Source organism: Cinclus cinclus, chromosome 6 (genome assembly GCF_963662255.1).
Source record: "Cinclus cinclus chromosome 6, bCinCin1.1, whole genome shotgun sequence".
NCBI lineage: Eukaryota > Metazoa > Chordata > Aves > Passeriformes > Cinclidae > Cinclus > Cinclus cinclus.
This window is the reverse complement of record NC_085051.1, coordinates 17,190,222-17,334,400: the sequence shown is the minus strand read 5'-3', so window position 1 is coordinate 17,334,400 and position 144,179 is coordinate 17,190,222. Positions and strand designations below refer to the sequence as shown.

At 39.3% G+C, this 144,179-nt stretch overlaps 2 protein-coding genes across 2 annotated transcripts; both read left to right on the top strand.

The window, feature by feature from the left end:
- Window positions 1-30,077: 30,077 nt before the first annotated feature.
- Window positions 30,078-82,193, top strand: MUC2 (mucin 2, oligomeric mucus/gel-forming). Its single transcript, XM_062495356.1, has 59 exons — window positions 30,078-30,147; window positions 31,734-31,998; window positions 34,400-34,514; window positions 34,622-34,712; window positions 35,097-35,206; window positions 35,427-35,643; window positions 36,085-36,210; window positions 36,893-37,010; window positions 37,319-37,457; window positions 37,962-38,072; window positions 39,070-39,139; window positions 39,501-39,638; window positions 40,197-40,361; window positions 40,931-41,025; window positions 41,936-42,066; window positions 42,720-42,971; window positions 43,887-43,939; window positions 44,211-44,320; window positions 44,743-44,894; window positions 45,334-45,472; window positions 46,024-46,134; window positions 46,439-46,618; window positions 47,598-47,837; window positions 49,053-49,209; window positions 50,285-50,413; window positions 52,225-52,375; window positions 53,086-53,129; window positions 53,729-53,929; window positions 54,271-54,300; window positions 54,656-55,084; window positions 55,662-55,802; window positions 56,736-56,897; window positions 57,592-57,765; window positions 58,949-59,545; window positions 60,187-60,393; window positions 61,359-61,496; window positions 62,588-62,782; window positions 63,839-64,069; window positions 65,439-65,603; window positions 66,738-66,932; window positions 67,947-68,135; window positions 69,200-70,041; window positions 71,122-71,296; window positions 71,855-72,102; window positions 73,269-73,452; window positions 73,575-73,779; window positions 74,419-74,603; window positions 75,218-75,284; window positions 75,595-75,695; window positions 75,854-75,885; window positions 76,061-76,235; window positions 76,862-76,966; window positions 77,562-77,602; window positions 78,235-78,357; window positions 78,849-78,947; window positions 79,606-79,734; window positions 80,385-80,424; window positions 80,704-80,833; window positions 81,938-82,193. The coding sequence occupies exons 1-59, from the start codon at window positions 30,078-30,080 to the stop codon at window positions 82,191-82,193; spliced, it is 9,870 nt and encodes a 3,289-aa protein (XP_062351340.1).
- Window positions 82,194-91,237: 9,044 nt separating this feature from the next.
- Window positions 91,238-132,923, top strand: LOC134045405 (mucin-5B). The gene is made up of 47 exons (XM_062495167.1): window positions 91,238-91,319; window positions 92,943-93,198; window positions 94,574-94,688; window positions 96,020-96,107; window positions 97,244-97,377; window positions 97,787-98,012; window positions 98,818-98,943; window positions 99,669-99,786; window positions 101,046-101,184; window positions 101,779-101,880; window positions 102,095-102,164; window positions 102,403-102,540; window positions 103,084-103,248; window positions 104,107-104,201; window positions 105,699-105,825; window positions 108,851-109,103; window positions 110,090-110,142; window positions 110,525-110,625; window positions 110,919-111,070; window positions 112,821-112,959; window positions 113,682-113,792; window positions 114,217-114,396; window positions 114,790-115,026; window positions 115,889-116,045; window positions 116,260-116,388; window positions 116,822-116,906; window positions 117,097-117,134; window positions 118,174-118,329; window positions 119,590-119,682; window positions 120,330-120,571; window positions 121,128-121,305; window positions 121,603-121,853; window positions 122,281-122,464; window positions 122,991-123,183; window positions 123,833-124,011; window positions 124,632-124,701; window positions 124,857-124,978; window positions 125,355-125,386; window positions 125,836-126,013; window positions 126,582-126,686; window positions 127,272-127,312; window positions 127,879-128,001; window positions 128,930-129,025; window positions 130,332-130,460; window positions 131,357-131,396; window positions 132,072-132,195; window positions 132,749-132,923. The coding sequence occupies exons 1-47, from the start codon at window positions 91,238-91,240 to the stop codon at window positions 132,921-132,923; spliced, it is 6,327 nt and encodes a 2,108-aa protein (XP_062351151.1).
- Window positions 132,924-144,179: the final 11,256 nt, after the last annotated feature.

Below are 144,179 nucleotides of genomic sequence, written 5' to 3'. Positions count from 1 at the left end.
AACTCCCCATTGTAGTCCTCAGGGAGACTTGGCTGCTTCTGCATGCACTCCACTGTCCCTTAATTGATTAATATTGCTTCATATATAAAGTTCCACCGGCAAGAGGTGACATTTGTATGGTTGCATTTGGATGGTGTTTGATATATTGCTGAGTACAGAATGGCTGTCAGATTTGACAGCACAGTAACAGCACTGCCCATATTTTATATGCAATTGTGCAAAGTAATTTGGGCATTTCTGAGTTTGAAAGCCGAACAATTATTCTTTGATCTGCACACAAATTAATTATTTAGGAAAAAAGGTTCACAGGTTTTCCCTTTTGACTTTACATAGAACAGGAAAAATTTGGACCTGATGTACACAGGCAAAATCTACTGCTCTATAGGAATCATTCCCTGGATTTACACAGGTGCCACACAATAATATTTATCTATTTATGAAAATACTAATTGTATAAAATAATGAAAATCTATTCATATTAATATTTATATTTGTTGATGTAAGAACTGCATGAACATGACTGGTACATTCCTGATAAGTAGTAAACGAGGTTTTGTGTGGGCTGTTGGCAGGAGCAGGTGTGTCTAGTGATAGATGCTTGGATTTTTCTGAATGCCTGCTTATACAGGAGCAAGGAGGTTATTTGTAGAAATCTCAGCATGAAATAATTGGGTTTGCCGTATTTAATTTAAAAGTATCCATTGTTAATCATGTAGAAAAGGAAATAAATAGCTGTGAGGGAGAGAAAATATATTTTTCTTTATTTTTTGCTTTAATTATTTTTAAGAAAAGAAAATATATAATTTCAGTGAAAGGCTTTTTTTTAAGAATTTTTTTATATTTAGTCTGATCTTTAGTTATGGTTTTACCAAAAGCATTCTTAATACCTTTATGTTTCTTTATCTGGCATTTTTAAAAGAAAGCTTAAGAGCAATGAATTAAGGCCTGCTTTAAATTCTAATTCAAGTTTGCAGTCACTGTATTTGTTATTGGACTTTTGGACCCAGACACAGCTTCCAAAGGAGGATGTAGTGTCTCAAGTCTGAGGCAGCCTGGAGTGCCTGGGCCTGGGGTACTTAGTGTTCTGGCCTGCCCCAAGCTGTGAAATTGTTGGTGAGCTGTGCCTCCAAGTGAAACAGCTGTGGGAAGAGGTCCACAAGCTGTGAAGGATCTGAAAGGATGAGGAAGCCATCAAATGGCAATTCTTTGAGACCCCAGCAAAAATACTGCCAGGGCAAGGGTGACCTGAGAAGTATCAAGCGCGGCTGAAGGGGGGGCAGTGATGAAGTCTTTGGGGACAGAAGTGCTGTTCATCTTGGTTCTGTCACTGAAGGAAGGGTCTGAGGGTGACTTGGATCCCTCAGGTTGGTGCCTTTTCTGAGGAATCAGCATTCCTGGGTGCTGCTCTGGAAGGCCTGGACACTGATGAATGCAGTGCGGGGAGCAAGCACAAGTTAAAAGTCTTAGAGTAATTACAGAGCTGTCACCTCACTGGGGTCATGAAGGCATGGTGGGATTGGTCACATGGTTGGACTGGACTAGAGGAGGGACCCACCAAGGCAAAATCCACCTGTTGTTGCTCACAGTTTTCTCTTACAAACCCAAAACCTTCTCAAACTGAATAGAATCCAGTGTGATTTACCACTGCTGTAAAAGGAGAACTGTTATAGCAAAGATGAGACAATGGTGGTCATAAAGGAGAAAGTAGTAAGTATAAGAAACAAAGGATCCAAATTTGCCAAAGGTATTGGTAAAAGAATGACCTTACTTAAAATTTTTTTTCCTCCATTCAACATCTTGGATATTTCTATTTTTGAAATGTTTAGCAAACATCTTTAAAATGCTGTCATGAATGAGACAAGTAACTTTAAAAAGTAATGAAGAACCTTTCAACCATACAGAAAAACCCAGAAAATAACAAGCCAAAATTATATGCCACCACAAATACAAGATGCTGAAGCTATAATGCCAGCAAACAATAAAAAAATACTTGAGACTAGAAGTAGAAATTGTCTACTTTGATATCTAGTAATGCTAAAAAGATACAGAGTGGTGGGATGCCTATCTCACTACCAACATCTGACTGAATTTAAAATAAATATATATTTATATTTTTATCATAAAAGCAATAGTGTTATATTTATTGAAGGCCTACCTGTTTATAAATGAAGGAATTTGTTACATGACTGCCTGAAACATGTCAGCTAGACATACTGTTCGGGCTTTTTCTTTTCTTTAATATGCAAGTAGTCTCATTGGTGAGTAATTTCTATCTGACATTTCAAGAGCTTAAGAGCAACACTAGGTATCTGGAGCTGATATTGAGAGAGGATTTTTAACCTCTTCCTCATGTGTTTATTTCTGTTGCTTTAACATAATAAACATTCTGTAATCTTGGAATCCAATATAAGACTCTTAAATCTTCCCTCACCAGCCAGGCCATCTAGCTAGCCCACAGCATCTGATTTAATGTACAGGAAAAAAATTAAAAGGAAAAATAAAAGAACTGGATTTGTTTTCATAGTGATAAAGTTTTATGGACAAACTCTTGCTGTGTGTAGAGTTTGAATGAGCACACTCTATGTGGCAGACTTCTGTGGAAAAAGGGGATGGGCTCTCCCCTGCCAACCAGTATAGCAGATCAACAAATAGCCTGCTCCTTTATCAGAGCTGGGAATGCAGAGGAAGGCATTCACAGCAAGGAACTCCCAAACTCAGGTTAATGAGCAGTCTTACTGTGCCTAGAAGACAGATCACAGATGGGTGTTAACACTTTTCTTAGTCTGTTGCATGCACATGGAATAAATGGGGGTGTTTTGTTTGAATTAAGCAAGATAGTCTGCATTTTTAGCATGTTTTGAAAAGGTCGTTTACAGCATCTGGAAAACATAGACTGTAGATTTCTGTCAGCTAAGAACTGTGCTATTACCTATTGACTAGAAACCATTTTGATGCTAACTTCAGCTCAGCTAAACAAGATTTTAACTCCAAATAATAGAAGTAACAATATTCTGCTATGCCTGTCTGTTGCTTAATAGGGTCAGTAATCCACATCATATCTTATTTTCTGTGTGATGGAAATTTAGGAATAATGCAAAGAATGTAGGAACAGACAGAAAAGATAATTTTCTCCAGTCACTGTAACTACCCCAGTAGATGAGAAGAATAACTATTCGTAGTGTCAAGCAATACCAGGCAATCTGTTCTAGCTTCTTGAATATTTTCTGCCTACTGAATGATTTGTAGCTGAAAACAAATCTGAGGAACTCCTGTCTTCTCTAATAAGCTAATCAGACAGTTCTGTTCCCTACTCAGCCTGTGGGAGTACATACCCCTGTCTCTTATGGTTCACCAGGGTGTGCTGATCACCACTGAACTGCTTCCTAGTCTGTGCAGAAATGTTCCTCTTTACTGTCTTAGTGATGCTGTGACACAGTGCAGCAAGATTCATGGAAGGGAAATAAAGCAAATGAGAAGGATCACTGCCCTCTAGCTTCTGGGATAGGGCATTCGTCTGGGAGATTGAAATACATCTCTGTTAGGCCCTGCATAAACTCTAGCTCAGTAATTTTATGCTATGCTGTTATTTAAACTCAGGAATAATTCTGGAATTACCTTTGTTACACTGTAACCAGCATTATTATAATTTCACACATACTTGGGTGCAGTTTAAAAAGGATTATATTGTCTCTCCTAGAGGACTTAGCATAGTACCAAACTACAGAGGTTCATTAGCAGGGTTCAAGGCAGGTTCATGGCTAGAATGCTGTGTTCATTACAGACCTTTGCAAAAACAAAAGTACTAAATGCGTAACAGATCTCAATGCTAAAATCCTGACACCAGTTGCTTGAAAGATGAGTTTATACACAGTTTTTTTCTCCAATGAACTAATCTAAATGGAGGCAGTGTTTACTTCCAAGTGCATTTTCCCCCCAAATCCGAACCTCAGAAAACTGAAATGTCAGGTTACATTTTAAAAAGAGATGGTTTGTGTAATCAAATCAGTGCAGTTCTGTGTCACGGTAGCTTTTACTGGTTGACAAAAAGGAACGGAAAACTGATTCCAAATAGTTGTGTGCAATGCATTATCTTGTTCTGTGTTATTTAAATAGTCCTGGTATCTGTGACTTCCACCTCTTACATGCCAGGGAAAACAGCACATCCAAAAGTGTGGTAGAAAATTTTGTCATTTTTCTTTCCATTTTCATTCAAGATCAGCTGTCAAGTCAGCTACACTGACTCTCTGAGACAGTATTGTGTGCTCATGTGGCTTCTGATTTTCTCATGGGTATTAATTATAACTTCATTGGCTGGAAGTAGAGTTCCTGCCCTTTTGGAATTGTCATTGTGCTGCTGTCATGATTCCAGAGAGCAAACACTGTGCTTGCTTCCCTCTGGGAGTAGCAGTTTTTTCCTGTTTTGGAGCAAAGTCAGTCTCACGTTTTAGCACTGTGGTAGCATCACAAGATTTTCACAACCTGGATTATTAGCTTTTAAAGTTTGAGGGCTCTTTTTCTCTCTCTCTCTCTTTTTTTTTTTTTTTTTTTCCCCTGAGATGTGTTTGCCTCTTCAGGGAAACAGTTATTCTGTATTTCTGCCTGCTGTGTCAGGAAGAAGGAGAAATTAAAAGTCTTCCAGTCATCATTATCTGTCTATAAATCTATGGCAAAAATGCACTGAATTAGCTTAAATACTGCACTTTAAAGAAGACAAATTAGATAATGAATTCTCAGTGAACATCAATGATGTGTCTCATGTCACTGAATATGAAAGATAAATCATTATATGGGGAAGTATCTGCAAAGCCTAATTTTGGATCAGTAATAGGCCATATTTGAACCTATTCTGCTATTAGTAATTCCAAAGAACTTTGCATAAACAAGCTTTCTCTCCTGGTAGTACCCATGAGTAACTTCCTGAGATAGGCTGGTTGCTGGGGATTGCAACAGACTCCCAGCAGTTCTGTTTGTGGCTGTAAGGACTGTGAACAATGCCAGGAGAAAAAGTTGGTTAATAAGTTACAGTACCCTCAGGTTGGTTTATTGTGAGTGACCTGGATCATGGTGCACACTTTACAATGAAGTAGTTCGCAGTGTCTTGTTTAGAGTGCCTACTTTGAAGTGTGTTAGAATATATGCAGTGAAAAGCCAATGGGAAGCCAGCAGCTCATGCAGAAGAGCACATTAATGCAGAAAAGTAAACAGCAAACTTTCAGAGGTCACAGACTGGTCTATTGCTTTTTTTTTTTTTTTTCTGTATTCTGGAATTTGGACAGCACAGTTGGCTGATGGAGGATCTAATTAGAGGTCACACAGGGCATGAGACTGGCAACTGTCACCCTCGTGTGGGAACAAGTTTGGGTCTGTATTCTTTAGGCTTGCCCAGGAATAAAGGGAACAAACATCATAATGAAGAGACTGGTATTAATGTTTGCAGGCTTCATGTCCTTTTCCCCTTCCTTTGGTCAATTAATTCCTACCAGGGAAAGATCCTTCTTATTATTTTCCATTTCCTGTGCAATGTCTTTGTTTTTTTAGCCCCACCATATGTTGCCAGTGAATTTTGACAGAATACTACTGCTTGATATTTATTCAAATAGTTTTATCTTTGGAACACAGTATAAAGGCCGTCTGCTGCTTGCAAATTCTCACAAGGCTGGGGTGGCAAATGGTGTTAGTTTTGTCGCAGCAGAAAATGGAGAAGTGACTCATCCACGATTGCAAAGTTTGTTGGCATTACTGCTAGAGAGAGAGAGCTTTGTACTAAACTGTCGCTAGAAATGGTTCCTAGCAAAGGAATTTCCCTTTTCTTCAGAAAAATGAAGGTATTCGATCAGTCACTTAGAATAACCTTTTCAAACTCCTCCTCTTCTGACTACCCAGCTTCATTCCCAGACGGCTGTTGTAGCCAATCCTCTGCTGTGACAGAGACTTTTGTCTATGGTGATGCTTCTGCTATTTGTCTTTTTCTAGTCAACCTTTTAAATCCATCTTCATTCGCTCCACGAGCTCACTTTCTTCATATCTATTGAGGCAGAAATGTACAAAGTCAAGTAGGCAGCTGCCAGCACTGAGTTCTGAAGTGCATTAGGTGACCCTGCTGCTTGACCTGTGTTCTTGGAGACCGGGTGCCAAGCTGAGAGGGACAACTTTCTTCTTAGTTTTACAGTTTAGAAGTAAGATTATAATTATAGCAATACAGTGCATTTGCCAACATCTGCTGATCTTTGAAAATCATGTTCCTAGGCAATGCAATATAAAACAGATGAGCATAAAATCATAGATAAATCGTAGGATTTAGTGTATAAATTACTGTGTTTTACCTGTCCTTTCCATCATTCAGCTACCGCACCTTCACCAATTCAATTTATCCTGCCATCTAGCATCTGTACTTTGCCAATGGCGTGGGGGGGAGAAGTGAGAGAGTGCAGAGGAGAAGTCGTGACTGAGAAGCTGTGTGTGGAGCGGTCCCTGTCGCAGAGGGAGCTGGAAGCGGCTGCTGCAGCACAGCCGGTGCCGCAGTGAGTCAGGGAGCCGAGCACAGCCCGTCCCGGTGAATCACCGTGGGCATGGGCTGCGCCTGGAGATCTTGCACTCAGCGCCACCGCTGAGGCACCCCGAGCTCCGATTCAGCAGAACTGGAAGCCCCAGCTCCCGTCCGCACCGGCACCGTGGGTCCTCTCCGTTTGCCGAGAAATCAGGGCTGGCTGCGGGAGAGCTCGGACGGGCAGTCTGGGAGGGGCCTTGCAGCCAGGAGTCTCAAGAGCTGCAGATCTCCCCTGCTGGTATGCAGAGACAGATGGAATTGATTGCTCAAGCACCTTTGGCCTGGGATGATCTTTAGACACCATAAATAATATGTTTTCTCTCTGAGTAGTAAATTCGTGTCCCAGTGTAGTGAAAAAAATAAAAAAAAAGGAAAAAAAAAGAAGCTGGATAGGGCTTCATCTTCAGGGGCATTATGTTTTTCAGTGAGGCTAATTTTCTGCGTATGTGTACGTTTTCATCTTATGGCCAGAAATGCTTTGTATTGTTGCTTAAATAGCTTCTGCACTACATACCAGGTCTAACTGTGCTTCAGTGGTGAGTAAATAGTAACTTTAGAGTGAAAGAATTATTCCTGATAGTTATCCTGATATGCCAAAGTCAAAGTACTGGATGTAGTACTATTGGGCAAATTCCAGATATATGGATATAAGTATGTAAATGGGTTTTGTTGAACACCCCTGCTGGAATATGTGTGCATATACGTATGCATACACACTTTTAAAGGAAAAACAGGTAATTAAGAAAAGCTAATCTTGAAAAAAGTATGATTTCCCAGGTATTAGCCTAATTTATTGGCCCCACCCAATGTTGAGACATAGTAAACAAAAAGCTTCATTGCAGCTGTGTGCATCCAGCTGTGGAAGCACAGTACTTCAGCTGCAATGCATGAATGTGACTTTTTCTGTATTGTACAGTTGGGAAAATATTTCAGTGCTGAAAAACAGCTCTCAGTTTGTATCAGATCAAATTAGATCTGATACAAGCATTATTATAAAATGCTTTTCATTAAGAGTGTGACATGAAATGTTCATTCCCCCACATCTTTTTTGCTGGCTTACCAGTTTGCTCTTATTCTGTCTTTCAGGGGATTTTTAAGGCTGAGGCCTTAGCACCTCTTTGCCAAGCATTTGAACAAATTCAGAACAGTTGGTAATCAGTCATTTTAGGATGGCTTTGAGTATTTTCCCAGGCTTGGTTCCAGTAATTTCTCTCATCAGTCTATGATAGAAAAAAATTAAGCTAGTAAAAGGGATGTTAATCTCCACTGGATTCTGTTCTTGGAAATGGAGGGGACTAAGAAGCAGAAATGTATGTTTAGTATTTAAGCAGTGCTGTGGAACAGCTCCTGGGTATTGCAGCAATATTGAGAGGCTACATCCCCAGCAAGACATCAGTTGTTCCCAGTGTATGGCTTGGTAAAGCTATGTTGTCATTACTCAGATATAGGATAAAGCATTGAAACTCTGAGGATCTCAGGAAGAAATGTCAGCTGATGGTCTGCAGGTGTGGGAGTTGCTGAAAATAAAGCAGTTGAGGCACTGGATTTTAAAATCTGGATGCAAAATCTGTAGAGATATGAGCAAAAGAAAAAAGGGACCTTTTTATTTTTTTTTTCTAGTGGATGCTAACTCACAGATAATTTGTTTTCCCCTAACCACTGGTTAGAAGGCTAATAGTGTATTTCTTACTTTTCCTAATGTGCATCCTAAGAACCTTTTCCTAATATCCTCCAAGCTGTCCCTTGACACACCTTCATACCATTATTCATTATCAGGAGTTGTAGTTATGTTTAATAGGATTATTCATTAATTTTTGCATCACTTGACATCTAATTGCAGAAATAGAAGAATTGCTTACAAGCATTGTGATTCAGGGGCTGAGTCCATTTGCACAGAGCAATTTAAAGAAAAAAAGTTCAGAGTAGTTTCTGTATGCAATAGCTTTCTAAATAATTATTCAGTAGCTATACATTTATATGGAGTCTGAATTAGATGCAGATCTCTTTCTGTGCATTCTCTCTATGAACCTTTTTCACAGGGCATAAGCTATCAAATCTGTAGTGTGCTGTTACAGTGAGTTTTGGTATTTTCTGTCTCTTTCTGTTAGCCTACTGGTGTGGTCAGAGGGTTTCTTTTATCCACCACTGTCCACTGGAACATAAATATGGCACCTTAGGCAAAGCATTCAATTTTTTTTTGCGAAAATAAAAGAGCAAAAATATCTACACAGCTTTTGTTGATGACACAGGTCTTTTCCCTTGATCCCTTTCGTTAATGAGAAGTCATATTGCCATCTGCTGGCAGGGATGAGGACAGGCTGCTTCTGCTGCTTTCTTCGTAAAGCTCATATCTTGTTCCCTTCATGAGTTACAAATCCTTTCTTCCCCCCGTGTTTGATTCATTGATCTTGGCCATATCTTTACCACACCGAGGCAATTATTTCTGTGTGAGATCCATGAGTTATTTATGAAGGTTTGAATCGGAAAACCATCTACTTAGAAAGTTTTCCTTTCAAGTATCCATTGGCCTTGTTTTAATAAAGGAGTTTAATAAAACATTAATGATGTAATCCTCATTATGATTTAATTAATTGGTGAAATGGTGTTAAATCAATTTTTTTCCTATGAAACAGTAAATTTATGCCTTTGCTGTAAACTAGGAAGTCCCTTTCATTGCCATCTTCATAATAAAAAAAAAAAATCAGGTCCTCGAATCTCAGTCAGAGGTCTCAACAGTGAAGCCAACAGGAAGAGACAGCTGGTCCCTCAGACCCTGCTCATCTGTCTTTTAAAGCCTAGTTCTCTTGGATGAATGCCATAAAATACTATCTAGGAATGTTGGGACTATGTTGCTACTTTGCAAGAATGGGAGTACCAGAACAAGACACTGGTTCAGTGCCAGATGACACATTCTTCTTTGCTCTTGAAATGTATGCTCCTTAGATACCCCTGACCTGGGGCATTGTCTAGAAAGATGCAGAAAAAGCACAAGTGTCTCTCTGACACTTTTAATGGTCTGATGCCATATCTGGCAGGTTGTTCCTAGAACTTCTCTTAGTTTAGCTTGGAAGAGCAATTCATATTCCTCTTGTCAATTTGAGGGAAACTTCTTGAGACTGGCTTCACTTTAGTTCACAAGACTCAGTTTTTAAATCTTTTCCCTCAAGCCACTGCCCCTTTGTTAAATAACTTTGTCTTTAACTTGTATCTTGGATCAGTTTAATAACTCCATTTTGCTTTTTTCCCCAGATATTAAGTGTTAACTTAGTGCAACTCCCAGAAATGTGGGAAAGGTAAAAAAATCACCCAAAACTCCAAATCAAAACAACAACAAAAAGCAAAGCAAAAACCCCCAACCAGTCCCCAAACCACCACCATGAATGCACCAGAGAACTGCTTTACCTGAGAACATATGAAATTCTGTTGAAGATGACTAGCAGATGCTTAAAAAAAACATTAAAAGGAAAATATATAATACTGATATTCAAAAGAAAAGGATAAATTAGATCAAACAGCCTTTTTTCCTTATCTGAAACATATTTTGCTTTAATACAGTACCATTTGGCTTTGTTGCTTTTTGTCTTCTGAACACAAATAATGATATTCTTCTTTCTCTTTTCATATAAATACTGATCCTGAGGAGACAGATGGAGAAAATTTCCTGGTTTAACCTTGCTTAATTTTGCAGATTTCATGTATATTGCAGGATGCCGGTGATTAAAAGCCCAGGCCTTTTGAAGGCTACGGGAATGCTTTTTCATGAGTAACCACAGAGGGGCTCTGAAGGGTTTGTGATACTACACCATTCTCTCAGAAAAAGAGAACAGTGTTTCTGATGTTGATCATCTTCACCAACTGCTGGATGAAAGAAGGTGCATTTTGGTTGGAAATGGAATATTATAAATTTCTTCTCTGTGCAAACAAATGCTATGTCTGACACCCAGACATCAGTTAAGTGTTGGATATCAAATACTGTGGACTAGAGGAAGCTGTAGCTTTTCATTAACGTGCAAATCTCATCCATATGATAACGTGGTGAATATAAATAGCACCGGTGTCTAGAGAGAAATCATTCTGACTTCCTGGGGTTTTGGCAATTAAAGGCCAAGTTGTAGTAAATTCTACTTAAGTTCAAGGAAGGATGAGGAAGGAAACATGGCAAAAAATTTGCAAGGAACCCTCACTGGTTTAGGTCAATGCCGATGGCAGTGTGGACAGATCTTAAGAGATCTCAGATCACAGCTGTTGCGTGACATTGTTTGAATCGAAAGCTTTTCTCCTTCCTTGTGTCCAGGGAGAAGCAACCAGTTGGGGTTGCTGCACATGACAGAGCATATCTGACGTGCTTCAAATGAACAGACTGGTCTTTAGGGAGGTGTATACTGAAGAGAAAGTATTTGTCAAACCTCCTGCAGAAGAAAAGAGGATTAATGCAGAAAATGAAAGCTAATCCCTGCCCCACATGTTTGAAACTGGATCAGAATTTCCATTGCTTCTTCACATGCTCAGTTTAACAGCAGGAAGGGAAAGAAGAAGAGATTCCTTGGATGTAGCTGAGGGACAAAGCTGTCTCCCACCATTTCATCCCTAGGCCCTGCAGGAAGGTGGATGGTCTTTGAGGTTGGAGGATCATAATAGGAACATGCATTGGAGTTGAAACAGAAAGCTAAAGCATATATAGTTAATTTGGAGGGATGAAGGAGTGGGGTTAAGTGAGCAGAAAAGTAAGGAATTGGGAGTTGAGAGGGAGGGGACTGGGAGGTGAGAGAGAAGGGACTAACAGGAACTTGGATGCCCTGAATTCTAGGGCGGACTTTTCTGTAACCTAGGTTACTTCCTTTAACCTAATTTTATTTGCTCTTTCATGAAATTAAAAACCCCTTTATTTATCTGTGTTTTGGAGAGTCTTTTGTTCTGCCATGTGAAGTTTGAGTGCTTGGGACTTGGACAAATTTAAGATAGACCGGAAGAGATACTAAAAATCCTATCTATGAATGTTCTGTGATTTGGGTTTTCAGTAGGTCAGCTGACAATACCCTGTGCCTCTGTGAACTGACACTGCAAACAAAATCCTTGCATAGCCAATACTTCTATTTTCTGCTGCAGCCTGAGAGGTTTTAAACATAAACCTGAGTGTCTTCACTACCAGAATTATGGGAATGTGGCAGTGGAAATCCCTTCATTCCCACTGAGGCTAAATCACTGTGAAAAAGTCAGCAGGTTAACCAGAGGGAGCTCTGATAGGAAAGAGGGATCCCAGTTAGGTTGGAAGTGAGAAACCCCGACCACAAGGCTTACATTGTTTATTGTATCTAATGCCATCTGATTATTGTGACTGTGAACCCATCAACATTGTGATTGATGAAAACTGATCTGAAATGACTGAGTTTCTATGCAAACTTAGTTTCTATGCAAGTAACTTTGAATGCATTTCTTAATCATATCAAATCTCTGTGTTTACCATTAAATTTTCAGATGGTTAAAAACAACTGTGTTCCACCTGAGTGGGACTTCAGCAGAGCCCTAGCTTTGGAACAGTAAATTTTCTTTTACTCTGGCCCTTTTTCATGGGTATTCAATTACATTGCATGCAAACACTCAGGATTTGAATTTTCTGATTATGCTATCTCAAGCCAGGTTGTACTGAAGAATGATTTGAAATGGACACAAACAGTTTTTACTTTTTTGAAAGTAGTGAAACAAAATGGTTGAATCAGTGTATGGCTTGTTCTGAAAATCTGTTGTTGCCAAAAAAAGTTACTACCCCCAAATGCCAAATCCTCTTATTGTATAAAATGTGAGAAGTTTCAAAATACACTATATTTTTGTTATGGAGATTTCTACCACAGCTCCTTACATGGCCTTAGATTTCCAGTTTTCTTCTCTTGCTGTATTCATACTGAATCTTTTATTGAGTTTCTCAGCTGTCAGTCTTGGCCACAACAGCTAAACTGCATTAGCTAGATCTAACCAAAATACAGCATTCACTCCAATTTGGGCAAGTTAGTTTGTTCTAAAAAGATAAGATTTTTTTTTTTGCTCCATTATTTGGAATGTACAAAGTAATTTTTTACACAGGGGTGATAGTTGCTATAAGGTTAACAAATTGACATAATGAAAATGTTACCCCTGTGTGAAAGCCATTGACTTTAACATTGAATTAAGAAATCTTTGAGTTGAAGAATGTTATTGAAGGAGAGATTATTCAATGCTTAGCACAACAGGTTCGTGTGTGGGTGGACTCTTCTATGCTACTGCTACAGGATGGGAAAACTGGATCTTTGAATGTTCTTTGAAGGCATTGAAGTGAGATATATTTAAGTTGTCAATGCATTATACTATTGAACATAAGCTAAACAATACTGTTTGGGCTTTTTTTTTTTCCCTTTCATGTTTTAAAATCCTGTTTGTAGCCCTGCATTTAATCCAAATGCTTTAACAGTCACTTCATTTCACTGTGATGATCATAACAAAATACCCTGTGCAAGAGAACAAGTGACATTTTACCTACAGTCACAGTCAAAATTCATTGACCTGCTCTGCTGTAAACAAACACAACATACTAGCACGTGTGAGGACTGTCTTTATTTAAGTTACAGGAAGAAGGTGTTTTTCTTAGGAGATGGTTGTAGAGTCACATAGTCATAGAGTTTTAAGAAGAGCATTTCTTTACAAAACCGGAACCTCCTTTTCCTGAACCAGGAACTTGCCATAAGTCAAGTCACAAACGTAAAGATGGGTGCAAACTCCACATACAGGCACTCTCATAACTGTTATTTTTTTATCAGCTGTGGCATGCAGCTGTTGTTAATTCTTCAGCTCCTCCTGGAACGTGTATTGTTTGTTCCTTTTGGAAACTGGGCGGAGATTAAATAATGAGTGTCTTTACAGGGTGTTTATCTTGGGCCAGGCAGGTCTTTAATGCTTTAATGCTGCTGTTCTCTCTCTATTGTAAAGAGAGTTCATTTTCAGAATCTCAGGATTACAGCATCTGCAGGATGTGGAGAATTTAAAACTGCTTCAGAACATTCAGCTTCTCTTCACTGGTGTTCCCGAAAGCTAGTCTGAGTTTTCTGTACCAAAGTGATCCAATTTTAGAGATGCTTTCTTCCACAGATCCAGTAAATGAAAAATAAGCATGTCCAATGAACTGAAAGTACTATCTGTGTTGTGATGAATAAAATATCATTCACTTGAGCTGCATGCTCAAGCAGCTTATTACAATGCAGTTCTAAAAGGCAGAAATCCTTTGTTTAGGATGGAGTTACAGTGTTTGGTGAGATAGTTTTACAAGCATCAGGCTGTATTTGTGAGATTAGAAGAACACAGAATGAAAAGAGCTGGTAATGATTTTCTAATTTTCACTGTTTCACTGCAAATAAGTGTATGCACTGAAACATGGTATGGCGTATGCATTTTTTATTTAAAAATTTACTTCAGTACTTAAGGAGTAGAATAAATGTCGATGCTTGGGGGTATAAAGCATTTAATAAAACCACATAGTTGATACAACACAGTCAGTGCCTGTTTGTGCTTCAATGCTCAGTCTCATCTCAGCTTTGCTGATGGAGAATGACCACTAGCACTAATGAAGAAATACATGAATTATTGATGCATTTGATTATGTTTTGAGTCAGATGAATGCCTGCCTATAGACACTAGAAAGAACACAATACTTTCATTTCTGCTACAGAATATGCATGCTGCTAAAACTGGAGTGATTTAACCTCAGTACCATTATCTCAGTTGTTTTTAAATTTCTGGCCAAGGTATAAAAAAGATCTAAATACCATTAACAGTTAAGAAAATTAATGGTCTACAGTGTATGGTTCTATGCAAATTATGGCACCTAAGTCTTCATGCTTTTGCTTCTTATGTATTTATATTTTACCCTTTTCCCTTCTCAGCATTAGTGTTTTACCCTTTCCCCAATCATTCTTACTTTAGTCTGATCACTAGGAAAGCTGCAGTTATTTCTGAAGTTTTCTTTTCAAACTGGGCGTGTGATGAATTAACCATGACTTTAAGGTGGCATGTAAAAGAACTAAGCTGTAATGACAGACTCTTATTTATTACCTCTTAAACTCTGCCTCCCACTCAATTATTGCTTTAAAAATTGACATCAGTACAATGTGATAGAAAACACTTGGTATTAATGGTACCAAATGGGTCAGTCTGTATGTCATATATATTTGGGTTTTTTTCTGATAATAATAATTACTGTCCTGTTGTAGTTAGTTCATTATCGTATTTCCTCTTCCCTTTGATGGGGACCATTAGATTGTCCCTGACAATCTATTGCACTGCAGATATTAACAATATATGTTATTTGCTACTGTCAGAATGTGTGTGTTTATTACATCCTAAAGGGGGCCATACATTTAAGGAAGGCATAAGTATTCATTGTATCGACATGGGTAACTCATAAATAAGGAAAAATTAGAGCTGTAGATTTTTACCAAGGGAAATCTAACACTTTCTCACACTTACCCAAAGCCTATAGATGTCAAGAAATGGAATACAGATTTTCTCTTAAAAAATCAGAGAGGGTGACTATGCAATGGAAGGTCCTGGAAATACCATAATTTGAATAACTCACACCTGGATTTACGAAAATAAAAAGTATACTTCAGAAAGTAACCATGTTTGCAAAAAGCAGATATGATAATAAGAGCTGTGTGCTTCCACGTTGAGATAAATCACAGAATACCTTTCAATCATATTTGTCTATATTCTTTGACAGGAAATACCTGTATGTGCTTAATTTTGATCAAATGTAGTTTTATAGTCAGTTTTTCTTAACGTGGCTTTTATTCGTCAGAGTCTTTTTTTTCTAACAGTTTGAAGTAATTCTTATGTTAGAAGGATCTAGCACCCATGTCCATAAGTGATCGTGTACATAAGCAGTCTAGTTTGTAAAAAGGATGCATTTAAATGAAGTAGGTAAATAGAGGTGAGAGGATAAGTCTTGTCTAAGAAATTAACCCCTTAAAAGAAGGCTACCAAGTACACATGTCTTACATAACATCTCACTGCAAAGGTGGAAGACACAGGGATAACTAGTCAAGCCTTCAGAGTGAGAGGATTAATGGGGCCAACTGGGACTTTTTATTTCACAAGTCCAGTCCTGGGAGAAAGTGCTGAATATTGATGTGTTTTTCCCTTCCTACAAAATACCTTGTTTTTCTTTAAATCCAGAATAAAATTTCATTTGTTTTTTTCTCTGCACTGAGCAGTGTCTACAACTAAGCATAAATCACTCTGCTAACAGAAATCACTGTAGTAGCTATAGACTTAAAATCCCATCCTACTTCAGGGAAAATGTTGGTTACATGTTAAGAGGGGGTTAGTGCACTTTAGATTACTTATGCAACATAGGAAAAGTTGGAAGTGGAGTCAGGAAAAAGAGAGAAAGAAGATATGGCTGCGAGACCAGAGCATGTGTCTGCTTAGCAGTATCCATGCACAGCAATTAAATGTTCAAAAGAATTTGTTCTTTATTTTCTCACAATTTTTTTTTCAAAGATACTGAAACGCCCAAAGTGCAAAAACTTTTTAAGGTTGTTTGAAAAAATGATTTTCTGACTAGACATTATTTCTGGAAAGTATTCACCTTGTCTGTGAGTTCTCAAGCCAGTCAAACAACTGTGTGACTGGACAGCACTCACCTGATAGCAGCCTTCCGGTAGGTAAAGGGACCTTAGAAAAAGTTTGGAGTGGGACTTTTCACAAGGGCATGTAGTGACAGAACAAGGGGGAATGGGCTTAAGCTGAAGGAGGGTAGGTTTAAATTAGATAATAGGAAATAATTTTTTACTGTGAGGATTGCGAGGTACTGAACATGTTTCCCAGACACATTGTGGACTTCCCATTCCTGTAAGTGTTCAAGGCCAGGCTGGATGGGGCTCTAAATAACCTTGTCTAGTAAAAGGTATTCCTGTCCATGGCAGGAGGGTTAGAAGTACATGATCTTTGAAGTCCCTTCCAACCCACCCATTCTGAGTCCATGATTTGCCCAAGCTCGTGTTTGTGTTCAGCACCATGGCCAGGGCAAAAGGTAGGGGATATGTAACAAGGACAAAGGGAATGTATAAATAATTATAATAACAAGTAACCTTTCCCTGGGTATGTTGCTGGTTGTGTATTCAGTAGATTATCAGTAGCATATGATTAGCAAGATTTACCAGGCATAAAACTGCTTGATTTCTTCCTCTTCTTGATAGTCAATCTTTAACTGTATGTTTGTTTCTCCTGTAAGTCAGAGCTGACAGTAAGTAAGGTAAATTGCACCGTATTTATAAACTCTTAATCAGAAGTGAACGACAATAATGCTCAAAAGGACCTATGGCCATATCCCCTTCAGTAGTTCCTTACTTACTTAGCTTCCTCGTTAGCACCTCAAGTAAAGGGTTTAAACATTTATTCTAGGAAGCATACACCAAGTAAGAGGAAAGAAAATAAATGCAAGAAACTCATAACTGAATCTGAAGGTGTAGTTCAGCTTTAGATAGTGAATAAATAATCTAAAGGATGTGAAGGACTGTGCTTCTCTTTCTGCATCTGTATCAAATATAAAGGTGATCTTCATAACTCCTACCCTTCCCCACCCTGCCCAGTCATTTAGTAGTCAGTGCCATAATCCCTGCAAGAAAAGAATTTAATTAAAACTATGTGCAGAATCTTCTGGAAAAGGAGAGACATTCTTATTTACAAAACTTCTGAATGAGTTTATTTTATTGTCTTCATTCATTCCTGAATTTCACTCAGTTGCCCTTTCACACCCACATTTTGCAAGCACTGAGCTTGGGTTGCCAAGTGTTACCAGGTTTGGCCAGGATTGTTGGTGTGCAAAGTAGAGGACAAGAGGCATTGCTGTCCGTGCCCATTGCGTTAATTATTTTTCTTTGATTGGTGGTGACAAACTACTTTGTACAGATCTGTACATCCTTTTGTTGTCCCTGGCTGTTAAGACATGATCATTTGCCACATAATATGGCTTATTTCAGTTTTCTGGAATCTTAGATCTGATTACTGCTTTTTATCTTTTTTCCCCCATTTAAGTTATAAATCTTTAGTCTGTTTTCTTGGTGAACTAATAGAAAAGGAATGGAATATGTGACGTGGTGCTACTTATTTCTATCCTGATCTCAGGATGCAGGTTTTCCATTGCCAAGTCATCTGTGCTGTGGTCTTAGCAGAGTGCAGGCCTTCTTTTTCTGGATGCAAACAACACAATTCCATTTTACTCCTGGTAGCAGCATCTTGGAAACTATGTTCTCAATCATAATTTTGGGCTGTTCTTTCAAGCTCGGTTCTGCCACTTTTTCCAGTGCTTACACACATACACATTCTTTTTTATATACATTCACATTCCTACCACCATCATCTTGTTCTGGGTATAGTTCTGAAAATCACTGATTTTTAATGGTGTACCTACACTCAGTGGCACTTCATATATAAGATATACACTTAGCAGTGGAAAAAGTGGTGTAGGAAAATACAGACAGCCACAGTCATCTAGAGTGTCCATAGCTGTTCATATTCAATCAATGAGAGGCATCTGAAGACATCAAGAGTTCTTATAAGTGGTTAAAAAAACTAGAGCTTTACTGGTGAACATTCTGACCTTTTATAGTAAAATAATACACTTCTTGGGATGTAATGACCAGAATAAGAATTTTGGGGATTTTTTTAAATGTGAGCCCTCCATGAATGCAATACAGAATATTGCACTGTTACTTTGTGCTTTGTTCTCTATGCCTTTAATACACCTCTGTGAACATTTTGAATGTCACTGGTCACTTAGATGGTATTATTTGGTACTTGTCACATTGGTTTCAAGATATTTTACTTGACAGCCGATAAATACCATTGTGCCCTTTATGTGTCTGTAGGAAGGCAGACAGTTTATAAGAAGGAAGGATGGGAAGTGTAGTGTGAACATGCTGGAATTCTTCTTTTGAATTCACACTTTATACAGGTAGTCACTGAATTTTATCTACTGTTTTTTACCTTCTCAGCATTGTAGGCTAGTTCTGCAGTTCTCTTTCAGTTTAGTTTTGGCTTTCCTGTATAATCTTGTATCTTAAAAAATGGTGTGTAGCTTCACAGTTCTCGTAAACATTGACAGAGCCCATCAGTTACTTCTGTCTGTTGTGACAACTGACTTTCCTATAGCTTGTTTAAGTAGCTAGAAAATTGGTCATCCAGGAGGTCACTTCTCATGGGAGCTTGCCCTCCAACTGCTGTTGAAATGTAGCAGGTTTGTACTTGAGCTTTGGAACATTTAAGGAATGCCATCCAGTGTTGGAAGTTTGTTTACTGTTCAGTTTATAAATTTATTCTAAAATCTGCTGTTTCTTTATTTTGGACTAATATGTTATTTTGTCTCTATTACTGCTGTGCTTGGCCGTGCTGGTTTTTGTTCTCATTCCTAGTCCTTTTAGGTCTGTTTAGGTTCCTGCTATTCACCTGTTTGAGCCTTTAATATGGTGCCTGTAAACAGCTATGAGATCACTCCTTATTTTGATCGATGGTCAATTGTTCATGGGCATTTCCCATTTTAAAGTTAAATATTAATCTGCTATTAATGGCTTTATTACTCCCAGAGGTGTTGAATTATGTACATTAAAGCATTATTAAAGCATCTCATATCTCCATTCCTACATATAGCAGATAAGTCTCCACAAAATCACATTGCAGACCCAGATCTCTGTGCTTGATATTCATAGTATCAGCAGATACTACATAGTTCTGGTAGTCTCTGCCTTATTGAAAATCTTGTTCTTAGCTAATACCCATGGGCAAGAAAAACAAAACAAAAAATCTCCCCAAACAACCACAACCCCTAGCAATTAAAGAAAAATAAATTCTCATTGCTATAAATGTATTGCTGTAGAATTTGAGAATCTACCAGCAAGAAAAGTAACTTCTAAAAAATGTTAATAATGCAGTTAAAACGCCTCTTTGACCCTGCTGTTTCAGTAGCTGAGCAATTTATATCCCACAAAGATAAGCCTTTAACTTGTAACAGAAAGCTGGGTCAACTTCCTGAAGTTGGTGTGTAGTATATGGATAGAGGTGTCAGGTCTGTAAGTGCTCTAGGTCTAATTGTTCTTTCTAACACTGTCTCTGTGAGGTTGCAGAGGAGGTTGCAAACTCAGTCATGGACCTGGGGAGGTATGGAGAGACCAGGCTCTGTCTCACAGAAATGTGCTTGTGACTGGCAATGATCATGATCTTGTGAATATTTTCATTAGGTTTTGCACAGAATCGAGATAAAGGTTCCCAGGAAACTGTGCTGGTTTTGACTGGAATAGACTGAATTTTCTTCATAGTGTCTGGTATGGAGCTCTGTTTAGGTTCTGTGCTGAAAGCAGTTGATAACACAGAGATGTTTTAGTTATACCTGAGCAGGGGTTACACAGAGTCCAGGTCTTTTCTGCTCTTCACCCCATCAGCATGGAGGCTGGGGTGCATAAAGAGTTGTGAGGGGACATCGCCAGGACAGCTGACCCCAGATGACCAAAGGGATATTCCAGGCCATGTGACTTCGTGCTCAGCAGTGTAAAGTTGGGGAAAGAAGAAAGGGAGGGACACATTTAACATGTGGACATTTTGTCTTGCCAAGTAACCATTGCATGTAATGTAGTCCTGCTTTCCTGTTTGTTCATGGCATTTTACAGTACTGAACTTTTTTTTTTCTTTCTTTTTTTTAATACCTTTTGTTTTTTTACTGTTCTTTTGCAGATTCTACTCATGGTGGTTAGGGGTTTTCATATTGACACATTTCCAGACAGGAAGTAGTTTTTGTGAGATGCATTTGATTACTACGTGGGTTAATAATAAATGAGAATATGAATGGTGGGAATGAAAGATATGAAGTGCTTTTTTTCTTTTTTTTAAACCAAATGAAAGTGATCTTAGGTGATTCTTGTTCTGACATGCAAGTCTTGGATTGAATGCAAGTATCTGACATGGATTGTACAGAGTTAGAAACTGCACTCTTCTTTTAATTTTAACTATGTATTCTTGTCACTATTTTGCTCTCTTCCAGCTAATCAAACTAGAAAGCTTTTTCTTAAGTCTCGTGTAGACTGTGCATGGACTCTTACCTAACTCATGCTCATGACTCAGTAGCATGCTCTAATCTTCTATTCACATCAGATTCCTTTTTATATTTTTTACATTTACTTTGTGAAATGGGAGTTGTCAGATTGTATGGGAGTTTCTCAGTAAACAAAGAGGATACACCTCCTTAGTCAATTAGAGAATTTATTATGAAGGTAAATGCTGTAAGTTAAGCATCAATCACTTCCAAGTTCATCCAGGTATGCTTTGTTTGCTGACCTACTTTAATATTATTTATATAATCGGAGTCAAGATAATATACAGGATTATATAAATACTGCTTAGCTTCATAAAACCAAATTCTGTTAGTTAAAAATTACTGAATTATTCCCTGCACCTTTCATGAAAATGTCTAGTCATCCCAGTATAGGATGAGGTGAATTGCTGTTTTCAAGCACACTGTCCCCTCAGTTAAAAATTACTCTTTTTGTGTTTGCAGTTTCTTTTGGCTCAGTTCCATATGCTAGCTTACATGAGAGAGACCTAACAAATCCAGGGTCATGACATGAAAATGGCATTTTCAACCAAAGAGGGAGTTTTTCCTAGGACAGCTACAAAGTAGATCCTATTAAAACTTGGATAATCCATATTTTGTAATCTGTATTTCCATTTATATTCCGTGTGTTTGACATAAATTTGTTTATAATAAATACTATCATTTGTACAAGTAGTAGCAAAGTAAAATCTAGTACAACATCAGTCAACTCAGGAGTATTTTTTGCTTTGATTTGGATGACTTAATCTGAAACATTCCTGTGATGATAAAAAAAAAAAATTCCAAATTTAGGAAATTAAATTAAAGAGCTGAAAAGCAGGCTTTTCTTTGACATATCTATATCACTGTAAACTTCTTGCAAAGAAAGGGAAAAGTCCAATCCCAAATGCTTGTAGCATTAACAGAAAACATTAATTTTTCAGGTGAAGCCTGGAAGTATGATTTAATTTTTATTTTATTATAATACTCTCCTTCAAGAGCTCATGTGCCTGTCTCAGTCTTTCAATTTCAATAATGTCCTAAGATAGGCTGAGAATTTTGTGATAAATCTACATTGAAGCCTGACCATTGTTTTTGTTGATTTAAGTACCTTTCCTGATTGATGGGTGATTTACAGAAGAATGTTCCCCTCTTGTCATAGTGCTTGGATCCAATACCTTCAGAGTAAATGCTTAATTTGCGTTGTTAGTTTACCCACAAGCATGTTCAGGGTAACCTAAAATACCAGGTAAAGATCTTTTATTAATCATATGGCCCTTTGAGATGATGAACAGATATTTCTGTAATAATTTATGTACAGTTGTGTGGTACATGGTAAGAGTTTGGTAGCAGGGGAGCTGCATGGGGGCCTCTGCAGGAGAAGACTCAGACAGCCCTGTGCCAGACACAGACACTGCCAGCTGGCTCCAGGCCCAGCACAGCACACAGCTGAGCCCATCGGCCACACTCGTGGCTTGGAAATATATTTGTGTGTTTGGAAATATGTTTAAGAAAGGTTGGAAATATATTTAAGAAATGATAGAATGCTGTTTAGCAGTTAGAGGAGGGAGAAATGTTCTATTGAGGGAAGGGAGTGAGAGAGCTGCTGGCTGAGGGTTTGCAGTCAGCCAAGCTGAACCCATCACAGCTGGAAAAATGAAGATTCTTTGTGTCTAATTACAGATTTGCCAGACTACAGCAACACTTAATGCAACATTGGTGAAACACTGTTCTGAACTGGAAACTGTAGTCTCTGTCTTGGGAAAGTACAGATAAGATATTATCACTTATCTCATTGACTTGCTTTTGATTTAACGTTTTTATTAAGCTATTTTCCTTCAGCAAACATCTCTTACAGAGTTCTTATGACATACCTTTCCTCTATAATGTTTCTAATCTACGTAAGCATTGCCAGAAAAATAACTGTTCTTCAGACTGAGCAGAGAACAGGGATTGTACTTTGTCATCCATGTTCTTCATGCTCATTCACATCAGCAATATTCTGTTATGTTCAGCTAAGTCTTACTTTCCAGATCAAGATAAGAATTCAACTTTATTTTTTTACAGTATTTTTCTTTCCATAATCTGAGAAACCTCTTTAAAGGTAGATAGCCTTAAAAAATTTTGGGTTTCTATCCATACCAAGGTTTTTATTCCCATGAGCTTCATCAAATGTTTGGATTAAATGTGGTCACATCTCTCCTCCCTTTTCTCATCAGTGATTTCCTCTAATTTCTGCATTGTAGAGTCATGCTAATTCCTGCTTACTTGTCTCTGGAAAAATAAAAAAATGAAAGTATTGTGTGCAAAACTGAAGTGCTTCAAAATTAGGAAAGAGCCTTACAGCCCAGGGATTCAGGTATTAAAATAGAATTGATCAGTTATAAGGGACCTACAACAAACATCTGGTCTAACTACATTCTCACAGGAAATTATAGAATCATAGAATGGTTTGGGGAGGAAGGAATCTTAGAGATCATTTGCTTACAATCCCATTACCATGGGCAGAGGAAACTCCCACCAGACCAGGTTGCTCAAAGGTTGCCATTTAACTTGGCTTTGAACATGTACAGAGATGGGGCATCCACAGCTTATCTGGGTAGCCTGCCCCAGTTTCTCACACCCCTGAAATTAATTAATTTTTTTCTAATACAGAATCTAAATCTACCCTCCTTCAGCTTAAAGTCATTCCCTTTTGTCCTATCACTACATGACCTTGTAAAAAGTCACTCCCCAGTCTTCTTGTAGGTCCCTTTTCAGTATTAGAAGGTGCTTTAAGGTCTCTCCAGAGTTTTCTCCCACCTGCCTTTTTTTTCCTTTTTTCTTTTGAGATTTTCCTTCTGCCTGGTGCAGGTATCTCCTTGTTCAGAATGCTGGATTGTGTTATACATATTGGGACAGGAGTTTTGTGGAAGTGCATATATCAAAGCTCTGAGATATTCTGATGCTCTGGGTAACAGTTCTTTTGAACATTAATTACCCACAATTTGAAGTTATAATCAGAGTTTTTTATTCAAAACATTTTTTATCCATCCCTGACAAAATTTGGTATGTAGGTAGACCCAGTAGATGTAACAGACTGAGTAGCATGGACTGTCATGGCATTTTATTCACTACTGGTATTTTATAGTGCAGATAACTGACTTCTGAGAATTGACATTTGAAAAAGCAGCAACTGAAGAAGAGAAGGATGAAGGAATGCTCAAAAGTATTTTTTAGTTTTGCTTTCTTTTTCCTTCCTTTCAAAAGACACTTTGAGAATAATCTGATTCAAATTTTGAAAGTGCCTGGAAAACAAATAAAAAGTGCAAAATATCATGGAAGTGTGTAAAGGAATATTTTTCTCAGGTTTTCTAATTCATCAGTTCACAAAGTATTCTTCTATATACATTTTTATATTCACGATGTTGCTCTGATAAAGTGTTGTATTGACAATACTGTCTTTTTAATGACTCATGTTAGTTATAAAGTAATGTTGTTAGGAAATGTGCATGGCAGCTGGAAGACTCGGATACGAGTCAGACGTATTCTCCCGTTTGACGCAGTTATTCCCTGTTCTGCAGTACAGAAGGCAGTATTAACTACGTAACTGCTGCTTTACTAAACAGAAAAAAGTTAAACTTTACCATAACCGTGGCAAGTTTGCTATACTTTTGCAAGCACAGCAAATTATACCAGCAGGATTTTTTGTAGTATTTGGTGGTGAGAAGAGGAAGACTGAAGACTCTTAGCAATTCTTACTTCAAATGAGCTCAACTTTTCATAAATTCCTGTGGAACCATCACCGTACCTTTACCACTACTCAGAATATTTTTTATCATAGCTATTTGATATTAAATCTTAAACTTATGAAAGTCTGTCACTTCAGTAGAGCTGTTGACTGTGGGCCATAAACTAAGCCACTCTATTAAGAGCTGGGGAGAAATGGGAAAAGTTAAATCTATCAGCCAAATGACTAGGCTGGCCATACTGAAAATAAAAAAATATACTGTGTTGAGCGGTAATATTTGAAGTGTCTTTCATAAATTCTTGATTTAAAAGCTAAAAAAATAACTCAAAGCAAATGTTGATTTGGAGGCAATATTGATATGCTGCTACTAAAAACAGAGTGAAGGGTTTGCTCTCCAATTTTTTTGCTACAGCGAGTCCGATTTCCCATATAAAACTAAAGAGTAAATGCAAATTTACTTCAGTTCCACCTTCAGTGTCAATAGGAATTTTGAGACAAGGAGTTGATAGAAACTACTAGTAGATGAAATATGCAATTAAAACAAATATGCTCACTTAGTTTTTTGTTCAAATTCTCTCTAATGTCTCCTTGTTATGTTAGCTCCATTGGGACAGCACAGGTTTAGGTACTCAAGTTTTGTCTGGAATATTTTCTAGCATCTAAGTGAACTGTATTTTCAGAAAAAATCCTCTCCAGAGGACAGAGGAAAAAAAAAATGCACATTTTGCCAAATTTTTTTTCTCCCACTTTTTCCTACAGAGAAAAGGAAAGATTTGGAAAATCCCACTCCCCTGGCAAAATTACCAGTGTGGTATATGTATTGCCAGAGTAAGGTATGTGAAGTGTAATTCCCTTGATGCCTTTCCCATGCCATCTCTTCTTGGCTTAGTCCATTTCCCTGTAGTAAATCCTACAGATGCTTGCGCAAAGGAGAACTGGTCTAATATTATTTTAAATCATCAAGTATTCTTCCTTGTGTATTGATGTAGAAGCTGCTGTGAAGAGGCTTTTTGCAGACTAAAATTTTCTAGAAGCTGTGTCTGTAGGAAAGCTTACTAAATGAAGTTGTTTCCTATATCCCTTCCTAATCTAATTGTGTATCATATGTTTATCCCCACTTGTACCTAACTGGAAGAGAAGGAAATGTTTTGCAACTGTAGTCTCAGAGGATAAGCTGCTGGCTTCCAAAGAAAGAAGTACTATGAGTGGAAAATGGATGCTATTCTTAAAATTTTTATGCCAAACCACATAAGGAAGGACATGTGAGAACATTATACTGCAACCAGCATCAGCAGATACCTTACAGTATTGTATTTGTTGGAATGAAAAATAATGCCCTTAACCCAAAGGCTGCTGAAGGTTACAGTGATGAAGTTGATTCTATATCAGTTTTACATCCATCTAAATGTTGGCTCCTTTTGTGTTGATAATTTTGGATTGATCTGTTGACAGCGTGCATGTCAAAATGAAATTCACCCCCATTACTTCTATGTCATTGCTTTAACACTTTCATGCACTGTTCAGCTTTCTGCTGCTTGTCTCTGTTGCTCATTAAGTTTTTGTCAAGACGTGCTATAGAGGGCTTAGATGCCTCAGTCAAGGAAATATGTCTCTGAATTCATAATTTGACTAGATTTTACCTGAGCTATTTTAGAATGGCTGCCAATGGAGTTCGAGCGACCCAGTTCCGACAATCTCTGTGCTTGAAACAAAAGGAGTGATGTGTATATTGTGCAGTTGTATGGTCATGTGTAAGGCTGTGTGTGCTCTGGTGAAATTCTGGCAGTTGGAAGAGTAGCAGAACGGAATCCTTTGTCTACTTCTGCAGAACAACATTACTGATAGAGCATTGTTGCTTGGTTTGCAGACTGTGATCAGCAAGTCAGGACTACAAAAGCAGATATGGAAAAGACCTCAATCACCAAGAGTAATTGCACTTCTTGAGGTATTTGTACAGTTGTCATCCTGTGATTGCTGTGTCAAGACTACAATTAGATTTCCTCTTGATATATTAACTAATAGAAACAGACCCCACATTCTTGAAAAATTGTTTATTCTTCCTAAAACAATAAACCCAGTCATGTCTCAGCTGAATTATATCTTAAAGTTATATAAATTATATATATAGGCCCTTTTTTGCAGTGTGATTCAGAATGAAGATAATCTTCCATGTGGATTCTCTTTTTAACAACAGTGTATTGCAAAATAAATTTACCCTGTGACTAAATGAACAATAAAGGTTAGCTACGCTGATGGAACGATTTGAAATAGTCTCATAAAACTTTAAGGGTAGGGAAACAATGCATTGACATAACCATGACTCAAAACACATCTTTTATCTCTTCTTCTGCATCTGCTTCTATAACAAACACACTTGCCATGCAACGAACTTTTCTTTTTTATGCTTTGGATTTTAGCAGTGATTTTTGTAGCACTGCTGTTGGGGCTCCTAGATCAGACATATAGTGAAAGCTTATGGGAAGTTGTATTGCCACTTGTAGGCTTCAGGAACTTTAAAAAAACCATCTCTGTTAATACTCAAGTGTGCAACCTAAATATGAAAATCTTTCTTCTTGTCACTAGTTCTGCTGCCTCTTGCATAGTGACAGCATGCAGAATTTTCAGTAATATCTTTGATAATAAAAGCACCTGAACACTTGACATTGGAAAGAGGAAGGTGATTTCTGATGAAGATGACTACAAGCAGGAATGGAGAAGTTCCACAAGAAGGTCAATGCAGGTATAGATAACTTATGTAAGTTTAGGGCAAAGATGATAATGATGAAGTGGAATTAAGTTTGTTGCAAAATGATTGGTTACTTCAGGATATCAAACAATTTATGGTAAATAAATTAATGCATACATTCAGATGTTATCTGCACATGATCATTAAGGTTCTTCTTGGATTAAAATATGTAGTCCAAAAACCTTTGAGGTAGCTAAGCAAGAAATAAAGCAGACCATGATGTCTACCTCAAAAGACTGATTATTTCTGAAAGACACATAAAACAGATGGTAGACAGGATCATTACCCTTCTGGCAATAAGGAAACAGAGACATTATAGTTCAGGACACCTTCTAATGCTAGCAAAAGTAAAAATACCTCAGAATTTTGGAGATAGGGGTCTGTATTTATTTCTCTTCCGATCATCACAGCCATGTATGCTCAAGTGTGAATTCTGCAAGAGTGGTCTCAGTGCTTAAAGACATGTTGATGTCCCTTATTCTCCAGTTAGGGATGTCACAGCAAGCCACATATATGTGAGAAGTAGGGACAATGGGAAGTTGTTCTCTGAGAAGCAAAGACTGCAGAAGGAAAATTGTCCTGTGTAACTTCATAGCTCAAGAAGGAATCATGTTCCCTGTACAGGCAGGACAAAACTGGAGCAGAGTGAATCAGTCTCTAAATTTTAGAGGTGCTTAACTAAAAATGGCTCTTCTCCTACACAGAATATATTAAAATACCAGCATATTGAGGGAGGGTGCAAGTGTAGTTGAAAGACTCTTACCTTTCCCAGTCCCAATAAATGAATGAGTCTCATTCCATCAAGATCTAGAAGCTTTGGGGCAAAGAAACCTGAATGAAAAATATGCAAGTTTCCAACTTACACCTGTCATCATACACATCCCATTTAATCTAAAAAGGGGTGAGGTTTGCTGTGTACCTGGAGTTGCTGCAGTTTGCAAAGAAGGAATTAAGTAATTAAATAATTAAACCTTTTTAAGTAATTAAGTAATTAAACCTTTTGCTTCTGAGGTGATAGTTCTAGCCAGGAGACTACCTAGAAAAACACAGGGAGGAAAATAAAAGCTCAAAATACAGTCCTTTTGGAATCTCCTGAGTATTTTCAGAAAACACTTCTGAACTAAAAGTTTTGGTGTCATAAAAGACAGAAAATGCCAAATTGGGGGATGTCTCTGAGATATCATAAGAGTTAAGTCTGTTAAAGTAATCACTGAGGAAAGATCTCTGTAGACTGTGTGTTTTCTTTGTTTTATGAATGGTTGGTTATAACTGGTTATTACTGGGTTTATTTTTATTTTCCAAGAGGGAAAATAAAGTAATATTCTTCCAGTGATAGATAGATTCATGAAGGAGAAAAAGGCTACTACTTAATTTCAGTCAGGATTGTTGAGTGATACACTATGTAAGGGTAAGACAAGTGCAAATTTGTATTCTCAAATAGAAAAAGGAGAAAATATAAAACCTTTTGAGATGTGTTGAGGGAAAACAGGAAGACGTTCAGAGAGTCTAGTCTATAGTTGAGATAAAATTATTGCATTAAAAAAATAGCAGCTAAAGAATATGCTTTTATGACAAGAGGGTATTTCTAGTTGACTAGAGCAGTTAAAAGGGCTAACTAAAAAGTTTCCTTGATGTTTTAAAAAATATAAAAAATTCCACTTGTAATAAGATCATTGAAAGTAAGAAATACTTTAAGTGATCAAGAAGATTACAGATTTCTGGTCACTGCACTGAAAACTTTTTGATGAGGAAATACAGAGACTGGCCTGGGAGCTTTAAGAAGTAAAACTGTTAGTGCTATGAAGCAGGTGTGTTACAAGATGTCTTGAAGGAAGTGTGCTTTACGCCAAGGAGCCTGTGTTTTGTCTCCTGAAGAGTGTTGCAGAAAGACCTTCTTAAAAGACCTTTTCAGCACAAAATAATGTGCATGTGGAAATTTTGAATTGCTGAAGCAGCATTCTGAAATTGCTCCTGATTCTGTTTTCCGCTTGCTGTCTTCTTCTCCCAAGGACCCTCCCATCTTTCTTGGCACAAAGCAAAGCTGACCCTATAGCTTTTGTAGGATCTGATGTGGGACAGCAGACTGTAAATTCATCATTTATGTAGAAAGTAAGGCAGAATGAACAAGAATGCTTATTGGGATTAAGGACAGTAATGTTTTCTTGTTTTCCCTTTTGCTTTTTCTCTAAAGCTTAATATTATGTGAGAATCTCTACAACTTTGATGGACATTCTGTTGCACCATGATAAGGTTGGAAAGAGCACCTCTTTTACTGTAAAATCCTTGAACTTACTGTGTCACCCAGTCTCAATTATGTTTTGGCCAAAATGTGCAGTATGGGCAATATTTTGGTTTAGACATTCCCAAGAGCTTTAAAAATTAAAGATATCCAAAAATTGTCTGCAAAATAATTTTACAACACATGATGTGCCATTTTATTTGTAGAGGTTACTGTTAATTACAAAGAGCTTCACAATCATCCCGTAATTTTTACAGAAATCATTCTGTGTGATGATGAAAAATGAAAACCTCTTTGGTTTTGAAGCCTTTTTTTTTGGGGGGTCTCACCTTAAAATTTCTTCAAGGGATTTCTTGAAGAAGAAAAAATTCATTATTTGTTATGGGAGTTGCTGAAGTTTAAACTTGGCGTGAGCATTTGAAGGATTTAAAAGCACAGCATCCTGTAGATGAAATAGGGCAATAAAAAATTACATGATTACTGAATCAATATTCTATCGTTTCCTGTATGCTGAATTCCTTCATTTATGAAGGAAAAAAAAAAGACTGTCTGTTTACTTCTTATCTTCTGCAAATATTGCACCTGTTTTTTCACCCCTCCTCTTGCCTCCTCCCTTTGAATCTCCTCCCCTGTGATAGAATCAATTGCCTCAGTGGGTATTATAAAAAGCCGAGTTTCCAGTGGAATTCCCATTCACCCACCTTAGCCACCATGGGGCTAAGAGCAGCCAGCCTCTTCCTCCTCTGGCTGGCTCTTTCCTCTGCTCATGAAATAAAAAAAGGTAAGCTCTAGAGATGAAATGGTAGCACGCTGCCTCCTGGAAAAGAGGGAGAAAGTTAAATATCTCTGCAGAGCTAGAATGAGGCAGTTCATTTAAATAATGTTCTAGAGTTTTAGGATGCCTTAAATTGCTTAAGCTTTGAAATACTGAGGATGCACTGCTCGGATAAAATTGGTAGATGCTACTTTCTTTGGAGATATCAGTGCCTGTATCTACTGCATTGATTTCTAGTTTGATGTGCTTGGAAAATATTTTCAATGTTGCTTTTCTTTCCATGCATTGAGTCTTTACTAGGTATGGCAACGACTTGGCAGAAAGGAACTGTAGGACTTGGAGAGGTTCATTGTTGAAGCAGTGAAGGAAGTGGATGATGGTGTCTTCTCTTACTTTGGAACAACATAAATTGTTCTTTAGAAATGAGTGTCATAACAATGAAAAACGTGAATTTTATTATTTAGGACATTTTCAATCCTTTTGCAAAAGCTCCAACTTACTATCAAATTTGAAGTGATGGAATGGAGCACTCGTACTGAAAACTGCTTTTTAGAGGAATGGGTGGTGAATTATATCCAGTGATCAGGTTTGGGCTATTGAGCTTGGTCTGCTGTGTCCTGAATTCAGCAATGGGAGGAAAGCTTTACCTTGCATTTGGTCTTCCAGCTGTGAGCTCTGGGAGGATCTCTGTGCAGCCTTTCTTCTGGGGAGGGAAGAGTTCCAGCTTGGCTGGAGGTATCTGATATGATTGATACCATCAAAGTACAGTAACCTAGAGGTTTTCTTAGCATTTTGCTTTCTCATGTTAAATGCTGCAAGAAAATCTTGTGAAGATTAGAGATATGTCAAGATTTCCAAGGATGCTCAGCTTTTATGATTCGCCCCTAATCTACAGTATCTGGAGATTTATCAGCTATTGTATTAATTTGTATTATTTGTTGGTATAGATGGCAGGGAAAGGAGCAAATAATCTTTGTATTTTGCTATTGCAAAGACTTATTTTTTTCCCTCCTACCATGGCTATTTTCTGACCTATCTTCTGAAAAAAATCTGTTTGCAATAATAGAAATCACTACTGCATTTAGGAAAAAAAAATTCCCTGAAATCTCCTATTGTGCACAAGCCCTTTCATAACCTTTAAACTGCATTGCAGAGTAGGTAGTACTTTCTTGGTTTCCTACCTGTTTTCTTTCTAGTACATGTTGCACCAGGGAAGAAGATAGTTCTTGGAAAAATTTAATATTGATAAAAATAACACTATGATTCAGAATAAAATCATATGCTTGGCACAGAAGCCAAGTTAGTGGTCAGTATTAAGTTTCCCCACCCCATGCAGGTAAGTTCCTTCACCTCAGTGAGGATTATAGGATATACCCTGGCCTCAGAATTATTTATTAATATCTTATTCTTCTTTAGAGATTTTCATATTTTCTGCTGATCTGGCAGATTCTTGATCAGTCTTGAAATCTATGGAATCACTGTGCACATAATTGCAAGTGGTTCCTACTGTAAAATGGAACACTTACCTTTTTTCACACTAGATCATTTCTTGTGCTTCTTTTCATTTCTATTTCTTTTTCATCACTTAACAGGAAGGACAAGAAGCCATGGCCACTATGTCTGCAGCACTTGGGGAAACAACCACTTCAAAACTTTTGATGGAGACATCTACCAATTCCCTGGCGTTTGCGAGTATAATTTTGTTTCCGACTGCCGGGATGCTTACAAGGAATTCTCCGTCCACATCCAGCGTGCTCTCAACAGCAATGGCCATCCTGAGATCCAGTATATTCTGATGAAAATCAAGGATATAGCAATCTACCTCAAACCAAACCTGGTTGTGGTGGATGGGCGGATGTAAGTTCCTTTTCTGTAATGGTATTCAGAGAAGTGTGCTGGGAAGATAAAAGCAGGACTGATTCTTTACACAACTGTCTGTGTACCATTACAGAAACTGCTGCAAAGCATTTCCACAGACTAACAAACAAAAAAGCCTTTTGAAATTCAGCATTAAAATTGCTTTGGGGAGGAGCTTAAGTATTAATTGTTATTTTTACACTGGTGTAAGTGATTATTTAAGTACAAGTCAGGAATAGGTTCGAGTGAATTGTTCTTCCAGTTGTGCAGAAAACAGTGCAGCTCATGAGCCAGATTTTTCACTGGAATAAAATGACATGGCTTCATTTGTTTAATGGCATCATCTTGAGTTTACCTTAGCAGATGGTCTAGAAAATCCTTGAAAAGGAAATGCATTTCTCTGGGGTCTTTTCCTCTTATTTTCTGACAGAAGAGAGATTGTTTTTTCTGATCTTCATAAATAATTCTCTAAGATCTGATGGCCATTCCTCAAGGGAGTTTAACAGATATAACACAGGTCAAAATTTTCACTGATTTATCTGTGGCAATATGTACTTTTTCAGAATAAGCAGAGTTATTTTTCTCTTCCTATAACATGATTACACAAGAATCTCATCTGACACCATTACTGATGCTAAGTAGTGTCTTAACCTAGTCTTTCCTATCATTGGCTTATCCTTGTAGTGCGTGCACTACTGAAATAAGTGAAGCAGCTCATGAGTTAATTAATATGTTTTAGCATAACTGAAAAAAAGAGAACTTTTAAATTGTCATTGGAGAACTCGTTTTTCCCCAGAATTCAGCTTTTGCTCTAAAGTTTGAAAGCCACTGCAATGAAAATATGTTCAAAGATTGAAAGTTATCATCCAAAGATGATACTAGAATGCATAACAAAATGACAGCAAGTTACAAAAAATGCATTCTTGCCTCAAATTGAAAAAGGTCTTTATTGTTTACTCTTAAAAAGAACTCCATGAAAAGCAAGTTAGAAGTCCTTTTAAAACTGTTTGTCTTAAAACATTTTTCTTTTAGATAGACTTCATTGTCATAAAACAATAGATCCCTGACAAAAAGGTTTTTTATGCTTGGAGAACTTATTTTTTTTAGAACCTAATTTTCCGTATTGATCCTGAAATGATAAATGATCAATTGTCATGTAAAATAGCATTTCACAGTGCTGAGGTGAAAACTGTAAAGTAGAAAAGTGTACCCTTCAGGTACCTGATCCACTGATTGACTGAATGTCCTACTATTAGGAAAAAAGATAAATATTCTATGTTATGAAAAAATATTCCATAGCTAAAAGCTGAAAAGCTGTCCAACATTTTATGCTCCCCCTCAAGAAACATAATCTCTCCAGAGAGAGATTATAATCTCTTCATTGTTTACTGATGAACAATGCAGTCAAAATCAGAAATAATGATCTCTGAGTTTGCACACCTAGATGTGTAAGTCATTTGGGCATGTTAAAAAATGCCTGAGGTAAATAGCTGTAAAAACCCCAGTGACAGAAATCCAGGAGATAAAGCTCTCCCAGTCAAGAGACTAGTTAAGAGATGTGCATACACATGCATGAATCCTGATGGATAGCAATTACATTGATAAATCTGTAGAAAATTAACCAGTTATTTTGACTGGACTTTAGTTTACATTACTTCTGTTTGAACAGACTCTAGTCCTGTAGATTTTATAGGATGAGACTGCCTGCCACAATCCTTTTATTGCTGAATGAAATTCAGCAGTTCAGTTTACCTGTAAAACAGACATGAACTGTTATCACACAAAAATATCTGTGCTTAGCCCTCTGCAAATCCTCTTCTGTCACTGTTAATGAGCTCAGTCCTGTCCACTTAAAACTAAGTAACTAACTACTGAAAGAGCTATGCTCCTTTCTTCTCAAAATTTTGTGGGCCTGTAACTTCCTGTGCATTTTGAAGTATCTCTTAGGAGACAGTTCCTTGCAATGGAACATTAATTCTCTCTGAAATATCTGTGAGGTATTTCAGTAAAGAAATGCTGTAGATTAGGTTGTAGCTCCTTTCATTGATGTAAGTTATTAGTGAGTTTTTGAATATCCTCTGTTAATACCACAGTGATGATGTTTTGTCTTTGATAATTTGAAGACATCTGGCATTTTGATTTTTCTTAAGTTAAAGAACCTGAAGTGTTGGGTAGGCTTTTCCTCTGAAATTGCTTTTCATTTTAAGTGAGTTTTTGCAATGAGTTATTGTCCCAAGTGTCAGAGAGAGAAGACTTTATACCTCATTAAAACAAGGCATCCTGTGCAGTTAGGATGAGGGAGTCAGACTAGTTCCTCTATTCCTCGGGGCTTTTGGCTTATTACAGACATTCATGTCAGCCCTTATGTTACCTAATACAAAGTCTGTGATTTTCTTTCTAGTGTGAAAACACCTTACTACAGCTCTGGTGTCTTCATTGAGACCAGTGAAATTTACACCAAGATTTATGCCAAATTAGGCATGGTTCTGATGTGGAACCAGCAGGATGCCCTGATGGTATGTATGATCAAATTATTTTTAATTGGTGTTTCCTGGGATATTTCTCTATCTCAGTAGAAAAAAAATATATAATTATTTTATGTTTTTCCTTTTTCTTTATTTAGGTGGAGCTGGACAACAAATTTAATAACCATACCTGTGGTCTCTGTGGGGATTACAATGGAATTCAAATCTACAATGAGTTCATCAAAGGAGGTGCGTCATCCCACCCTACTGACAGTTGTCACCAAAGATAGGCTGACAAACCCTGTGCATAGAAACATCACAGAAGAGGCAAATTTCACTTGAGAGGTTTCTGAGATTGCCCCACATTAAACGTGAAATTCCAGTGCTGCATTCCTGGTCTAAATTTATTCTATTCCAGATTAATCTTTTTGTTCTTTACTAGCTTTCTTCTCCTGTTTCCCCTTTACATTTTTGAGCACCGTTAGACATCATTCAGAGTAGGTACCTGTGTCTAACAGGCACATTTGATACCATAGTAACTGTCTGCCTTGATCAGTAGAGTTCTAGGAATCAGGTGCTCTTTGTTGTCAATTTTGGGGCTCAGCAAGTTTTCTTTCTATTTTTTTCTTGTAGATGCAAGCTACAACTCGATTACATTTGGGAACATGCAGAAGATCAGCAAACCCACTGCCAAATGTGAAGATCCAGATGAAACTCAGGCTCTTCCAAGCTGTAATGAGCATGTAAGTATTTCTTGGGTTAACTTCATTTACATGGACTCATGGAGACATCCTTGTGCAACAGGAAGTTAGTTGCAAGGAGCTGGGAGGACTGTCCCTTCCAGGATAAATGGTTACTTTTTCCCATCTGTTCAAAAGACAAGAGGTTTTTTTGCAAGATAAGGAATGTCCAGAATCTCAGATGCTTGCAAATCTCTTAAACATTATTCCTCTTCCTCCTCAGCGTGATGAGTGCCAGAAGTTACTGACTTCCTCTGCATTTGCTGATTGTCGGCTACGCCTTAATTTGGAAATGTACATCCAAGCCTGCATGCAGGACAAGTGTGCCTGTAATGGAAAGACAGACTCCTTCTGCCTCTGCAGCACCATCTCTGAGTATTCCCGCCAGTGTTCGCACGCAGGCGGCCGCCCGGGAGAATGGAGAACAGAGAACTTTTGCCGTAAGTAGTGACACAAATTCTACAAAGATTCAAATGTTTCATGCATGTAGCACCATGAAATTTAAATTCATTGCTTCTTTACAAAACTGTTGGCATGTATTATAAATTTCATACTGGTAGTGCTAAAAGTATTATGTTCTCCCTGTTTTCTTCTTCTATTACTTTTGCTGTTAAGAAATATTTTTCAGCAAATTCTGTTCCCATTAAAAAAAAACCTGAGATTTGATGTTGCAGGAGTTGGGAATAATTTGATATCTTTGAAACCAAAATAAGTAAATATAAAAACCAGGAAAAGCAGTTCAGAATTAAATGAACATGCTTTGCCATGTGGAGTCTGACTTGAGACACTGCTGACTTGCAGGGAATAGGCTGTATGATCTGTGGTTTCTCAGGAATGATGGACTTAACACTCAAATAACTCCTGGTGTCTTATTCTTTCAGCCAAGAGCTGTCCTGCTACCATGGTCTATAGAGAAAGCAGCTCACCCTGTGTGGATACTTGCTCACATTTGGACATCAGCAGCCTTTGTGAGGAGCACTACATGGATGGCTGTTTCTGCCCTGAAGGCAAGTGTTATTCTGGCTGTTGCATTTGGGACAAAAGCAAGAAGCCTGTCTAAAGAAGTCATACTAAAATAATACATGTAGTCAAGTTATATCTTAGAAACAGGTAGAGCTACTCATTACTTTCCCCCCTAGAAGAACGTAACCGTAAAATTTTCTAAGGAGTTAATAATTGATTAATTGATCAATTATTTTGTAGTTCAAACATATTAACACAGTGACAGGTAATAAACCTGCTTTTTAATTCTCAACAAGTGGGCTTTTGATATTATATAGTAAATCGTTGTTTTTAGGTTGAATTGTTCTGAGACAATAGACATAATTTGCCCAGAGAGTGGTTGTGAGGGACAGTGAGTGAAATTCTCAGGCTTGCTGTCAACCTTGGGAAAGAAGATTACAGTGATAGTCTTCACAGCCAAAAAGACAAAAAATCTAAACATGTGACATTCTGAGATTGTTCTTATATGCTTGTAATAACCTTTTAATATGTGTATAGTTATATAAATGAAGAGACTTGGATTTTCAAAGGCGAACAAAAGTGCCATCTGTCTTATATTACAAAAAAATAGAGATAGTATTCTTCACAGTTTAGATAAACTCAGCCTGTGTGACAAATTAGAGTTTTTCCTCTGTGGAAATTGCTTATTTGAAAAAGAGCTGGAATAGTTAATGCTGTGTTTTATAGGAACTGTGTATGATGATATCAGTGAAAAAGGCTGCATCCCTGTTAGCCAGTGCCACTGCAAACTTGGTGGAAAGACGTATGCACCTGGAGAAAGCATTTCCAAAGAATGTGAAGAATGGTAAGGTTCCTAGTTGTACACCTTTCTTTGAATGGTTGTAAATGGCCCTGCATTTTTCAAATTTCCCCTTGGTCTCAGTAGATGTCCTGAATTTAATGTTTATGTTGCGTGTCAATAGAACAAAATTTCTGAAAAGTTTTCTTGATTCTATGGTGTATGTCAGAGGGAAAACCTCAAGGAAATGGTCAAGGATACTTTTTTAAAACACCTGGGGATATTTTGCTGGTTGCCAGATATACAGATACTTTCAGTGCTCTCAGCTCCTGTAATAAGTACAAGCATTTTTTGTATTATTTGTCTGTTTATAGCACCTGCAATTCAGGCAGATGGACCTGCAAAGATCTAAACTGTCCAGGCACATGCTCAGTGGAAGGAGGTTCCCATATTTCCACCTTCGATGGGAAGAAATACACCTTCCATGGAGACTGCTACTATGTGTTGGCCAAGGTACTGTGGGACTGCTCTCTAGCAGAGTAAAACAGTGTCTGTGGGTTGGTGTGTATCAGCTGGGAGTTATTGTTCTCCTCCATTGTGTGAGGGAAGCAGAAATGCTGGAAGTTGTACTAGAAAATTCAGGATTTATCTGTAATAGCCCAAAGGGCAAGCTGGGGACTTATTGCAATGGGTGATTAACTCAGTAAGATAGAAGACTGCCTATGCTGTCATTATCCAGTGGAGTCCTTTGTATATAAGAAAACAAAAAGTCTCAGGATTCGAAGTTCTTGACTACTTCTGTAACAGTTATTTCTGAGTGTCAAAGTCAGGTAGGGAAAAGAGGTAGGCAGCTGTTTCATTCATCCCTAAAATATCTGGTGTCCATTCTTCTAGAGAATGAGGAAAATCTTGTTGAGCTGGTAGGTTGCTGTAACTGATAAATTTAGTCTTTCTTGTGGAAATCATCTCATGCAATTTTTCATTTGACTAATGGACATTGCTTTTCTGTGATTGTAGGGTAGTGCAAATGAGAGCTATGCTCTCCTGGCAGAGCTGGTTCCCTGTGGCTCCACAGACAAACAGACCTGCTTGAAGACTGTTGTGCTGTTAGTGGATAACAAAAAGAATGTAAGTAATGTTCTTTGGATTTTGCTAGATATGTTGAAAGTTAGCATATTTCCCTTAATGTGGGTGAGTACCTTTTTCTTCTGGAGTCATTATCGTGAATAGATGAGGAACCTCAGACAGGCTGACAAACAGTTCAGATTTCTGCCTCAAGAATTGAAAATAGACCTTAACTTAAGAAAATATAAGACTCAAAATAACTGACACTGCTCCCTCTTCTTTACTCTGCTCTGTGCAATAAGTTTATTCTCACAGGATTCCAGGTGTCTGGAAGCAGGATACCATTCTTCTCCCCCTCACAGATTTTTTCTTAATTCAGATATAATTTTATAGATCTAATTGAGTCTTTTTCCAAAGAACATCTTTGTATGGTGGTACAATCCAACCTTCTCAAATATTCACTTTAGTATTCTTTTTGTTTATGAGAATATATAGACTATCTCTACATATAATTTTCATACGTATACACACAATTTTCCTCACATATTTTTAGACTTTTATGTCCTTGCCAGCATTACTAGAACATAAGAAAATCAAATAAAAACCCAATAATTTTATGTTTCTATATGTATAGAGTAGCATTTTTTGAGGAAGTTTAATAAACTGCTTTCTTACCATGTCAGAATCATATTAGCCATCACACAGAAGCTGTAGCCCATGCTTTAATATGGAATAAGAACTTGCTACAAATCCTGAAGAACTAGTATTTTCTTCTACTTACTGAAACCAAAGTGCCCGATACGTATGAGTTTTTAATTTCATTATTGCTATGAGTTCTTGTAGGCAGATATAAAAGAAACACTGAATAGCAAGATAAAACCTTATGTGTATCCTATAGGGCTGCTGCATTGTTAAATTTTCAGATAGATTTTTCCTTTAAAAAATTTGGAGCTCTAGACAGAACCTAAATGTGTAAAATGTCCTTCCTGTTAATTTTCTTTGTATTAGTTCATTTTCCTTAGTCTCTGGAAGCTCATTGATTCCATTTGCCATTACACAGGTGGTGGTTTTCAGATCAGATGGCAGCGTGCTCCTGAATGACATGACAGTGAATGTGCCTCATGTGTCAGGTAAGGGGCACAGCCTTGTATGTTGACTGTCACACACCTGACTTCTCATGTAGGGGTGTATTTTTATTGAGGAAAAAGTGGAAGAGAGGTATTCAGCACTTTCCAAACCTGGCTACATGGTGTGGGCATGCCCATTTATTTCTGATCCCAGAGACCAGTCTTCATAAATAATCAACTTACTAAGTTTGTGAGGACCAGCATCATATCTAGTTGGCCAGTGATTTTTAAAGGAAAAAAAAAGTTAATGTGATCCTGGACTCAGAGATTTCATGCTGGTGATACATGATAATCTAATAAAAGTGTTTCTTTTGGCAGCCTGTGTGTGTCCATTTACTACAGCAGTTCATGTTTTGTTTTTCAGCCAGCTTCTCAGTATTCAAGCCATCTTCCAACTACTTTGTTGTACAAACTTCTTTTGGGCTTCAGATGCAGATCCAGCTGTTTCGAGTAATGCAGCTGTTTGTGACTGTGGATCAATCAGTTAAAGGAAAACTTCAAGGTAAGTGTCTATGCAAATGGGAAGCAAAACTATGCTGTTCCACAGCTGAATAGTCATGTATTCTTTATATGAGGGATAATTCATACTACTTGTTGATTCAAGGGGAGAAAACAGAAAGAAAATCAACTCAAGCAAACTAGAAATGTGCTTTTATTTTTTGATACTGAAATGACCTATCACTCTGGTGCCAGTACATAGGTGTTTTTTAGAATATTCCTTATTTTTGTATTAAGTTTAATTTTTAGCTATCCACAAAACCAGGTTTTTGGTTTTTTTATCAGGTTTGGTATTTTGTGGTTTTCATATCATCAGAAGGCATAAAAAATATGGGTTAGTATAGTAATCTCTTGAAGCACAGATATTTTCATGGTTACTATTCTTGAAGATGTTGAAAATTTAAAACAGGGTTTCTAAAACTTCAGTATTTATAGTATGCATTAAATTGATGTGGAATAATCAGCTTTTTCTAATGTTTGTGATCAGTTGTCCCTTTCCTTTGACCTTTCAGTATGAGAGTAAGTAATGCTTATGTGAAATTTTTACCTTGTTCTCAAATAGGTCTTTGTGGAAACTTCAATGGAATGGAAGGTGATGACTTCAGAACAACCAGCGGGCTGATTGAGGCTACAGGATCTGCCTTTGCTAACACATGGAAAGCTCAGTCCACCTGCACAGACCAGGCAGAAAAGCTAGAAGATCCCTGCAGTCTCAGCATTGAAAGTGGTAAGCACATTAATAAGTCAAATGGTTGGCTTCTGCCAGGATGAGCAGTGTCTGCTGTGCGTTATGGCGACAGACGTGTAAGAGTTGTAGTGGGGCATTGAAGACTTTTTACAGGACTGTAAAATTAGTAATTAATATCTACAAATATGTATACATACAAGCACTTCATCAAACTTAAGTGAAAATTTAAGGGGTGGTTGTAAAAGAATCGTAAGGTGGAAGAATGGGTAAAACAGTCATTAATTTGTATTATCTGCAAAGACAGCTTGTATCTCCTAGCATTATTCATCCTTGTGTTTAACTTAGCTTTATGGTCCCCAAATGGAAAAAGCTGTCACAATTCCTGTGCACAAGTTGCAGAAGTACAGTGCAATTTTTGATCTTATCATTGCATGTCTCTGAATCAAGGATTAGAAATACATGTATGGTGATTGCATGTAGTTTCTCCACTCCCCAAAATACACACATTTCTCTTATTTGTATTGCTGCACTGCATTTATGTGTCAGCATAATGAGTCATGGCACAGGGAAGAGAAGGAAATGTGATGACTTTAACTTTTTTTTTTCAGCAAATTATGCTGAGCATTGGTGTTCTTTGCTGAGAAACCCAAAGGGTCCTTTTGCAAGATGTCACTTAGTCATTGATCCTTCAGAATACTATAAGGTACTGTAATTTTGCACTCTTTTAATACTGCATTATTTCAGATGGTTAACTGTAATTTATCATTGTTTGAACATTTGAGACATCAGTGAGTAGCTTGTCCATAAGAGATGCTGAATTTTTTGCATTAACTGATTCAAGCAGCATAGCATTCAAAGTATCTCATGTGGTGGGATCTTATGAATAAGATAAATAAATGCTGAATAAAAACATACATTTTTTATTTTGCTTTCTTATGTTTTGTGTTTCACGTACATTTTTATTCACTTGGATATTTGGACTGAAAAGAAGATTCAAGAGTTGCGGATGTGCAACTAGGTTTACCCTTAAACATTAGCTTCTATAAGGTGGGGGGGAAAATTCCAACCATATGTTGGTTGGAATGTAATCCCAAATCATCTTCATGCCAGATTGTCTATTAATTCTTTTCCCCCATGCTCACCTCTGTTGAGCAGTAAGTGAGGCTTACTTGAGGAAAAGGAATTCCAAAATCATTGCTTATACTTGGTAGTCAGTGTGAGCTCAAATGTTGTAAAGGTCTTCACAGACCTGGTTAATATTTTGCCTTTATTATTCAAGTGTTTGTGGATCTCTGCATTTCTAATTAGTAACTGAGAGCAAATGGTATCAATATCCTTCGAAAAAGGTGTTCTTAAGGAGGCTGACTGCTCTTTAAAGGTTCAAGAGGCTTGGCTTAGGTTAGGATAAGCATCCAAATATTTTCATTGTGTATTAAATGGAGCATCACTTTAACTCTCTGGTCTTTGTCCATTCCTTCTTGTTCTCTGGTCATGGGAATTAATACAGACAACATCAGGAGAAGCAGACAGGACATTTTGTAGCAAACAAGCTGCGTTTGGTTATTGATTTCCTGGGGACTTATTGACCCTCTTTGTTTGTTTGTTTTTTTCAGAAATGTAAATATGACACCTGCCTCTGTGAAGACAATGAAGAATGTTTGTGTGCTGCCCTGTCCTCTTACTCAAGAGCCTGTGCTTTCAAAGGGATCATTCTGGGAGACTGGAGAAAGAGTGTCTGCAGTAAGTAGTGGAACAGTAATCCCTGTGGAAATAATTAAACATGAGAAATAAGCAGGTTCTCTCTGAATTTGGTTGTCAGTGATCTCACTGTTAAGGGATTTGGAGTATCTTAGAAATATCTAATGACCTAAAAGAGACAATGCTGATAATGTTTACTATTCCATGTTATATTCTTCAGATGTAATTTGAAATTTTTATACTTAGAAGTAGAAAGCAGTATTTTGTATTTTCACCTTCTTTCCCCAGTCTAGCTAATACAATTCAATTTACTAGTGGAATCCCAGCCATCAGGGCTTTTACTGTGCATTTATTTAATGCTGTCTTTGTTTCTGATCATGCTTGCTTTTCATCAACAGTTCAGTATGTTTTAGACTAGGAGTTTATTATATTGTGCTTTCTATCTGATTATCAGTATGTGAAACAAATAGGGGTATGAAAGTAGAAACTGTTAGTAGCAGTTAAAAATAAGTCTTCAACTGGTAAAGTTAGGTTAGTGTTACTTGTGACTTCTAATATTTTTGTACTTTAATAAGAGCTAAGGGAATGTTTTTATCACTACATGTGGCACAACCAAGGAAACCAGAATAGAAATGTCAAGGCCAAATTGTCCATCCTGCATCCCTTTTATATCAGTTTATTTTTTTTCCCTCCAGGCAGCGAAGCGTCTTCTTGCCCAGGAAATCAAGTCTTCCTTTACAATCTTACAATGTGCCAGCAAACCTGTCGTTCCCTTGCTGATGGTGAAAAGTATTGCTTGCAAGACTTTGCTGCTGTGGATGGCTGTGGCTGCCCATCCAATACATACTTGGATAACCAGGATAACTGTGTGCCCATCTCCCAGTGCCCATGTTATTACAAGGGTTCGTACCTGGAACCTGGGGAATATTTCACAAAAGATGGAGAACGCTGGTATGTTCTATTTTGGCTTCCTTTTTTGTTGGGAAAAAGTCCTTTAAAAATTGCTTGTTAGGTGTAAGGTGCTTAGGGTTTTTGGTACTTTATTGAGTAGTTGTAATGCATTTCACAACATCTTCATGCTGAGCAAAGCATTATCCTGATTATCCTGTTGCAGTGCAGTTTACCAATAATTGAGAAGTGCACCTTGCTTCAGAGGTGTGAGTACTGGCCTTCACAGATAAATGTTATTTTGAAGCTGCAGTGTTAGTGAGACTTGTTAAGCAGAAGGGTGAAAGGAAGATAAAAGGCCAGCTATGTGTTTGGTTTGCTTTTCTAGCAGACACAGGTTGCTTGTGTTTTCCACTGGAGGAAGGTCCCCTATCCTTGATACGTATGTACTGTAGCATAGGTTTTTGAAAACAACATTAATAATTCTGTTGTATTTTGCCATGATTTCTGGCAATGGTTTGCTTCCTGAGTCTTCAGTGCAAACTGTGAAATGCCTTCTTTCATCCAGCAGAAGAAGCATATAGGTCAACAAATTTGCAGCATATAGATTGAATAGGCATGAAAATACACTATGTATCCAAATGGAGGTTTTGATTTAAATTATCACTGTTATCTGTGTCATTATTATCTAATTCCTGAGTTGTCAAAAAACATAGTATTAAAGATTAATAGAATAGCTCACATTCCTTAAAACATAACCTTTGTGTGCATTATGCCTAAAATCTTACTATACTTTTTCTCCAATGAAAAAATTAATGAGTGTGATTCAATAGAATTTACCTTGCAAATTCAGTAGAAATTATGCAGGACATCTTCAGTAAATTCTTTCAAATTTATATAAACAAATCCTTAGACTTAAATTGAGGATATTGAGCTTGCTCTTTTTAATTTAAATTTCTACTTACTTCACTTTTCTAGTGTTTGCCGAAATGCTAAGATCCAGTGCACTTCAGTGAAAATAAGAATGAGAAGTAAGTGACATTCTATAAACTAAACTAGAATAAAACCCATAACCAACCTCCCAACCCAAACCTACTTTCATTTTGAATTTTCCATGTACTTGTTTTGCATGTTTTTTTCTCCTTATGTAAAACAGTAACTCATTTTCACTTCATTCTCTCGTCACTGACCCTATTTTTTTCATAAGGATAGACTGAGATTTCTGTCTCAGAAACTACCACCTTTCAATCACATTTCTTTTGCCTTTTCTTGATTGTTCTAAACCAACAATGTACCTTTCAGGTGAAGAAAAATGTTCTTCTAACAAGACATACTTTGACTGCAGTGCATCCTCAAAGTGGAGTTCGCAAACACCTCTACAGCTTAGCTGTCATACTCCTCAAACTGATCATGTATGTATTGAACTTTTCTTTCTCTCTTGCTTTCTTTATTCTCTATTCTTTATGGTGCTACACAGCAAATACTGTTGTAACTAACAGTTTATTTCTCTTTGGTTCAACCAACCTTTTCACCCCCCCTCATGATATTAATCTGTTGCCATTTTCATGATGATTCCACTTACGGTTTCCTTCTCCTCTTTCTTTTTACTGTGGCTTCAGTCGAATAATAATTTCTAAGTGAAGAAGAATTTGGGTTCTTAGACAATCAAAAAAGAAAATAAAAACATTAGAAACCTAGAAAAAAAGAACCTTATAAAACTAATCAATATTAGACTGTGTGGTTGTAAATACAGTTTTAAAGAGTGCTTATGAAGAAGTGGAATTAAGATGCAGTGCTTTGTCATATGGTAACCATTTCTCCTTATATTCCTTAGTTCCAGACAGAGTGTGTTTCAGGCTGTGTGTGTCCTGAAGGTCTATTTGATGATGGCAGAGGGGGCTGTGTTGAGCCAAAAGATTGCCCATGCATTCATAACAATGAATGGTATTCTTCTGGAGACAAGATAAAAGTGGACTGCAACACCTGGTGAGTTATAAGTGAATACACTCTTCTAGAATATATTCTATGCAGTACATTCATATCATGTCTTGTCTTATGTACTACAGTAGCTGCAAAAGCTAGAAGTATCATCTTTAATTTTCAGGAAAACTTACTGCTAACTCAGAAAATACAGATTCTGCTGAAAGTATGGGGGTAGTAGTTACCTCTGTTTTCAGCAGGCATCTCTTGTTGGGAAAATTCACTCATTTTTAAAAGTTAAATGCTATCAGATCTAAAGATTGTAGCTCGACAGAGTAAAAATCATATTATAGGCTTGAAAACAGGCTAAACAATTGAAATTGAGGCTTGGATATTTTCCACATTGTCACATTTTATCAGGCAGATGCTTGGTTTGTTCCTCAGTTTTTCAAAACTGCATGCTCTGGGTGAGATCTGAAAGTTCAGCTTCTCTGCTCTCTTCTAGCACCTGCCAGAAAGGGCTTTGGAAATGTACTGATGATGTGTGCTATGGGACTTGTACGATATATGGAAGTGGCCATTATAACACTTTTGATGGGAAATTCTATGACTTTGATGGGAGCTGTGAATATGTGGCTGCTCAGGTAATGCTCATCAGGAGGGCTGAAAAGGCATTTGATTGCCTTGAAAGTCTACTTTCCTCTTCAGTTTTGTCATTCCTTATTGCCTGCCATCATTGTTCCCAAGGTGTTCACACATTCTGTCAGGATAAATTGTGTATTTTCAGTGCAGGCAAGCTGTATGAATATGGCTTCCTTTTTTTTTCAGATATATCATAAATTGCATGTAACAGAACTATGTTACAGTGAGAGCTAATTATCATTTGTGAAATAAATCCAAATTCTAAGCTTAGAAACTTGAAACTTATATTTAAAGATATACTCCTCACTTTGTTTTATTGCCCCCCTCTTTTTCACAGGCTGAGACTGTGTTAACTGTTTATATGTATGTGTGGAAGTATGCATATATGGCTGTGCAGCTGTAGAAGTACGTGTGTATAGGATCTCACATTTGAAAGAGCAGTAACTATTTATACATTGTGAAGATTTAAATGGTTGCAATTATTATGACATTGAACTACAATGAAATATTCTACCTAATTTTCTCATGTTATTTTCTTTTTCTTTTTCAATAGGACTTCTGTGGCGACAAAAAATCCAGTGGCTCATTCAGTATCATCACAGAGAATGTCCCTTGTGGAACTACAGGAGTCACCTGCTCAAAGGCTATCAAAATGTTCCTAGGGGTGAGTGGTGATAGTCAGTACATATCAATAATCAAATATTACCAAAAATTTAATGCTCCAAAGTCACACTCCTAAAAGCAGCTGTAACAAGGATTAGAGGCCCTATCAAATTATTCTGTAAAGGTGTAAGTTCTCAGGTAATGAAAACCCTCTCAATCAGAAGTGCTACACCATTCCCTGCTATCTTGGAAGTCGTCCCAGAATCTGAGCTATTGATTTCAGAATGAGTTGCATTGTTACAAGTGTCTAATATTTTGTCTCATCATAGAAGGTAGTGTTACAGTACGTCTATTTTATCTTTCAGAAAACTGAACTGAAATTGGAGAACAAAGAGTACAAAGAAATTCAGCGAGATGTTGGTGATGATGTGCAGTATTGGAACAGGACAGTCGGCCTGTACCTGGTTATTGAGGCTAGCAATGGTGTGATGCTGATCTGGGACAAGAAGACTACTGTTTTCATCAAGCTGAGCCCTGATTACAAAGTTAGTGCCTGTCTGTCTTTTTCTGAAGTCATATTGTGAATAGACAAGGAAACATAAATGTTCTTTTATTCTGACTCCGTGTCTAATTCCTGTATCTTCTATGCACTGATGATTAGGTTGCATTATTACCATCACAGCTTGCAGAAGCAATTCTGAGGTTTCTTACAGTCTATCACAATGTATTGCACAGAATTCATAGGATTTAAATCTAATAGAGATAAACATCTCAGGCAATACTCTTGAGTTTGTGAGTACTGATAGTCAATCATCCAGAATAATTTAGGGGATGTGGACTGACTGCATGTGTGCTTGGAAACCTACATGTAGTCTCAGCCCTGTGTTAAAACCAAATTCTCTATGCAGTGTATGGCCATGGTACTGGTTCCTGAAATTCAGCATGCTGAATTGGAGAATACTGGGGCATTGTACAAACAGTGACATACTGTTTCTTGTGGGGACTGGTGGACCTTAATTAACACTACCAAAAATTTGCCATTGAGGGCAGACTGATAGATTTTCTTTCAAGCAAAATGTATTTTTGCTATCATTTCTTTTCCATGAATGAAGAAATTGTGCTCATTATGTTAGAAACTTTTAATAAAAACAGCTTTGAGCAGAAATTAATTAATTCAGACTTATATTAATAGGTGAGTTATGATAAATTGAGAAGAATGGAGAATAAATAATTCTTCTAGCTGTAAGAGGCTTGGGGACTCTTTAATGTTTTAAATTGGATATGGAGATGGAGATATGGAAATACACCACATATAATTGATTTCAAGGAGGGAGGCCATGGCAGCTGAATAATCTGCTGAGGATGGATAAATATTTGTTTTCTGTACAAATAATTTGACAGTAGAGATGAAAGTCATCATTTACAGAGACAGTAATTTGTCACTTTTCATGTCAGTGTTTTGCTCTTACTTTACCAGAACCCGTTTCTCACTTCCATGGTGTATTTAAAAACTCAATTTTCCAGGGCAAAGTATGTGGTCTGTGTGGCAACTTTGATGACAAGGCAAACAATGACTTTACAACAAGGAGTGGACTGCAGGAGTCTAACCCTCTGAATTTTGGAAATTCCTGGAAACAATCTCCTATGTGCCCAGATGTCGTACAAGAGATTAAGCCCTGTGATCTGAAACCACACCGGAAATCCTGGGCAGAGAAAGAATGCAGCATCATCCAGAGCGAAGTCTTCAAAATTTGTCACTCCAAGGTTTGTAGAAGACAGTAGGTGATGGGACAGCACAGTGAATTTCTGATAATGCAGAACCGAAAAGACCATCAGAAATGAATGAAGAGATGGTTAAATAGAGTGATCTTCAATTAAGTCTTCAGTACAGCTACAGGTGCCAGCACATTTCACGTGGGCTTAGTCTACATAGTCTGAGTCTCTGTGGCAATGTGACTGTGTCAGTGGTGGAGGCAGCCCCAGCTGTACAATATTCATCACCACAGTTTCACTGCTACTACTCTGCAAGTAAGCTTCACAAATATATCCTGAACAGGTCTGTGTTTGCTGCAGTTGCACCATCTCTGGTTGAGAGACAGTCAGTATTACAAGTATAGAAGGACCTTACGATCATCAGACCCATCTCCTGATGGAAATTCATACTAAACATGAAAGGTGGCTGTTGAAGAGGCTACTACTTGTAGTATTCAATCCACAAAAGGATCTTCTTCAACGCCACTGACATCACACAGTTTAGATAGACAGATGCTGGTACTGTGCCTCCAAATTGCAACAGCAAACAGTGTGACAGCCCACAGCTCCCAGAGTACAGTGTACAGAGAGCACTGCTCTTTATTTCTCATCTCTTTCCTGATGTATGGTAATGATTTACAACAGTTTGTTCTTAAATCACAGTGGAAAAGTCACAAATTTAATAAATTGATTATATATTTCCATGCTGCTTTACTTCAGCAGCAAAAATCCAGTGTAACTTTCTCCTCTTGTGGTCTCAAACAAACAAAAAAAAAAAGGCTTTTTTTTTAATGTGTCATTGGATAAACTCCAAAAACTGACAGGCACAAAATTATATATTTCATATTTGCTGTGAATGCAGCCTTTGTGACATTGTTCACCATTTGGTTGGCAAAGCTTGCTGGAAGATAAGACTTCACTGGCATCAATTCAGCTTGGTTTTTGGAGCACTAAAATGGAACTCTATTAGAAAATGTGAGCACTGCCAAGGACTCTTACTTTGTTTTTTCAGTCATAGTATCTTTTGAAGGAGCTATATTATTTTAAATCTGTTATTCCCCAAAGTATATTGAGCAGCTTCAAGCTTGTATATGTTTGTGATTTGGTAACTCTTAGACACAATCTCCTTCCTGGCCAGCTCAATTCCCATGTATTAAGAGCTCTCCAACATATTAGTTTGAAAACTAATTTGAAAATGAACTGGGGCATAATTTCTTCCTCCAATAGGTGAACCCACTTCCTTTCTATGAAGCTTGTGTTCATGATGCCTGCTCTTGTGACAGCGGTGGAGACTGTGAGTGCTTCTGCTCTGCAGTTGCAGCATATGCCCAAGAGTGCATCAAGGCTGAGGCCTGTGTTTTCTGGAGAACTCCTGATATCTGCCGTGAGTAACAGATAAACAAAACTCTATCTTTCTAGCTGCTGTCAGAAAGCCAGTCAAATAAATCATCAGTGCTGTCACTGCAAAATCATGCTGTCTACTTGGTGAAATTTTTTCTCAGCATATCAGGGAGCAAACAGGGCTAGTAAATTTATATATTTCAACTGTCTTTTGTTCAGCCTGGTTCTCTCTTTCTTTCTCTCTTTCTCTCTTTCTCTCTTCCTCTCTTTCTCTCTTTCTCTCTTTCTCTCTTCCTCTATCTCTCTCCTCTCTCAGTTCTTCAAATTAGTCAGAATTTGATTTTAGCAAAAAGTATATAGCACTCTCATGCTTTAGCACTGAACCTTATCAGTGTTATGTATATTAAACAGTGTCCATTAGTGATGCTAGTATTCATACCAGTACACCATAAATTAATGTAAAATATTATTTAGATTAATATTACCCAAAAAGCACTCAAATCAAAATGTTGAGATTCTAAGTAGCAGAAATATGTAATTTTTGATTTAAAAAAATAATTCAGATTCAGAATTTGGACTAACTGGAGCTTTTAAGTGTAAGAAGCCAGTAAAACAACAATTCTAAATTTCATTCAGCTTTGAAATATAAGTTAATAAAAGCTCCTTCCTCTGTCTCTAGTCATCTAAGCTGAATTTAAGTTGCATTCATAATGGCTCATAGGCTTTCTCTTGGATTTTCAGCCTGTATGGTACAACAAGATGGAACTATTTTGTGTAAAATGGAAAAATATTTAGGAGTTTGCTAGTAGCTACAGAAGAAAAATGCTCTCAGAAATATACCTTTAATTTTAAACTAAAATAATTTTTAAAAAATATTTTTCTTTATGATTTCAAGCATTTTTACACAGTGGCTTGAATATTTAAAATTTAAATCTTGGGCACTGATGTTTTGATATATCCCAAGTCTCAGCAGAGTAGCAGAAAGTCCAGGTCTTGTACCTCAAGAGAAATTTGGTCAGCTTAACTTGTAGATCAATGTAGCTTGTACCTTTAAAGGCCTGCTCAGAGCTGCATTCTGGCAACCTTGTTTTTAATCAGCTTCTCTCTTTTCTCATCAGCCATATTCTGTGACTACTACAACCCTCGCAATGAGTGTGACTGGCACTACGAGCCTTGTGGCAGTAATATCACAACCTGCAGGATGATCAATAATGTCAGCACCAACTTCACAATACCACTACTGGAAGGTAATAAATTCCTTGCTATTTTATATTGTGTTTTGTATAATTTCAGATATCTTGCAATAATTATGGACTAGTCAGTCAACTTGATGAAATGTTCCTAAATCTGCTATGTTGAGTTTGGATCCAGTCTTACATAGATGTTTCCTATAATGTAATTTATTGTCTGTTAACCTCAATGGATGATAGTTACATTGCTGTCAGCCACAAAACTAGGTCTCTGCTTGGATAGGATCCTGAAACATGCATTATTATTACATCATGGTAATGTAATGTAATAATTATTATTACATCATGCAGAAGTATTTCAAAAGCAGGAAAATTTTTGATATGGCAAGGAAGCAAGTCACTGATAGTTGGGCATTTTTAACCTTATCATTTTTTATGTACCAGATCATCTTGCCTTTGCTAGATTAGTGTGCAACATTTACCTACCTTTACACTGGAAAGTATGTTTTGTAGCAGATACGCTGATGCTGCTATATATTTGATTCTTAATGGAGATTCTGTTTCCTTTGTAGATGAGGTATTAGTAGGTGACAGTCCTTGTGGTTGATAATGGAACAGAAATTTCACATTAAAAGGACTGCAGTGATCCAAGAATGTGAAAGATTTTACAAGTATCTTCTGGTTTACCACATGGTAAAACTGGAGAAAAATCCTATATTTTTAGCCATAATGTCTTTTTGGTCTGGACTGGAAGCACTTACCTCCAGTTCAGAGATTTGCAAGAAATGCCTTGAGTTTGACTTTGCTTTGAACTGCTAGTAAAAAAATTAAAAGGAAAGAAAAATCAAATAAACCAAAACTCAAGAGAAACAAAACAAAACAAAGCAAAACACCACCACAAAACCGTACTAAAAAAATCAACAAAAATCCCTAACCAAAATTATTTTTTAAAAACCGAACAAACCTCTGTGTTTTAAAATAAATTGTCTTATATTATTAGAAATATTTGGGAATATTATTATATATCCACTTATCTTTATGAATTCTTTTTTGTTTAATTTCACTAGAAATATAGAGCACACCTGTTTTTGTTAGGACATCTTAAGTACAGTATGGCAGTGTAAAGTGACTTTTAAGTACCAACTAATTACATGGTGCTTCAGTTTAAAGGCTGTTTAGAACTCCAGTACAGTATAAAGAGGACTTCATGTTATTAATAATTGGAATTAATAATAGGTTATTTGGAGGAAGGAGATACAATAATAATAGCAGAATAATATTTTAAGTGTATTTACATGAAAAATAGAATGAGAATTGACAGTCAATTAATCCCTTGCATTGAAGTTTGGATCACTGCCCAAGGGTAAGGAAAAGCACAGATAAATTATGTGTTTGAGGTAGAGATACGTAGTGTATTCAAGGCATATAAACAAGGTCTAATGTTCCAAGAAATGTAGTGAAAAACCTGTTAGTGAATCTGCTTCCATATTGCTCACAAAAGTATTATTGATATAGTGATCTATACAAAAATTGGGGTGTTTCTTTGTCTTAAAATTACTACCTGCCCATAGAAATGAGTATAAATTAGGGGTTTCTCTAAGGTATTGAACTAACAAAAAGAAACTTCACTAGTTTTCATAAAAAAACCCTCTTACTTAATCATCCTCACCCCAGTATTATCAATGAGAACTGTTGAAGTCTTTTGGAAAGACTAATTGTCCACTGTTTGATTTGAATGGAAAGTTTTAGATTTATTTCACTATGCTTGATTAAATGAGAATAATTTACCTTCAGATGGTAACATACTATTGAGTTAACTTTTTGTACTTTTTCTTCATCCTGTATTCTGTTCTACCTGTCATCAATAGGCTGCTACCCCAGATGCCCTAAGGACAAGCCTATTTATAATGAAGAGACAAAGGAATGTGTGACTGAAGATAAATGCGGATGTTACCTCGAGGATGGAACCCATGTACCCCCTGGGCAAGAAGTACCCTCCAAAGAAAACTGTACAATATGGTATATAAAAATTACTTGCAGTAATTCAGGAAATAATTTTTGTATGCCGAGTCCCTCATTTACTTTACTGGGCCTCAAAAAAATAGAGATGCAACTTCAGCTGAAGAACTGGTATTCTTGTTTTTCATAATTTTTCAAATCCCTAATAATCCAGATTTCAGGTTGGTAGTGTTATTATAATAAGTGTATTAGCAAATTCACTAATTATACCTGTCTGCTGTTGTAAATTATAATAATTAAACCTGGGTGAACTTCTAAAACAACCTTTCAGTTCTCATGACTCTTTGGGAAGAGAGGGGTTACTCTGCCTTGCATTCTCACTTAAAACTGGGACTTCCACATCACTGTAATCTGAAATACTCTTTGCTTGAAAGTTATAGTTGAGTCCCAAATATGTGCTTAGAGTGTTAGCAATGACAGTGCTTACACCTCTGGCTCTACGTGCTGACCAGAGAATAATCTGATCTAGCTATTGAGTTCACTCTGCAAAACAATTGTTATTGCAGTATTGCAACTTGCAATTGTACTGAAAGTGATGACTTTATTTGAAAGAAAAATGGTAGGCAGCACTAGAAAATATACCCAGAAAAATATTCAGTAGTGTGAATTATGATCAAGTGGCAAATATCTATGTTTCTGTACTCTTGACTCTGCTAACAGGTGTTATAAAACATTAGCAACATTTTAACTTTCGAAAATTTTTCTTTTAGTGTCTGTGTCCCATCAGGATCCATACAGTGTAAACCAGTCCCAGGTAAATAACATTTGGGTTTTTCTGGAAACAAAAAGGAAAAAAAAATCATAGAACTGCTCTGTCTGACTCTGCAAAAGACTTAGTATTGATTTAGAATAATTCTTTGCAGTGCTGCTGAAAGCTGTGACTGAAGAAAATTTGCCAGCACTTTTGTTGAGCCTTGCTGTTAGTACTACTGGTTAAACTTTTTTCTCATGCCCTGTCAGTCTTTCTCCCCATGTCGCATAATCAAACTAATGGACTTCACTATGAGTTTGCACTTCCTGAACATGTAGTTATTAATATAAAAGTGTCAGTTTGCAAATTATTATTTATTATAAATATTATTTATTATAAAATTGTGATTATTATTTCTCTCAGAACATTTTAAAACCTACCTTCTAAGTCTGTTCCACCAGGCATTTTATTCAGGACTTGATTAAATATGTCCTAACATTGTTTTAAACGTAAAGATAAATTAGCACAATGTTATAGATCTAAGCTCCAGGTACAACTCTGAGAACCACGACTCATGCAAATGGACTCTTGTCCTTAAGTATTTTGCCTCTGCCTCTTACATGGTAGTAGAGAAATTGCACAGTAAAACTCTTTTCTTGCAGGGTGTCCTTGTGTCATCAATGGAACAAGTTACGAAGTGGGTGCTACTGTGGGACAAGTACAGGATGGTGACATATGTATAACATACATTTGTGCAGAAAATGGCTCTGTAGTTCCTGGTGAAATCGTTACTTGTCCAACATCTTCGCCTACAACCATTTCAACCTCCTTCCCTTCCAGTACTCTTACCACCACCACCCCAGGTGAATCATCAATACAGATGTGATCTAAAAATTGTTTTCTTTAAGGAAAATATTCTAAATATAGAATGTACAATTACATGGGATTATGGTTGACAGAGATAGAGCAATATATAGGGATTGTTCTATCACACCTCACTAAGAAAGACTTTTAGCATTTTGAGTTGATTTATTTCTCATGAAAGAAATTGTAAGTATGAATGTGCAGGGTGCCTTCCTGTTTCTAAAAAACATGTTGGCTTTACAATATCCTAATGGGATAGTAGAAATAATGTTAGGATCGTCAGCAAAAAAATACTATTATATTTCTTTTGAAATGATAATCTCTTTTTGTTCTATTTCAGTTTCCACTACGAGCCATCCAGTAACTACAAGTAAGTTGTATATACAAAACAAGCTTGTTAAAAATGTCAAAGGAATATTTAAAGGAAGAATAAATTAAAGACAATAAATTCAGAAAAATGCATTTTTAAAAAAATAAATATTTTTTTTTATAATTTCAAAAGTATATAAAGAAGAAGGACCTTTAGAGGTTTCAATTTGGTGATTTTATTTTGATGCAAAACTTCCAGTTTAAAGACTGGTAATACAGAACCAATTTTAGAACTCTTTTCTTTGGAATGATGAAAAATTGCAATGCAGTCCTCTAGTCCTTAATGGAAGAAAATCAAAAATTTATCTTCTCGGGATGTTCTCTGTAAGGGCTGAAATCTCTGTCTTTTCTTGCAGCTCCTTGCTTTGGACTGATCTGTGAATGGACTCAGTGGTTTGATGTTAGTAAACCTGAAGAAGGTGATGGTGACTACGAAACATATGAGGAAATAAGAAACCATGGAAACAAAATATGTACAGCTCCTGAAAAAATTGAATGCAGGGCTAAGGATAAGCCTGATGTGAGCTTAGAAGAACTTGGTCAGAAAGTCCAGTGTAATGTTACATATGGGCTAATCTGTAAAAATGATGAGCAAGATGTAACTATGTGGCAACTTTGCTATAATTATGAAATCAGAGTAGACTGTTGTGAGTGGAAAGAAATTCCTTGTGAGCCTACAACTATACCTACTACCCCACAAACTACAACTTCAACCAGCACCAAGACAATTCCCACCACCACTACAACCAGGACTTCAACCACGCCCATACAGACCCCTTCCACAAGTGAGTATACGGTACCAGTCCCCACTCCAGAAACTTCAACAGGTATTTAACAACAAAATACTCTTTGGACTTACTTTGCCTTTGGAGAAATAAAAGGCTATTGGCTACTAAAAGCAGAGCACAGTCATAGAAAACTTTGATTTGCAAGGAAGTCTTACTTAGGAGGGTTTGGACTTTTAAGTTTCTGCTAGAGAGAATATACCCAGAAGGACCTGCTGTGTGAGAAAAGAGTAGGCCATGTTTCCAACTCCTGTCACTAGAGGCATTTTCTGAGTGGAAAGCCACAAAGGCTTCCTACTTCAGGCTGACATGTTTTTTCTGATTTTGTAAGAAGCACTTTCCAGCACTATGCCTAATCCCTTCACTAAGAAAACAGGACCAAGACCTTCTCTGTGCATGGATGTCAGGGATTCTGCTTTCCAGGGCCAGAAAGGAAGGGCTGGTGCTATGGACCTTTGCAGTGCTAAGGGTGGGCTGACCTGTCTGTCACATGCAGAGCTTCTGTTCACTTCACATGGAGTCCCACTCATGTATTTGTGCCTTTGTCTGTTGTCTCTGTCCCTGCTGATTGTAACAGGCACACCTAGCACACCAACCCCTACACCGGAATTGCCAACCTCTTCCACATCACCAGAGACTCCCACCACAACGACCACCACCAAAGGACCAACAACAACAACAACAACTGTTCCAACAACAACCACCACAGTTTCAGAAGGTATGATCCAAAACCAAATAATTCCCACCAAAAGCCCCCTGCCTCCAACTGCAGTACCAACAAATAGTTCTCTTACTCTGTTGTCATTTGTGTCTTTGTTGTGGGAATAGTAAAGGTCCATGAGCACCTCCATTTTTGGCTCAGGATGGGATCAGGGATGGCTCTAACTTCTGGGCATACTAGGAATTGTCCTGTGCCCAAAGCTGGCATTTTTGGCCTGCCTGTTTAAATGGAAGAACTGTTTAGGGAACCTTGGGAGTAGGTCTTGCCTTCCCTGACTCAGGAATGCTCCAAGGAAGCATTTCTTCCTTTGCAATGTCAGTGCTAGTGGATGACAGTGTTTATAGATGTAGGAAGCAAGGATTTCTGAGACAGGCTTTTGGGAGCAGTTTGAGTCTGCAGACTGTCACTTCCTCTGAAGTGTGGTCATTGGCTGATGAGATTCACTGCTCCTCTGGGAAGCCCTTCAGAGGACTGACATCAAATCAGTGGAACTCCTATGACAGTGAGGCAGGAATGTAGTTCTGTGTGTGCTTTGTACTCAAACCACACATTTCCCTCTCAGCTCTTGCCCCAGAATTTAGGAAGGTGTTTAGGTATTGAGGCAAAGATAGAAGGCCCTAGCCAGATCCAAAGCATTACTCCTCCTCATCTCTTGCTTGGTTTTCCTGATTTTGTGAGAAGCACCTTCCACAGCCATCCCCAGTCTCTTCACAAGGCAAGGAGGGACATGACTGTCTCTATGCATGGATGTCAAGGATTCTGCATTCTAGGGCCAGAAAGGAAGGATTGGTGCTATGGACATTTGTTGTATTAGGGTTGTCTCATCTCTCTAGGTCTGGGGCAGCTGCTTCATGCACAGCTTCTGTTCATTTCACATGGAGTCCCACTTGTGCCTTTGTCTGTTTTCTCTGTCCCTGCTGATTCTAACAGGCACATCAAGCACATCATCCCCTACAACAGAACTGCCAACAACTTCCACATCACTAGAGACTCCCACTACAACCACCACCGCCAGCACTACCACCACCAGCACCGAAGCACCAACGACAACAACAACAACTGTTCCAACAACAACCTCCACAGTTTCAGAAGGTATGATCCAAAACCAAATAATTCCCACCAAAAGCCCCATGCCTCCAACTGCAGTACCAACAAATAGTTCTCTTGCTCTGTTGTCATTTGTGTCTTTGTTGTGGGAGTAGTAAAGGTCCATGAGCACCTCCATTTTTGGCTCAGGATGGGATCAGGGATGGCTCTAACTTCTGGGTAACTTCTGTGGCCAAACCTTGCCCATTGTCTGGCTATTTAATCAGGAAAAAGGCTTTAGGGGTCCTTGGGAGAAGGTCTTGACTTCCCTGACTCAACAGTGCTCCAAGGACATATGTTGTGCTTGTGCCCAGCTTAGGCAGCTACTGAAGTAATGGGAATGTTGCTTTTGCTGCTATTGCTTGGTGGCATTCAGCGGGGCAGAATTCAGTCACTGGACCTAAGGCGTGCAGTTGGAGTGGGACTAAAGTTATTGGCAGTGGCATTTCAGGCTCTGTTTTGGCACAGCTGTGGAGACTTTCTTCCTTTTCTCTCCTTGTGTGCTTGGCATTTAATGTTTCTCCTTTCTGGGGCCAGAAAGGAAGGGCTACTGCTGAAGATCTTTGCTGTGCTAGGGGTGGGCTGATCTCTCTAGGTCAGTGGCAGCTGCCTCATTTACAGCTTCTGTTGTGTTCATATTGAATCCCACTCATTCCTTTGTGCCTTTGTCTGTTTTCTCTGTCCCTGCTGTTTCTAACAGGCACACCTACACCCACACCGAGCACACCAAAATCGACAACCACTCCTTCCACACCAGAGACTCCCACCACCACCACCACCACCACCACCACCACCACCACCACCAGCCCTCCAAGCACGACAACAACAACAACAACGGTTACTGGATCAACAACAACCTTCTCAACTCCTATACGTATGTTCCCAAAAGCAGTAGTAATTCCCACCAAATTCTTCTGCATCTGACTACACAACTAACAAATAATTTTCCGTTTCTGTTTTGATTTCTGACCTTGTACTGGGAGTACTGAAGGTCTGAGAGTACCTCCGTTTGTGGCTGTGGATAGGATCAGGGAGGGGTAACATCCAGGCATCCCAGGAAATGTTGTGTGGTCATAGCTGGCCTTTTGGTCTTGCTGTTTCAGAAGGAACAATTATTTAGGGGTCTCAGGGAGAAGGTTTTGGCTTTCCTGACTCAACAGTGCTCCAAGGAGGTATTTCATCCTGGTGCCTCACCTGATACAGACTCTGAACTACTAGAAATCTTGCTTTTACCCCTGTTGGATGGTGTCCTTCAGCTGGGCAGAATGTAGTCACTGGACCTAAGGCGTGCAGTTGGAATGGGACTAAAGCTGTTCGCAGTGGCATTTCAGGCTCTGTTTTGGCACAGCTGTGCAGACCTTCTTCCTTTTCTCTCCTGTTTTTTTCTCTCTGGCCATTGCTGCTCCTTACTGGCTGATTGGGCTGTAGGAGGCTTCCACAGCTGTTGCTGGCAGCGTTTGGGGAGCAGTTTCAGAGTGCAGATTGCCCCTTTTGATAGACACAAGCTCTGGGCAGCTGCATTCTTCCAGCATTCCTGTTGGTGCTTGGCTCCAGCAATCTGTGTGCTGCTAGGAAGCAGCTGAGGCTTTGTCAGCAGTGAGTGTCCTGTTGCCTGCTTTGCCTGTGGTCGGGTGCCTTTGCAGTGCTCAGTTTCTCCATGAGATAATGAGGTGGTGTGCATGGCCCAAGAAGCTGAGAACATGGCAGGGTTCTCTGTTTAGTCCTACCCTGCCTCCTGTGTTGGTCTTATTGTGAGTGTTTCTTTGCACACAAGAGACCATACAAAGCAATGTGACCCATCTGTGGGGATGGGGGTACACACAGAACTCCTCAGTGTCTGTGTCCTGATTTGGGGCTGGAGAGGTTTGTGGGGCCAAGAAGGAGAGGCCTGGCCACACTACTGAGCTTTCTTGTGGCCAGTGTTGGTTGAGTGCAGTAGGAGCCTGAGGGGCACTGTTGAGTGCAGGGGATGCCCAAGGCACCAGCTGTGTGCGAGCTGGTGCCCTGCATTGTTGTCTCTGTCCTGTCTAATTGTCCCTCTTGTTGTCACTTCCCAGCATGTGACTGCATCTGGTCGGACTGGATTGATATGACTTACCCAAATGGCTCTGATAAGAACAGTGGTGACTACGAAACCTTTGAGAACATCTGGATCAACTACCCCTCCTGGGAGTGTGCAAAAGTTGAGAATATTTCATGCCGATCACAGAAATTCCCTGACATTCCCATTGCAGATTTAGGGCAGAAAGTGGTATGTAGTGTTGATGTAGGGCTCATCTGTAACAATAAAGATCAGCAGATAGGAGGTATAGTTCCAATGCCAGTCTGCCTCAACTATGAGATCAGTGTCTGCTGCACCCCCAACCGCCCCGAGTGTGTTCCACCTCCAGTGAGCACCACACCTTCCATGGCTTCACCCACAACAACCAGTGTGTCCACTCCAATGTCAACAACAGCTCCAACGCCAGTGGAGACTCCCAGCAGTACCACCCCTACCACGACCACCACCACCACGTCCACGTTGTCCCCCAGCACCACCACCACTAGTGGCAGCACCTCACAGACAACACCAACTGCTCCTGTCTCAACAACACCCATTTCAACTACTTCAAGCCCATCCACGCCCACACCAACATATACCACCACCACACCAGGTACTTCTCTGGTCTGTGCTCTCATGTGTTTCCTTGCTGTGGGGAATTGAAGGTCTGTGAGCACCTCCGTCTGTGCCTCTCTGTGGGATCTGAGATTGGACTAGTTGCTGTGTATCCCCTGAAATGACCTTTGCCCAAAGGTAGCCTCTGGGCTGGTTGTTTCAGAAGGAGCGGGGACACAGGGGTCTATGGCCTCCTCTCCTGTGGAGATATTGATCCTCTCTTGGTACTGTGCATACATCCTTTCCTGACCACAGATTCCCATCTCAGCTCTTACTCCATGAGTTAATGAGGTGTTCATGTAATGAGGCACAGATAGAAAGCTCCCAGTCAATGAAAAACATTTTCCCTCTCCTCTCTTCCTTATTGGTAGATCTCTCTGATTTTGTGCGAAGCACCTTCCAGCACTATCCCCAGTATCTTCACTAAGCATGGATGTCTGTGACCCTGTGTGTGCTTGGCATTTAATGTTTCTGCTTTCTGGGGCCAGAAAGGAAGGGCTACTGCTGAAGATCTTTGCTGTGCTAGGGGTGGGCTGATCTCTCAAGGTCTATGGCAGCTGCCTCATTTACAGCTTCTGTTGTGTTCATATTGAATTCCACTCATTCCTTTGTGTTCTCTGTCCCTGCTATTTGTAACAGGCACACCAAGCAAAGCATCTACTACACCAGAATTGCCAACCACATCACCAGAGACTCCTAGTACCACCACCACCACCACCACCACCACCACAACCAGCAGGTCTCCAACCACAACCACAACTGGTACTGGATCACCAACACCCACCTCAACTACTTCAAGCACATCCTCTCCCACACCTACATACACCAGCACCCTACCAACTCCAGGTACTTTCTAAGTTTTGTAGTCTCATATGTTCATTCCGTTTGGGAGTACTGAGGGTCTGTGAATGCCTCTTTTCTTTTTATTTTTCTGTGTGGCATCATGAATGGGTCTATCTTCTGGGCAGCCCCTGAAATAGCCTTTGCCCATTGCTGGCCTTTCAGCTCTGTTTCAGAAGGAAGAAGAATTTAGTAGCTTTTGGTGCTGTTGGACTTTGTTGTTCAGCTGGCCAGAGTGGTATTACTGGACACATGGAGTGTAATGGAGTGGGGCTTGATTTTTTGACACTTGCATTTTAAGTTCTTTTAGTCTCTACAGATGTGTAGACTTTCTTCCTTCTCTTCTACTCCTTTGCCATGTCAATACTAATGCTTCTCAGCTATTAGAGATGTGGGAAGGAAGCATTCCTCTGCAATGCTCTTGGAAACAGTTTCACTCTGCAGACTGTGACTTTCTATGAACTGTGGTCTTTGCCTGACAAGATTCAGTAGTACTCTGGGAACTCCTGAGATCAGAAAACGATATGGCAATCCGGCAGGAACATAGTCCTGTGCATGCTGCCTTCTCTGATCACAGCTTCCCCTCTCAGCTCTTACCCCAGGATTTAGTAAGGTATTCTAGATAATGGGGCAGAGATAGAAAACCCCAGCTAGAGCCAAAGAATTATTCCTTCTCTTCTCTTACCTGTTGGTAGGTCCTTCTGATTTTGTGCAAAGCACCTTCCAATACCATCCCCAGTCTCTTTGCTAGGAGACTAGAGCCATAACCCTGCATGTGCACAAATTTCAAGGAGATTGCTTTCCAGGGCCAGAAAGGAAAGGCTCATTCTAGGGATCTTTGCTGTGCTAAGGGTGGCCTGACCTCTCTGGCTTTGTGCCAGCTGCCTCATGTGAAGCTTCTGTTCAGTTCATATTGAGTCCCACTCATGCATTTGTGCCTTTGTTTTCTATGTCCCTGTTCTTTCCAACAGCCCCACCTTCATCCACACTGAGCACGCCAAAATCGACAACCTCTCCCCCAGCACCAGAGACTTCCACCACCACCACCAGCCCTCCAAGCACAACAACCACTGTTCCTGGATCAACAACAACCATCTCAACTCCTGGAAGTATGTTCCTGATGTTACTAATTCCCATAAAAACCCCTCTGCCTCTAACCACAGAACTAACCAAACTTTCTCTGGTTGTTTTGTAACTTTTGGTCTTGCCCTGGAAGTAATGAATGTCTGTGAGTACATCCATTTGTGGCTCTGTGTGGGATCAAGGATGTATGTAACTTTTGGGCATTCCATGAACTGAATTGTGCCCAAAATTCATTTGAGTTGTTTCAAAAGTGATGAGAATGCAGGGGTCCCAGGAAGAAGATCTTGTCTTTCTTGATGCAACAATGCTCTGAGGAGATATTTCATCTGGCTGCCTAGCTAAGACAGATGCTGAACTGATGGAAAATGTTGCTTTTGCAACTGTTGGACCATGTCCTTCAGCTGGGCAGAATATAGACAATGACTTGGAGTTGGACAGTTTGGTTTTTGACAGTGGCATTTTCGGTATAGACTCTTTCCTCCTTCTCGGTGGTGTCTGTGCTAATGCTTGTCAGTGGTATTGATGTAGAAAGGAAGGATTCCCCTACCATGCTTTTGGCTTCATACTACCTCTTGCAGTGAACTGTGGTCTTTGGCTGACCATAGAAATCCACTATGACCCTAGAGATTACTATCTGTGATGTCCTTTATCAGGGTGACATTGGGAAAATCACATGAGTATCAGGCAGAAACATATTCTGGTGCATGATTCACTCCTGGACCACAGATTCCCCTCAGCTCTTACTGCATGAGTTAGCGAGGTGTTAAGGTAATGAAGCACAGATAGAAAGCCCCAGTCAGATCCAAAGCATTACTCCTTCTCATCTCTTCCCTACTGGTTGGTTTCTCCAATCTTCTGAGAAGCATCTTCCAGCACCATCTGCAGTCTCTTCACTGGGAAAGGAGGACCATGACCATCTCTGCTCATGGATGTCAATGAGTTTTCTTTCTGGGCCAGAAAGGAAGGGCTGCTGCTAGGTATCTTTTCTGTACTAAGGATGGGCTGAACTCTAGCTCTGTGGCAGCTGCCACATGAACAGCTTCTGTTCAGTTCACACTGAGTCCACTCATTCCTTTGTACCTCTGTCTGTTTTCTCTGTCCCTGCTGATTCTAACAGCCCCACCTACACCCACACTGAGCACACCAAAATCGACAACGACTCCCTCCACACCAGAGACTTCCACCACCACCACCACCACCAGCCCTCTGAGCACAACCACCACTGTTCCTGGACTAACACCAACACCCACTTTAACTACTTCAAGCACATCCTCACCAACACCAACCTACACCACCACCCTACCAATTCCAGGTTCTTTTATGTTTTGTTCTCTCCTGTGTTGCCTTCCTGTGGTTGTAATGAAGGTGTCTGAGCTTTACCATTTGAGGCTCTCTATGGGATTCAGGATGCGAGGAATAACTATTGGGCATTCCAGGAAATGTCCTGTGTCCAAAGCTGGCTTTTTGGGCAAGGACTCATGAGTTACGAAGAGAAGGTCTTGGCTTCCCTGATTCAGCAGTCTCTGAGGAGGGTTTTCATCCTAGTGCCCAGCTTAGACAGATGCTGAACTGACAGGAAATCTTGCTTTGCTACTGTTGAACTTCGTTCTTCAGCTGGGCAGAATGTAGTCACTGGACCCATGGTGTGTAGTTGGAGTGGGGATTAAGTTAGTGATACTGGCATTTTAGACAGTCTTTCGGAACAGCTTTGCAGACATTCTTCCCTTTCTCCCCTACTCCTTTGCCTGTCTATGCTAATGGTTTTCAGAGGTTATAAATATAGGAAGGAAGGATTCCCCTGGCATGCTTTTGGGAGAAGTTTCACTCTGCATACTACATCATGCTGTGAATTGTGGCCTTTGGGTGACAAGATCCACTTCTATGCTGGGATGTCCTTTGTCAGGGTGACATAGGGAATAACACATGCCAGTTAGGCAGGTACCTGTTCCTGTTCATGCTTCATTCCTGGACTGTATACTGCACTCTCAGCTCTTGCTCCAGGAATTTGTGAAGCATTCTAGGTAATGACACAGAGAACAAGCCCCAGCCAGATCCAAAGAATTACTCCTCTTCATCTCTCACTTACTGGCAGATTTCTCTGATTTTGTGAGAAGCACCTTTGAGAACCATTTCCAGTTTCTTCACTGGGGAAGGAAGCCCATGAGCATCTCTGTGCATGGGTGTCAAGGAGTTGCCTTTCTGGAGCCAGAAGGGGGGAGCTGCTGTTAGGGACCTCTGCTGCACTAAGGGTGGGCTGACCTGTCTATGTCTGTGGCTGCTGCCTCATGCGCAGCTACTGTTCAGTTCCTGTAGAATTCTACTCATGCCTTTGTGCCTTTGTTTTCTCTGTCCCTGCTGTTTCTAACAGGCACACCTCCACCCACACCAAGCAGAGCACCCACTACACCAGAATCAACAAGACCTCCCTTGCCACCGGAGACTTCCACCAGCACTGCCAGCACCACGATGCCCCCCAGCACCACCACCAGCATCAGCACCCCCAGCACGACGACTGCTACTGTATCACCAACACCCCTTTCAACTGCTCCAAGCACGTCCACGCCCACACCAACATACACCACTACCACACCAACTCCAGGTACTTCTACATTTTGTGCTCTCACATATTCATTCCCCTGCTGTTGGAGTAATGAAGGTCCATAAACACCTCTTTTTGCCTCTCTATGGGATCAGGGATGGGTATAATTTCCAGGTATTGCAGGAAATGGCCTGTTCCCAACTTGGTGTTTTGGGCTGGCTGTTTCATAAGGAACAAGAATTCAGGGGTTGTGGGGAGAAGGTCTTGGCTTCTCTGACTCAACATGTCTCCAAGGAGTCATTTCATGCTGATGCCCAGCTTAGAAAGCTCTGCTGAACTGATGAGAAATGTTGCTTTTGCTGTTTTTGGACCTCATCGCTCTGTTGGCCAGAACCGAATCACTGGAGCCATTGAGTTCAATTGGAGTGGGGCTTGGTCTAGTGGAAGTGGCATATCAGGCTCTGTTTGGACACAGCTGTGCCAAGTTTTTTCCATTTTGCCTTCTCCTTTGTCCTGCCAATGCCAACAGTTGTCACTTGTAATAGATGTTGGAAGGAAGGACTCCCCTGCCAGGCTTTTGGGAACAATTTCTCTCTGCAGACTACCCCTTGCTGTGAGCTGTGGCCTTTTGAGATTCACTAGTGCCCAGGGAAGTCATTCATCAGGCCTTCATTGTACCACAGGGATATCAGATGATGATCAGGCAGGAATGTACTGACAACATCAGTTGGGTTGGAAAAGATCTCTAAGATCATCGTGTCCAACCTTTGCCTGAGCACCAACATGTCAACTAGACCATGGCACTAAGTGCCACGTCCACTTTTGTCTTAAAAGCCACCAGACACTATAGCTCTGCCACCTCCTTGGGCAGTCCATTGCAGTGTCTAATCATTTGTTCTCTGGAGAAATTCCTTATAATGTCCAACTTAAACCTCACCCAGCACAGCTTAAGACGGTGTCCTCCGGTCACATCCTGTTAGTGCTCTCATTGCTGGGCATGCTTCCTTCCCTTACCAAAGCTTCCTATCTCCGCTCTTAACCCCAGATTTAGTCAGGGGTTCTCGGTAATGAGGGAGAGAGCAGGTTCTAGGTAATGAGGGCCCTAGCCAGATGGAAAGCATTGCTCCTTCTGATCTCTTACCTATTGGAAGATTTCTCTGATTTTGTGAAAGGCATCTTCCAGCACTATCCCGAGAACCTTCAATAGGCAAAGAGGGACATGAACCTGTCTGTGCATGGATTTCACAGTCTCCTTTCTGGGGCCAGGAAGGGAGGGCTGGGGTTAGGGACTTTTGCTGTGCTAAGGATGGGCTGACCTGTCTGTGTTTGTGACAGCTGCCTCATGCACAGCTTCTGTTTGATTCACATTGAGTCCCACTCATGCATTTGTGCCTTTGTCTGTTTTCTCTGTCCCTGCTGTTTCTAACAGTCCCACCTTCATCCACACCGAGCACACCAGAATCAACAACGACTCCTCAACCACCGGAGACTTCCACCACCACCAGCACCACCAGCACCAGCACCAGTACCAGCAGCCCTCCAAGCACAACCACCACTGTTCCTGGATCAACAACTACCACCTCAGCTCCTGGAAGTATGTTCCCAAAAGCAGTAATTCTCACCAAAACCCCTCTGTCCCCAGGAACAGAATTGACAAAAAATTCTCTGGTTCTGTTGTCATTTCTGGCCTCTCTGTGGGAGTAGTGGAGGTCCATGAACACCTCCATACATGTCTCTAGATGGGATCAGGGATACGTGTAAATTCTGGGAATCCCAGGAAAAGTCCTATGGCCAAATCTGGCCCTTGGGCTGCTATTCCATAAGGAACAAGGACTTAGGGATTCTTGGGGGAAGGTCTTTTCTTTCCTGACTCCACAGTGCTCCAAGGAGGTATTTCATGGTGGTGCCCAGCTTAGACAGATGCTGCACCAATGGGTAGCATTGCTTTTGCAGTTGTTGGACTGTGTCCTTCAGCTGGCCAGAATGTAGTTGCTGTACACATGGAGTGCATTTGGAGTGGGACTTGGTCTTGTAGCAGTGGCATTTCAGGCTCTGTTTGGGCTCAGTCCTTTCTCCTCCTCTTTTGTGCCCCCTCTCAGTGTTACTGGTTGTCAGCTGTTACACATGTAAGAAGGAAGGATTCTCCTGCCAGCCTTTGAGGAGCAGTTTCACTCTGCGGACTGCCTCTTGCCATGAGCTGCCATTTTTGGCTGATGCTTTGTCTGATGAGATCCACTAGTACCCAGGGAAGCCCTGCATCAGGCTGACGTTGAATTACAGAGGGAATCACATGCCAGTCATGTGCATGCTTCCATCCCTGATTGCAGCTTCCCATCTCAGCTCTTACCCCAGGATTTAGCATAGTGTTCACATAATGAGGCAGATATAGAAAGCTCCAGCTAGATCCAAAGCATTGCTCCTCCTCATCTCTTACCTATTTATTGGCTGGTCTCTCTGATTTTGTGAGAAGCACATTCCAGCACTATCTGTAACCTCTTCACCAGGAGAGGAGGGCCATGACACTTTCTGTGCATGGATATTAAGGAGTCTTGTTTTCAGGGCCAGGAAGGAAGGGCTGGTTCTGGGGATCTTTTCTGTGCTAAGGGTGGGCTGAACTTTCTAGCTCTGTGGCAGCTGACTCATGCACAGTATCTGTTGAGTTCCTTTTGTGTCCCACTCATGCCTTTGTGCCTTTGTCTGTTTTCTCTGTCCCTGCTGCTTCTAACAGGCACACCTACACCCACACTGAGCACACCAAAATCGACAATGACTCCCTCCACACCAGAGACTTCCACCACCACCACCACCACCAGCCCTCCAAGCACAACCACCACTGTTCCTGGACCGACACCAACACCCACTTTAACTACTTCAAGCACATCCTCACCAACACCAACCTACACCACCACCGTACCAACTCCAGGTAATTCTCCAGCCTTTGCTTTTGTTTGTTCCCTTCCTGTGGTTTCCCTGAAGGTTCATAAGCACCTCAAAGTGTGCCTCTCATTGGGATTAGGGATGGGTGTAACTGCAGAGCATCCCTGGAGCAGCCTTTGCTTAAAACTTGCCTTTCATCTGGCTATTTGAGAAGGAGCAATGTTTTGGGTTTCTGGGGAAAAAAATCTTGGCTTCCCTCACTTAAAAAGGCTCAGAGGAGGTGTTTTGTGCTGATGTTCAGTTTACACAGATCTTGAACTGATGGGAAATCTTGCCTGTTTTGCTGCTGGACCTTCTCCCTTAGCCAGAACTGGGCATATGTGCAGTTGTGGCATGGCTTTGGGTTTTGGTACTGGCATTTTAGGCACTATTTGCACATAGCTATGTAGACATTCTTCCCTCTCTCCTTTTTTCTTTGCCCTGTTAGTGCTAAAGCTTGTCAGCTGGTATAGATGTATGAAGGATGAATATGCTTTTGTGAACAGTTTCAGTCGGCAGACTGTGACTACCTCTGAACTGTGGTCTTTAGCTGACAAGATTCACTAGTACTCTGGGAAGCCATTTCTCAGGGTGACATTGGGAACACCACATGCCAGTCAGGCAAGAACATACTCCTGTGCATGCTTTCTTCCCTGATCACAACTTTCCATCTCAGCTCTTACCCTGGGATTTAGCAAGGTGTTCAGGTAATGAGGCAGATATAGAAAGCCCCAGCCCAACCCAAAGCGGTGCTTCTCCACATCTCTTACCTATTAGTAGATCTCACCTTCCAGCACCATCTCATTGCTCCAAGGGAAGGGCCATGACCCTGTGTGTGCATGGATTTCAAATGCTCCGCTTTTTGGGGACAGAAAGGAAGGGCTGGTGGTAAGGTTGAGCTGACCGACCTTAGCTGCTCTGTGGCAGGTGCCTCATGAACAGCTTCTGTTCAGTTCACATTGAGTCCCACTCATGCATTTTTGCCTTTGTCTGTTTTCTCTGTTCCTGCTGTTTCTAACAGCCCCACCTTCGTCCACACTGAGCACACCAAAATCAACAACTCCCTCCACACCGGAGACTCCAACCACCACCACCACCACCACCACCAGCCCTCAGAGCACAACCACCACTGTTCCTGGACCAACTACCACCTCAGTTCCTGAAAATGTTATCACCAGAACCCCATCAGCTCCTCCCACAGAACCAATAAGTAATTCCCAGGGTTTCATGTCATTTGCTGGTTTTAGAAAGTGGGGTTTATTGTCAGCTTAACATGTATTTTAGTTTCTATACTCTTCACTAATGTAGTTGATTATGTTTCAAAAACATCCCAGCTAACCTTTCGGCAGCAATGTCATATCCCCTACTGTCCCAGTTCATCTGCCTCTGTTAAAGGACATGAAGTGCATGAAGTAGTTAGCCTGTCCTCATCTAAACATGAGTTAGTTTTTGTTGAAGGACTGTCCTTTTGGGCTGCCTGGGCAGAACCAGTGTATCTTAATTCTTCTAGCGTTATTACTGCACTCATTATATGCACAGTGCTTCTCTCTCTGCCATGTGTCATTTATGTCATGCTATAAAAGCACAAATAGATGGCTCTGAGGCTGGCCTGTGAGAATCATGAACACTTTTTTAATATCCTAATCAAAAACTATTTTAAAGGAGTCTCCATTAGCAACCGTAATGATAACTGGCCATGTGAAAAAGCAGAAAAGTGTACTGGGCGTTTGTAGCATCCCAAAATAGCTTGTGGGTGAGTAGTCTTAAAAGACCTGAGCCTTATAAATGGAACATAGACTGCTCTAGCAACTGCTCTGTTTCTGTAGAATCAAATGACTCTGAGCATAATCAATGGTGGTATGAACCACCATGAAGCAGCACAGGGAATAATGGTCTTTGGAATGGAATGGAATATAGTATGACAGTAGTACAGTATTAACCAGAGTTCACTGATCTACTCAATGGATTCCCTTGGATCTAGGGCTGCTGAACTATTCTCTGCAATATAAAGTTTTAACACTGCAGATGTTCTCTCTGGCAATGATTGTTGATAAAGAGATTATGTCATGTCTCCTATGCAGGACATAGGAGATTTTGTTCATAATCCAGCAGTGATGCATAAACCATTAATAAAACAATTTCTGCTTTATTTCAGTCTAAAGACCCTATGCTTAGGCTTGCTGAACTACATATGCTTAGTAGAAAATGAGATGTCATTAGGAAGAAAATGCAATTTTCCTACTTAAAATACTCTGTTTTCTCCCTGTCTTAAAGAGGGTACAACACCTGAACCAGAGACATCGACAAACACTCCAGTTACTCCTTCAACTACCCCACTGCCAACAGCAAGAACCACAGAAATAAGTACATCTACTGCAAGCACCACTAGTCAACAGTCAACATCACCAGTGTCAACAACCCCAGTGACAGCTACCACCTCTGAAGTTACTGAAACAGAATCAACCACCAAGACAACCACTTCAGGCCCCACCCCCTCAAGATCTACCAGCACCACACCATTAACAGAAACACCTCACCATAAGACTACTACCACCAGGACCCCAAGCCCTCCAACAGGATCACCTACCACCACTTCCAGCCCTGGCACCACCACAACCTCAGGACCAAGCAGCACTACAGAAACACCACCACCAGTATCAACAACTCCATTCACTGAAGCAACATCAACCACCAGGACAACCACTTCAGGCCCCACGCCCTCAGTGTCCACTCCTCCCACCACCCCAGTAGGAACAGAAATAAGTACCCCAGCAACAACCTCTGCAACTGTTACTACTCCAACATCACCTTCATCAACCAGCCCTGTGTCAACCACCACCTCTGGTACTACTCCAACAGAAAGCTTTACCACAACTTCAGGAACCACCTCTAGTAGTTTTACCACAATCAATGCAACCACCTCCACCACCTTCAAAACCCTTCCCCCTGGCTCAACTACTACATCTGGGCCTACTGCAACATCAACTGCAGTCACCACTACAGGAAGTTCTACACATAGTACAACTCCTCCAGTTAATGGCTCAAGTTCAACTACAAGTCTAACACCAACCACTCCTAAAAAAACTTGTACTATTTTCCCTAATGAATCTTATGAGGTAATTTCATGCTTTCATTGTGCTTTAGATGGAGACTAGACATATCACTTCAATGTTAGTAACATAGAGAGTAGGCATTAATCTGGTTAGGAAAGGAAGTATCAGTCTGTTCTATTTTTTTAGTTTTCTTGGGCATCGGCAGGACTTACAAAGATATTTGAATTGATAGCTTATATATTACAATTAACTCTTCAAGGATAATTTTTAAAAAGACTTCTGCAAGAATCTAGATCGCAGCTCAGTATTTGTCTTTGTTGTAGGATAGCTCTGATGAAGAGGAAACCAAGAGCTAAGTGGTGCTAAGCTATCTTTTCTATTTCTGCTTTTGAATAAGTCCAGAGTGGGTAAAAGTTGTTTGTGTGTTTATACTGCAGCCCAACAAAAATCCACAGGGCTGAATTTGTCTCAGTTTGGGAGAGGACTGTGAAACATCACTGCATTCAAATGCTTGTGAAATTTTACTCCAAGTTCTTATTTTTTTCTTTGAACCCTCCACCTCTGACATAGTTAGTGTCTTGTACATTTCTAAAGCCTCCTCATAGTTTAGATGCATATCAACTTTGTCAGTAGATCTGCAGGAAAATAAATTATACATGGCTGAAAAACTGGTAGAAGATAGAAAAAAACCTCATGCTATCACAGTGCATGCATGTGTTGTTCACTGTAGCTTTAGCTATTAATCTCTTCTAGGCATTCATGGAAGGGAATTGATCATATATTGGCCATTCATATTGATGAGTGTCTTTCACTGTTCTTTAGGGAAGGTGTTAAAGTGATGAGATTAGGTGAAGCATCTCACTGTAAGATAGCTGAAACTAGAAGAGGTGATTCCCATTTCAGTTTACTGGCTTGACTTTTTTAAGTAATGCTTTTCACTTAGCAGATCTCAGTTGCAAACCTAGATAGTGCTGACTGATGCACTTCCATCCCATTTTCCGGTTTCTGGTGGGGGAAAGCTTGTCAATAAACACACGGCTTTTTAGAAACCTGCAGAAGATATTCAGGCATAACTATTGTCAGTCTCACTGCTTCCTAAGGTTTGTCTCTGTCTCCTCCCTCCCCCTCTCTTTTCAAACGCAGCAAGGTGACTCATGGTGGCTCTGTAACTGCACTAAGGCAATATGTATAGAAGACAACATTGTCCAGGTGATTCCAGTAATCTGCAATCCACCTCCGAAACCCACATGTACCAATGGACTGTCTCCTGTGCCAGTCATTGATGAAGATGGATGCTGTTGGCACTGGGAGTGTGATTGTAAGTAAATATTTTGTTGAATATTTGATCTCCTGAGGGAACAATAGTATTGTCAAGACCAACAATATTTATCAGGGAACAAGTATTGTGCAAGGCTGTGACTCAGTCTTCTAGTGTTGGTTGGAGTGCTCTTTTTATTCTTTTTAGCCAAATGAGGGATTTTCTTAAGTTGCCATATCTCTACATAACTGTTGTGTTAGTAGAGTAAATTGGTCTCCCAAAGTAGGATTTAAATGTCCAGAGGCAAACATCTATAGGGTAGAAGCCTGGATATGTGTTATTTATTCAGACTATTGTTGAAGATATATCTATGGTACCGTTAATCCTATTCTCAGTTGTCTGTCATTAATGTCAAATAAACTGTGCATTGAAAGTCCCTGGCTTTTATTGATGACTTCTAGCTAATGAGCTCATGCATTGACATATACACTTCATTAAAATTAAAATGCCTGAACTTCACTGAGATGTTTCCCAAACCTATAGATTTAGCTTGTAGTCTGATATGTTTTTATTTTGTATGTTGCAATAATAGCCTAACTTAGCTGTATGGTTTTTTAGGCTACTGCACTGGCTGGGGAGATCCACATTACATGACTTTTGATGGATTGTACTACAGCTATCAAGGGAATTGTACATATGTCCTTGTGGAAGAGATCAATAAGCAAGTTGACAACTTTGGTGTCTACATTGATAACTACCATTGTGATACACGAGATGTAGTGTCCTGTCCTCGAACTCTCATCGTGAGACATGAGACTCAGGAAGTGAGGCTAACAACAGCAAAACCGAATACTCTACAAGTAGAGGTACTAAAGAATGTTACCATTGATTTCTTGATTCAGATATTAGTACTGCATCAACAGGATAATTATATTCACAAGGTTTGGGAAAAAATTAATCTGTGTTTTAGATTCAATAACAGTTTAGATTATAAAATTGGACTGCTTCAAAGGACTTCAAAGGACTACTTCAAAGCATTTTTTTACTCCAAATGTGGAGAAAAGATTCTAAAACTTCCTGTCTTTTTAATCTCAAATCTTTGCAGATCTCTCCTAAATACACGAGTGAGGACAAATTGCTAAGAGTTAAGGAGTTAATAGGAGTTAAGAGTTAAGAGTTAATACAAGTTAATTGATAATTAACATTAATGCAACAAAGGAAAGCAATGTGGAATGGGAGGAGATAATGTAAGGTAGACATAACAATTAAGTGCTGGTCTGAAGCATTTTTTTAAAGTACCATTAGTAGCTTTGACTTGTGTTGCCTTTTTAATTTTTCAGAATAGGGCACTTACATGTTTATTCCATCGATAAATGTGATGTCACAACTTTTGGGTTTTGAAATTAGTGAGAAATGTTTGGGGATTTTTGTAGCTTTTTACTGTTTGCTTTATTTTTGTACATTACTATGTGAGAATATTACAAGTTAGATTGCAATATATTGTTTAAAAATTACAACACTTATACCTCTTTTTTTTCTCTAAAGCAAAGGAATCTCCAGTTGCTGAGTGAAGTAGTAGTGTTAGTTTCACAGGTGTATCATGGCTACTGTATTTTAAAATATAATACAGTTTTAGTCTTATTTCTGTTACTTAATTTTCCTGTAAGCATGTTCCCTTTATGCCAAGAAACCTAAAATTTTATGCCATATGAATTTAGGAGAATTTTTTATTCCACTTTCATGAGGAGTCCTTGATGCCATAGTCACTCTAATCTGTTGAGTATTAGGATTTAGCTGATTTAAGCCTTGAATTTATAGACTCATTTGTTGATGGCTGATGGTTGATGGGCATTTTGTGGCTCTGAGAAGAAAAGTTTGACTTTCCAGTAACAAAGAAAACACAGGAACATTTGTTACAAATTAAAAGGATATTATTTACCTTACATTCTCTCTGCAAAGCAAAGAAACAGTCAATTGTTTTGAAAAGTCCAACTAAATTTATGCTTCTTTTCTGTTTTCCTTTATTTATTAGGTGACAGTAAACAACCAGCTCGTGGCTTTGCCTTATAAGAAGTTTGGCGTGAGCATCTATGAGTCAGGCATAAATCGTGTTGTGGAAATTCCTGAGCTGAAAATGAATGTGACCTACAATGGCTTGTCCTTTTCTATCAGAATGCCCTACAGCCTGTTTGGCAACAACACCCAGGGACAGTGTGGTAAGGGTTACTCTTCCAATTTTTGCACTCTCAGAAAACCACAATGGCAGCCCTGCTGCAGAGATGAATGGAATTTCCAAACAAATCTGTGAATGAATTCTTTCTCTCCTTACCACCCTTAGGTACTTGCAATAACAACACAGCAGATGACTGCATGCTGCCAAATGGAAACATTGCAGATAACTGTGAAACCATGGCAGATCATTGGCAAGTTGTTGATCCTTCCAAACCACAGTGCTCTCCAGGCCTAGTTCCTACAAGTTCACCAAGCACAACACCAACACAGCCTTGCAAAGAATCTTCCATCTGCAAGCTTCTATTGGGAAGGTAACATTACTCTTGGCTTTACAAGCCTTTGGTCTTTGATTTAAATGGAAATTTTAGGATTAATTTACCAATGGAAAGTGTTTCTAACTATTGTTCTATTTCTTGTATATTTATGGTTTGCTTCTACTCCTTTCACTTTTTCTGGTTGTTATTTTTTGCTGACAGTTTCTTTCAACCCTCTGGCTGCCACGCTAACCTTTGTTGATGTTCCCATATTCTTCTATACTCTCAGCCCTCCCCTGTCCTGTGATCTTGCCTTTTCCCACATTTACTATCAGAAAACGGAGTACAACTGATAACAGAGATCTTAATTTTTAGAAATCATGTCAGAACTGAAAAAGAAAAAAAAATCAAAGCCGCTTTAAAGAGATTTTTACATGGTTACACCCAATAATATACAGCTCATGGACTCAAAATGTTGGTGTCTAAGTATTTTGTAGGTGAGGGAAGAAGATTTTAAGATATGTTGGAAGGTTACTATCTGGATAAGTACTCTTAGCATAAATCTCTCATCAATAGTTCACATCCACATCTCCTTAATCTCCCATGTTCTCTGTTGAGACATCATAACATGTTAAGCACCTTGAAAAATGTATGGATCATTCAATAACTAATAATGATAAATATTTATTTTTCTAGTGTGTTCAAGCCATGCCATGCATTTGTCCAGCCTGAAAAGTACTATGCAGCCTGTGTTTTTGATAGCTGTGTACTTCCCAACTTAGACCTGGAATGCTCAAGTCTGCAGATCTATGCTGCCACCTGTGCTGATCAAGGAGTGTGCATTGACTGGAGAAAACACACCAATGGTGTATGCTGTAAGTATCTGGCCATTCATATTGAATTATTACGGAAGATTATGTGGAACTGTTTCAGCAGTAATGTCATACTGCTTTCAGAGTGATGAAGACACCAGTAAATCACAGGAGCTGCTTCCTTAAGTAATTTTGCCCATAACATTTTTAACAATGGAAATGGGCCTTCAAAAGTATACATGTATTGACTGTTCCAGAAACACCTGTATCAGTACATACTTTTTTGTATGCAGTTTTATGCTTTGCAGGCATCAGCAGATCACTCTGTTCAGTGACATGTACATCAGTTTTCATCTGTAGTAAGAACACAAAGGGAAAGAAGAAACTCCTCTTTGTGCAAAAGAGACTGAAATTATGTGAAAAAATTGTAATCAAGATGTAGACTCTAGGCTTTATCACCTTAGTGTAAAGTACAGTACTATATCTCTATGGCTAAATTGCACAAAATTATTCCATTTAGAGACATGGGACTATCTGGGCTTTTTCCTCTTTGCTTCTCAGGATTGTCATAGATATATAGGGCAATGAGGAAACAGTGTTTAAGTTCTTGGCATAAGGTCATGGGGCTTTTATATGATATTGTTACTGATCTGTTCCTCCTTTTCGTTCTTCCATTCCAGCTCATGAATGTCCTCAAGGTAAAGAATACAGAGCATGTGGTCCTATTAAAGAGATGACCTGCAAATCAAGGTAAAAAATTCCTTCACAGTTAATTATCGCTTGTATAACTGTTCAGTTGTATCTAATGCACAGGTGAATGAGCAAAATCAACCTCCTCGCATATCTTAAACTGACTGTCAAATTTATTAGCACTATTCTGCTGACCCTAAATATGGGTGCCTGACCTGTTTCTGTTATATCAAACACAGACACTGACAATCCCCAGTCACAAATGTGCAGATCATTTGCCACTGTAATTTCAATGAAAGGTTATTTGGCATAATCCTGCTGTATGTGCCTATGACATTAATGGTGTTCCTCTGATCATTTTGTCTCACAGAGGACAGAATGACACATCAACTAAACAAGTGGAAGGCTGTTTCTGTCCTAATGGAACCATGCTGTATGACTCTGGTGTGGATGTCTGCGTGAAAACCTGTGGTGAGTTTTACTGCTTCACTTGGATGCATGTTTGTTTCCTCTTTGTTTCCTTCGTGTATGCAACATAGATTTGACTGTATGCAGTGCTCCTACAATGTATAGTAGAGATGCTTCCTGTTATGTGACTGGTAATGGAAATTTGTTTTGGTATTTTCCAGGCTGTGTTGGAGTGGATATGATACCAAGAGAGGTATGATGCTGTATGCTTTTGGATTTTGAAGTAGAAGGTTGGGTGGGGAGAGGAGAGTGTTCTCCACTGGTACAGTCTTGTTTTGTCATCTCCAAACTTTGTATTCCTTCTTTTACTTCTGTTCCTTTTAATTGGTTACTATGCAATCACTCATTTTATTGTTTTTCAATCACAGTTTGGAGAAAAGTTTACAGTGGACTGTCAGGACTGTATTTGCCTGGAAGGTGAACATGGCATTGTATGTGGGCCTCATGTATGTGATCAAAAGAAGGTCACTTGTGATGGAGAAGGCTTCTATGAAGTCATTGAAGTCAATCCTAAAGACTCCTGCTGCCCTCTTTTCACTTGCAGTGAGTTTATACTTCCGTTTCTAGTCTTTCTATACCTCTTGGAAATAGAAAGGAAAAGAGACTGAACTAGCTTAGTACCAGAGATCTACATCAGGGAGTACAAAATAGTATCTTTCCTCATGCTTTTTTAAATCAACTTGCCCAGTGCTAGGGAAAATACATTTTAATATTGCAGTGATTCAGTATAACTGAATTTACAGTTATGGGACTCAACATAACTCAAGCTATTGTTCTTATGTTAAGGGTCATGTTTTATTTAAGCAAAATGCAGAGAAATTATGGAATTCTCTGTGGATTTTCATTTTCTAGCAGTTGCCTAAAATCCTGGAGAGAGTAGGAGTTGTTCCCTACTTCTTTGCATAGAATGGTGATACTTTATCAACACAGGATAATTGCATTGTAGAAGAGGATTCATAAACTAATACAATACCCCATATCCAGTGGTTGGATTTACAGGGAAAAACATGTTCCCTATCTGCAATTTGTTTATTTGAAGAGAATCTGGACTGTTCCCTTGCAATGGAAAGTTCATCCTAAGGGCTTTGATAGGTGCTTATTTCTAGTAGCTGTGATTTAGTGTACTTTTTGACTTACTCTTTTTTTTTTTTCATTTTTTTTTTCCTCAGAATGCAATACAAGCTTGTGCACAGCCAAAGCCCCCAAATGCTCACTGGGATTCGAAGTTCATTCTTATATTCCCACTGGTCAGTGCTGTCCTGTATACCAATGTGGTAAGTCACTTGGAAATCTATTACAGTGATGAGCCTTATAGTTTTATTTATTACGTAATTTAGCATTACACTTAATAAGACTGTATGTAATAACCTGTTGAAAGAGGTGTTAAACACAGTCAGATTGTACAAACCCACTACTATTAAAATTGGTTATTAGTGGTATAATTATGAAACTAGGGAATCAGATATGGCTCAGCTCAAGTTAAATTTCCTGCTTATAAAAATACATGTAAGAGCAGCTACAGAATTAACTGGGACAATGGTCTCAGTTTAATCTAGCAAAAAGTCCCCAGAATCCCCAGTAGAATACAGATTTACAGTTCTTGTTAACTGAAAAAAGGAAGTACTTGTGTCTGTTAAGTGGACATTCTTGGCTATGAACTGAACCACATATTTTGGGACAAATCTTTCCCTTCTTGCACGTGCAGTGTTAGTTTTTATACTTCGTACATGTCTTATCTGCTACCAGAATTGGGGAATAACCATATGAATTGTGATTGATTGTGGAAGAAATTAGTTTGATTAGAGTGGGGTGAAGACATTTTTTATTCTTTTTTCCTCTCTAAACATCTAAATCTTTGCTTATTAACAGTTCCCAAGGGGGTTTGTGTACACGAGAATGCTGAGTTCTTGGTAAGCTCTGTTCCAATCATCTTCTAAAAATGCTTAAAAGACCAGTTAGTATGCTTTATTAGAAGTGCTATGAAAAGGTTTATCCAGTACAATAAATATTCTCAAAATTTTCAAACTTCTGTCAGGAGTCTGTCAATTTTAGAAAGCCTAAATATTTTCTGAAATTTCCTGTGTAGGAAAGAAATTGAACAGCTACATGGATTTCAGTATCATAGAGGAAATTTGGTTTAAATGTGCTGGCATTTATAAAAGTCAGTTCACATTTACTGTCAGCAAATTATTTCAGTTTTAAACTCTGTTTTCATAAATTACAAGACATATAAATAAGTATTCTAACCAATTCTAGATTTCTAATAAATTCACTTGGGTCTAGTAATTGTACCTATTCTTTTAATATCAGAGTTTGTCATTGCTATACAGGACTTCAATTAAGACACACATTAATATAATTAAATTATATTCAGTATTTAAAATGTTGTCTTCATAAATGGCTAGCCAAATAGCTATTCAGTTGTCTTTATGATTTTTTCCTTTTCTACTGATTCATTTACACATTTTTTTTAATTAATATATGTCTGTTAAACATGTAATATCTCATTACTATGTGATTTATTTTTCCTTAAAATGTGTAGCCCAACTCCTCAGTCTTTGTTGACAAGTGTCAGAATTGTTTGTGCACAAATGATGTTAACGTCAGCACTCAACTGAATATCATCTCCTGTGAACATGTCCCCTGCAACACATACTGTCAACCAGTAAGTGGCAAACTTAAAGAAACAAAAGACCCCAAAATCCCCATATATTTTATTAGTTGATTTTAATTAATATTTAATTGAAATTAATATAATTTTAATTATTACAGTGTAATATTAAATTAAGCAAAGGACAGGGGGTTGAAACCCAGAGACCAACTCCAGCATGGATATCAACTGTTCTTGGAGCAGTTTACTGCCTGAGATTGACTGTTAAATTGTCAGCATTCAGTTCACACTGTCAGAATTAGCTGGGAAATTTCTGGAGACCACCGTGTGGAGTGATACTTAATTATTATGTATATTTATTCTAGTGCTTTAATGTATTCCATTTATAACCTGCTTCTATTACTTGTCTTCTGTTGGGTTGGAGTACAGAAAGTCACAAATCTAGACTGCACTTCAAAGTGTAATCAATTAATGGAGTCATATGTTTTAATTTATTTCTCAAAAATTCATCTATCATAATGCTATTGTTTTTAATTTATTTATAGGGATATGAACTTAAACCAGTGAAAGGTGAATGCTGTGGAAAATGTGTGCAGACCAAGTGTATTATACACACAGCAGACAATTCTGAACTCATCTTGAGTGTAAGTATGCTCTGTGTCTTAGTTCTCCACCAAATCTGTAAAGTTCCCAGTTCCAGAAAGGGAACATCTCCTTGCTAGAGATAAGGCTTTAGTATAAGTTTGCACCTGAATGATCAAAATCTCATCTAAAACAAAACCTAGCTACAATTTTTTGACCTGAAGGTAGGTCCCATGAAATAAAATTATCTGTAAGGCCCTTCCTGGAATGAGAAATCCAGTACTATTGGAAGGGGTTTTCTTCCAATGTCTGGAAGCTTAGGCTTTTCTATGTTACTTGATTTCTGTATGCTGAAAAACACTATTAAAGCCTCCATATGAAACAATTTTATTGCCCTAGTGGATCAAGGTTTAGGATTTTTCGTTATTAACATACTGCAGTCTAGCCTTTTGAACCCAAAATCCATTGGCATAGATGATTTTGTTAAAGTACTCAATGTACTTTAGAGACATTTTTCTTTCTCAAGGAAAATACCATATAAAACTGAAATTCTGTCCATGTATGGCATATTGCAATTCATGTCGTGATCTGTATCCCAAAATGGCTGTTAACCTAAAAATAATTGACTGGGAAACAAGATGAATGTCATTATCAGAGGGCAAGAAAATCTGTCTGGGCTCCCTTCAGCTTTCCTTGTTACATTTTTCATTTCACTTGCAGCCTGGAGACTTTAAAAATGATCCTCGCAACAACTGCACCATTTATAGCTGTGTAGATGTTCACAGCCAGCTTATCGCTTCCACATCTGAGATTACCTGTCCAGCATTCAATGAGGAGAGCTGCAAACCTGTGAGTAAAAGTGGAAAATTTACCCTCTGCTCCATACATAGATTACTTCAGTTCAATTCTGCCATCTAACTAACAACAAAAGTAAAATTTACCTCTGATGGCCTTTCATCATAATTTCTCAGTCCTAAGGGCAAAAATTCCAGATGCATCCTTGCATAGCCCTACAGAGTGTATAAAATAGGATACCTGGGTGAGAATTCAAGGTTTATAACTGGTAGCTGTCTCTCAGTAGCCAAAATACTGGTCAGCACCGAGATACTGAATCTTTGCTGACTGCTTTGTTTGGGGCTCTGTCTCAGCAAGAACCAGGTTTCCTTGAATGTTAAAGAAACACAAGCTGTTCAGTCAGTAACACCATGCATATTTCCCATTCAAATAAAGAGGCCTCTGAGAAACTGTTTTGTTGGAATTGCTTCTGAGGAAAAATTGCATGGTGTTAACTGTAGACTTCCTTCAAAGAATGTTTTTGTTTTCACAATCCTTTGTAAATTGATAGATTTCAAGGCAGGAAATGCTTATTTAGATCGGTGTTACAAGTTTCACTGGTTATTTCCAGCTACTGAAGAATTGTTCTCCTCAGTTTTTGGCCTTAATGCCTATTTTAAATAGAAAAATAATCTGTTATTTTTTCTCTGTTTTTTTTCTTTTAGGGAACTATTTCATACTTACCTAACGGTTGTTGCAAAACCTGTAAGTATGCCAGTGCATCTGCATCAACAATACAAAGAATGAATTGTTCTCTTAAATCAGCCCATTTTCCAGATAAATTTGTATTAGAATATAGGCTTTTATGTTTCTATTTGTCATTCCAATCCTTTACTGTCCGATCTCTCTGGAGAAGTTTAAGCTGAAGCAGAAAGACCCCTTAAGGCAATTCTTTGAGTGCCCTAGTGAAGCCGGGGGAATGCTGAGGAGTGAGGGACTTCTGGAGCTCTTTCACTGAAAGTGTTTTCTGCTCTTTCCCTCTAGGTGCCCCTCTGGACAGCAGCACCCCGTGCTCTGTGCGCCATAGAACAGACTTTATCGTCTACAATGGCTGCCGCTCCGTGGACAGAGTTGACTTGACTGAATGTGAAGGAACATGTGGAACCTTCTCGCTGTAAGTAAATTCACCAGACAATGAGATTTAGGTCCTGGTGGCACTGAGCTTGTTTATATAAAAGGAACAATAAACAGACTACACAATGGTAGAAGACCTGGAACTGTCTGCTTCCTGAATCATGGACAAAAGATGATGGAATCTGTGACTGACTGGTGGATTTGTCATAATACAAAGCAGAAAAGTGTATTAAATTCTCTTGAGATTCAGACATCTCTGATAAGACCTATTAATCCATTTAGAGCTGGCTTTGTGTCAGACCACCTAGGCTAGAAATAGTCACAAAAGAACATGGATTATTTCCTGTAATGAGAATGAGCCTAGAGAACAGCCAGGCTTGACAACTGAAAGTGGAAAAGCTGCTTCTCAATAGTTAACACTTAAAATGAAATACACACACATCTTTTAAAGGAAGATTCAAATATGCACAGTTTTTATTCAGTGAAGAAATGAAAAAATGAATGCTTTAGTTGTGGTGTTAGCAGAGTAACTTGACTGTACATTTTTCTCTGAAGTGAGAGAATATATTAAAAAGTGGCTATAAGGAAGTGGTTAGTAGGACACCTGGTAGTGAGCTACTAAAACACTGGAAAAACAACTCTAACTCTCCAAAGAAACTGTCACTTACTGCCTATCACTGAGTCTGCTACAGTGCATCTTATATGGATGAAAACTGATTTTTGGTATCACATGAGACTCTGAGAAGCCAGGGAGTTTATTAGTTTTTTTAAATTCCTGATCATCTCAGGGTCTTGCTGTGGTTGCTTCTACCAAATACAAGAAAAAGATGGATCTTGTCACAGTTTGTAGCCTGATATTGACAGATTCTTCAGGTTAGGAATGGTGCTTAGGAAGCTGATGAACACAAGGCTGCAAAAAATACTTCGCTGTGAGATGGGAACAGAAAGACCTGCTGCTTCCTCTTCATGTTAACACTGCCCTGATTGGGTTATGCATTTTGTAATCACTGTTCTGTCAGATGAGCTTAGCACTTCCATTAGTCACAACTGTGCCTCTTCTCACAGGAGTACTGTACCTGATTTCACCCTCTTCTGTACATTGGCTTCTGGCACAAAGTAACATTGCCATTTTGCATGTTAACAGATACTCTGCTGAGGCCAATTCTATGGACCACAGCTGCTCCTGCTGCAGAGAAACAAGCACCACTGAGAAGCATGTGGTTCTGAAATGCCCTGGTGGGACCTCCATGTCACACAAGTACATCTATGTGGAGAGCTGCAGGTGTCAAGACACTGAATGCAGTAGGCCACAGTCCAGTGAGCTGCAGAACAACAAAGAAAATGACAATGCGAGCGCTCTGAACCGGGTCAAGAGAGCCATCAGCTTAACATCAAAATGAAGGCAAAAAAACCCTGGCATCGTTAACTAAAAGGACTGGAAACCATTCTTAACTTCCTTGCTACTTTTGAACTCTACTTTTCCCAGTAACTGCATCCTGTTTGTTCTCTAATTAATCTTAATTGTGTTCTATTTATTTGTGCACAAAATAAGAACACAAGTTTGTATACTTACAAGTGCACAGCCTCTTGTGTCCTTTTCAAATCTGCTTATTTTTCTCTTAATGATTAAAAGCACATCTCAAAAAGCATGACTTTTGTACTTATTCTTATACAATCTTGATGAGTTTGAGTTTGAAGACAGAAGAAAAGTTCTTTTTCAAAATTGATTTCCAAAGTTTTTGGGGTATCTACTCTTGGCTCCTTAAAAGCTGATCAGATTGTGTTGTTCAAAAGACCCAATCTAAGGTGGGAGAGAATATGATGCTGTCTGCCAGAACAAAGGCAAAGATGAATAATAATCATTAAATTATTCAGGTGACTTGGAGAAACTTCTAGTTCAACACCAGAACTTAATTTAGCAGGGCTCTGTATGTTAGAACTGTCTCAGTTCATTGCAGTTATGTGTTTTCAATAGAAAAGTAGTCCCTTAGCTAGGTGAAGTTCACTCACAGTGCTTTCAGGATGTATAGATACTACTGTAGTAAGAGCTCTCCAAATTCCAACATTTACAAAACAGATGCCCATCACTAAGCTAGTAATTATAGGCTCGCTCTGCAGAAAATGGAAAGCAATAGCTATTTTTGAAATTCATCTGTCTCACAACGAAAGATATATCTAAAGGAGTGCCTGTTTATCTTATTGTAAGGAGAGCTGAAGCAGGTAACGGGAAGATATTAATTTCTCTTGAATCATCTTAGAGTACAATGAGGGTAAACCACACCTGTTGTAGTGAAAAAAAAAAAAAAGCTTTTGGCTTATTTTGTCTCCATTAATGAAATCTTTATTGGCAATAGCCAACCTCAATACTGGCATCTTTGCTACCTAAAGGATTGGTGGCACCATTTTTTGCTACTAGTAGCCTATCAAATGTGCTGCAGCTTAAAAGACAGGTAGGATTTCTGCCTTTTTATAAGACTGATAAGGATGTGCAGAAAGTGAAACTCCACATTTTTTTTAAGCATTACAGTACTGTGACTGGAAAGCAGATTTCTCTGGAGCTGGAGAGATACCTGATCTAACGGGAAGAAAGTTTTGTCAGTTTACAGAGCAAGCTGCAGAATTATTGAAGCCCAGTTTCTGCTGTAGTATAGGTTTCTAAGGATTTCTGTCTCTACATTCATTGTAAGAAGTGACTGAGAGTTTTCTCCCAGGGCACTTGCAAAGTCATTCTCCTCTGTGGATTGTTTGTTATCCAACAATTTCTGTGCTGACACTAGAACCATACATTTCCTTGAGCTTTTTGCACTAACTGCTTTTCTCAAAATCTGTTGGCATTTAACTGTCTTTGAGCTTTTCATTTTTGTGGTTAAATTTGGCTGAAGTCAGCAAATAATTTCTAGAGATGGATACAAGGTGTGATCAATCTGCCTTGTTTCCTATGAAAAAGAGATAAAATATTACTAGTCAGTAGTGTCAGTTTGCAGCACACTGTATTTACACTGAAACATAAAATCTTCCTTGCTTAATTTATTTTTCATTTGGTCTGTAGTTTGCACGGGCTCTTTCTGTCCCTTCTAGTGATGGGCAAGCTACTTTTGAATGAGGAATTCTAAAGATCCTGGATAAAAGTCAGTAAGGCTGCAGATTTTGGCTTCACCACTGCAGGGCAGTCTATGGCTGAGAATGTAAAGTCACTTCCTACCAAGAAAGCAAGCTGCCTCAAAAGGGAGTTTCTTTTTCATCACATGGAGGGTTTTATCTCTGAGAAGAGTGAATGCTGATTTCTCCCCACAGACATTTATATGCTCTTAGTATGCACTGGAAAAACAGTTATTCTGACAGGAATTTACATGCAAGGCATTGTTTGCCACAGTGCTCTGGGTTATGGCAACCCTCTCAGTTTTGGTGTTGTGTCAGTGCTGCCCATAAGGAGCTTCACAAGCACATGCTGTCAGAGAATTCTTACTTACAAGTGCTTGGCAGTTCCAGGTCACGCTGCATGTGTCAAATCTCCACCCCCTTTTGCACTCTTATTCACCTAAGAACTGTGTGATTCACTTTCCACCTGCATTTCCAGTGAAACTGGATGACAGAATTGAACAGATAAAACTTTCTATAGTGGAGAAATCCACCAATAGTATTTAGGAGAGGAAGGAAAGAAACCTTAACTGTGTATCCCTACAAAGAGTAGTAGTGGCAGCGAGCAGCACTTTTGCTCCCCTCCACAACCCTCTTGGAAGTAAATTGAGAACTGTTATCTGATCCCAGGAAGCATTTTGTTTCTTAAGCAAGAGTTTTTGGGTCTGCAGGCCACAAGAAGATATTCTTCTGGAAAACCCCAGAAAAAAACTGAGGAAATGTCTCTCATCACCCTCTCTGAAAGGGTGATATCAGCACATTAGGGACTCAGGAGATTGTGGAACCTTCTGGTCCCATTGTCTTCCAGGCAGGACCTACCACAAAGGACCCGGACAGCTTCATATAAAGCATTAGTGCTGGAAAGGAGTGGGCTTGACTCTCTTTGCCCTCAAAGAATGACTCTTCTCCAGGAATTGCCTTGTCTTCTGGAGTCTAGCAAAACGGGAGCAGTAGCAAGAGCCCATGTCTTGTCTCCGTGCTTGAATCCTATGTTCATCTCCTCCAGACTTTCTATCCAGCCTCCCACTTTCATTGGTGGTGAGGGGATTCTCTTTGTTTTGTTTCTTTTTTCTTCCTCCCCCAGTACTTAGCAGTTTCAGTTTTGTCTTGAAAAATGGGGAAGCATTCTTGGGAGGCAAATGGGACTTCCAGCCACACAGCTTTTGAAGGCACCAAAACCCAAGGTCCCAGCTCCTCCTGCTGTCCAAGGTCACATGGGTTTCATTCCCACTTGTACTTTTCTCATCCAAGATAGATTGCATCTCAAACAATTTCCTTGTAGTTACCTGGAGACTGGAAACTGGCTGGAAACTCAGTGTTGTTCACAGGGCTCTTTGGCAACCAGTGAGAACTTCCATCTACAGTTAAAGTGAAGTTCACAGAAGATTTGTTCATAAAGAGAGCACAGTTGTTTTATGAAGCATTACTGGATATGTGTTTTGAGAACACCAGAGACAGAAAATACTTGTTAGCAATATGGAAAAATCACTGCTGTTGAGGTGAGGCAGATGGGATTCAGAAGGAGGGGAAAAACCACATGCAATTCTTCCCAAAATAATACAAAGTAGGGGGTTCTGATCTGATAACTACCTTGTTTTCTGATCTATGTTCCTTAATAGTATTATTTTGTGCTGTGGGAAGGGTAAGATAAAATTTTCACTGTGTTTACCATTTGACTGTACTTTGCTAAACCACACTTCACTGAACTAAGCACATGCAACTCTGCACATAAGCCCCAGTGAAAGGACTTAAGCAAAGGCAAAGCCCTAAGTAAATAATTGTGCAGTTACTGTGCTTGTTATACACTGTTGCACTTGTCTGGAAAAGCAAACTGAGATACCAGGAAAAGACAGAAATAGACTTACAAACTCTGAGATCATAGGAAAGAACATTATTGTAGTTTGAGGTCTGACAAAAATGAAATACATTTAAATAACTGCAACATTAATATACAGTTTCTGAAATTTCACCTCTCAGCAGAAGTTTTGAGGAGTAGGGGGGTATTTTAAAACACAACAGGTTCTTAAAGTTGAGCAGCCCTCTTCCAGGGCCAAATTTCCAAAATTAACTCACTCTTTTGAGGCTGCCACAAACACCTGTGTTCTTAATTGGTAACCTCCCAGACTAAGGTCCAAACAGGTCCAAGCAGGTTACTTAAGCCATATTTCTGTTGCTAATATGGAAAATCCTGTAAGTTCTTTTTCAGCATCATGCTTCTAAAATCTGCTTTGTGGAAACTGAGTTCCCTTTAATGTTCCAGTTTTTCAGCAGTCTTACATGAAAGGCTTGAAGTCCTTTCATGAACTAGTCTCTAGAAGAGTAAAAAACCCCACTGTGATGTTTTCATTACCCCAAGATTTTGAGAAAACTCAAGCAGAGAGAAAGTATGGCAGAGCTGGCACTGAGAAGGAGCACCTATGCTCCAAGCAGCTTTCTTTTAAGCAGTAACAAAAGGCAACAGTGATCGAGGAGTGTCCTTTACACAGTCGCTTGTGACCTGACGCAGCAGTTAAATTTTAATAACCTATCCATTTGGACTAGTGTAGCTGACCAATTCTTGGCCATTTTTTGCAGAACCGATGGGATCTGTACGATCATTCTTCTTAAAAGTACAGGGAGTCTGAGCAAAACATAAGGACATGTAGTTCTTGGGCGGCTGGTTCTACCTTCCACACAAAAAACCTTAGGCCAGGGTTGCTTAGATTTCCACCTTGACTTCTTTTCTGCCCCATCTCTTAGCCTTTCTTTTTTTGGTTGGCAGTAACTTTCCATCATGATGGACACAGTTACTGGGTATGTAATTTCAAGGTTGTAGAGACTTCAGTATTAAGCATGCAGTGGCCTCTTCTGAATTATCTTAGGGCCCAGGAAATAAATTGCTTTTTAAAAAGAGGTAGAATCTGCTCTAGCCTAAATCTCATAAAAATTCTAATTGTTAAAGCAGAAAATTCATATGCTGCCTTTAATTCTGCTATCCCATGTTTTCCCGCCAGGATAGTTGTTAAAAGAAAAACCTTTCAAGTAGAAAGTCTCAAGGGCCCAACCTCCTGATGAGATGACTTTCTATGCAGGGAGTCTCTCTTACGTGAGGAAGTGCCAATAGGTCAAAGAGACCTATGTGCATGAACACCACTCAGCCGTGTCATTACTCCTTGTACGTGGATTTTGAAAGATCTACATCTTCTTAAAGAAAAACAGAAAAGAGCAGCTGCACTCATTCCTCATTCCTTGCAAACAGGAATAACTAATGAACTTGATTTGTTCACAAAAAGTCAAGGAGCTCTATGGCAAGATGAGAGGTTAAGAAGCTTTGTATCCTTTCTAAGGCAAAATGTAAGAAAACATCCAACCACCTCCTACCAAAATTGAAACACTGAAGACATTAGTCATGTATTTTAATGGGCAATTAATGACAGATATCCATTCCCTCCTTTCCCACTGCCTGCTACAGATCACTTTATATTTCTGTTTCAAACAGTGTGGTAGACAAAAATCTGATAGATCAAATAAATCTTTAATGTAACTTTCCTAAAATCTATGGTATTATGCAAAGGATTAAAAAGGATAATCCATGTTGTTCTGGAATTCTACTGGCAATTTATAATGTACAAATGATTGTTATAACTACCAGTTGTGTAAAATATTTTGCCAAAATCAGTTTGGATGTTTTTTATCATATGGATTATTGGAACAAACTGCCCGACACCAAATGAAATGTATTTCTAGCTAGCATTACTTTGTTAATGGAGCACACATAATTTCTCTAGAGTTATTTTCTAGGCAGTGCTTGTAAAACACCATCTTACAGTGGATGCTCATTTCAAGAAGCAGTACCAGTTTTGCTTGAAATGAACTGGATTGTTAGAGGATTTCCAAGCTCAGTCTCTCATTGCTGAACTGACTCGGGATGGCCATAGCTCTTTACAGCACATATAGAATCACCTTTTGACAGAAGGATATGATACAAATGCAACTGCAAGACTTCAGTACAGTGGCTGGCTATGAAAGGCATTAATCCATCAGATACCTCCTATCTGAGTGTGTCTTTTACCAAGTTTGTAGCAAAAATATGTTTTTGTGAGTCACTGGTATATGACATTAGCTTCATGATGGCTTATCTTCAGTGAGTCAGTGGTGATAAAGAAGCTGAGTTAATATTTACCTATTGTATTTACTAAAATCACATACCCTTTAATGTCAAATGATCCATGAAATAGGCTGTAAAGGGGCCAAGAGGAATTGTTCTTTTTGCTAATACAGCTGCAGAAAAGGGAAGGCCTCTTATCCTGCAGGATCCAATAAAGGGAAGAGTTATTAATCCCAGTTTTTCACTGCAGGGGGAATAGTTATAACTTGCATGCCAATAGCAGTGATTCAGTGGTAAGTGATCAACACAGTCTGTCAGTCTGAATTTCCTTCTGAAAAGCTTCCATGTATTTCTCCTGAAAACCTCAGTGTCTTCACGCTTGAATATAAAAACTTCATTTGAATGCAAATAACCTTTCCCTGTCAGTAGCCCTGAAATCACTGCATAGGATTGAAGCAACCAGTGATTTCTAAGGAGTGTAGCCTGCATTATCTGTGGAGAAGCCAGAAGCAGCAGCTTTGGTTAGGCATTGACAGAAACTCTGCTCCCCAAGAAATGGCAAAGGAATGGCACAAATGACAGAGCAGACATGCAGAGGTAAGAAAATGGCTAGGTAGAGAGCAAGAGGACTGGGTTTTCTATTTCTCTGAGTAGAGTTTTGCTCTTGCTTTTCTCAGGGGAGGATCCCAGATGACTGACACTACTGTCTCTGCTGAGTAGAGCGTAAGTGGATGGTGGTTCAATTAATAATTTATTTTATTCTGTCCCTTGAAAAGTTTTAACATGTGCTGTTCATGTCTTCCCATGCCCCTAAGTGCTAAGTGGGGCTTACAGGGGGAAATCATGCCTTAGCTCATTCCTTCTGCCCATCCTCCCATTACCTTGAATCACCCCACATGTAGAACACAAAGGGCTGAAAGTTGCTGAGGTCAGCCTCACTATGTCTTTGTCATCAAAGGACTACTCCAATTGGAAGGGTATCTACATGGTTCCTGCTGCTTTTGTGCAGCTCCATGGAAATAAAGGTGTTTTTTTTTTTCCAGAGTCAGGAGTCATACTCCTAGAATCTGATTCTTCCTTCTACTCTCATACCAAAATGAATGAAATAAGTACTTTGATTTCTTGGATGGGAATTGGAAAGGAAAAGGACAGTGATTGAAGAAACATGAATTTTAGCTCAGCAGAGTTCTGCATTTGGATTTTGACACTAGCATTGATTTTGGAAAATGCATATATTTCAGCTATCTGCCTTTACCCTCAACTAAGCTCTTAGTCTGTATCTGTGGTCTATTGACCTATACGCTTTTTCTCCTGGGCTTCACAGCCCTTTCCCACACCTGTCATTAGCCCTGGTCTGTGGCCTGATAAGAACTCAGTAGGAAAATTACCAGGAGAATCTGTTGAATTTGAGTGTTGATATTTCACTGTCTTCAATTTCAGATCATCTTTATATTTCCAATGTCATATTCTCATGGTTAAGTTATTCTCCTAAATAAGATATTCTCCTAGATTACTTTGTACCTATTTGGACAGAGATCAGGAGGGAAGATGTTTGTGATTAAAAGGAGAAGCAGCAGTAGTCCATGACTTCCATCACCAGTGCCATAAAGTCTGTTGGTTCTGTATTCCTGCCAAAATGGCAGGGCTTCAAGAACCACCTTCCAGTAGCGCCCTGCCTCAAGTGCGGCTGACAATGGAATTAATGGGGCACGGACAGTGGCAAAGGGGTAACACGAACTCTTGTTTCACATCCTGCACAATACTCATGCATGCTGGTGCAGAGTTTTCTTTAGAGCAAGGGCAGCAGCAAATCTTCATCTGGCAGATGCTGTCACCTGCAATTCTGCAAAGCACCTTGTGCTTTTGTAGGGCAACAGATGGCGGGAGCAGTGGCCCAGCTCTGGGACACTCCACTTTGGCAATAGCACAAAGCCTGGTAAAGCAGTGAGCAAGACCCTGTTTCCAAAACCCAGATTGCTGCCTACCAGCCAGATAAAAGGCATTCATGTTCATATTCCCCAATGGGTGCATGGGCATGCTTAATCTGAGGCCTTGCAAGAAGGGGCAAAACTATGTCCACCTTGAACTGTACTTGTGCCCACTTAACTACTGGCAATCACTCTGGCTTTACTGTTTTCCCAAAGGGGATGGAGCAGCTGGAAGTGTGGGAATGTCTGTTATCCGTGTTTGATTTGCTGGGACTAGGTGAGATGCTTCGTCTCTTGTCAGGAGCAGTTCCCCCATGTCACAGATGATGAAAAGAAATGCAAGGTCAGTTTGTGTCAATAAGTAAATCTCTGGAAGGGATTCTAAAATTACTGATATCAAACTATCTGACAGGATGTCCTACAGGGGGCTGTAGACCTCAAAACTGAGCTCACTGGATTTTTTATTGGTATGTGGTAGGTATTAAAGTGCTTTGAGAGCTCCAGGGGACCATTTTGCATCAGTGTAATTTAGGTGGGAAAGGAATTGACTGTGTTCTACGTTATGATGGGACTTGGGCACTGCTTCCTTATGATGTTTGGAGAATCCACCACCTCTGTGTGCATAAAGAATAAATTAAATCCCTTTTGTGCAGTTGAGGTGAGAATTTTTGACCTTTTGGTTTTGTTTCTGGTCTATTGAAGCAGTAAATCTAGCCTTTTTTGGTAAGATATTTTGGATATCTTGTCCTTTTTAAAGGACAATGCCCTCCTGCCAAAAGATTTTGTTATAAATAAACCATATATTATGCCCACCCTGATAATACTTTTTGCTCTGTTTAGAAGTAGTCATTAAAGCTGATAGAGGCAACAGACACATTTTCTTGTTCTGGGGGACTCTTCTGATGTGCAAGACAGAAAAACTCTGAAAGAGGTCCGTGATTGCTTGTAACTAATCAAAAATTATAAAAAAGAAAAATTATTTCTGCCAAAGAAATAACAACTGTAGGAGGAGGGTGAGGGGACCTGTTTTCAAAAGCGGAAATTAGAAACAGACAGCTCTCTGTCCTCATAAAGCAAGAAAGAACTAGATACCTGTCCTGTCTGAAAGAGAGGAGGTTTCTGGGTGCTAATAATGGATGACTGAAAGAAAATTTAATGAAGCTCCACCTTTCAGGGACCCTGCCATCAGTGTTTTGTTCTCTTGCCAAACTCCTGGACTATAAAAATCTGCCTATAAGCCAAGAAAAAACACTTCCCTGAAAGGATTTTCAAGTTACGACTTCATGTCAAGATGGAAATAAAAAACGGGAGATCACTTTGGGTCTTCTGCCTAATTTGGAGTTTTTGCAAGGGCAAAGAACCAGTTCAGATAGGTAAGAAAAGAATCTAATTCTTGCATTATTTGCTCTCATAGGGCTCTCCATAGGTGAGAAATAGAGTTGACAAATGAAAATGTGTAACATATTCATGTAAAATGTAAGAATGCTGTAGATATGCCAGATACTATTAAACATTGTACATTTGTATCCTTATTGTCAACCATTTAAGTATTTTACTTCTTTCATTACTAGGTAGTGTATCAACTGTTTTATGTCCTAAATGACTAATCTTAAAGAGGAGACCCTATGAATGCAGTTTTCACCAGAAAACAAAATGAAAAAATGGTGACACCATTTTCAACACATTTCGCACATATTCTTCATAGAAGTAGTTGCCATATCACCAGCTAGGCTTGATTGACCAGCATGAAATGCTCCATTAGCAGGAATCTAATTTTTTTGTGGTCTGCTGCACTGCTACCTCCTGATTTGGTTTTTTGGTTTTTAATGTCTTACACTTTTCCCAACTGCTTAATATACAGTTGATGTACCAGTTATTACTGTCTTAGTAATTCATCAGTTTCACTTCTAGGATAGTCAAACTTTCTCAATTGCCCTCGCTAATGTGTAGAAAAGTGGTAAATTGCCCTATTTCACCACAGTGCTGCAACCACCTATGACAGTAGCAGTCCCCTTAAAAAGCTGTTTCTGCAAGGGCTTACTCAGCACTTGAGTTTGGGCTGCACATTTATAACATAAGGATCTGAATTTCTCAGTTCTTCCCTGCTGATTCTTAGGCAGGAATATTTAATAATATTTTAGAGTTAACTGAGTAAATGAGTAACTGTTTTTTATTTGATCTGTGGTGGGCGTTGCTATGTTGATATTCCTAAACATGCTACCTGAATCAACACAAAGAAATTTGCCCATTTCATTTGTGATTCTTTCAGAAGAAATGTTGAAAGTATTTTGTAGCAAGCACATACAATTTAATTCAAGTTGATTAATGTTTTCTTTGTGAAGCTTACTGGTGTGAAAACTGCTTTCTGAAGTAATATCTTATATGCATTTAGAGTATGTATCTATACCTTTGACTGAGCTACAAATGAGAAGTCCAAAACATGAGTTGAGAAGGAAAACTAAATATCTCTTAGCCAACAGCTGAAGCTGGTAGCAGCCTCAACCACTGAGATCAGCAACTGCCACTTTGCTGTAAATTCATGCCACCTGTGGTATCTCCTGGAAAGCACTCAATACAAAGTCTTGGCTGAGTTAAATGAGATTTGGACATCCAGAATGGGATTCTCCTCACTTCACTTTAAATATCTACTATGTAAATATGTCTACAGCATAGACACAACCGTTCTAGACAATGGAGAGATGCATGTGGTTTTCAGCATCTTCTTGCTAGGCACATATGTAAGATAAGAAAGCTGAACCTCTTCTGCTTCTCACTGTTAACTTCAAAGGAGACTGGGCTAAGCTGCTCACATTGCAGGTATCTGTACTTCAAAAGTCATGGACTTCAAAAGTTCAGTGAGATGAAACTGCTTCCCAAGGGCTAGTATCTTCTTTTTGCCTTTGAAAAACTGCCCCCTTAATGTTTCTCAGCAAAAAAAAGGCAAGCACCTCCTATGAGGTGAATTTCTAAATTCCCCTACTATGATTTTTCTTTAGTCCAGGTCTCTGCTGTCAGTAGGAGTGAATGTGCCACCTGGGGCAATTTCCACTTCCATACATTTGACCATGTAAAGTTTACTTTCCCTGGAACCTGTACATATGTCTTCGCTTCACACTGCAATGACAGCTACCAGGACTTTAACATTCAGATCAGGCGCAGTGTCAAGAACAGCTTTCTGATCTACTTCACTGTCACCATTGATGGAGTGGTTCTGGAGGTGAAGGAGACAGGAATCACTGTGAATGGGAAGAAGTGAGTAAAGACTGAGCTGTTGTTTTGTGCTGCATTTTTATTGCTGTGTTTTAGGTGGTCTGACTGGAAAGCAGTGGTTGTGTATGAGATGTTCATAGCTTTTTGAACAGGGTATTGTGAAGAGTCCCTCCTATAGTGTTTGAGAAGGCAAGAAGCATTTAAACTAAACTATATATCCCAGGGACCAACACCAACAAGTTAAGTAGAGAGCAATGTGTATACTATAAAAACAGAAGATGTTTTAAGGTTTTCTTAATGCTGCTTTGATTTGACAGGGAGGGATGGAGGAAAGTACATAAAGCACAACACTTCATTCATAAAAAGTTTAGATTTGTAGAAGCTCTGTGTTTTTGTTTTTTTCTCAAAACATTATTTCTGTGGTACTAACCCTACTGTTTAATGCTGCTGTTTGGGAACAGATGGTTCTTTTAGGAATTTTTCTGTTTCCACATAGATTAGTCTAGAAAATTGCACTGCTTTGCAGATCACAACTTGCCCAGTGATCTTCTTATAAGAAAAGGCAGAATTTTAAAAATCAAAATCCACACCTTTAATTCCAATTAAAAAATGAACCACAAAGGAAACTGCAAAGAGAGGGGTAAAAATATTCCATAAGTAAAAATCATATGCAACAATAGCTGAAAATTTGGCACGATGTTAAGGACAGTCCTCATGAAGAATGCAGAGTTCTGCTCCTAAAATGTAATTATGAAGGGCCTAGGCAACCTTTCACTCTGGGAAAACCCCTCACAATCTTGTTGGAGAGAAAATTACAAGCATATGGGCTGTCTTGACAGCCTTCTAGAAACAACCAAATACAGAATTGCACCATTCTGTTGTAATTATAGCACCAAAGCCCATATGTGTCTCCTATCTTCTAGCCATTTTCTGAATTTCTGAGTTTTTAGGCTGTTGCAAAATGGATGTTAATTGTCTTGGTAAGATGGAAAAGTAATGTAAGTCTGAGTTACATCAATACCTGAATAACCGAACAGAGTTTTGTGTGAATCCCAAATGTCAAGGAAGTCCTGGAAGGATAATAATAACCTGCAGTGTCCTCATGTGGAGGGCCATTTTCCCAATATTATAATCTTGCTCTTTATAAATTTTGGGTTATATCCTTGAGTTTGGCTGCTTTCTGTCAGTCGAGTGGCTGATGTAGTATTGACAAGAGACCAAAATGCATTGAGTTGTGGATTAAGATTGGTAAAAGGACACAGTGGACAATGTAATGCGTAGTGTGGAGAAAGCCTGACCTTGCAAAGAGTGTTCCCATGTCTTATTTAGTTCCTTTTAACTTTCCTTCCTGTAAGTCTGTGAGGATTTAATCAGTCTCTTTTTCACTGCAATCTGTTTTGCTCCCTTGAATTTCCAGGATCGCCATGCCTTTCAGCTTGAAGAGCATCCTGATTGAGGACACCTGTACATACTTCCAAGTCACTTCCAAGCTGGGCCTGACACTCAAGTGGAACTGGGCTGACACTCTCCTAGTATGAACAGTCAGTTAGTTGTTTTCCTCCTGGTGAACCTCATCAGTGATGAAAAGCAGGGCTGAATGCAGGCACTGTGCTGATATATGAAATTGTGGGAGGGAGGTATCACTGTATCCATAAGCTGACAGAGAAATGCCACACTAGGTAATAGTTTCACCAGGCGGGGGCATGGAGGACAACCCCATGGCATTTTCAGCTGATTTTATATAACAAAAGGATTAATCCTGGATATAACACATCTGTAGTTAACTCCTTACTCCATGGGGTACTGGCAGCAAGACAACCCTCCACGTCTGCCTTGCTACTCTGTCTCAAGCGCATCTTGTGTGGGAAACTAAGCCATGTGAGCACTTCAGATCTGGGCCCCTTTCACTCCAAAGCCACGCTATGTGGGAATTCTCCTCTAAACATCTACCCTGCAATGTCCTCTCCTGCAACAGTGCATTTACATTTTTGTGTGTGAACGCTTGTCCTCCACAATCAGGACTGAGATTAACTAAATGGAAGTTATGTGTCATGTTTTACCATTCAGAGAAATAGAGAGAGGGTAAAAGATGAATAGAAAGAAAAATATATCAGGAAGTCATCAAGTGATATTGAAATTATGATTTATTGAAGTATTTGCTTTGCCCCTTCCTGTGTACTAATTAATACCTGAAGTGTTAAAGGCAGTACCTTTGCATTGCTGTAGAATGGACACAACAGTAGGAACCTTTTTTTGGTGGACCTGAGTGGCACCAGTACTGTTCCCCAAGCATGTAGGAGTGACAGGGAACAATAGTTTTATCCACCAAGGCAACAGCGTACTAACCTCGCAGTTTATTTCCACTAAGCATGGGCAGAACAAGTAATGCTGGGCAGACTCATGCCTAGAACTGCTATAAAATTTTTCATCACCCTGTGGACTAGAAAACCCATTATATATGGCTAAAAGTTAACCAGAGGCTGCTTCTTTACAGCATCCAGCATTAGAGCACAGTTTTCTGATGTGCCCAGAGAGGAGCTGTGGTACCCTGCAAGATGTACCACATGTCTGTGTACCAGTGTCTCTGTACTGGGAGACACTGGTCCAGGGATTAATCCAGTATTCAACATGCATCAGTTACCTCTTCAGTGGGTATTAATGACAATTGCTGGAGGATTCTCTTCCCATTTGAATTAAATCTGTCTGCAGATAAGTTTTATGAGAGATTTGTACCAGAAAAGGAGATTGCTACAAACTGGGAATGAGAATTTGTGCCACTGTACTTTTCTGTTGTGAATCACTTTGCAACAAATTCTGGTGATATGGGGAAAAGCCTTTAAACTCTGGGTTTCCTCTTTCGTAGCTGGACCTGGAAGAAACATATAAAGAGAAAATATGTGGTCTATGTGGGAACTATGATGGCAATGGGAAGAATGATTTGATTTTGGATGGTAGGTCATAAATACAGAATATTCCACCCTGAACAGACTTCCTCATACATGACATGAAACTTGATATTTGTTTCCTATGAAAAGGCTTTCAGATTTCCTAGCAGGCACATGAATATTTCCATATACATTAAATGTATTTTAAGAGGTTCTGAGATAATTGGGAATTTTCCGCTTTTTTCATATTTGTAATGATAAAGTTTGACCTGCAGCTTCTTCCAGGGCACATCCACCTCTCTGGTGTGGGCTGCAGGTGTATCTCTGCTCCCCATGGACCCCCATGTCCTGCAGGGCACAGCTGCCTCACCCTGGGCTGTACCAGGGGCTGCAGGGGAATCTCAACTCTCACCCTTGCAGCAGCTCCTGCCCCTCTTTCCTCACTGACATGGGTGTCCGAAGGGCTGTCACTCTAACATTTTGTCATTCTTATCTCCCCTTTAAATATGTTACCACAGAGGTGTCTCCAACCTCTTTGACCAAAATTTGACCAAAATTAATTGCTTGGCTATCATGCAGCAACAGTGACAATAACACATTTTAAGGAAATGCACAAGTGCATTTTCTGTTCCTCTATTTTAATCATTCTACGTGTGATTATTTTTGGCTCTATAATGAAATAAAACTTCAGAGAAAACACAAAGTATCTTTGAAGAAACTGTGGTGCCATCCACTGACACCTTCAGATATTGCAAATAACTAAGCCTATGATCCTGCAGCAGGTTGTGTGGATGGAAAGAAACCTTCATCCTGGGATATCAGCTGCAGGACTGAATCCCAAGTTATAACAACATCCCTTTATGCAATAGCTGTGTGACTGTTATGCATGTGAATAGAAAACTCTGTAAGATCAAACACACCCAAAAGAGAAAAGTCTTTGGAAATTATCAGAAGTAACAGGAAGTTCAAGAGTCTCACATGATTTTAAATGCCCGGGCTGACAGCAGGCCTTGATACAAGTGTGCCAGATTCCTGACTCTAGCCCAACAGAAGGTTCTGTCAGGCTGTCATCCTCTATAAAATACGGATGCTGGTTAAATTTGGGCCCTTTGAGCCCAAAGAGTAAAGTGCAGTTTTATGGCCCATTAATTGACCTAAAGAATTGTGGACAGTTACTGAAATGCATCTGGGGATTTTTGCAGGGTATAAAATGCATCCAAGGCAGTTTGGGAACTTCCACAAAGTAGAGGATCCATCACAGAAGTGTCCTGATGTGAGCCCAGATGACCACACTGGAAGACATCCCAGGAGGAAAGACAATAGATGCAGTACATATGTAAGTGTGTGGGACCTAGAAGTACAAACCCTCCTGACCTACAGTTTTGAAGAGACAGTTGAAACAAATCTTAATTACAGAGTATGCACTAAACTGAATCTTTTGAAACTCTACACATGAATTTGAGCAAAATTATGATATTACAGCTGAAGGAATATCCTATTATGGTGTTAAAGAAATAGATATTGGGAAAATGCCCAATTGAATGATAGCTTCCAGTCCAAGGCAAAGGACCTTGTAGCAGAAAATTAGACTGGATATGCTCCTGAGATCATTTCCAACTTGAATTATTATGTGACCCTGGAATTGTGTTATCAAGACTTGGGGTTTATATTAAAAAATCTAAAATGTGGCAAAATGTCAAGTATCAAGTATTGCTCTTTTTTTCTTTTCTTTTTTTTTTTAATAGAAAAAAGGATGCAAGAAACTTATGTCCCGTTTTGGAAACTGCCCCAGAGTGGTTGCCTTTGATGACTATGTAGAGACCTGTGCTGAGGATATGTGCCACTGTGCAGTTAATTCTTCTCACTCTGATTTGGTTTCCAGCTGCATATGCAGCACTTTAAACCAGTACTCTCGAGACTGTGTCCTGAGGAAGGGAGACCCTGGGGAATGGAGGACCAAAGAACTCTGCTGTAAGTAGCTTCTGCTCTGGAGGTTTATTTCAGGTTACACATTTACGCAAGTATTCTGATCCCAGCAGAGCAAAGCTAGGAGCTTTGCCCTTGAATCAACCTTTGACACAAACATTGTTAATGGAAAAGCTTCTACAAATATAACTTGGTTGTGCCCCTTAAATTAGAACTATACCTTGATATTGCCCACCTCTTTCTTACAACTAGGTTTTCTCAAGTTTTGGTGTTTTTTTGTTTTTTTGTTTTTAATTTTACCGTGCACAGTTAACTCATGAAGAGCCTTATTTCAACATGGTGACAACTAGGCGGAAATACTTACTGAGAAGAGCAATATCTTTGTAGTTATCTTACCCTGTGTTTTCATACTCACTAGTCCAGTTATTGAGTAGGAAATCTCTTTAAATCCAGGGGAAAGGCTACAGGTAGTTTACCCAAACTGCTGGTGTAGATTGGGATAGCAAATTAATGCCAGAAGAGCTGATGCTTCAGGCAAAAATAAACTGTTATGACTTCCTAAATGATTCTGGTGTTCTTTGCTTGTATTGTGACTTCAGCCAACCTTGAGATAGTAATGTGATGTGAGATAGCTCATATTTCTCAGCAGCACAGTTTTGTCCTAAAGATAAAGTAAAAGTGGCCATAAAACATTCCTTTAAGATGTTAAACAAAGACAACATATCTGGATAGAAGGTCTTGCAAAAAAATACAGAGGAAAAGAGGAAGAAGGGGTTGGGTAGTGACACAGAAATTTAAGAGATCTTATAAATACATCATTAACATACTCCATTTTGGTTTGGTCTTGCAGATCAGGAATGCCCAAACAACATGGAATACATGGAATGTGGAAATTCCTGTGCTGACACATGTGCAGATCCAGAAAGGAGCAAGATTTGTAAAGCCCCGTGTACGGATGGCTGTTTCTGTCCTCCTGGTAAGGCAGCTCACTTCTGCCAATGATCACACACATCAAAGGACAAAAAGGGAGGTTGTTCTCTTTCTTTACCATTTCACACAACAAATAAACTGATTCTTCTAGCATCATTTACCAGCTTTCTTCTTGGAAGAGCCAGATTTCTAAAGACTCAAGATCCTGACACTAGAGAAGGGAGGCAAAGACTTCTAAGGACTAGATGGGAAAAAATGGTGCAGATATGGAAAGAGGTATTCTCTGGACAGTAAGAATGCAGGTGAAGATGTCTCATGAGATGCCTCCCTGCTGTGACATTAAACCTTGCTGTAGTTTAAGTGACACAAAACATAAATATAACACATACATTTCCATGTATGTGCATGTGTAAATTTGCACATGAAATAGTCTAAGATGAGGCTCTGATTTCTGTTAGATTCACTATTAGAAAAGGATGGAAACTGGCTCTCACACCCTTGCAATCTGGCACTTGATAATCCTGCTCACAGTGGAAAATTTAATAACAGGAAATGTTCTTTGAGCTTGGCATTGCTCTCATTTGAGTTCTAGTAAGAAATATTTCCCATCCATTAACATTTGAAAGTGCCCAGTGTGGTGTTTTCCTTTAAAAGTATCCCATTCATTTTAAGAAATGCTGAATACTGGAGTTTTTTCCATTCTCTAATCTTCCTTGATGGTGTTTTGCAGACTCACCAAAGGAATATTAACTAGCCATTGTGTCTGAACAGGAACTATCCTTGATGACCTCAGCAGCAAGAAGTGCATCCCCAGAGACAGCTGCCCCTGCATGTTTCAAGGCAAAAGCTACTCATCTGGAGGAACTTACTCCACTCCTTGCCAGAACTGGTACTGTTGTCATCTTGATTGAACTAACAAAGCAGAAGTATTTTATTTCAAAATATTGACCAGTTGCATTCTGTACTTTCCTTGTTTTGTTGTTGTTGTTGGGTTTTTTGTTGTTTTTTTAAAATCTTTTCCTGCCATTTGTCTTAAATAACAATTCAAAACCTTGTTCTCAATTTCAATAGTATAGGAAAACTTAGAGGTATTCCTCAATCACACATAGGTATTACTTATCCTCACTTGAAACTGCTTGTAAAAACTGAACTCAAGATTTCAGAATGTAGAAAAATGAGACTCTTTACTGATTACTTCAGAGACTTTGGCCACTAGTCAGGTGAGAAGTGAGGTGAGAAGTTATACCATGTTAATAAGTGGCACTTCCAGCAACATGTGGCTCTCCACAAGGCTATTTAAAGGCTAGATCTCAGAAGTCCAGATCCTTGAGAATGATTTGATTTAGAAAAAATCCCAGCAGCTTGAACCCATCTCCCTTTTGCACTAGTGAAAGGTGATAAGATCTTAGGTATATTACTCTCAAAACAGTTTTACTATTTCTCACTGTATGTGTAATCTGGGCTCTTGTGACACAACATCATTTTTTGACCATTGGCTAAAGCTTTACTATAGGGAGGAATTAAATGTGTTGTGGTGCATGGCCAAACATTCTGCAAGCCCCTTTGGATTAATATATCCTGTATTTTGAGAAAATGCTCCTCAAATCCCAGAAATTTTGAGTAGTTGAATTTAATGTGCTTTGGGTGGTTCCCATCTTGCCACATCTTCATTTATTCCTCTCAGAACCCAAGCCTATGTGACTGGACTGTTTTCTTCTTGTGTGCACAGGTGTGAGAATTGCTCATTATCTCAGGTCCTCCACAATTAGCTTCTGAATCATCACATCAGTGACTTGCTGAACAGTTGCATCAGTAGTGCAAGATGTTGCAAGATCCTGCTTGAAGAGGTTCTTTCTTTAAAAAGTCAAGTAAACAGTTTAGGCCCAGAAAAGCATTTCTTTCTTTCCCATCTCAGGGTGACTCTGAGGAAGTCAGCCCAAAGCCGTTAACTCTCTCACTGAGAGGAATTCAACCCTCATACTGTAAGGGCCTAATATAAAGGCTTCCACCCATAGGGTTTTAATAAGAAACCAAGATAATTAACTAAAAATACTAAGTGGTCACATCTGTGCAGATTGAAATGTTGTATCACCTTTGCTCACTTGAAGCTGTGTTTATTCTAATGGCTGCTTTTTGGGTTTTGCCCAGCACTTGCAAAGGAGGCCACTGGAGCTGTATCTCTCTGCCCTGCTCTGGAAGTTGCCACATAGATGGAGGATTCCATATAACAACATTTGATAATAAGAGGTTCAATTTTCATGGCAACTGTCATTATGTCTTAGCTAAGGTATGAGCAATTTCTCTTTTCACTCCTAAATCTCCTGAGTAGCACGAGGCATGAAACTGTGCTGGAGCTTTATATGACTTAATTTAATTAAATGGCACCAATCCCGCAAAGCACTTCAACAGTGTTTAGTCTTAAACCCCATAAATTCTTGAATTTGCAATGGATTGCAAGTCAATTGCTGATGCTTAGCTTCAAAGTTTTGCAGCTTTAACATACTTGCACTTTTTTTTTAAAATTAAATAATTTTCTTAATGGATGTATTAGTGTTGATTCAGGCATTTCTTTTGAAGTTCTCTTCATGTGTGACTGTCAGAAGGAAGTGGATGAGCCAAAATTTGTGCAAAAAGTTTGAATTATCTGTGAATGTTTTCAAACGAGATTTACACAGGCTGATAGCAAGGAAAAAGCGTGCAAAGGAAAGTTACTGAAATTATTGATTTGGACAATGAAATAAACAGTTTGCTGTTAGATATCAAATACCTCAATTTTTTCATTACTCCTTCTTAGCCTTTCAGTGACACCTTTTTCTCTTCAAGCTCCTGCCTGTAACATGCTAACAGTGTCTGCACATACCTTTTTCTCATGTCTTCTCAGAACACTGATGACACAGTTGTAGTGATTGGGGAGATCATTCAGTGTGGGACTTCACGGACAATGACTTGCCTAAAGAATGTATTAGTCACACTAGGAAGAACTGTGAGTAACTATCTTTAATTAGTGATACATAGGAAGTCACTTCTATTTTCCTTACATTCTTGTGAGGTGTCTGGACACTGAGTTACACTGACCCCAGAGGTGATGAGGTTTTGAAGACACTACTCCTCAATGCTTAATGAGGCTTGTCAGGTTGCTCTTGTCTCTCTCACGTCATATTCATTCACTACTGTGGGCTTTTTCCTTTTCCCTGCAGACTATAAAAATATGTTCCTGTGGAAATATCTACATGAACAATTTCATTGTGAAGCTACCTGTAAAAAAAGGTAAACCCCCTTCTTCACACCTTCCACAGAGTAGCCTACATCTATTTGCAGAGGGATTCCTGCTCCTTTCTCTGAAAAGAACATGATCCTACTCACTGTTAAGTGGATACTAGGTCTGGGATTCTCTGGGAATCTCCCTGTTACTGCATGCACTGTCAAATGGAAGTTCCTGTTTACTCAGCTTTGTAAAGATTTGCAAGTACACGCAACATTTTTTCTTATTCTCTTTCTTCTTTAGATGGCATCACCATCTTCAGACAATCTACGTTTTTCATAAAAATCTTGAGCTCAGCTGGAGTGCAGATCCGAGTGCAAATGAAACCTGTAATGCAGCTCTCCATAACAGTCGATCATTCTTTTCAGAATCGCACATCTGGTAGGACACATAAGCCTAAACCTTTCAATGTACTGAAGAAAACCTCTGTGATGTTTAGTGTGTGCAAATCTTTTAGACTCCATCTGTTTAAACAGATCGTCATCAGAGACTTGTGAAGTGCAGACTATGTTCTTGGTTTTGCCACCAATCTCCTGTTTACACCATCGAAGATTTTTGTGCTTGGTTCCTGTCTGTGCAATGGGATTACACCCTGTCTCTCTGACCCATTTTGTTTTTCTTTGGCCATTTCCTTTATTTATAAACCTTTGGGGAGGATATTCTCTGTCTGCCTGGGTTTATTGAAGCATATTTAAGCAGTTCCAATCCCTGTGCTATCACTAAGGGCTACTGTAATGCAGAAAAATAATACACTCTAAACATCTGATTAGTGAGAACATTAGGAATTCTCTGAAGGAAAATGAGTTTCTCTCAGGCAAGGTCCATTACAGAGCTAAGAATGTTCATCTAGAAGCCATGCCTTTTTTCATGCATCTAGCGATTTCTTCTTTTCTTTTGCCTTTTTTCTTTTGCCTCCCACACAAGGTCTTTGTGGAAACTTCAATAACATCCAGACTGATGACTTCAGAACAGTCACTGGAGCTGTGGAAGATTCAGCTTCTGCTTTTGGTAACTCATGGAAAACTAGAGCCAGCTGTTTTGATGTTGAGGACAGCTTTGAAGATCCTTGTTCAAACAGTGTGGATAAAGGTACTCGGCTTTTCATCCCTGGCTTATCAGTGTGAAATAATTTTCACATGATGGATAATCAAAAAAGCTTTAGAAATCTCATAAACATCAAAACCCTCTGCCTTTGAGGCTATTACTAGAGAAAAAAATACTGTGTTTTGAAGGTCTTTAAGAGAATAGTTTTGCTTTCAAAACAAAAACATAGCGCTACTGATGAAAGAGCCCCAACACATTCACTGATGACTTGAAAAGCACACACCGCATCAATGACAACAATTTAGGTTTAAGGCAGAGCACAGTTGGTTGCCAATATTTGGGCAAGTTCTTCATCCAGTCTAGGTTGTTACAGCTGTGCTCAAGTCCAGAGGAGGAAGTTATCAACAGTGCGAAGTTCAGCAAGCATTGCACTGTACTAGGTGTACTGTCTAGTTTTTCACTCTGACTAGATTTGGATCTATTACTTGGACTGACCTCTCCTAGTTACTGCCACATGTAATTAAAGCTCCAGCTCATAGTCACACAGCTCGCTGATTATTACATGCTTGATATTATTGCTTGACTATAAGGAAGTACCTGCCTGTAAAGAATTAAGAAAGTTTCATGAAAAACAATGAAAATTGGGAGGTTCTGTATATGTTCTGGAAGTCCAGCTGCAGTAATAATGTTAACACTTGGAAGGTGAAAGCTTTCTTTCAGGAGGTGGCTGGTCATCCATCCAACTATGCTTATCCCTTTGATAAATTAATGACCTGTATTTCTATCCAGCATTATCTAAACACTTCAGAACATTCTAGTTCAGTGTGATAGTGATAAGAATATTGATTCAGACAGTAAAGTGGTTTAAGTGACTATGGACAATGATATTTTTTCCCACTTCAGAAAAATTCGCCCAGCACTGGTGTGCTCTTCTATCCAATACAAGCAGTGTGTTTGCTGCCTGCCATTCTGTTGTAGACCCTTCTGTGTACATCAAGGTAAGGCACTGCTCCAAATGGGTGGTTTAATCTAGTCCAGAGACTGATCCCACATGAAGGTGGTCTGGCCTAGGAGAGTGAAATAGGTTACAGTAGTGACTGGTCACAAAGAAGTTCACTGATGCTGAGTAGAAGAATTATAAATAAGAATTTGTGCAAGATGGGCCTTTTTGGCTACAGCCCCATAAATAATTGATTTGCATCGCTGGCTTCTGTTGCATGACCCAGAAGCAAAATAAAAAAAATAAAAATCAATTCAAGATTTCAAAGTTTCAAAGAGTGAAAACTCTTCACTCTTTGACTAGCAGAATAAATGTTTCTGCATAGAATTGAATTGAGAGTTATACCAGCCCCATGCATTCCCTCTGACTTGGTTCAAAATTCACACCTAGGGAGAGAATATGTATTTACATTGTTTGTGCCTCTTTTATTACCTTTGAATCTTGTTAGTCTCCTTGTGTTTTGAATGCTTGAAACTGCCCATATGTTCTCTTGGTGTAAACCTCTTATAATGGTGCTGAGAAAGCTGTCTGAGCTAGAGAGTTGCCACATTTATGTGGATGGTAGAGAAGTTCCTGCAAAAACACAGAAAGTTTGTGCAGGAGCTCTGTGTGTGATACAACTTACTGAGAAAATACCTGCGCCTGAAATTTTGCCTAGAATATAATATGTGTTCAAGTACCTTTACAGATATGGCTTATGTATTACCTCCCCCAGAAGAAAATATATTTACTTCAGAATTCATGTAAACTATAAATAAAATAGGATTTTGCAATTTTCAGTTAAGGAGAAATAATAATCAATTTCTTATAGATATGTCTGTTATGCCTGCTGATCTCATGAGATTTTAAATCAGGATTCATGAAAGCCTTTTCCACAACATCAGTAATGGCAGGATAAATCATTGTCTATCCAGTATAATCCTACTGCCCTAGAGTGACTAGCTGTATCTGTGTTCTTTTGTACAGCCCACACAGTTAAAGAACCCAAGCTTTAAATTCCAGCGATACTTACATAACTAGTTCTTAAAATGTCATTACATATGACTGACTCTATAAACATCTTCTGTCATACACCTGTCATGTCACTGAGTACATCTCATCTGCTTGCTAGATAGGTACACAGCGTGCCAGTCATCACTGTGCCATATTTTCAGATGATATATTTTGACAGGTCCTAGACTGTACATCCCCATGGGAGGCTGGTATATACATTTCTTAGTGTTTTAATGAACTATAGGTGCCTGTATCTTTTTTAATATTAATCTGTTAATGAGTGTTAGACATAATGTAATTGCAATTTCTGTAACTGATTTGCCATTTCTCTGGTTTGCATAGTATTTAATTAGCATACAGTTTCTCTTAGAGATACTAAGTTTCATTGGTAATAATACTTTCTTTAAAAGATATTGGTTGACTGCTTTTTGAAGTGCTACATGTTTTGCTGTTTCTTCTATGAGCTAGACACAATAATATCATGTCCTTTTCTGTCCTTTAGAAATGCATGTATGACACCTGTAATGCTGAGAAGAGTGAAGTTGCATTGTGCAGTGTGCTCTCTACTTACTCCAGAGACTGTGCTTCAGCAGGAGTGTCCCTGCAGGGCTGGAGGCAGAGTGTCTGTGGTATGAGAACTGAAATTCCTTGGGCAGGGATATGGAGGAACAGCTTCAGAACAGCCTCATTTGAGGTAGTCAGTGTCTTTTGTCGTTAGTCATCAAGTTAGAGAGCCTTTGAAAAACAGAGTAAGCATTTATTCTATATAATTCAGTTTGTGACTGCTTCATGCTCTTACAATCCATGTTCCTTGTGTAAAATCTTAGGTGAATTCAGTACTCAGAGAAGCAAAATAGTAGAAGGCATATTATTCAAATCAAAACAGGAGTTAGGGTTAGTTTTAGTTTAGGTTAAGTTAGCTATTAGGTTACTTTTGAACACATGGGGTGTTCAAAATTTTGAACACCCCTGGTTTAATTCCAATACCTTTTTTTGCATTACATTCAGTCCTCTTTTCCCAGACAATACAAATGACATCACTCTTATTTGGCATATTTTTCCCTGTTACAGTAAAATAGTACATTTTTAAAATAAATATATATTGGTGATATCTGAGAATGTGAAAATCTTTAAAGGCATTTTTAGCTCAGGATTACCTAAAAAATGAACAAAGGTTTCTTGGACATACACATTGTCAGCAGATCCTGAGTACAGAGTCCATATATGTATGTATTTTTCTTTGGCACTGCCAGAATTTGTTACAAGATGGCATAAAATCTGAGAATAAAACTTACTATCTTGGATTCCGAATTTTGCTTCAACATTCCCAGGTTGAAATTGATGGTCAGATAGTTCAAATGAGATTTGCCTGTTGACATGAAATTAGATGTATGGCTTTCTTGACTAATTGCACATCTGAATAGACAATATAACAACAATTATGTTTTTGGAGCTTGATGCAGCTATGATCTATTTAATTGCCTGACTTAGGGGCCAGCTGGGATACTTAATAGAGGCAAACAATGTAACGGGTGTGATGGATTGTCAGAGGCATTTAAGACTGTGATAAGAACAAGTTTACAAACCTGTGCTGAAATACTTCAAAGGAACCCAGTGTTGTCCACAATAAATTGTCCTAGATACCTGCAGTTATGTGCTAGACACAGACACTGTTTATTGAAAGCTTTGTTCCCAACATAGAATTACTGACATTTTTTATGTCAAATCAAGACTGGTTCACAGCATGGGTTTTAGCTGAAATCTATGTTCTTAAGGCACAGCAGGTAGTATTGACTCAAACAGTGCAGTAACCTTGAGAAAAAAAAGCTAACAGTTTAATCAGAACAATCCTTTTAGGCCTTATTTAAGTAGAAATAATCTTATGAGAACATGGCTGTGATAAGAGTAAGGGTGTTCATGACTCACTGTTCATGAGTGAAAGACTAAACGGGCCACAACCTTCACTCTGTGTTCTGTTCTGTTGCCGGGGTTGGAAAAACTGTCCCAGCTCCTGAAGCTGCATCCACTCTGCCAGGCTGCAGGCAGCATCCAAGGCAGGTTGTATGTCAAGCAGATGTCTGCACTGCAGTCAGCAGAGTGTGTGAAACAAGCAAATTCTGCTAGTTGAACCCTGTGCATGCCTGCTACACACTCTTTAGCAGATGCATGAGCCATTACTGGAGTTGCTGGTTGCCCAGCAGATCACTGGGGTGAGCAGTCCTGGCACTGCTTTTCTGGTGCTCTCCCTGTGCAAGCTAGCTTGAAGGTATCTTTGGTATGCTCATGTTCTCTGCACTCATGCCTCCAGATATGATTTGTCAGCTTAGATGTGTGTCACTCCTGGGACCATGAGCACATAATCAAATAACCTTTCTCTTACCAATCTCACTTTATCGAAAGTGATCTTATTTCTCTATGAAAATTTAAAGGGAGGAAGTAAACACATTATTTTATTATATTAATAGCTAACGAATGAGACAGATGTAAATTAATATTCAACATCTTTATTAATATCTTTTATTTGGCCTATTTTGACTTACAAATACCACTTGATGTATCTTCAAAGAATAAAAAGTAGGAGAATATGGCTTGCCTGGCTTACACATGGGATATTGTGTTTGCTCCAGCTAAGGACCAGAAAACCAACTGGTTTATGGTGGTAAAGGTGCTGGTTTTGAATGTGTACACAAGCCTAGCACAATAACTAATCTACAAAAGTGTGTAACAGTCATGGACTGGAAAAACATACAGAGCTTTATTTAAGCATGGAACCTATTGTTGGTAAGTTCTTAGCATTGCTGCAAAGCTGATTAGCACAAGTGCCCATGATCAACACCCCTGTACCTTCTAGTGCACCTGAATGTAACGGAAAAACAGCAGGGTAAATTAGAAGGAGGCCCGAGATGACTAGATCTCCAGTTCTCACTGGATTTCAAAGAAATCTGGATGCCAGACTTTCTTGAAAAATGCAGCCTTAATGTGGGTGATGTTTCCTGACAAAATTTAATGTCATCCTTATGAATCAGTACTGCAGATTTTATGGCAGAGCTCTCATGGTGGTGTATACTGTCAGCCTGTGAAAATTAACCAGCTTTTTACTGTCTTACAGGGTTAGTTGAGCTCTTTAGATTCTGGTATTTATCTGTTTGGTTTACCCAGAGATCCTAGAAACTGTTGTTTCTTATTTCCCTAGAGGATGACAACATGAGTTTTTCTCAAGACATCTATGAGAACTGAAATGCCCTTTTATTGGTAGCATCAATCAATTCACAGAATTCCTTGTCACTGCCATTTAATTTCAAAATTTTTCTCTTACAAAATATGGTCACTTCTTAAGTTATGCCAAAGAAGTCATTAGTAAAGGTCATAAAATAAATTTTTTAACGAGTCAGAAGTTACTGGTTTCAGTTCTTGGCATAAGATAGAAATGTAAATTGTGGAAATTGCAAAAATATACACCCTGCTGAGTATTTCAGTGTTCTGTGTAATATAATTTAGGCTATGCAAGTAGATTCTCCCAGAACCATGGGAGACAAGATCTGGTAGTTTGATAAAAGCACATTCATGACTACCAGTGTTCAGAAAGGCATGCTAAAGTCGTGAGATTTGATTGCACAAAGAAGGCCATACATCCCTTTTATTTCTCTTGCAAAGATCCCTCTGAGGAGTGTCCTGAGACTATGGTTTATAACTATAGTGTGCAGTACTGTAACCAGTCTTGCCGCTCGCTGGATGAACCCGACCCGCTGTGCAAGGTCGGGATCGCGCCCATGGAGGGCTGTGCTTGCCCTGAAGGCACCTACCTTAACGATGAGGAGGAATGTGTGCCTCCCGATGACTGCCCCTGCTACTACAAAGGCAAGATTGTTCAGCCTGGCAACTCCTTCCAGGAGGATAAACTCATGTGGTGAGTTGCTCTGATGATGCTCTGTGCCTGGGGACATCAGGGCTCATCTGCTCCAATCCATGAATGGCATAATTTTACAGTTAGGAATAATGGCAGATTTTTCCTAGATTATGTCTTCCCCTGGCAGGAAGTGCAGCCACAGAAAGTGTTAAGATCCCATATTACTGCTAGCAAACAAGAACCTGAAAACATGTTAAGTAGAACAATATTTATAATCTATCTATTGCAGAATTCATTGTGTAAAAAATATCCACAAACAGTGGGAGCAAGTTTTCTAGAAGACAGAAGGCTTGGAGGAGTTTCAGGCTTTGAAATGAAAAAGCAAAGTGAAAACCAGCACACCATCCTGCAGACTATTTAAAAAATAAAAATGGTCCATGAAAAAAAACCTTACCCAATTCTCAGTTTTAAAACTGTTTTCTTTAGAAAAGAGAGAGAGAGAGACAGAAACTGGGGGACTATAGGGGGAGGATACTAAAAATAGTGTAATTAATTTGCATCTGACTTGAGAAACTATTGTCATTTTTCTCATTTTCAACTACCTTAGGGCAGCAATGGAAATAACTACCAGGGGAAGGCTTTTTTCTTATCTTTAGATGTTTATATGTTCTCTCTCTAGCTGTCTTCCAAGTGAGGATTCTAGACTATTTTGTAATCACATATTCATTTACTAATTTAAGAGATCTCATGTTTAAGAAAGTAGTCTTATTTCATGGAGTAGAAAATGGATGCTTAGGAAAAGCTTGATTTAGGGAAAACAGAGTGAACCAGTAGCAGATGGAGGAATAGTATTTTAAGAGCTGGGTCTTTTAATCTTCCTTCTGGGGATGGTAATTCATGTCTGTGAAACTGATAGCTGTAACAAATATTCATTCTGATAGGAATTTGTTATTCATGTGACAAGTGAAGCTTTGCAGTGCCTTTCTCCCTAGTAAGGGAGAAAAGTGCGAAGAACTGATGTGTTTTGTTTTATGGAATCTCTTTAGCAAATGCATTCAAGGAAGATTAGACTGCATTGGAGAAACTGTCTTGGTAAAAGGTGAGATTTTGTTAAATAATGGCATTATGATGTCAGCCAATATTTATAATGTTTTCCTGTGTTATCTCTCACTTTCTGTAACATTTTAGTATTCTGCACATTTCTCCATTCTCCCTGAAATATGTTGGATATTGATAACATTTGTCTTTGTAAAATGTCACCAGACTTGCTAGAGTTTTTAGATGATGAGGATATTTCCCAAAGCTTAAAAGTTATCTTCCTTCTTCTCCCTTCACTGTTATTGGGCAGAAGCAAAACTATTAGAAACTTTAAATGATAGACACCTGCTGCCCTCTGAAATCCTCTGGCTGGTTTTGCAATTGCTGATGGCATCCTTATTGCTCTCTAAATTACCTTCCTGACATGTTTTCTCCTACTGCAGATTGCCCAGCTCCTATGTATTACTTCAACTGCAGCTCTGCAGGTCCTGGAGCAACTGGATCAGAGTGTCAGAAAAGCTGCAAGACACAGGACATGCACTGTGTAAGGAATTCACCTCCCAGCAGTGGCATAGCACAGCATGGCTGTGCATGTAGGATTGTCCTTATAAGCACTGATGGGAACAGGCTATGATGGACACACACCAAGTGCTTCACTGATAACACAGCAGCTGTAGCTAAGAATGTACCTGTGATGCATGATTTCCCCTAGCTTGCAATTAAGGAGTTTTTTCTTAAATCCAGAACTTTGGCATTCAGAGCTAGCACACTTCTGTTGGTTCCCTGTTCTTTCTGTGCACTAACAAGCTGTCCTCTCCTTTATCTTCTAATGTGCAGTATGTCACAGAATGTGTTTCTGGCTGCATGTGTCCCGATGGACTAGTACTGGATGGCAGTGGAGGATGTATTCCCAAAGATCAATGTCCATGTGTTCATGGAGGACACTTCTATAAACCTGGGGAAACCATCAAAGTGGACTGCAACACATGGTATGTTATCCCAGGGAGTCTTGTTTTATAACAAAGTTTGTTAGAATTGTCAGTCCATAGTGCACCCATGGGGCAGGCTGTGCTTTGAAGCCTTCCTCTCCATCATGAGAGCCATTGGGCTGCTAGTAAAAATAAAAGGGGAAGTATTTCTCTGCATCATACTGCATGAGCCTGTGCTTGGGGAGAACAAGCACCAATATCTTCTGTCAAATGATTTTCATCCTTTTCTGTTTCCCCACCAGCTTCAGAAACACCAACCTTACCCAGGTTGGTGTGTGGTTGCTCATTCAATAAGGGGGAATTGAGTCTGTATGTGTTAGGCACAGCTGAACCCTGGAAAATGACTGAATTTAGTCAAAGAGGAATTGCAATGGTCCTCCCTTGAGACTTGCAGTGTTTCCAGATGCATAGTTCTCCAGATAAATTAGTACTTGAGTTGCTCAAATTTCTGGTGCCATACACTTCACTGTTATTACTGATCATGGTGGGTAAAATGCTTTTAATCCTTATCCATTATTTAGCAAGGATGAGACTGTACAGTTCTGCCAAATGGATGCACAGAAAATAAGAACTAGAAACATTTTTGTTTAATCACCATTGGTACAGGCAGTCAAGTTTAACATGTGAAGTCAAAACCTGATAAGCTGTTGCTTCTCATCAGAGTCATTAAGAAGTTTTATTGCAATGAGGGCTTAGTTTTCTTAGGAGAAGCAGACACACATGGGAAAGAAAAGGCAGTCTCTGTGTCAGGGCTATAATAACTAAATTTTCTGTCTACAGTCCTCCTGAACTAGAGGTAAGGTTTGTCAAGGTATGGTGGGTTGACTTTGGCTGGACATTAGGTGTCCACCTAGCAGCTCTATCACTACTCTCCTCAGCTAGACAGGTTTGGGTAAAAAACAAGATGGAAAAAACTCATGGGTCAGCATAAAGATGGTTTAATAAAGCAGAAGCAAAGGCTGTGTGCAGAAGAAAAGGAAAACAAAATATTTATCCCCTACTTCCCATCAGCAGGTGATGTCCAACCCACTTTCCAAAGAGTAGTGCCTCAGAAAACAATCATAACATACATCACTCTGTTCCCACCCCATTCTCCCATTCTCTTGACTTTTATTGCTGAGCAGACATCACACGGTTTGGAATATCCATTTGACCAGTTCAGGACAGCTGTCGTGTCTCTGTCCCCTGCCAAAACCTTATCTATGCCCCAGCCTACTGGTGAGGGGGAGAATGCTGAGGAGACAGAACTGATGCTGTGGGAGTGCTGCTCAGCATTAGCCGAAACATTGGGGTGTTACCAACACCTTTGTAGTTGTCAATGCAAACAAAGCACAGCACTATGAAGGCTGCTGAAGGGAAAAAATTCTCTCCATCTCAGCCAGACCCAAGGAAAGACAGAGATAATATTTGTTCACACCACTGTAACAGAACTGCAACTTGATCCCTCACAGATTAAAATTCAGAAATGTTTGAAATATTCAGTTCTTCACCTTGAATTTTTCTCCTAAACCCCCACCAACTGCTGCCAGGTCTCAATGATTTAAAATATACTTGAAGGAAATAATAGTATAAATGTGTCAGTGTAGTTACTGTGAACTTTCTGATTTATATGGCATCTCATGGCATGATCTTAGAACAGTTGAGAGGGCACTGCAAACAACAAACCTTTTAATTATTCTGCCCCTGTTTGGGGTTAAGGAAAACCCATGTTTCATGCAAACATTGGTATTCTTTGCATTTTGCCTCCCAGCACCTGCAACAAAAGGCAGTGGAACTGCACGGACAATCCCTGCAAGGGAACCTGCACTGTATATGGGAATGGGCATTACATGAGCTTTGATGGGGAGAAGTTTGATTTCCTTGGAGACTGTGACTATATCCTAGCTCAGGTATCAATTTATTTTCATTTCGTTTAATTTTCCACATGCTTTTCACAGCCCACACTGTAGGCTTCAGTCTGTGTACTTAAAAGGCATTCCCATGCAAAATAGTCAAACTGATGAGCAGACCCTACTCCCCTCCTCTTGCACCTAGAGCAAGTAGAGTGAGATTTTCCACACAAAACAGAGCAAATTGACTCTCAGGAGTGACACAAGAGGGCACTATGTGATCCCAAATGATTAACTCCTTGGCTGGACTACCCTTTCCTGAGGGCATTCCAGCATTTTCAAGGGAAAGGGATTGGTGTGGTGCTGAAAAGTGTTTCCATCAGCCATCCAAGACTGGCATTAGTTTTGTTGTGACAGAAGCATGCAGAAGTTAAGGTGTAAGCCTCATGTATAATAACTGCATGCAATAGAACAGCATTCAGTGACACATTTTGTCATCCCCAAATTTTAGTTGGTTTTGCTAATTTTAAGAAATTATATTTTTACCTTCTTGGGCTGCTGCTATGACAAGCTCATTTTCCCCATTAATTTTTGTTTTTGAAAATCCTGGTCAAGTATGGACCTGCCACCAGGTCATCTTCCACCAGATTCTTCAGAATTCCAAGAGCTTTAGTGAAAATAGAAGTCAGATCAGAGTGTCATTCATTTAGAGCTTCTGAAAATGCTTATGACTGGTTTAGTTGCCTGACAAGATCTAAGAGAATGTTATCTGTTTTTCTAAGGATTTTTGCCCTAATAACATGGATGCTGGCACCTTCCGAATTGTGATTCAGAACAACGCCTGTGGGAAGTCACGCTCCATCTGCTCCCTAAAGATCACATTGATTTTTGAGGTTTGTCTAGAACTAGTTATAACCAAGGAGATGTAGTCTTGATTTTGTAGTATTTAGTGTACCATTCTCTTATATTCTGTCTCAGTTGCTGCTAAAGAGTACCTATGGAAGTCAAACAGCCAGCAAGGTAAGGCAGGGAAGTTGGAAAAGGCTTAAGTATTTGATGTAACAGGGATTGAACACTTCTGTGGATGAGGGGAAAGATGCAAGGAGTCAACAATACTCTGTGGATGTGCATTTATGTGTGTGTGTTTGCATTTGTGACAGTAGGCTCTGTGTATCCGTGACTATGGCTCACCTGTCTACCAAGACAGTGTGAAGATGACAGAAAAATAAGACAAAGAACAAGAGGCAGAATGCCACTGCTGTTGCACTAAGTTTTCTATTTGATTTCCTTCCATGCAACGCATCTGTTCCTTTGTAGAGCAGTGAAATAAGGCTATTGGAGGGAAGAATTCAGGAGATAGCCACTGATCCAGGAGCTGAGAAAAATTACAAAGTGGACCTCAGAGGAGGTTATATTGTGATTGAAACAAATCAAGGCATGAACTTCATGTGGGACCAAAAGACTACTGTTGTTGTTCATGTGGCCCCATCTTTCCAGGTAAGTAGGGGTGGACTGGGAGTCATGATTTCAAACTCAGAGTTATGCATCCAGAACTGGAGCCCCAGTTTGAAAAGCAGGGCTCAGAAAAAAAGGCTTGGAAAAATTTTGGTTTAGTGGACAAGAAGAAGCAGCAAGGAGGCCATATCTTGTGTCTTATTGCACTGTTCAGTCAGTATGAAACACTCCAGAATATTTGGGGCTAGAAGTATTGGTAACACATTAGGAGCATTTCTGTCACTCAAAGTCCAACTTTTTCTAAGCCATTTTTTGCTGTCTGTTTACAAACTTGCACCTATTTTGCCTTTACAAGTTATATAGTTTATTTCTGTCAAAGAGTGGGCTGCACTCAAAATAACCAAAGCATTTACTGTGCCTATGCAAATTACACAGGGAAAAGTCTGTGGTCTTTGTGGAGACTTTGATGGCCGCTCAAGGAATGACTTCACAACCAGAGGGCAGTCCATGGAAATGAGCATCCAGGAATTTGGAAACAGCTGGAAAATAACAAGCACCTGCTCAAATATAAACATGACAGACCTGTGTGTGGATCAGCCTTTCAAGTCTGCCCTGGGACAGAAGCACTGCAGCATCATTAAGAGTAACATCTTTGAAGCCTGTCACAACAAGGTAACCCTGTTCTCTCATCCTCAATAGTTTCACACTAGATATTTATTGCTGTTCTGCAGTACATTTGCAGCATAATTTTAGTATTGAAGCTACTACACAGTAGTACAAGGCTACCTCTCTCAAAACCTCACAGCTATGCCAGTTAAATCCTGTTGTACAGTATTGAGGAAACAGCAGTGCCTGTTTTGAACAACTGAAGCTAAGGAGGATAATAGTTGGCCACCAGAAGTAGAAAGTTAGGTATCTGTAAAATGCAGAGATAGGTTAGTCTAGGACTGTTCATATGGTGATCCTTGGAAAGTTCATTCAAGTTATCTAAAGAGACTAATTATTTGGTTTATTTGAGCCACAAATTGAATTAATTTAAACAACAAAGCTACTCTTAATTAGAATGTCTATATGAAGCTTCAGTGCACTTTAATAAACAATTTTAAAAACAAACTTGGGTTAATTTCCTTTGTTTGTTTGTGTTGACAATGGTTAAAAAACAAGAGACATGAAGTTTAGTAGAAATAGGATTTCCTTTCATATTCGCTTAATCACTCTCTCAGATGAAGAGTGCACACACTGTGTAGTTATGCTAAGCCAAAACAAGGTTGCTCAGCCCTGCAGAAGTCACACTGGGAAGGCATTTTAAGTGTAAGTGGCAGCATTACACATATGAGAATAGGAAGATTTAGAGTCCAATTCTACCAGGCAGGTGAAAATAGAAAACTACCTGTTGCAAAATATCACAGCTCCTTCATGATAATCCCAGTCTTTCACAAACTATCAGTGCATGACAGAAATTCAGAGCCCTTTCCCTCATTAAAACACAGTGCAGCAGATACAGCTGTGGTGACAGCTGTTGGTGTTTTGGCAGGTGAACCCAATTCCATACTATGAATCTTGTGTGTCTGACTTCTGTGGCTGTGACAGTGTGGGAGACTGTGAGTGCTTTTGTACCTCAGTTGCTGCTTACTCGAGGAGCTGCAGCAGAGCTGGTGTCTGTATTAACTGGAGAACCCCTGCCATTTGCCGTAAGTACTGCACTGAAATGCACATAGAAGGCAGTGCCCCTTGTGCTCAGGTACACAGGGGATGCAGAAGAGCAGAACATTTACATTGCTATTCATGTGTAACTGAACAAATTCCTTTTATCATGTTTATCTTATTAAAATCTTTTAAACAAGATTTAAAAATAGTCCCTGCCCAGTGTCTGAGACCTAAATGCTTTTTATTCTTTTGTTCCAGCTGTGTTCTGCGATTATTACAATCCACCTGACAAACATGAGTGGTTCTATAAACCATGTGGAGCCCCTTGTCTAAGGACCTGCAGGAACCCACAAGGGAAATGTGGGAACTTGCTGTACAGTTTAGAAGGTAATCCTTCCTTGACTTTAATGCAGTCTATGGGAGTTGTAGCTACTAGTCTGGACTAGTTTTAAATGTCTGAAGCATCAAGGTGACTGAAAGGTGATCCCATCTGTCCCAGAAGCTCATTGACCACACCTTGCTAATTCCGTCTGATGGTGCTATTCATAGCATCATTTGCCTGCTGTCTTTAAACACATGGAGAGATAAAACACCATTCAATATAAATTAGCAAAGAATAATTATCTGTTGACAAATGCAATCAATTAAAACTCTGGGGAGAGAGATAAAAAGAGGACTTGGAGAAATAATTGGTAGCAAAAAGAACATTAATACTGGAATCACATTCATTTGGGAATCAAATCTATATTAGGTAGAGGTATTTATGTGTTTTCCTGTATCCATGTAACTCAGACTAAGAATACTTTGTTCAATTTTCCAGGCTGTTACCCAGAGTGTAGTCCTGACAAGCCATATTTTGATGAGGAGAGCAGAGAGTGTGTCTCTCTCCCCAACTGCACTTCATGGTAGGTTAATTGATGGTGAGAAAGGTAAAATAGGATGGGAAAGGACAAACTCTGAGATGTTTTGTTAATGTCTGTAGGCAGTGGCAATTTCCAGAGATAGGTTTTCTGTAAAAGTAGGTACAGTTGCAGACAATGTTATTCATATACTAATTAATTTCAATAAAACAATTCTTTTTTACTTTCTCCTCAGCGATCCCAAAGAGAAACTATGTGCTGAAGACTCCAAAGGTAACTTTTTACCACCCTCAACATGTATTGAGTGATGGCAGGGCTGAAACAACCCAACATCACATGTTACTGCAAACATACTGGTAATAGGAGGCCAGACAGGTAGTTTAATATGTGGGTGCATAGCAGCACTAATAAGCAATCATGGGGAGGAAGGAGACAGGTGTGATATGTAGGATTCATTTTACCCAGGTTAATACCACTTTTCCACTTTTCCACTTCCTTAGTAGTCAGTGAAGACAGATAGATAGTAGTCTATAGCAGGTCATTCATGGTACCTCTTTTAATATCTACTTTTAGAAAAGGGCAAATCTTGTGGAAATGCTGTTTCCTGACCATTCATTTAATAAAATAAACTAAGGCAGCTAGCTTATTAGATATGTGTTTGTGTGCCTAAAGGACACATTTGGTTAAGCTGTAGTGTCAGTTCATTCCCCTATCTGGGAGAAATCACATCCCGAAACACAGTGTCACCCAGTAGATAATACATTTGCAGTTTAGCTGTTTTTGTTACAGTAATAGGTACACTTCCTCTGGTTCTTAGATGTACAGCCTCCAAAATCTGGAGGGCTTCTCTTATACTTAAATGAAATTGTGTACCACTGCGTGCTCCTCATTTGTTGGATGGAAATGGCTGTACAACACCTCCTGAGCCAGTGTTTTGTCACTCAGAAAGGCAGTAATCCCACTCACACTCCCTGCCCAGAGGGAGTGCTCCTGTGCTCCAGAGGGAGTTCTCCTGTGCTCCATGCTGGGTTAGGCCAGTATCAGTTCTCACACTTTTACCAGCCAGTATTTCCTCTATGCAAGCTGACTCCAAGAAACACCAGCAACCAGAAAAATCCAACACACTTTAAATAAGTGAGACAGACTCACAGTGCAGTTTCTCAAATAGAAACTGATAAAGTGTCTTAGCCAGGTAATTAATGTGTGATGTTGTGAGCTTCAGAAGGGTAAATGCAGAGTTTGGTTTGTTTTTCATGTATTTATACTGCAAGTGTCCTCTGTTGCAAAGGCATTTTCTTTTTTGATGCCTCAGTTTGCCTGTGCTGCTACAATGGGAAGACCTACACCTTAAATGAAACTGTGTACAGCCACATGTATGGGACCGAGTGTGGTGAAGCTGTCTGTGGCCCTAATGGACAGATCATTAAAACCCTTACCCCCTGCAAAACTCCATCAACAGCAGCACAAGGTACCAGATTGATAAAAGGCTTGGTGGTGATTCTGTGCAAGTCCATAATAGTAGTAAGATTTATTAATCCTGGAAAAAACCTCCTACAGCATGTCTAGGATAAGAGCAGAATTTGAGACTGTTGAAGTTTCAAAACTGAGGGATCACAGATTGTGGGTCTTATGGTGAGGACAAAAAGTGTAATTTTATAGATTCTTGCTGGCCTTATTGTCAGCGAGGTTAAGAGGGAATAGAAAGATTCAGCAATTTTTCATACAACATTTACAATAAGCTTGAGCATATCACAGTTGACACTCTGGTGTTATTAGTCTCAGTATTTCATACTTCTAAATCTTTTTTTTCTCCTTATCACCTATAACACACTCTGGTTTTTATTGTACTGTTTTCTGCATTGGAATAAGTGACTCTCATATGGGTCACTGGAATATGAAAATAAAGCTTCCTGGCAGTTGACTCCTGCTCATAAGACATTTTTCAGTGTGAGTGGAATGTGAAAAAACAGAACATAGGAAGGAAAAAGAGGTAAAGAAAGTGGGGATTTGCCACATGATTTTTACAAATAAAAATAAGTCAGTAAAAAAATACATAATTATTTATTTATTTATTTATTATCCTGTCAGCAAATTATACAAGGAAAACAAGAAAAATGAGAAGTTATCTTCTCTACTTATGTGAGTGGAAGAGCTAAATACTTGATGGTGAGCCTGTGTATTTGGTATTTATTGTAAATGTTAACAAATGAAATAAGTACAATGAAGTAATACCTAGTAAAGGAAGGATTGCTGAAAGCAGAATGTAGGTGGCGTAGTAAAATGCTTACATGATCTGTCTCTATTTAAACCAACAGTTTCTTTGAAAGAAAGCATTAAAAATCCAAATGGAGTGCCACTGGAAATCACCTCTCCAAAGTCAGGTGAAGTACTGCAGGACTAGAAACATTAAATTGGAATGAATAAATGACAGAAGAAGGGGCATTTATTGTATTCCATATAGGAAAAAAATAACTAGGGAAGGTGTGTGTGTAGTATTACAGCACTTTACTGTGCAATAGAGAGAGTGTTTATAAATACAGAGAATGGTTTCAATGTGGATGTGTACAGAATGTAGTGGGGGTTAAAAAAAGATTTTTTTTTTGTGGTTGTAGATAATGTAAAAGATGTTGTAGAGCTTGAAAGTAGAGTAGTAGAGGATTAAAATACTGATTTATTTGATTTTTGCAGAGTAGAGGATTAAAATACTAATTTATTTGATTACTTGCAGAACCACATATGCAATATGTAACATCTGCACCTCCCTCATCAAAGGTCACCGCTCCCTGCTTCTGCAATGACAATGGACAGTTGATACAAATGGGTGAGAAACCATGCAATTTCTTTTCTGCACCATTGACCTGGAAAAATGTACTGATAAAAGTGTTTCAGCAAGTGCTCATTCTCCCTGTCACAGTTAGACTTTACCAGAAGCCATTACATCTTTGCATTGTAGCTAGCACCTTCAGAACTAGAACTCTCCCATACCCAAAAACTTTGTTCTGGTTTGAACAACCCCAGTGTAAGGAAGCTAATGGCAATTGCTGATGTCAGCAGAGCTCTGAATCCCAAACTGCTGAGCATGAGTTTGTAACTCACAGTAATATTCCAAAAGCAAGGGAGGAAAGACTCTTCTTCATCTGTTAGTAGCTCCTGCTTCGCTTACCTCCTGCTGTTTGTGAAGAGCAGATGCACTCTGTGATATACTTGGTATTGTCTCTTCTTGTACTCATTTTCAATTCCTTCCAATGTACCTAAGAGCAGAATTTCAGATTAGGCCAAGTGGCCCTCCCTCAGTCTTTGCCATTTGGATGAACTGCTGTCCAGTTCAGCCATTGCATCCCAGGAGCTGCAGACAGACAGTCCCCTGAGCATGGCTATTGGGTACAGGTGGTTAAATGCAGGGCTGAGAATGCAACTGCTCTGTCATCAGACCTCAGGCTAACTAACACTTGGGTTTTGCCCTTGCAGGAGAAAATGTTTCTCTGCCAGTGAATGTATCAGGTCATTGTGCTTACTCTGTCTGCAATAAATCATGTCAGATGGAATTAATGTGGGCAGAGTGTAAAACTGGTCATGCTGAGCTCCTCAAGGTCTGTGATCCACATTCTGAAACCTGTCCATCAACACCTGCTCCTGGTGCGACAAACCAAGTTCCTGCTCCCACAAGGACTTCTGTGAGCGATTGTCTTGGACTCATTCCTCCCAGAAAGGTGAGAGACTTTGAAGAAGATGTGTTTTATCATTCATCATTCCATCATTCATGCATTGCCTACAGCCAAGATTCAGTGTTCTCCTCTGATGTTGGTATCCAGCACTACAGCTGGACTGTAGGTGTGGCTGAATGAGATGATTTAGGAGTATGCCAGAAACCCCCACTGAAAGAATAAGTTGAAGATTCTTCTGTTCACCTGAACTCCTAAATGATTTTATGTGAGCACAGCTACCTAAGCTGAACGAAGACTAGGAAGCCACTTCTGGCAGTGTCCTACCATCAGAAGTGGTCAGGACCCTAATACACACACACACACACCCCCACACACACACACCCACACACACCCACACCCACACACACACATATATATATAAAAAAGTATATATCAAGGCTCTCTTGATTCCTATATGGCTCATATTGCCTGGTTTCCAGAGCCAGAGTAGACAGCCATGCTAGACAACTGAATGTAATGTAGTTGCTGTGTGTGATTTTTAAAGATTTTGTGACATTACTTTGTTATTTGCCTCTCCTCTTGTTTTGCAATTAATCAATAGTTTAATGAAACATGGAATTTTGGAAACTGCCATACTGCCACTTGCCTGGGAGAAGGAAACAATATCAAATTGTCTGTGGTGACTTGCCCACCTCAGCAGCTGAAACTCTGTGTCAATGGTTTCCCGTCCACAAAACACTCCGATGAAACAGGTTGCTGTGAAGTCTCTGAGTGTCAGTGTAAGTGGCAGGAGAATTCCTGAAATTTATCCTATGTGTTCAGCTGGGCCTCAAAAAAGAAAAGTCTATCTGGTCAACATCTGTATTCATATCTATGTTCATATCAATTCGGTAGGATGGAGGAGAAATCCCATCTGAAATCTTGGATATTGAAAGCAGATGTCCTTGCTAGGGTAATTTTTCTTTATCAAACTGGGTATTTTGTCTCTGAGTGGAAGCAAATTAAAAGGTTAAAATGAACTTGGATGTACAGGTAGCTCAGAAGTCAAACCTGATGCCTGTAATTCTGTCTTCTAGGTATTTGCAGTGGATGGGGAAATGAGCATTATGTGACTTTTGATGGAGCATATTACCATTTTAAAGAAAACTGCACCTATGTCCTTGTGAAGTCAGTTCATCCTGACTCTTACAACTTCTGGATTCACATGGACAACTACTACTGTGCTGCCACGGGTGGAGCAATTTGTTCAATGTCCCTTATCATTTTTTACTCCAACTCTGTTGTTATTCTGACACAAGCAATGGAACACGGAAAAGAAACAAACTTGGTAAAGTATTGTGTTTAAATGAATTCTCAAAATTATTTTGCTGTAGTTGTATTACTACAACTGCCAAATGTCCTGTCATTACAAAAGATTGAGCTTGTAAAATATTAAATGGGTAAGAAATACAATTACTTTGCTTCTTCTCTCTCTTTTTTGCTTTGTGTCAATAAAATCTGTATATTCTAAAAATCAGGGAGATGATCACATAACTGAAAATTGTGTTTTTTCGTATTGATATGAGTATTCAAATATAAAGTACAACATATTGAAAAGGAGTATTAGACAACTGCTTAAATAACTGCCTTTGGCAGACATCATTTGCTGTACCTATTGTCTGAATTTGTGCTGCTCTGCTTTCCGGTTTCAGCAATCATGTACCTTACTCAATGAAAGAGTGTCCATATAAACCTTTTGTTTCTTTTCTTTTCAGATTTTGTTTGATGATAAGAAAGTTGTTCCAGACATTTTTAAGAATGGTATCAGGATAACCAGTTCTGGCCTTTACGCCATAATCGAAATACCTAAATTAGAGGTTTACATCTCCTATAGTCGGCTTGCATTTTACATAAAACTCCCTTTCAGCAAGTTTTATAACAATACCAAGGGACTCTGTGGTGAGTGTCCTCATCAGCTGACAAAAAAACTAATGGTCTGAATTTTCCTCCTTCTATCTCTCATTCCCTTGTAAAATCTCTAAATGCTTGCAACTTCACTATTTCTTACAAATGTTAGTAAGTTTATTTAATGGGAAGACACTGTCAGGAAATAGTTTTAAGTCATATCCTTTCATTCTGTTCAGAGTCTGTTGGGGGATGGAGATAGAATTTTTCTAGGCCCTTCTTTTTTATCATATTTACTTCATATAGGAATGTAGGAAACGTGGAGAGTCCTGTGCCATCTCAGTTACTCTGGCCACCAGGAGAAATGTATTGATGAACAAATCAATTCTGGTTTTCATGAGTAGCTGGCAAGCTGCTTCTTTGAGCCTTCTGTTCCTAGAAACAGTTTGTGTGAATTTATCCAGGAGCCCACATGTTGCTCCCTTCACACAAGGAGGAGAATTTCCCCCCAGATTTTTCTCTAAAAGCAGCTTCACCAGCATCAAGTGTACTTGAACTGTCATTTTTATACTGCTACAAGGTACCTGCACCAACCAGAAGTCTGATGATGCTATGAAGAGGAATGGTGAGGTTGTCAAGACCTTCAAAGAGATGGCATTAGATTGGAAAGTCCCATATCCTACCAACAGATACTGTAATCATGGTGTCTCACAGCAATCAAAGACTGAGTACCATCAGCACTGTGTGCCTTCTAATCTGTGTAAAATCATCTGGTAAGACAACTCCCAAAAGTATCAGAAAAATAAGTCCACAGGGTAATTTTGTTCTTCACTAAATGGCTTAGTTGAACTTATTCTAGGATATGAAGAAAATACAAAATCTTGCATACCTTGTGAAACTGAGCAGTGAACTGATGTGTGTGTTCTTGAACTTGGCAGACATTTTTCAGCTGCATCAGTAAAATCAGTCCTCTCTTAATAGTGTCTGCTGCTTGGCACTCTGCCTGTCAGTTCTGGAGAGGCCAAGTGGGAACTAGCTATAATTCAGTCTCTGAAAGCTCTGAATGAGATGAAACACAGAATATAGTAACCAAATATATGTGTCTGTTTTTAAAATAATTTCGTTGTTTAAAGCAGGATTTTCAAACATGCTAGCATAAATGCATCATCATATAGACTTACAGCTATGAGCTGTGCAGGAGCCTTTGCAGGTAGCAGTCCAACATAATATTGTTTCCTTTCAATGCATTGTGAAGAATGGCAGGTAAAGCTCATTCTTTATTAAGCTGTGGGGGTGTATTGCCTATGAGAACAATTTGTAGTTGTACCTTGAGACTTTGCCTAGGGCAGGGGGGATGGTTTGGCTCTGAGATGAATTCTTGCTTGGAATTAGCCCAAGGTTTTTTCTCCTTCCTTTGTGAAGGACTCTGACGGAGTGCCACGGCGTGGTCCCCCCCCAGCCCTACTACGAGGCGTGTGTGGCCAGCGGGTGCTCAGAGGAGCATCCCAGCACCGAGTGCCAGAGCATGCAGACCTACGCAGCCCTGTGCGGGCTGCACGGGGTCTGCGTGGACTGGAGAAGGCTGTCGAGCGGGCAGTGTGGTGAGCCTGGGAATGGCAATGCTGTGAGCCTGGGAATGGCAGTGTGGTGAGCCTGGGAATGGCAGTGTGGTGAGCCTGGGAATGGCAATGCTGTGAGCCTGGGAATGGGCAGCGTGTTAAGCCTGGAAAACACCCCCTGGGGTGAAGCAAGTCTGATCTGCTCTGTCCTCTCCTGCTTCTCTGGACCTGAGAAATAGAAGGAACAAGCCAAAGAGGTTGTTCCACTCCAGACCTGGTGCAAAACAAGGGGAAGCCAGGAGCCATACACTAAAGGGTCTCCTGCAGGAGCCATACACTAAAGGGTCTCCTGCGTAGCTCAGCCGAGTTCTGTGTGTTCCCCACATCTTGGGCACTAGATGGCAACACGCCGCTTCTCTCTGCGTGCTTTGCCCTGCTCTCAGGGTCACTGCAGGGATCAGGGCGAGCACTGCTGGTCCTGTCGCTTGTATCCTGCTGGCCCCATCGGCCCCTCTCGCTGGAGCTGCAGGGACCCCCTGGCCGGGCTGTGCGGACCCAGGAGGTTGCTGCGGTAGCCTGGGCGCTTTGTCCCCTTGTGTCCCTGCGTCGGAGGGTACACGCGGGTCTGCGCCGTCTAACTTGTGTGTTGCAATGCTCCACAGAGGCCAGCTGTCCTCAGGATCAGGTGTACAAGCCATGCGGGGAAGCAAAAAGAAACACTTGCTTCAGCAGGTGGGTCATTTCCTATAAGGCTTTTTTTCAAGTCCACAATGTGAAAATTGCTAGGGAAGTTTGAAGTTCACATTCCCTTGGGATTTAGGTGTCTTGATTGCTCTGGGCTACATTTTGGCCTCTCGTTCATTCTCATTTATATTCTGACTGTACAGAGGAGTCGTTATGGACAACCTTCCCTCCCAAAATAGCACATCGGTTTTTGTTGAAGGATGCTACTGTCCTGATGGAAAAATTCTGATGAATGATCATGATGGCATTTGTGTGTCTGTTTGTGGTAAGAAATGGTATAAATGTTGCTACGGGAAGTGGGGGAAAGAGCCTGACTAGAAGTGCACATTACGGGGTTTGTTTTGGGTACAGAGGAAATGGGGGAGACCTTGTTACTGACCCTTTCTGGTGAGGCTGGAAGCATTCCAGATTGAGAGTTTCTGCCTGCTCTTATATGCAGAAGGTGCAATTTTCAAAAGAACAAAGAATAGCATGTTTAATATGTTTTTGTGTTTACAATCTGTGACTTTGCACTCTGAATTTCTCTTTTTCTTTGTGGCTGTTTTTTAGATTTCAATACCTTCCTTATGTTCCTGTTTGTCTGCTTCTGTTGTTTTCCCTGATTACGTTTCCTTTAAAGTAACACCTAATTAATTTTATAGGTTGCACTGCACAAGATGGATCAGTGAAAAAGGTAAGAGAGAAAGGAAAATACAGTTTTTATAGTTTATCTGTGTTCTTTGACCTTCTGCAAAAATGATTGCATAAGTTGTTTCTTTTAATTCTAAGCTTAAAAAAACAGTGAACTGCAATGACAGTGGGGAGAAAATAAGAAAATTTTATTAGCTCTAGAACTTGCTTAATCACTTGAGGTACAGAAACAGAAAGAGTAGTTTGTGGGAATCAGTTTCCTGGTAGAACTATCAGGCTTTCCTCCTGGAAACACATAAACCTGCAAAGGAAGGTGGCAAATAATGGCAATTTTTCTTATGGTTCCCTTCTTCTCCCTCTGGGATTTGAACTGCAATTTTCCTACACAATAAATTAAGTCATCTTACTCCTACAGGGGCTTGCAGCAGGCATTAATTGATATAATGTTTCCAGGTTTTGCTCTCTGAACTGCTATCCTTCTTGTTTTTATAGCCTAGAGAGGCTTGGGAACATGACTGTCAATACTGTACTTGTGATGAAGCAACCTTGAACATCTCTTGCTTCCCCCGTCCTTGTGCTAAATCTCCACCTATCAACTGCACAAAAGAAGGCTTTGTTCGTAGAATCAAACCACGTCTGGAAGATCCCTGCTGCACAGAGACTGTCTGTGGTGAGTAGATCCTTCACATGCCATAATATGGCACCATTTGCCTTCATCAGTAATCCTAAAGTGAGATGTGGTGCCTCACAGGTAGCAGATTCAAATAAGCACACTGGAGTGGTAATTTCTTCCATCTACATGCCAGGAGCTCTTGCTAGCAGAAAAGAACTCCTCTGGTCCAGCTTGTATTCTTAATTAGTGCCATGACCTGGCAGATATTTACACTGGAAAATCCCCTGTGGAGCAGGTGCTTCACAGGATCCTTTGTCTCCTGTCCTTCTGAGATGAGAAGGTGATCCTCCCACAGAGATTCACCCAGTAAGGGAGGATGTGTTCATCTTCCAGGCTTCCCTAAGGCTTCCTGTGGAGGTTCCTGATACATGTTTGCCCTCAACTTTGCATTTGCACCCTCCCAGTCCCAAATGCCCACCACAGCGCTCCTAAACCTGGCCATTCCCAGTATGTATACCAAGACACAGGACAGAGGATCCTGGCAATGGTAATAGGATGGTTTTTTCCAAGTAACACTGTAAGAGTGGGTTGCTTTGGCTTACTTTGTCTCTGCTGTCTATTGCAGAATGTGATATAAAAACCTGCATTATCAACAAAACAGGATGTGACTTAGGTTTCCAGCCAGTGGTTGCTATATCTGAGGATGGTTGTTGCCCTATCTTCTCCTGTAGTAAGTACCTCATTTCCTTAAGGTGTTTTATTTATGCCTTGAAGTATTTGATTTTTCTAAATGAGTTAACATCATGGCAGAAGCCTGTTCCATTCCTTCTCAGCCTTTACAATTGGACTATTATTTTTTCCTTTTCTTTTCCCTTCCCCACTTTTTTTTTTTTTTTGATAGAATAACTGGTTCAGGTTTTCTGTAGCCAGTATTCAAGGCACTGCTGCCAAACTATATTTCCAGATTCACACACATAAACTCATTAGCTTTGTTACCTGCATTGTAGTTAACAATAAAGAAAAGGTCAAATAATTTCAGGTATGGGTAAGAAAAATCACAAGGCAAATAGATTTTACCTTATGGAAAATACCAGGGTATAGAATTATCCCCACTTGATGAATACATCTAAGCAGATGCTACGTGTGGGCTTCTGAATACCCACTAGCATCATGTACTAGTTGCTTTTTTTTCACCTCTTGTATGGGCTATTAAGTTCAGCTCTACTCTTTGACTTCTCTAAATCACTCACAGTTTGAAATGAGTACAGTAACTGCATCATTCCTAGCACAACCTTTTAATTTACTTTTCTTACAGTACCAAAAGGTGTATGCGTTTCTGAAGGAGTTGAATTTAAGGTAGGTATTCTTCCAGACACTTCTTCCTATGAGTTAATGTTGCCTGAGTCAGAACTATCTGAAGTTCTTGTTTTCAACACTCATACAAAAAGCAGGATTAGGATGGCCTATAATTCTTCCCTGCCAGTAGTCTCCTCCCAAACCCAAGCAATCTATAATTCTGGAATAAGTTACTGAGTAGGTAATGCTAGAGACCAGCAACTTGCTTACTACAAGAAAAAGTCTTGCTTATGCTTTAGAGTCAGTGGGTCAGAATTGTGGTTGAACACAAATTTTAAATCTCATTGAATGTTTTAAGATTATTGCTTGGTCAAACTGACCAAAAATAGATGCTTGGAATTTATGAGAACTCATTTAACATCTTTGATACACTTGGGAGTGTCAGCCTTGTGTTCATTTTGTGATACCAATGGTGAGGTTTTAGAGATCTGGATGTATATTCATTTCAGGAAGTTCTTCCAAAAATAAACCTCTTAAGCAGTTGTTTCTTCCATAGGCCAGGGGCATGTTTATTCCAGAACCCTCTCAATTATTGTCATGGTTTTCTCTCTCCCCTATATTTCCAGCCAGGGGCAGTGGTGCCTAAAAGCTCTTGTGAGAACTGTGTGTGCATGGATGAGCAGGATCCTGTGACACAGACCAACCGCATCCAGTGCCTTCCAGTGCAATGCCAAACCACCTGTCAGAAGGTCAGCACCTCCGTGACCACAATGGCTGTTGAGTTGAAACAGACACAGTGTAACTGTTTTATCCATGCAACACAGCAGGATAGACTCTTCTATTAATTGTTTTGTAAAGTCCTTTTTAGGGTGCTGGTTATTTTTGCTCCAGCAAATTGAAGAGGTCACCCTTGGAAAGTTGCCCTGAGCAGAAATTATTGCAAACCTGTTGAAGTCTGACTGCTGAAAGATGTTTGTATCATTCTGCTGATGTTGTCCATTGTCATCTCATAAATGAAGATTGTGAGGAAACTGCACAGTGGTTAATATGTTTCCCGACATTTTCACTTGTGGGTGGGGAATACTCAGTTACTTCTCAGTACCTGGGAGAATCAGCACTCAAGTTGTTCAATCTGTTACTGACTATAAGCAGGGTGGTTGCTTTTCCATTCATGCCCAGATAAAGGACAGATGCACCACCAATGTTAAAAATGGACAAAACCTTTCATTGCACTTTTTCCTGAAGCCAGCCACACCCACAGCCACTAGAACACCAATGAATACCTAAAACACGGGGAGAAAATCTTCACCTGTCTGACAGCAATAGTTCTTGTAGATAATGATATCAGACCAAGCAGTGGTGGCAGATTATGCAAGTAATCATGTGCTAAATTAATTTATTTTACCTCTTTTGTGTGCTAGTCTGAAGAGAAGAATAGTCAATGACAGGGTCTTCATGGCAACTGAAGTACCCAGAAGTCATTTTTCAGTAAGGCTGAAAAATTACCAGCTTTAATTGTCAGGCTTAATGTGGTTACAACAGGTTTCAAAAGACAACAGAATTGAAACCAGAAGGTTGGCTCATTTCCTCTGCCATCTTTAGTGTAGCTTTCATCCAAAGATGCTTCAGCAACAAGACATGGGTTAACATGGATAAATGGAAACTTTATTCCCACAGGGTTTTCGCTATGTGGAAGAGAAAGGTCAGTGCTGCAGCCAGTGCCAGCAAGTGGCATGTGTGGCAAATTTTCCATTTGGCAATGTGACTATTGAGGTAAGCACTCCCCTGCTCTGCACACAAGGCTGAATTATCAAAGCATTTCAAGGCTAGGAGGACTTCAAGGAGATGTAAAAATGTCTGTGTTTCCAAAGTGAATGTGGATGTTTATACAGCTGTTCCCTGCTGTGTGCATCTTACAGGCACTACCATGTTGACAATTATATTCTCTGGCAGGAATGGAAATCATGTTACCTCCACTTCTCTTGACATGAAATAGCATGAAAGAATTTGGAAGGGATGGTGACACGGTGTAATACTTCTCTTGCAGAGATAGATGTGCTGGCTTCACATCACACTGCTCCCATCTGAAGCAGTTTCATTATCTTTCCCTGAAGATACAGGGGTACAGTGTGAGCAAGATGATAGAGCTGTGCTGCCACTGGTTCTGAATTTGCTGAGGCAGAAATCAAGTGAGACAGCTGCTGTAGTGTTCTGTGACTTGGTAACACACACAGCTAACACATCATATCTTGTGAATGTAGCATTGCGTAGCCATGAGCTGGACCTTTAAAGGATGGGCTTGATGATCTTGGAGGTCTTTTCTACTCTTAATGATACTATGATTCCCTGATTCTAGCTCTTTGGTTTTATTACAGCCTGCTTCTCCTGTGTATGGTTAATGGTGCTGTTTCAGCCAGTGGCTTGTCTTATATGTTATTGCTCCATTGACAGCTCTTGTGTTCTACATCTTTTCTATTTCATTCTTTTATTCCTTGATAATTTATCTTACCAGCTAGATTTTTCTGTTCCAATATATAGTTTTTGTCTCTGCATGAGGAGGTTTTGCAGTTATCCATTCATCTCTATTGCAAAGATTTTTTTTTTTGTTCTTTCACCCCTTTTCATTTTCTTCCATCTATTAAAAAAGAAAACTGTTGAAATATTTTGAAAGAGTTATTTTTCTTTTGTGTGTACTATAGCCCACAAACATTAACACATTTACCTTCTGGCATTTCTGTTAATACCTTTATTCTCATTCTGGCATTCTTTCATCCTTTCCCCCTGGGAGGCCACAGAAATGATTTTGCAGGGACTGGTAGTGGGCAAGCTTGGTACATAATTTGTAGATCTGAGTAGCAGACACCTCAGCCCTTTCAAAGTGATATGAGCAACTCAGTCTCTGCCTGTTCATTGACTTTATTACTGTTTCAGTTTTCTAATTTTATTGCTTTACGCCACTGGCCTTTTTTTTTTTGTTAGTTTGTTTTTTGGGTTTTTTTAGTTGGTTTGGTTTGGGAGTTTTGCTTGTTTTGTTTTAATTTTATTTTTTATTTTTAAATATTTTTCCTGTTTTTATCAGGTTGGAAAGAATTATAAAGATCCATATGACAACTGTACTCAGTACACATGCACTGAATCAGCAGGCCAGTTTTCCTTGACTAGTACAATAAAGGTCTGCCTACCATTTGAAGAAGCAAACTGTGTTCCAGTAAGTGTTTTACAGCAGAAAAAGATTTCTGTAATGAGCCCTGATGCTGGCCTGGGAGTTATATCTGCTGTTTTGAATGAATATTTCTTGACCTTTTTTGGTATGATCATCCTTGTTTGAAGGAAATGTGCTTTTCCAGCACTGTGTCTCATGGAAATTAAGCAAAAATACTTGCAAATGAACCCACACAATTTACATTGTTATAGGATAAGCACTAGAACTTGAAAGAGAAAGGTATAGGAGCAATAGCAAAGAGGGATTTTTCATCACTTGAGAAATGTCAGTGTAAAATGCAATTGAACAAGTGGTAACTCACCATGAATCCTTGAGGTATTGATGAACAATGTGTCTTCTGATATGTGGTGTACCATTAAGTGAGGAAGTGGAATGTGAATGATCAAGGGGTAACATTCATACTCGGGCTTTCAGCTATTGGTGGTTTCCAGTAAGTTTTAGAAGCATTTTGGGACTTCACAGCAGATCATAGCAGGGACTAGGACAGCCATATACTTGAATTAGCTCTGGGGTCGGCTCTGCCCAGGTCAGGCTGTTCAGTTCCAGGGGCAGCTGTCATTCTCTGGGGCTGGGGTTTTCATGCTGTCTTCAATAGTACCTAAATAAGATCAGGCATGTATTACAGGACATCTTAGCAGGCTTGTGAGAGGATATATAGTTCTAAGAAAATTCACTCCCTTCCTTGGTGGATGATTTGTTTTGGTTTGGGTTTTTTAAGCAGCTTTGTATATAATTGGTACACAAATAGGTCTGATGAGGAATTTGTGTGGATTAGAGATGAGGGGCTGTAACTGAATTCTCATCATTAGAGATGAGAATGTCTGCTGTCTGCTTAGCACTACATGCATCTGAACTGACTGTTCTGGTTACTTTCAATACAGGGGACAGTTGAGGTGTCTTCAGATGGCTGTTGTAAGACATGTGAGTGCATTAAATAACTGCTTGTCTATTCCAATACTATTTGGTCTTTCCCTGCTTGTAGCCCTGTTTCTTCATGCTCTGAGAGCAAGCACATTCCACAGACTGAAAGATAGTTTTACAGCAGCAGAATTGTTCTGTACCTCACAGCCAAGATTAAAAATCTGCCTCATTCTTCCAATGGGAGCACTAAAAATTTTTTATCTCCTTTTCTGTGTTTTTAAGTAACTGAAATACTGTTAGCTTGAACTATACTCCTGACGAGAAAACTTGTAGAAAATATTCTCTGTGTTCTTGCATCTGCAAGTTGCATGGAAACAAAGTTTTGGGTTTTCTTTTCCTGTAGCATCCATTCAGAAATCCTAAGCTGTTATAGAGCTGCAAATATAACTCATAACAATTTTAGAAAAACCTAAACCCTTCATGTATCCTCTAGGTCTTGATTCAATAGTATCTTTACATGCTAAGGCTAGTCCACAAATGGAAAAGTGCATTGACTAGGGAGGAATCATTTTGCTGAATTAATGCCTCTTTGCACTCTCATTTGTGGTTATGGTTGTGCATTTGAACTGTGAGAAATTTTACTAGGATGAACTGTCTTTGGTTTACTAGCACATACCTGTCAAAACATTTGTTGCCCATTCTGAAGAAGCCTAACAGAAGTGTTCTTCTGCCCAGGTATTGACCTACCACACAAATGCAAACGCAGTGTGAAGGAGCAGTACATTGTCCATGGCAACTGCAAGTCAGCTGCTCCTGTCCCAGTGCCATTTTGTGAAGGGATGTGCAGTACCTACTCTGTGTAAGTAGGAAGTCTGTCCCTTTCCTCCTCTGTGGCTTGTCTTCCTGGGTTCTTGTCACCAGTGGGCTGCAGCTGTTTGTCCCCTTCGTGCTGCTTGAAAGGACCCTGTTGGGTAACTGGGTGTGCAGAAGAGCAGTCATTAGCAATGGCTTCAGTTTGATAGAGTGCCTTATCTTAGTCAGGAAAATAGATCCCTTGGGAAAGATGTCAGTTAAATTTATTATACGTGCTCTTAAAACATGTCCTTATATGGTGTTTGAACAACTCTAGGATGTTTTTCTGCCTTTTGTTATCTGCATGAATTGGTCCTTTCTGTCTTGCTAGAATGGGCCTAATCCAAAATCCACTGAAGTTACTGGGATTTTCCCCACTGGTGCCAAAGGATCTGGGCCTGCATGACCAATAGCATACTGCAGAAAGGCTGTTATGAATAAGCAGAAACATAGATAGGAAATTTTACTTCTTAATAGTATGTGCATTTGGAGCAGCAAATACAGATGAGTTTGGGAAGACCACAGGCAGCAGACTGATATGAAAAATCTCATTTCTGTAGGTATTCTTTTGAGGCCAGTGAAATGGAACACAAATGCACTTGCTGCCATGAAAAAAGAAGTCACAAAGTGAAGGTGGAACTGGTTTGCTCGAACCATAAAACAGTCCAGTTCACATATGTGTACGTAGATGAATGTGGATGTGTGGAAACAAAATGCCCAAAGAGAATAACATGAGTATAAACTAAAGGAAACGTTTTGTCTCCCATTTAATCCTTCCCTCGCAAGTGAGTAGTTTAGAAAACACTTGTGAGTAACCTTCAAATGACCATAGTAGTGCTTTTTCTTTCTGGTATTGTATGCAGTTATGGAAATTAGCTATGATTTTATTCTAAATATTTGTAGAATAAACTGCATTTCAAAGAGGACTTGTTCTGTTTCAGTGATGCTAATGGGGCAAAGTGGCTGATGCCTTTAATCCCACACTGATGTATAAACCAAGGTTATTACAAGACACTCTAGAGACGACTGATGCCTTTCAAAAGTCCTTCCTGAAGAAAGTGTGCATTTTTAAACCGTAACCACATGTATCATTTCATTTCCCTTGAAGGGAGACAACAATAACTTCCACAGCTGCACTTCAGGCAGAGGCAGAACTTGGCTCAGGGCCACATTTCTGTTCTTCTCCCCAGTGGTCCCAAATCTACTTTGGCTGTGACTGAGTCACTGGAGGAAGTCAAGGTGTTTTTTTTCCTTCTTCACAGTGAGCACTTTATCAGGAGTGTAAAAACATAGATCTTATATGTATACTACAAAATTAATAATTTGCACCCTTACTGGGAGTCCTGATCTCACCGGGGGTTTTTATTATTTGCCAGTGTCAAGTGCTGATCTGTGGATTAGTTCAGTCTCACTACTGGTTACATGACTTTGATTTGTGTTACAAATAATTGACTCCCAGCTATCATGCCCAGTGGTATTGGTGACAGTATTTCATGTGGACAGGGATCAAAATGATTCAACAATACCTTGAGAGTACACAAGGAAGGCAGATGGTTCTGTTACTTGTATAATTTGTGACCTGAAAGAGAACTGAAGACTGTGACTTTCTTAGTGTCCTGCAGTCTGCTGTGGAGACTTTTTGAGAATTGTTTTGCAGGGAATGCTTTTGAACTGACCAAGTACGACAATGCATTATACTTTGGCTTTCCATTTTTACTGTGTTGCATCTCTTGAGCCCCAAGGAATCTTTAATTTGCTTCTTTTTCATAATAAATACTTTCAGCAGATACCAGGTTTCTTTCATGTGCACTGTAGCATCATCATGATGTTACTGATCTTAAAAGTATGGGGATCCTTAATATTGTTTGATTATAAGTTATAGAAACCTCCAAATAATTCAGTTAACTGTCTGTACAATGCAGCTCCCTTGGAAGCACAATTGCTTCACTGAGGCTCATGTACAAATTTCACATTAGTCCAGAAAACTGTTTTATTGATACAAATCAAGCACACAAATGCTTTTGCAATGCAAGGAACAGCACCAAAAAAAGAGGACATTCCTTTCTTTCCTTCTTGCCTTTCCCTGAGGAGGAAGAGGTAATTTTTGAGTGTTTTTGTTATCAGAATAGTAAGCAGACTCTGTAAGTAGTCATATACACACTCATGCAAATCAACCAGTCAACCAACCCTGCAAATTAATAATTGTCAGCAAGATGAGTTGGCAGGAACAGGATCAGACATGTTTCACATTTCTGCATTATTTTCAGGTGGGAGAAGGGAATAAACCACTATCTCCTCATACCAGCTGTCTTTACATTTCTATTCTCTTGTCTGTTTCAGTGATGATGAGATTTTATACAGAAGCTGAAAATGGCATTGACTTAAAAGCATGCTTTCTTGCTCATTTTTGGCATGCATTTTGCATTTCAAGCAAGAGAAATGCTCGAACCAAAGGCATAATTCCATCCCTAGGGTGCTTTTGATCATGCTAAATCCCACATGCTTCTTCTTCATTCCCAGTAACACCTGGCACTCCATTTACCCACTCAATCCAGCATCTAACTGGGCTGTGTGGTACTACTTAGAGCCCTGATGGCCAGGTTTTAAAGAAAACTTTCTGGTTCTCTATTTAGAGGGTGCAGAGTCTTACTTAGCTGGCAGCAAGGTAAAGCCTTTTTAATGAGAATTTCAGCTTCTTTAGCTAAAAGACAGTCAGTAAATATTACAGAATCACAGAATATGCTGAATTGGAAGGGGCCCACAAGGATCATTGAATCTACCTCTGAATCCTGCACAGGACACCCCAAGAGTCACACCATGTGCCTGAGAGCATTATACAAACACTTCTTGTGCTCTTGGCTTGGTGCTGTGACCATTCCTTGGGAAGCCTGTTCCAATGCCCAGTCACTCTCTGGGTGAATAACTTTTTTCTAATATCCAACCCAAACCTCCCCTGATGCAAATTCAGGCCGTTCCCTTGGGTTCTGTCACTGGTCAGAGAAGAATTGTGCTTGTGCTTCCTTTTCCCCTCACAATGAAGTTATAACTGTAATGAGGTCTCCACGCAGTCTCCTCCAGGCTGAACAGACCAAGTGACCTCAGCCCCTACTCCTACAGCTTCCCTCAAGGCCCTTCACTGTCTCTGTTGCCCTCATTTGGACCCTCTCTAATTTTAATAGTTTAATGTCTTATACTGTGGTGACTGAAAGCATACACAGTACTCAAGTCAATGGGTCAAACATCTCCCCACCTACCACAAAACCAAAAATCAGCCTGGAGCCTGTTTGATCAGGATGCTGACAAGCTGGCCCTTCTTGGTCAATGCCTGTGCCTCTGCAGGCAGTAGCAGCAGCACTTCTGCTTGTCCAGAGCAAGCTGAACTGCAGCAAAAGTCTGTGTGTCCTTCTTTAGGCTGTTGCCACAAGTTCCCCACCAGAATGGGCAAAGTTAAACGCAGGTGACCTTGCCTGAAAGAGCTTGATTTGACCATGGTCCTGCTGCTGTTGCTGTGTGGCTGCTTCTCACGTGTGCAGGTTCAAGCCTTCATCTGTAGCCCAAGGCCATCTCTTCCAGTTACTGACTGGTCTCTGCAAGTCAAACATTTCCCTGGCAAAACTCAAGAAAAATCAGTGGCATGACTCCAAGTACTGTTTATTCCTTTTGTGTGAATTCTTTACACCAGCATAAACTTCAATAGGGTAACCCCAGGAGAACCAGTGCTCAGCTGAGCCAGCTGGGCCAGGGCTCAGCTGGTTTCAGCCTGTAGCCATTCTTTCCTTATCATGTGAGGATGGTACTCCCAACTCACTGAACAGTTCTGAGCCAACACACCAGGAAGTACTGTCACATATTGCTAAAATAAATATTTGTCAGAGATACTGCCTCATGTCAGGTGAACAATTCCTAAGACACTTTATCATTTTACTGGTGTGCTCTGAGTTTGGGTTGCTGTTGTAAGATGAGCTCTGACTTGCCTCCTGTTGGTTTGAGGCTTGGAAAGGTAATTTCACAGCACTAATTTGATATTATTTAGTTTTTTTGTTTTGTTTTGCTTTTTTTTTTTTTCTTGCTACCTGTTATTGCCATTTGCAAAGAGGAGAAGAAAATTCAGGTTGTAGCCTGATTTTTTATTTGGGGAGAGGTGCTATTCTTTGACCTAGTTCTCTACTGAGCAATCCCTTGGCTGTGGAATCCGACCTGTAGTATTATCTATCGTGTGCTTTATCAATATCAATCTATTCTGATATCTAGAATCTCGAGCTGAGAACAAAGACTGTGAACTGTAAATACCCTCTGATAGAGAAGGGATTGTTTAAAAGAATGCTGCACCTACTTTGTTTCAGTGTACCAGCTTAACAATTGAAAAGTTGAAAGGTAAACGTGAAAAAAATTGTCTAAATATCACTCAGGAAAGTTATCTCATTAGTAATGAACCAGAAAAGGAAAGGATCTGGCAAATTCGATGGAGTGTCCTTTAGGTGAAGGGGAGAATAAAGACTGAGTGGTCTGAGAGCTGTGCCTGATGCTTCTACACATTCCTGTGCTCACAGACCTGCTCTTATATTTCCCTCCTGATCTAAGATAAGGACAAAGGTAGGCCTTTGTTTCTTTTATGCGATTGTTTCTTTTACATGATTGTAACATTTAAGTTCATAGACCCTTCGTGCAGTGATTGCTACTTACCTGGCACCTCAAACATCCTTTAGGTGAAAGAACTGTGACAATTTTCCAGAGACACTAAGACAAAGGTATCGGTTGTGAAAATCTTTCTTGCTTTTACACTTCAAAGGATCTGATTATTCAGTATCTTTAGGGCAACAATGGAGTCTCAGTTTACGTTGTACAAGGCCATTCTCCAGCCATTTAACGCTTTGACAATGGAAATGGCTCTCTCGGGAGAGCAGCCTCTCTGGAGGGCTGCCCCTCTTATCGGCTTCCTTCAGGGGTAGGCTGCAGTTTGATCCTGAAGCCACAGAAACACTGTCATTTCTTAAGCACTTTACTTTTCTCTTGTACAGGTGAAGGCCCAATGTCCATCTGTTGTCTGTAAAGCAGTGTAATTGATACTCCCTGGCTTTAATTTAATTTTTTTTTTTTAAACTCAAATTCAGTCTGTCCAGTGGTTTACTCTAACTGTGGATTGAGACTTCTGGTCACAGATTTTCCTGTTTCACTCGAGCTTGGTTTCTCCAAAGGCCTGCTTTTAAACTATTCTTGTTGGAAAGAAAATTATTTAACTACAGATTCTCCAGAGCATCCAGTCTATAAACCAGGAAATATGGAATAGGTAGGCAATGGTTCATCCCATTTACCTAAAAATGTCTGTATAAATCAGGACTTGAAGTGCTGTGCTCTTTCTGTTTAGTTACTGAAAATTGCGATGCATTTTACCTCAGCCCAACCCTCCTCTGGAAAGGTTCCTACCTCTCCTTCTTTTGACTTCCTAGTCCGAGGTAAGTACAGCCCTACCTCATCTAAATACTTTAAACAATGTGAGGAGTTGATCCCAAATGCCAGTGTTATGTATGTGACAGCAAGCACCAGATATTTGACACAAATTCTGCCAACACTATATCCTACTTTGAATATCTCAACCAGCAGCACTTTCAGTGAAAAACTCTTTCACCCTGAATTTTACTAAGACTAATGCTGAAAACAGTTTCATATCTTATTATAGCTTCTTTGTAAAGGGCTTAATTTCACTTGCTTTTAACATTTATAGTAATTTTCTGACTTCTCCCTTTACTCTTTTTTTTTTTGGTGTTTTAAATGTAGTCCTTAGAAATGGATCTCATTCTCAACCCTGACACTGAATGAGTCATATTTTAACCTACATTAATGTCCCTTAGCATGACTCCAGCAAATCAAAGGGAGCTTAAAACTGGGCTAAATTGGCAGTGAAATTAGTGTCATCCCTATATGTTTTATTTATAAGTTATATTCAGATTCAATATATGAAGGTTTCTGAAGAGCTGCATAAACAAACCCTTTCCTGTTCCAGCTCTGCAATGTTTTGTTTCACGTCACTATCTCTCCCTACACTGCTATTCAAAGAGAATCCTGAGGCAAGTCCATTGCCACTCCTTTACAGCATCTTGACTTCACTTCTTTACATATCTTGACATTATTCTATATTGACTGATCTATTTCCTGTAATGCCATAAAAACCTGGCTTAAAACCAGAGTATAATCTGACCTGCAGTGAGCATTGTTCTATAAACAAAAGGCTACTAAAGTGCACTGTAGCTGTACCAGCTGCCACTTTATGGCCTGGAATTAGCCTTTCCCCAAGGGCTATTTCTCTCAAGGACCAGTGCACAAACTTTAACATCCACAAGCTCCCCAGTTTAGTTCTAGCATGCCTTCTTGAAAATTCTGTTTGCTCTTTATGATATTTTCTGAATTTTCAGACTTCAGGTTAGGCATGGAATAGATTTCCTGTGTATGTGATATATATATACTATGAAACCATCTTCCTTCACTGTTGCTCCAGGAAAATTTTTAGGAAGTACTCTAATTAATCACACTGTTCCTAAATTAGTAGTTTGGAAAATCCTTTGAAGATTTTTATAGCCTGCAATACTGGTCTGTATGGGGAAGTTCTTCTCTGGAGTCTGTTTACTGAGAACTGGAATAGCTCCCATAGCTCCTGTGATTATTTGTTCTTCTCCATCACCAAATAAATTGTACTGGACATCCTCCTAGAGATGCCAGTGCCTTTCCAGGAGCAAGTAGTTGATTGGGTGATGTTTTTGTGTCCTATGTTATGCTGTTCACAGTAAATCATAATAATGACCCTTATAGCCATTAAAGAAGGAAAATCAGTTTCAAACACATTCTCATCATACATCTACATTTTCTTAATGAAATAAGTATTCAATACAAAGGTTTCTGTCTGAAGGAGAAGCTATGCCTATTAATTCACCTTTCCCTCAAGCTCAATGACTTGAATAACATCTGAAAAATAAACTCTAATCAAGTTGAAAAAAGCAAACAAAGGTTTCCCAGCAGTCTCATCTTTTACATTCAGTGTAATGCTCACAAGTGTGCTTGACTTTCCTGACATGTTTTTTTTTTTTTTAATAACTAATGAATCAAGCTGCTTGATTTTGATGTTGATTTTTCACTTCAGAATATGACTCGGTGAAAGGAGTTTCTTTGCATCCTGGGCATTTTGTGGGATGGCATAGCACTTCTGATAACAAAATTGTCTGTTCTATAAAAATAAGTTATTTTACCTGATGAGCAGTTCTACAATATTGTGTAATATTATCCTTGCTTGTAGATACTGTGGGATTCCATAATACAGTTCCATTTCAATGCTTTATCACTTTGAATTCCCTATTGGGCCTGATTCTCTTCTGCTTTCTATTTTATAAGCATATGATAATTCAGGAGACTTTTTTTCTAATCACAGCTTTTTATTGCAGCTTTAAAACTGAACTACATTTTTTGTTTTTATTTCCCTCATAAGGTGGGCTGCCTTGCCTGCGAAAGATTCTTCTAGCACAATAATAAATAACAAAGTTTTTCATTATCATCAACAAAGATTAATTACTCTTTACTGGCTATTTGAACAAAATAGTCTGTTAATAATGCATGCAATGGATTATTAGTAATTAAGAACTGTTTCTCCTTGTTCCTGCAGTCAAAACAAGGGAGCAAACATTGAAACATATAATCTTTGTTGCTAATGAATTCTGTCTGGACTGGCAGGCACAGCTTTCTCTGAAAGAAAACTAAATTAGTTATTAATTAGTCGTCTGTACACCTTGAGCCCCGAGATGGGTCAGCAATGTCCTTTAGAGTGGAATATATGCTTACACCAGCAGAATCTAAAAGTGAGAAAAGCCTTTGCTTTCTCTGAAAATCCCAATCTGTTATTTGAGACAAGAAGACATTGAAAGTGGTGTTATGATGTGACAGAAACATGGTGTGACAGGATCCCTGGGCAGCCAGTTCACTTAAATGGAATGTTTTTAAAGTAAAAAGGGCTCTTCCTTACAAAAAAAGAAAATTCCAAAAAAAACCCCAAAAAACAACAAATCAAAACCAAAACAAAAACACCAAAAAACTCCCAAAACCAAAAAACCCCTTCCACCAGAAATCTTCCAACTGGATTTACTAGAGTGCATAATAATAATAATAATCTGTAGCGGGATAACCTTAGACGGAGTACAGAGCTCTGAGGTGAATCTGATTTTAAAAGGTTTGATTAAATAGGTCTCCTGTCAGCTCTGTTCATGAAGAGTGGGAGCTTTCCCCCAGTCCAGCCCCTGCCAGCACCTCTGAATCGCCAGGGTTCCTGGGAAGCCTCCTTCTGTCCCTCACCTCTGAAATCTGGCTTTGGGTCTGCTCTCAGCTGCTCCTTCTCTCCCTGTCTACACTCCTGCTGCAGGCTCAGCTCCTATATTTCATACCCTCTCTCTATGCATTTGCCCTCCCAAACCTGCCCCCAGATAAACCTGTGCAATTACTCTCAAGAAAGGAGCCATCTCACCTTCCTCCAGAGGGATTACTTCAGGCTGCAACAAGTACTGGACAATTCCTGGTATCTCTGCAATCTGTGTGGTTAATTAATGGTGAGTTATCCTTGCAGAGAAGGACTGGAGGATACTGGGGGATGTAAACTTGGAAATGAGCTGGCAATGTGCCCTTGCAGCTCAGACAGCCAACTGCATGGTGGGCTTCATCAAAAGAGGTGTGACCAGCAGGCTGAGGTGATTCTTCCCACTACTCCATCCATCCACTCTGGTGAGAGCCCAACTGCAGTGCTGCATCCTGCTCGGGAGTCCCTAGCACAAGAAAGACATGGACCTGTTAGTTCCAGAGGGCTGGAGCACCTCTCCTATGAAGAGAGGCTGACAGGTGAGTTTGTTCAATCTGGAGAAGGCTCCAGGGAGACCTCACAGCAAGCTTTCAATATATAAAGGAGGCTGATAAAAAAGGTGTAGAAAGACTTTTTACCAGGGACTGTAGAGACATTACAAGGGACAACAGTTCTAAATTGAAAGAGATTAGGTTTAAATTGTAGATAATTATTTTGGTTTTTTTATTAGTGATGGTGAGACATGGAAACAAGTTATGTGAGGAAATTGTGGATGCCCCATCACTGGCAGTGTTCAAAGTCAGGCAAGACAGCAGTTTGAGCAACGTGGTGTAGTGAAAGATGCTCTTACAGGGGTATTGGACTAGATGATCACTGAAGGTCCCTTCCAAAACAAACTACTCTATGAATTTATGATTCTAAGTTGTTCTACTCTCCAGAGACACTCTTTATCAGAACATGCATTAGCAGTAACTTCACAAAACTGAAAATCTGTAATAGCTTATTTGGGGTTTTTTGTTTGTTGGTTGTTTGTTTTGTTGTTGTTGTTTTGTTTTTGTTTAAATGAATGCAAAGACAGTGAAAAACATTGCAGTGTTCTGCACCTATTTTCAACAGAGAAAGCTACTCCAGTACCTCCCACCACTACCAAAAAACCCTCCTTGGTCATTCTCTAGGCTCATGGCTCTAACCTGCCAGGGCACACTGACTGATTTTCTAGCTGTTTAATTTGCAGCTGGTCTCAACCTTTTTGCCATACCCCTGGCTTTTGTGCCACAAAATATTAACAAAGCAACAGCAAGTTATAGTAATTTCTGCTGTTAAAATTTTTTGTGCATAATTACATCACTAGAAAAGAAACCCTTTTGCAAGTCTGTCTTTTCCCTTCAGTGATATTGTTACTACAGGGCTCACTGCAAACACTGTGCACAGCATCTTTTTACATAAATTCGGTTTTTCTTTGAGCATAAGTTTACAATACAATGTCAGAAAATAATCTTGGTCCGAAATGTTCACAGTATTTTTAATATGACAAATTGGCAAGGTGAAAAAACTCATAAAGTGTTTTTTTTAAAAGGTCTTTAGCTTAGGTTTCTATGCTGCTAAATTCAAAATATTTTTGGGCTCTGGCTTGTGAAGAATACCAGAAGTATAGTAGGCATTCCAGAAATGAAACTTTTATAAAGTGCCAGTTCATTCACTCTTGTAGGTCTTAATCTTTCCTTTACAGTATCTAAAGATCAGAATTAAAACAATGAAGCTATTAACAGAACTAATTAAAAGTTAAAAGCATATGCTACACCTAAAAGCACTGAAATGCTTTCTCATATTTTGCTAGAGTATTAGACTAAACTGCATCGACAAAGATTACATTTTAAGAAAAAAAGAACCACAGTTTGACCATATATCAATCCTAGGTTAACATTTTCTTGATTTAGTGGAAATTATTTTTGGATTTAAGGGAAACATAGGAAAAATATTTTTAAGCCAGTTCTGAAGATAACATTATGGCCTTCCATTTCATTAAACATCAGAATATTTAGCATTATGATAATTTTATTTATAATATTTATGGGTATACTTACTATTCTTAAATAATCTTTTATTTCTGTAGATAGAATTTATGATTTCCTAAATGTATTTTCATAACAATTTCCCCCTTTCTGCTTGCACCAGTCTATTGTCCTTACATTGCTGCGATGTTCTGTCAATACATTTACATCATCAGTATAATAACATTGCATCAGTTTTAGCATAACATATACATATAGTGAGAAAGTATCACTCATCAAGCACTACTGTTGGGTTACCCTTTAAGGATAATTGCTTGAAGCAATCCTGTGTTGTTGTTGCTGATGTTACTGCTTTTACTTAGGCCAATATCAGGCAGAACAAAATTCACTGAAGTCAGCAGAACTCTAGTGAGACAATAAAGAAATGGTGGGAAGAGGGAGTTATTATTTTGTTTACAGTAAAGCTTTAGATTTATAAGTACAACATCCGTTTGATTGTATATCTATCCTGTTATTTCATGTGTTTTGTAAAACAGTGCTCCTAATTCCTGCTTACAACCATAGTCCTTCTATTATGTGCCTGTAGAAATGAATGTTTGTATAGAGCCAAAGAGATCTGATGCTGACAGTTTTTTCAGAAGAAAGGTAAAGAGTCCATTTGCATATTTTTATGCACATATCATCCGTATCCAGAAAGTCAATACAAGAAGGGTGGAACAATCAACAGGTTTTACAGATATATTTGCTTTGTCTTCCTTAATCTGAAAGAAGACATGTTTTTTTTAAGCCATCAAGTGTGTAAGGCCCTGTAACAATTTTCCTTAGGAAATGACAAAGGCGAAAAACCTATTAGGTTTAAGGTAGAGATCATTAATTTATGAGGGATTACCTGATATAATTCTTTCCATATACCAGAAGGGAATCTGGTGATCTCAGAACTCTCTTCCACTTGGACAGTCATACTAAATTTCATGCATAGACCAGATGTATGAGTTTTAGTGGCATGAGTCAAGAGGCCACCTTGATACTTTCAGTGAACATTGAAGTCCATATTTGCTGTTTGAACAATATGTTCCTGACCGTTGGTGTATTTCTGTCCAGAGAGCCAAATTAAACTTCTTCCTCTTGCTTTCAGTACATGATTTGACATAAATCATGACTACAGAGGCATGTCCAGGACCTTTGCCAGACTGAGCACTTAACATAGTTTATGTCCTGAACTAGTGTTCCTTACTCAGCTCCCACACTGGATTTTTAGCACTAGCTTTATAATCTCTATTGTACTTATAGTAATGTTGCCGAATATCCCCGTATAAAATCTGTGACTCTTTCTTCACCATGAATGTGGCAATCTCAAAGCCTGAAGTTAAATCAAGTAACCTGGCTTTTTTTGCTGTGCCTGGCAGGGATTTGTGGAGGCTTGTAAGACTGTCTCTGTTTCATGGATCACTTTTGAAATTCACTGTCACAAATTCAGACTCTCTTTGGTGTTCATACTGCAGAAAAGTTGACTGCACCTCCTCTATCCTAACTCAGTCACATTTTCTTCTCAGGGTTACATACCCTGTGGGACCAAGTGTTAGTCCAGTGTATTCTGCCATGTTTCATGAGGTCCTGAAGGAAAACATTAGAGAAGCAAACTGCTATGTG

Bases quoted from the DNA above. Each gene is read 5' to 3' on its own strand.
- MUC2 (XM_062495356.1), top strand. From the start codon at position 30,078: ATGGGGCTAAGAGCAGCCAGCCTCTTCCTCCTCTGGCTGGCTCTTTCC. The intron at 37,011-37,318 runs GTAAGGTTCCTA...GTCTGTTTATAG, and splicing joins TCCAAAGAATGTGAAGAATG to CACCTGCAATTCAGGCAGAT. The intron at 66,933-67,946 runs GTAATTCTCCAG...TGTTTCTAACAG, and splicing joins CACCACCGTACCAACTCCAG to CCCCACCTTCGTCCACACTG.
- LOC134045405 (XM_062495167.1), top strand. From the start codon at position 91,238: ATGGAAATAAAAAACGGGAGATCACTTTGGGTCTTCTGCCTAATTTGG. The intron at 102,165-102,402 runs GTAAACCCCCTT...TTTCTTCTTTAG, and splicing joins GAAGCTACCTGTAAAAAAAG to ATGGCATCACCATCTTCAGA. The intron at 126,687-127,271 runs GTAAGTACCTCA...CTTTTCTTACAG, and splicing joins TTGCCCTATCTTCTCCTGTA to TACCAAAAGGTGTATGCGTT.